The sequence below is a fragment of the Cervus canadensis genome, chromosome 11, assembly GCF_019320065.1.
Source record: "Cervus canadensis isolate Bull #8, Minnesota chromosome 11, ASM1932006v1, whole genome shotgun sequence".
Classification (NCBI taxonomy): Eukaryota; Metazoa; Chordata; class Mammalia; order Artiodactyla; family Cervidae; genus Cervus; species Cervus canadensis.
The window spans coordinates 278869-404806 of record NC_057396.1 but is presented as its reverse complement, the minus strand read 5'-3'; the positions used below and the strand labels follow the sequence as shown (position 1 = coordinate 404806).

The window sequence follows — 125938 nt, the reverse complement described above, 5'->3', positions numbered from 1 at the left end:
GCAAAAGTCTTTGCACATAAATTAATATCTTTTGTCTGTCTTAGAGCATCTATGTTAGAATACCTGTCTTCCATTATAAGTGCTTCACATGTATCAAGCAATCCTCATAACTTTGCAGGGTTAAGTCCTAGTATCCCCTTTTTACTGATTGGTATAATAAGGTACTGAGATGTTAAGCAGTTTACTAATAAAGTAGATGGAATTATATAGTGGACTCCACATTTGAACCAGGTAGCCTAGATCCAGAATCTGAATTAAACTATACTGAAATTCAGTGATACGCTGTAAAGAATGGAAGAGATCCTTGGGCAAGGATGATAGAGCCTGGGAGCCTTAACTTGTAGCTTTTGCTGACTTCATTAAATAATGCCAGGACACCAACACCTAGGTTTATCACTGTCTTGCCATATTTGCCTCAAATTCATTATCCCAAAGATAGTACCTAATAGCTCCCACCCCTGAAACCAAGCAGGACTATGTGGGGCTCCTGGACATGGAAGCCTTTCCATGTTTCCCATTTCTTGTTTGTACAGTATAGACTTCAGCCTCTGTGACCTCTGAGTTCCAAAGAACAGGTTCAAACAGTTGCTAATCAAGGAATGGAGGGAATGCAGAGATAGGAACAACTGAACAGTAGTGTGCAGGGTCATGATTCTGCCTCAAGGGATACACATAGCAATATCTGAGAAAACCCCCAACAAGTGGGAGATGTTTACTACTTGCACATTCTTTGTTCCAGAGAAGGTCACAATTTGAGAACCACAAAAGCTCATCAGAAGACGCCTGAGGCCAGATTAAAGCAATGCAGGCCATAAACATAACTCTGATCCTCATCAGCAATCCTACCCTTGAACCATTGCTATAAAACTCTTCACCAAATCCTCCCTGACTTGGGGCACACAGTTTTGAGGGCATTAGCCCACTGTGTTCCCTTTACCCAGCAAGGCAATAAAGCTCTTCTTTTCAACTTCACCCAAAACTTTATGTTTGAGATTCAATTTGGCACTGATGCACAGAGGCTGAGTTTTGGCATCACCCCCAGTCCTATTCCATTTTCCCTCTCCAGAGATAACTTGTATCACTTGTTTTATGGACCTAACTACTTGTGTATGCATCCATAGTCTATGAGTAATGTTATATATTTACAGCCTATCTTTTCCTATTAGAATTGAAACATCAGGATTGGATGTCTTCAAAGTGTCAACAGTATGAGAATAATCAGCTCAACTGAATTATACATACCCTTGAAGCATCCCAGATGGTGCTAGTGGTAACGAACCTGCCTGCCAATAGAGGAAATGAGATGAGGATTCAATTCCTGGGTCAGGAAGATCCCCTGGAGGAGGGCATGGCAACCCCCCCCCCCCCCAAGTATTCTTGCCTGGAGAATTCCATGGACAGAGGAGGCTGGGGGCTAAAGTTCATAGAGTGGCAGAGTCAGACACGACTTTAGTGACTTAGCACGCACATATATACCCTTAAAGGTAGGTGGTCACAATTAGGAGTTATAATAGGACACCTGGAGGCATTCATTTTTATGTAAATTTTTGGAAAGAATCTTTATGATGGAAGCAATACAGATAATAGTAAAGTAGACTGTAAACTTGCCCAACTTTTAAAACAAAAAGGAGAGCAGAGGAACTTCCTTCCCTAGGAATATGCAGTCACAGTTCCTTCAGGATCATTTTTCAATGGAAAAATTAAATAGGAGCCAACATGAGGAGGACAAAAAGTGAAATTTGTTGAATACTTAATCAGAAGTAGAGCCTGATGCTTGGCATAATGCCTACCTTTGCAAGTCACCTTCAGGAAAGCACCTATGTTACGCATGGACATCACCAGATGGTCAACACTGAAATCAGATTGATTATATTCTTTGCAGACAGAGATGGAGAAGCTCTATACAGTTAGCAAAAACAAGACCAGGAGCAGACTGTGGCTCAGATCATGAACTCCTTATTGCCAAATTCAGACTTAAATTGAAGAAAGTGGAGAAAAACACTAGACCATTCAGGTATGACCTCAATTAAATCCCTTATGAGTATACAGTGGGAGTGAGAAATAAATTTAAGGGACTAGATCTGATACAGTGCCTGATGAACTATGCACAGAGGTTCATGACATACTACAGGAGACAGGGAACAAGACCATCCCCAAGAAAAAGAAATGCCAAAGAGCAAAATGGCTGTCTGAGGAGACCTTACAAATAGCTGTGAAAAGAGAAGCGAAAAGCAAAGGAGTAAAGGAAAGATAAACTCATTTGAATGCAGAGTTCCAAAGAATAGCAAGGAGAGATAAGAAAGCGATCAATGCAAAGAAATAGAGGAAAACAATAGAATGGGAAAGACTAGAGATCTCTTCAAGAAAATTAGAGATACCAAGGGAACATTTCATGCAAATATGGGCTCAATAAAGGACAAAAATGGTATGGACCTAGCAGAAGCAGAAGATATTAAGAAGAGGTGGCAAGAATACACAGAAAAACTATACAAAAAAGATCTTCACACCCCAGCTAATCACAAAGGTGTGATCACTCACTCACCTAGAGCCAGACATCGTGGAATGTGAAGTAAGGTGGGCCTTAGGAAGCATCACTACAAACAAAGCTAGTGGAGGCAAAAGGAATTCCAGTTGAGCTATTTCAAATCCTGAAAGATGATGCTATGAAAGTGCTGCACTCAATATGTCAGCAAATTTGGAAAATTCAGCAGTGGCCACAGGATTGGAAAAGGTCAGTTTTCATTCCAATCCCAAAGAAAGGTAATGCCAAAGAATGCTCAAACTACCACACAGTTGCATTCATCTCACACACTAGTAAAGTAATGCTTAAAATTCTCTAAGCCAGCAATATGTGAACCATGAACTGCCAGATATTCAAGCTGGTTTTAGAAAAGACAGAGGAACCAGAAATCAAATTGCCAACACCCGCTGGATCATCAAAAAAACAAAGTTCCAGGAAAACATCTATTTTTGCTTTACTGACTATGCCAAAATCTTTGACTGTATGGATCACAATAAATTGTGGAAAATTCTGAAAGAGATGGGAATACCAGACCACCTGACCTGCCTCTTGAGAAACCTGTATGCAGGTGAGGAAGCAACAGTTAGAACTGGATATGGAACAACAGACTGGCTCCAAATAGAAAAAGGAGTATGTCAAGGCTGTATATTCTCACCCTGCTTATTATTTAACTTATATGCAGAGTACATCATGAGAAACACTGGGCTGGAGGAAGCACAAGCTGGAATCCATATTGCGGGAGAAATACCAATAACCTCAGATATGCAGATGACACCACCCTTATGGCAGAAAGTGAAGAAGAACTAAGAGCCTCTTGATGAAAGTGAAAGAAGAGTGAAAAACTTGGCTTAAAGCTCAACATTCAGAAAGCTAAGATCATGGTATCTGGTCCCATCACTTCATGGAAAATAGATGGGGAAACAGTGGCTGACTTTATTTTTCCAGGCCCCAAAATCACTGCAGATGGTGATTGCAACCAAGAAATTAAAAGACGCTTGCTCTTTGGAAGAAAAGTTATGACCCACCTAGATAGCATATTAAAAAGCAGAGACATTACTTTGCCAACAAAGGTCCATCTAGTCAAGGCTATGGTTTTTCCAATAGTCATGTATGGATGTGAGAGTTGGACTATAAAGAAAGCTGAGTGCCGAAGAATTGATGCTTTTGAACTGTAGTCTTGGAGAAGACTCTTGACAGTCCCTTGGATTGCAGGGAGATCCAACCAGTCCATCCTAAAGGATATGTCCTGGGTGTTCATTGGAGGGACTGATGTTGAAGCTGAAACTCCAATACTTTGGCCACCTGATGTGGAGAGCTGACTCATTTGAAAAGACCCTGATGCTGGGAAAGATTGAGGGCAGGAGGAGAAGGGGACAACAGAGGATGAAATGGTTGGATGGCAGCACCAACACAATGGACACGGATTTGGAAATGGACTTCGGGAGTTGGTGATGGACAGGGAGGCCTGGTGTGCTGCTGTTCATGGGGTTGCAAAGAGTCGGACACAACTGAGTGACTGAACTGAACTAAGCTGATGTGCTAGATATAAAGCCACTCTTCTACTGGCCTGGAGCTCAAGTAGTAGGTTAGTGGAAGCCCAGAGTTTTGGTGGCCCCTTACTTAATGGCAAATAGATGGGGAAACAATGGAAAAAGTGTCAGACTTTATTTTCCTGGGCTCCAAAATCACTGCAGATGGTGACTTTGGCCATGAAATTAAAAGTCATGTGCTCCTTGGAAGAAAACCTCTGACCCATGAAATTAAAAGTCGCTTGCTCCTTGGAAGAAAACCTCTGACCAACCTAGATAGCGTATTGAAAAGCAGAGACATTACTTTGCCAACAAAGGTCCATCTAGTCAAAGCTATGGTTTCTCCAGTAGTCATGTATGGATGTGAGAGTTGGACAATAAAGAAAGCTGAGTGCAAAGAATCAATGCTTTTGAACTGTGGTGTTGGAGAAAACGTGAGGGTCCCTTGGACTGCAAGGAGATCCAACCAGTCCATTCTAAAGGAAATCAGTCCTGAGTATTCATTGGAAGGACTGATGCTGAAGCGGAAACTCCAATACTTTGGTCATCTGATGTGAAGAACTGACTCATTTTAAAAGACCCTGATGCTGGGAAAGATTGAAGACAGGAGGAGAAGAGGGTGACAGAGCATGAGGTGGTTGGATGGATATGAGTTTGAGTAAGCTCTGGGAGTTGGTGTTGGACAGGGAAGCTTGGCATGCTGCAGTTCATGGGGTCACAGAGTCAGACACAACTGAGCAACTGAACTGAACAGTGTGCTGTCGTATCTGTTTGTACTTAGCACCCTTTCTGTGCTCTTCCCAGTACTGCCTTAATAAGGAAGCCTGATAACCTGGCCATCTAAATCTACTCCACCCTTCACTCTGCTCAGTACCCAAGAAGTTGACTTCTATGCATTATATTAACCAGAATTCCTTTTCCTTGGTAGAGTGTTGCAAATGGGCGAAGCCATTAGGAGAAGACTGGGTGGGAAGGGAAAGAGGTCAAGGAGTTTATTCTTTTGCCTCCTCTCATGCAGTGATTTGGAAATGGCTGTATTTCTCCACATTACAGTTCCTGATGTAGCCCAGAAGTAGATCTCACAGGTTTGGCAACCGGTTTTCCTTACATTTTCTCCTTATGAGTAGAAACATGGTGCTTTTGCTTAACCCAGGCTGCTTCACCAACTCTTGTAGTGTCCTTTATCCTTGCCTGCACTCTTTGTTCACTCCATTCCCGTTTCCTGGTGAAATCCTGTATAGTATAGTCATTTGTACCACAAGTAGCTCTAGGAAGCAGAGCCTCAGTGTAGGGGAAACAATGTTTGTGGCAAGAGGTGATTTCACCTTTGTTCACATTGTCCCTAATGGTGTTGCGGAGTGTTGGAGAACAATGGGTTAAGAAGATCGAGTGGCTGTGGCGTTTGGTCACTGTGGTCACGGTGGGGATGACAGAGGTTGTGAGGGCTAGTCGTTTGGGATTTTTATTTTTTGACTATGCTACATGGCATGTGAGATATTAGTTCCTTGACCAGGGATCAAACCTGTACCATCTGCAGTGGAAGCACAGTCTAAACCACTGGAGCACCAAGGAAGTCCTGGGCTAGTCTTTTTGAATGTCCAGGAGATAGGCACAGGAAAAAGGATAAATTGAAAGCAAGTGTAAAACTTCAGAAAACAACTGTGGCAGCTTTAGGGGAATATCTTATCCTTCGTAGTTGACAGAAGGAATCCTTCCTCCTTGAGGGAAACAGTCTTACTCCCAAGAAAATAAAGCTTTCAGTGACTTCACCTAGGAAAATTCTCTCAGTATCAGAGTCTACACCTGCCATCCACCTTTACACCCTGGAAAACAATAAGTTAAAATGCCAGCATATCCCAAATGAGTACAAGGTTGAGCTCAAGAGAAAGCACCTGTACAGGATATTGCCACTTTGCATCAGTAGGAGTCTGAGAAACAAGTGTGGAAGTGGATTCTAGGTATCACACCAAAAGTGTGACATAGGATAGGCCAGGATTATTGATACTGGTATACTCACACGGGAAGTGTGATTTAATGTATTGGCTTGGAAACCTGGGAATGATAGCAGTATTGACACAATAGCTGCCTACAGTCAGCTCGGTGGAAATGTCAGAACGTTTGGAAGGGTCCAGAGTCTTAGGGAGATGGGAATGTGGACTTGCTCATTACCAAAAACTTGGTTGCTTACAAGAAGAGAAATGTATTCTCTCACACTTCTGGAGGCCAGAAGTCTAAAATCTGGGCTGAGATTCAGGTGTCAGTGGGGCTATACTCTCTCTGGCGGCTCTCGGGCTCCAGGGAAGATCAGTTCCTGGCCTCTCAGCTTCTGGTGGCTGCCAACATCCCTCGGCTGCTGTTCACATCGCTCAGTTCTTTGTCTTCAAGGACACATTGCCTCTTTAGCGTGTGTCAAATCTCCCTCTGCCTCTCTCTTACAAGGATGGTTGTGATTGAATTTATGGCCCACTCAAATAATCTAGGACTCAAATTTCTTAAACTAAGTCATATTTATGAGTTTTTTTGCCATATAAATTACATTCACAAGTTCCAGGGATTAGGGATTGATATCTTTGGGGACAGTTATTCAATCTACTATTATATAGTAAATGGTTTAATTATCATACTTCTATACCATGAGATGCTAACTCAGCAATAAAAAGGAATGAACAATTGATACACATTACAATCTGGGTGAATGGCCAGAAAATTGCACTAAGTGAAAAAAAGTCAGTTATGAAAATATACATAGTGTATATATTTACATATATATATATATATACACATATATATATACACACACACACACATATATATACAAAGGATTTGTATAATACCCTTTAAATGACAAAATTATAGAAACAGAGCAGATTACTGACTGCCGGGTTATAAAGAGGTGGTGGGGGCAGGAAGGAGGAAGGTATGGCTGCAGTAAGACACAAGGGATTCTTGTTGAGATGTTAATGTTATGTATCTTGGTTGTATCAATATCAAAATTCTGATTGTAATATTCTTCTATAGTTTTGCACACAGAGTAAACAGGATATCTCTAGTATTTTACAGCTACATGTGAATTTCCAATTATGTCAAAATAAAGTGCATAATTTAAAAATATCCTACTCAACAACTAAAAAACAACCCAATCAAAACTTGGGAAGAAAACCTAAACAGACGTTTCTCCAAAGAAGACATCTAGATGGCCAATAGGCCATAAAAAGATGCTCAATATAGCTAATTATTAGAGAAATGCAAATCAAAAGTACAATATATCACTTCACATGAAGTCAGAATGGCCATCATTAAAAAGTTTATAAATAACAGGAGAAACAAAATGGCAGAGGAGTAGGTGACATGGAAAACATCTCTCCACTGATGCATCAGGAATGCACCTTCAGACACAGAAGCTCTTGCAGGACACCAGCTGAGAGCAGGCAGGAAACCTTGACTACTGGAAAGGAATATATAGATCCATGCAAAATTTGGCAAGACAAGTGAAGGAGGAGAAACACCAGAGAGTGAGCAGGACTGGTCCTACACCTGGTGGGTGGGGGTACTGGAACTGCAATTATTTGGGACAGAGGAGAAGAATTTAAGACTGTTGGGGAGTGCAGCAGTGATCTGCAACAGGCTGAAGGGAATGCGAACCATATTGCCTTTGGGCAATACTGCTGAGTTACACACAGAGGGTGGGGCCATCACCGTCACCTCTCTGCCCACATGCCAGCACCAGCGGCTGACCAATAGAGGAAGACCTCAGACAGGTCAAGAAATGGAGACACACCAAGAAATGGAGAAGAACCCCAGCCGAGGGGGAAGGCGGATTAAGTGCCTAATGAAAGACCCCAGCCAGGGGGGCCACTTAAGTGCCTGACATGCCAAGCAATAGAGAAGGACCAGCCAAGGGGGTCCTTTGAATGCCAGCTTTCAGTTCAGTTCAGTCACTCAGTCGTGTCCGACTCTTTGCGACCCCATGAATCACAGCACACCAGGCCTCCCTGTCCATCACCAACTCCCAGAGTTCACCCAACTTACAGCATTAAGTCAGTGATGCCATCCAACCATCTCATCCTCTGTTGTCCCCTTCTCCCGCCTTCAATCTTTCCCAGCATCAGGGTCTTTTCAAATGAGTCAGCTCTTCGCATCAGGTAGCCAAAGGATTGGAGTTTCAGCTTCAGCATCAGTCCTTCCAATGAACACCCAGGACTGATCTCCTTTAGGATGGACTGGTTGGATCTCCATGCAGTCCAAGGGACTCTCAAGAGTCTTCTCCAACACCACAGTTCAAAAGCATCAATTCTTCTGCACTCAGCTTTCTTTATAGTCCAACTCTCACATCCATACATGACCACTGGAAAAACCATAGCCTCGACTAGATGGACCTTTGTTGACAAAGTAATGTCTCTGCTTTTTAATATGATCTCTTGGTTGGTCATAATTTCCTTCCAAGGAGCAAGTGTCTTTTAATTTCATGGCTGGAATCACCATCTACAGTGATTTTGGAGACCAGAAAAATAAAGTCGGCCACTGTTTCCACTGTTTCCCCATCTATTTGCCATGAAGTGATGGGAGCAGATGCTATGATCTTAGTTTTCTGAATGTTGAGCTTTAAGCCAATTTTTTCACTCTCCTTTTTCACTTTCATCAAGAGGCTTTTTAGTTCCTCTTCACTTTCTGCCATAAGGGTGGTGTCATCTGCATATCTGAGGTTATTGATATTTCTCCCAGCAATCTGGATTCCAGCTTGTGCTTCATCCAGCCCAGTGTTTCTCATGATGTACTCTGCATATAAGTTAAATAAACAGGGTGACAATATACAGCCTTGGCATACTCCTTTTCCTATTTAGAACCAGTCTGTTGTTCCATGTCCAGTTCTAACTGTTGCTTCCTCACCTGCATACAGGTTTCTCAAGAGACAGGTTAGGTGGTCTGGTATTCCCATCTCTTTCAGAAGTTTCCACAATTTATTGTCATCCACACAGTCAAAGGTTTTGGCATAGTCAGTAAAGCAGAAATAGATGTTTTCCTGTAACTCTCTTGCTTTTTCGATGATCCAGCAGATGTTGGCAATTTGATCTCTGGTTCTTCTGCCTTTTCTAAAACCAGCTTGAACATCTCGAAGTTCATGGTTCACGCATTGCTGAAGCCTGGCTTGGAGAATTTTAAGCATTACTTTACTAGCATGTGAGATGAGTGCAATTGTGTGGTAGTTTGGGCATTCTTTGGCATTACCTTTCTTTGGGATTGGAATGAAAACTGACATTTTCCAGTCCTATGGCCACTGCTGAGTTATTCAAATTTGCTGGCATATTGAGTGCAGCACTTTCATAGCATCATCTTTCAGGATGTGAAATAGCTCACCTGGAATTCCATCACCTCTACTAGCTTTGTTCGTACTGATGCTTCCTAGGGCCTACTTGACCACATTCTAGGATGTCTGGCTCTAGGTGAGTGATCACATTGTTGTGATTATCTGGGTAGTGAAGATCTTTTTTGTATAGTTCTTCTGTGTATTCTTGCCACCTCTTCTTAATATCTTCTGCTTCTATTAGGTCCCTACCATTTCTGTCATTTATTGAGCCCATCTTTGCATGAAATATTCCCTTGGTATCTCTAATTTTCTTGAAGAGATCTCTAGTCTTTCCGATTCTATTGTTTTCCTCTATTTCTTTGCATTGATTGCTGAGGAAGGCTTTCTTATCTATCCTTGCTATTCTTTGGAACTCTGCATTCAAATGAGTTTATCTTTCCTTTTCTCCTTTGCTTTTCGCTTCTCTTCTTTTCACAGCTATTTGTAAGGCCTCCTCAGACAGCCATTTTGCTTTTTTGCATTTCTTTTCCATGGGGATGGTCTTGATCCCTGTCTCCTGTACAATGTCACAAACCTCTGTGCATAGTTCATCAGGCACTATATCAGATCTAGTCCCTTAAATCTATTTCTCACTTCCACTGTATAGTCATAAGGGACTTGATTTAGGTCATACCTAAATAGTCTAGTGGTTTTCTCCACTTTCTTTAATTTAAGTCTGAATTTGACAATAGGGAGTTCATGATCTGAGCCACAGTCTGCTCCAGGTCTTGTTTTTGCTGACTGTATAGAGCTTCTCCAACTTTGGCTGCAAAGAATATAATCAATCTGATTTCGGTGTTGACCATCTGGTGATGTCCATGTTTAGAGTCTTCTCTTGTGTTGTTGGAAGAGGGTGTTTGCTATGACTAGTGCGTTCTCTTGGCAAAACTCTATTAGCCTTTGCCCTGCTTCATTCTGTACTCCAAGGCCAAATTTGCCTGTTACTCTAGGTGTTTCTTGAGTTCCTACTTCTGCATTCCAGTCCCCTATAATGAAAAGGACATCTTTTTTGGGTGTTAGTTCTAAAAGGCCTTGTAGGTCTTCATAGAACCGTTCATCTTCAGCTTCTTCAGCATTACTGATTGGGGCATAGGTTTGGATTACCGTGATATTGAATGCTTTGCCTTGGAAATGAACAGAGATCATTCTGTCGTTTTTGAGATTGCATCCAAGTAATGCATTTCAGACTCTTTTTTTGACCATGATGGCTATTCCATTTTTTCTAAGGGATTTCTGCCCACAGTAGTAGATATAATGGTCATCTGAGTTAAATTCACCCATAAATCCATTTTGGTTCGCTGATTCCTAGAATGTCAATGCTTACTGTTGCCATCTCCTGTTTGACCACTTCCAATTTGCCTTGATTTCATGGACCTAACGTTCCAGCTTCCTATGCAATATTGCTCTTTATGGCATTGGACCTTGCTTCTATCAACAGTCACATACACAACTGGGTGTGTTTTTGCTTTGGGTCCATCCCTTCATTCTTTCTGGAGTTATTTATTATTCAGGGAATGGCAAACCACTTCAGTATTCTTGCCTTGAGAACCCCATGAACAGAATGAACAGTATGCCAGCTGTCAGAGGCTAGAAAAAGACTCTTGATAGTACCATAGTTCTGCAGCTGAGGCAGCTGTGATCCAGCACACTTGGTACCGCCAGGGTCCCTGCAATCCAAACAGCTGCACCACCTCCACACCCGGTCCTCACTGGGCAAGTCCTCCAGGGCAGCCTCAGGAGCAAACTCCTGTGGATGATCCACATGCAGAATAGAGATTGAGAGGGTAACAGGCAGGAATCCGGGGGTCTCCAAATGGGGGAAATAAGCGGCAAGTGTCAGACATTTTTTCTCTCTCTCTTAAGTGGCAGGAGGTGTTATACCCAAATGCTCCGGGAAACGAACTCACCCAGAAGGACAGTGTGGATAGTGGAGTGCAGTTTATTACATAGGCATGTCAGAGACAGAGTTTCCTCTTCAGCCAGGGACCCCGACCAACTTTTGTGAACACCTCATATACCTTAAATGTACTGCTCAAGTCCACATCCCCAAATTCCTTAAGCCTAGCCTGGAAAATGTTAAAGGGAGATACAGTCAGGTTACAGCCATGATTCATAATCAGAAGGGTCAGCTGTTTATACATTGTAACCTACACCAATGGGTGCCATAAAGATTGTGAAGGTGATTGACTGCATAGGGGATTATTACATTCTTTCTGGCAAAGGGAAACCTTGGTATGGGATTTGGTGTCTATCAGGCTGGGAGATCTGTTCCACCATAGCTATGGGATCTCCATGGCCTTTAGGCACATAGTCCAAAGTTCACTGGGAATGTAAGGTGGACTTCCCTTCCTTTTCAAGATGGAGTCAGCTTGGCCTGTTCCTTTCCTCCTTCACAGGAAATAAACTACAAGTGTTTGACTTTTCCCCTTCTCTATACAAACTTAAAAAGAGGTTTCTTTTAAAATTCTGTGTTGCCATGACAACACCCAGTTCCACCTGAACTTAACTTTTCTCAATCCTTGAGCCAACCAATGTATTTTTCTTAGGGAAATGTTTGTCTTAAGCTATGTTAATGAGCTATGTATTTACTCTAGACTCTGTCTTCAAGTTGGTTCTGCCTAAGACTCAGAACCAACTTTACAAACCAGTATGTTTTACTCATACAAACGTTCTCTTAAGCCATGTTAATAAGACCAGTATCTGCTTGGAAACCTGCCTTTCTTTAAGATTCATGTCAATCACTTTATGGCCTGGGACCACTCACCTTGTGCCAATGTTATCTCAAAATGCATGTTGTGGGTGAGGGGCCTGGTGCCATTCTCTGAGTTTTGAGACATTTCCTTTCTCCAATTAGCAGCCTGCTAGTAGCTATATAACATCTGGCTAAAGACTAGCAGGGCAGCACTCTTTCTGCCAGCTTCTGATGTCTATGTCAGAAGCTTTCCCTATTTCTTTTATACTTTATAAAACTTTATTACACAAAAGCTCTGAGGGATCAAGCCTCATCACTAGCCCTGGACTGAATTCTTCTACTCCAGAGGCCAAGAATCCCAGCGTCTTTCACAGCTCAACAACAACCTTTCAAGATAAAAACACAATTGAAATGCAGAGGCAATGGGGCTAAGGAGGAGGAGAAAATACCTTCCCAGCAATTGTATAAGCTGCAGATTAAATCCACAAACTTGACTAGGCAGACTCTGTGTCTATGGAGTATATGAAAGAACAATGAGAGTTCCTACAAAAGGAAATGCACTAATTCTGGCAACTGTGGACACTGGGGGCAAGAACACCCAACAGTAGGACAAGATTAGAGTCTGAGCTGTTCCCACAGTAGGTCCAGAGACCACGCCAGTATTGGAGGGAACCCTAAGGAGGTGCAGGTGGTCTGTGACAGTGAGGGAAAGGACGCTGATAGCTGAGATCTGAGAAAAATATTTATCATTCTTTTATTTTGATTTGTTCTATTATTGGTTCTGGATTCATTTTCTTTTCCCCCTGTTGCTGTGGTTGTTGATTTTATTATTCCTATTAACTCTACTTAGTCTTTCAAGAACTTCTTTTTAATCACACTTTTTATTTCCTTCATATGCTTGTGAGAGAGCTGATTCTTAGGTAGGTTGATAAGAAGTCCACGGCCCTCAAGGAGAAAGGGGTCCAGGGCTCTCAAGGAGGAAAAAAGGACAAACATTTTTTCTACATTACTTTGTCTTAGTCACATAAGATGTTTATTCTTAAACTCTGAGTTGTTGTGACAACAATTTTTAAGACTAACTTGCCTTAAGCTCAGAACTAATGATTACACAACAAAACAACTCATATTGCCTAAGGAATTGTTTTTCCTTAAGCTCTGTACTAATGATTATATAAGAACAATGTATCTTGAGGATATGTTTCTCCTTCTTAACAAGAACCTTCTGACTAATCTTAGATGATCTTGCTATCTTAAGATGTATGTATGTTGTGGGTCTGGTAAGACATTTCTATAGCTAGTTCTAATCTTGTTAATTTAAGATGTATGTTGTTCAGTTCAGTTCAGTAGTCAATCAGTGGTGACTCTTTGCAACACCATGGACTACAACATGCCTGGTTTCCCTGTCCATCACCAACTCCTGGAGCTTGTTCAAACTCATGTCCATCAAGTCGGTGATGCCATCCAACCATCTCATCCTGTCATCCCCTTCTCTTTTGCCTTCAATCTTTCCCAGCATCAGGGTCTTTTTCAGTAAGTCAATTCTTCACATCAGGTAGCCAAAGTATTGAAGTTTCAGCTTCAGCATCAGTCCTTCCAGTGAATATTCAGGACTGATTTCCTTTAGAATGGACTGGTTGGATCTCCTTGCAGTCCAGAGGACTCTCAAGAGTCTTCTCCAAAAACACAGTTCCAAAGCATCAATTCTTCGGTACTCAGCTTTCTTTATCATCCAACTCTCACATCCATACATGACTGCTGGAAAAGTCATAGCTTTGACTAGACAGAACTTTGTTGGCAAAGTAATGTCTCTGCTTTTTAATATACTGTCTAGGTTCATCACAGCTTTTCTTCTAAGGAGCAAGTGTTTTTTAATCTCATGGCTGCAGTCACCATCTGCAGTGATTTTGGGGTGCAAAAAAATAAAGTCTCTCACTGGTTTCCATTGTTTCCCCATCTATTTTCCATGAAGTGATGGGACCAGATACCATGATCTTAGTTTTCTGTATGTTGAGTTTTAAGCCAACTTTTTCACCCTCCTCTTTTGCTTTCATCAAGTGGCTCTTTAGTTCCTCTTCACTTTCTGCCATAAGGGTGGTGTCATCTGTGTACTGACATCATTGATATTTCTCCCAGCAATCTTGATTCCCACTTGTACTTCATCCAGCCAGGCATTTCTCATGATGTACTCTGCATAGAAGTTAAATAAGCAGGGTGACAATATACAGCCTTGACATACTCCTTTCCCGATTTGGAACCAGTCTGTTGTTCCATGCCTCATGTGGGTGTCGTCCCCTGGCCACCATTAGCCTGTGGCATCCCTGGGTGAAGCAATGCCCTCAGTCCCTGAGAAGAGGGGGAAGCTGGGTGCAGCGGGTTGTATGTGTGAGGGCCTTGGGGGCCACCTGTATGCAGTGGGAGAGCGTTCTCCCAGGCCGGCTGTGACTGGGTGTAGGCAGAGGTGGGTGCAACCAGTTCTAACTGTTACTTCCTGACCTGCATACAGCTTTCTCAGAAGGCAGGTAAAGTGGTCTGATATTCCCATCTCTTGAAGAATTTTCCACAGTTTGTTAAGATCCACGCAGTCAAAGGCTTTGGCGTAGTCAATAAAGGAGAAGTAGAAGTTTTTCTGAAACTCTCTAGCTTTTTCTGTGATCAGGTAGATGTTGGCAATTTGATCTCTGGTTCCTCTGCCTTTTCTAAATCCAGCTTGAATATCAGGAAGTTCACAGTTCATGTACTGTTGAAGCCTGACTTGGAAAATTTTGAGCTTTACTTTGCTAGTGTGTGAGATGAATGCAATTGTGTGGTAGTTTGAACAGTCTTTGGCACTGCCTTTCTTAAGGACTGGAATGAAAACTGACCTTTTCCAGTCCCGTGGCCACTGCTGACTGTTCCAAATTTGCTGGCATATTGAGTGAAACACTTTCACAGCATCATCTTTTAGGATTTGGAATAGCTCAACTGGAATTTCATCACATCCACTAGCTTTATTCATAGTGATGCTTCCTGAGGCCCACTTGACTTTGCATTTTGAGATGTCTGGCTCTAGGTAAGTGATCACATCATTGTGGTTATCTGGTTCATGATTTTTTTTGTATAGTTCTGTGTATTCTTGTAACCATTTTTTTTAACATCTTCTGCTTCTGTTAAGTCCTTTATTGTGCCCATCTTTGCATGAAATATTCCCTTTGTGTTTCTGATTTTCCTGAAGAGATGTCTAGTCTTTCCCATTCTATTGTTTTCCTCTATTTCTTTGCATTGATCACTGAGGAAGACTTTCTTATCTCTCCTTGCTATTCTTTGGAACTCTGCATTCAGATGGGTATATCTTGCCTTTTCTCCTTTGCCTTTAGCTTCTCTTCTTCTCTCAGCTCTTTGTAAGGCCTCCTCAGACAGTCATTTTGCTTTTTTGCATTTCTTTTTCTTGGCGATGGTCTTGCTCCCTGTCTCCTGTACAGTGTCATGAACCTCCGTCCACAGTTCTTCAGGCACTCTGTCTATCAGATCTAGTCCCTTGAATCTATTTGCCACTTCCACTATTGGAGTGGGTATGTTAAAAGTATATAAGACCTTGACCATACTAGCGTGCAGGACACTCTCCATCCGCCTTCTATGTCAGAAGCTTTCTCTGTCCTTTTTCACTGTGATAAAACTTCTGAGTTTTATTACACAAAAGCTCCGAGTGATTAAGCCTGGTGCCCAATCCCCAAACTGAATCTTCTTCTTCAGAGGTCACAAATCCAACATCATTCACCATAAGATGTCACTTCTACCTCTGCATTGGCCTTTTGTGCTTCTGTGGGGATTTTTTTTTTCTTTTTTGAAATTAAAAAAAATATTTTTTTTTGGTTTGTTATTTTCATTACTGTTCTTTTCCTGCTGTAGTTATTCTTTAATATATGTAAATCTTTTTAATATAATTCTATTTAACTTTGACTTTCTACTTTTCCTTTCTTTCATTGCCTTTCTTTCTTTTTTTCACCATGTTTGTTAGTTTTGTGGGTTTTTTTTTTTTCTTTATTCCCCAGTTGGCACTCTGCCTTGGCTTTGTTTTCCAGTTTGTGTTTTAGTTAGTTTTGTTTTATTTCCTCAATATCATTTTTAGTATTCTTTGCTTGCCGGATCACTCTCTTGTACTTTTTCTTTGTACTGTTTTGGTTTTGTTTGTGTGTGTGTATGTGAATTCCATTATTTTTTGTTATTTTTCTGATTTTGTATTTACCATTTGCCTGGGGTTCATCTTTTGTTTCTTGTTTTTGTATGTTTATTTTAACCCCCTTTAATGCCATAACAAATGATGTGTAGAATCACAGTTCCCCAGCCAGAGCTCAGCCCTGAGTCTTTGGATTGGATCCAGGACCCAAGACCCTAGACTGACAGAGAAGTCCTAACCCTAGGGAGTATTAATCAGTCAGAACTCCCATGAAGGCCTCCACAAATATACAAGACCCAGCATCACCCAATTGCTGGGAGCAGACAGTGTAAGATGCCTCACATAAAAGAGAAGCAAGACAAAACCACAAACCTAATCATCAGCATGCAGTGTTCCCACGTACACCTCAAAACATACCACCTCACACAGCCCTGCTTATCAGAGGGGAAAAAAATTCACCTTTTCCTACCAGAACACAGGCAAAAGTCCCTCCCTATGTGAACTCTACACAAACCACTGGACCAACCTAACCCACCAAGGGCAGAAACCAAAATGAGGAAGGAATATTACCCTAAAGCCTAGGAAAAGGAGACCTCAAGAACAGTAAGTTAGAAAAAAAATGAAAAGACAGAAAAATATTAAACAAATTAAGGCATAAATTAGAAACTCACAAGGCCGAATAAACAAAGAGGAAATAGGCAAACTACCAAAAAAAAGAAAATAACCAGAGTAATGTTAGAAAAGATGATCCAAAACTTTGAAAATAGAATGGAGAAAATGAAAGAAAAAATTAACACATTTAACAAGGACCTAGAAGAAATAAAGAATAAACAAACGGAAATGAATGACACAATTACTGAAATTAACAATACTTTAGAAGGAATTGATAGCAGAATAACTGAGGAGGATGAAGGATTTAGTGAGCTGGGAGATACAATGGTGGAAATAACTACTGAAGAGCAGAATAAAGGGAAAAAATTGAAAAGAATTCAGGATAGCCTCAGAGACCTGTGAGACAATATTAAATGCACTAACATTCAAATTATAGAGGTACCAGAAGAAGAAGAGAAAAAGAAAAGGTCTGAGAATATTTCTGTAGAGGTATAGTAAAAAAATTCCCCAGCATGGGATAGGAAATAGTCAATTGAGTCCAAGAAGCACAGAGAGCCCCATACAGGGCAAACCCAAGGAGAAACATGCTGAGACACATAATAATCAAACGAACAAAGACTAAACACAAAAAAAAAGAATACTAAAAGCTGCAAGGGAAAAGCAATAAGTAACATACTAAGGAAACCCCAAAAGATTAACAGGTAATCTTTCAGCAGAAATTCTTCAGGCCAGAAGGGAATGGCAGGATATATTTAAATTACTGAAAAGGAAAAATCTACAACCAAAATTTCTCTACCTGGCAAGGATCTCTTTCAAAATTGATAGAAAAATCAAAAGGTGTACAGACAAGCAAAAGTTAAGAGAATTTAGTACCACCAAACTAGCTTTACAACAAATGTTAAAGTGACTTCTATAGGCAGGAAACACGAGAGAAGGAAAAGACCTACAAAAACCCAAAGCAATTAAGAAAATGCCATGGACTGTGCCCTCACAGGACACCCGGGAGCCCAAGTGACTTAGACTCCCCTGTGGTATATCACCTGTGAGAGCTCCCCACACACACCAGTGGCGTTTGTTTACAGTGTCCTTCCCTCTCCACAGTACAACTGAGCAAGTGAGTCCGAATAAGTGACCACTTTCACGCCGTCATGTCAGGGTGGAAATCAGACACCGAACAGAGACTTACAAGCAGAGGAGGCCAACCTAAGCAAAAGAAAGAAGGGGGAATCGCCCCAGAGGTGGCAGGTGCAACAGATTAAAATCCTGCAGTTAAGCCGAAACTGTGCATTTGAGGGGCACCTGTAGACTTTGAAAACAAGTGCAAGCCAGAACAATGGGATATCTAACACTGGACTGACTCTACACTAAAAAGAGCTCCAGAGACATTCCTAGATATATTGGAGGAATTTCTGAGTAGGCAACTCGACTGGAGAAGGAAAACGGAGGAATCACATGAACATTCACCTCACTATTACCATATATATGCCCATGCTTCATTAAAAAATAAAAAAAAATTTTAATTTTTAAAAATGTTATTTATTTAATTTCTTTTTTATTCTATTTTTCCTCTCTTTTTCTCCTTTCCTCCCCTCCTCTTTTTCTTTTTTTCCTCAAACTGTTCTAATATGGTTCTTTATTACTTCTTTAACTTTTTTTTATACTCTACTTTTACCTTTCTAAAAACAAAGGGAAAAAAGCTTATTTTTTTAATAAGTCCCATATTTTTAAATTTTTATGCTCTATTTTGTCTTTTTTAACATTGTAATTTTGAGAGTCTAATTTTCTTGTAGGTTTTTAATTTTTGTTTTTTGATCTATTGTTATTAACTTCGTATCTTTAAGAGGCTAATTTTTAGTACCTGTTTTTACTTAAGGATTTGATTACTGGCTTGATTGTTCTCTTCATTTTTGACACTCTCTTCTCTCCTCTTGGTCACCTCTTTCTCCTTCCTCCCTCTTCTATTCTCTATATAACTTTGTGAATCTCTTTGGGTATTCCTGGCTGTGAAGAGTTGTTTCATCATTGACCTAGGGGTTTTATATACTGTGCTGTGTGGATGGAGATGTCTTGATGCTATTGTAAGAGGTTGTGACCAAAACCCAGAGGCAGGGGACTCAACTTCAGAATTTTGGATCATCATAGAGCTCCTGACCACAGGGAACATTAATAGACGACAGCCCACCCAAGTTTCCATACCTACACTGAATCCAGGCTCCACCCAAGATCCAGCAATTTCCAGTGCCTTTGTTAGCAGACCCCAATTGGCAGGTTCACAATCACCATATTTCCTGCAGTGTCCCAGAACTGAAAATACACATTTGGAACAAAACTTTCCATGAAAGAAGGGGTGTGAACTGGTTGTTCTCTGTGTGGTGAGTGGCCTTATGAACCTGGGTGTTGTAGGAGATGAGCTCTTAGTATTGAGCTCCAAGCACAGTGTTTCTTTAAGAAAAGTTACCTGCTTGTGCAAAGAATTGACTGTCATGTAGAGAAAATTGGCACCCAAAGCATCTTCATAGGTGGGTTTGCAAATGAAACATTATAGCTTTCACAGGGTGAGCACAATTGTTTTTGTAAGCAGTCCCCAGTTGGCAAGTTGACAACCAGCACATTTCTCTGCAGTGTCCCAGAAATGAAAATACACACTTGGGACAAACTGAACTTTCTACAAGAAGTGGTATGACCGGCTTGTTCTGTGTGTGTTGACTGGCATACCCATACAATACATTATGAACATAGGTGTTCTAGAAGATGAGCTCCTAGTAAGGAGATCCCAGCACAGTGTTTCCTTCAGAAGTGTCACTTGCTTGTGCCAACAATTAACTGGTGAGGAGAGAATCAGTACCCAAAGTGTTTTCCTAGGTGGGTTTGAGAGTGAAACATTCTAGCTATCAGAGGGTGAGAACACTGTTTTTGTTAGCAGACCCAACTGGCAGGTTCACACACAGGATATTTCCCTGCAGTGTCTCAGAACTGAAAATACACACTTGGGACAAACTGAACATTTCCATGAAAGAAGTGGTGGGAACTGGTTGTTCTCTGTGTTGAGTGGCATACCCATACAACGTAATGTGAACCTAGCTGTTCAAGGAGATGAGCTCCTATTATTGAGATCCATGCACAGTGTTTCCTTTAGAAAAGCTACTTGCTTCTATCAAAAATAGAGTGTAATGAAGAGAGAATCAGCACCCAAAATGTTTTCCAGGGTGGGTTTGAGAGTGAAACTTCCTACCATTCAAAGCAGAGAGAACTGTTTTTGCCCTCTGGCCAAAAATGGCCAGTTCAAAACTAGTGTTTTCCTAAATGGACCCTAGGTGAATGTGAGAATGAAACAGACTACCTTTAAAGGGTGAGCATACTCTTTTTGCCATAAGTCCCCAATTAGCAGGATCACAACAGGCATATTTCCTTGCAGTATCCAGCCCTGAAACTACACACTTGGGACAAACTGAACCTTTGCATGAAGGACAGAAGCTTAGAACAGAAGCTTTCCATGAAGGAAGTGGTGCAAACTGGCTGTTCTCTGTATGGTACTGCCACAACCATATAATGCATTTTGAACCTTGGTTTCTCTAGGTCATAAGATAACAGTAAGGAGATCCAAGCACAGTGTTTCTTCAGGAAAGCCATGAGCTGCTGCCAAAATTGATGGCAGTGAAGAGAGAATCAGCACCCAAAATGTTTTTCAAACACGCAAAGTGCTTTCCTGGTGGGTTCGAGAAAGACACATTCTTACTTTCATAGGATGAGAACAGGGTTTGCTAGCAGACCCCAAATCCCAGGTTCATACCTAGCATGTTTCCTTGCAGTGTCTCAGTAATGAAATTACACACTTGAGTCAATAACATTTGACACCGCAAGTGGGGTGAACTGGTTGTTCTCTGTGTGTTGAGCTGTATAACCATACAAGGCATCACGAGACTCAGTGTTCTAGCAGATGAGCTCTTAGGAAGGAGATCCAAGCACAGTGTTTCTTCAGAAAAGCCACTTGCTGGCGACAAAAATTGACTATAGTGAAGATAGAATCAGCACCCAGTGTTTTCCTATATGGATTGGAGAGTGGAACAGCCTAGATTTCATAGGATGAGAGCAGTGTTCTTGCCAGCAGAACTCAGACGGCAGGTTCATACTTTCCTGTAGTGTCCCAACCTTGAAAATACAGATTTGGGACAAACTGGACATTTCCACAAAGAAGCAGTTGAACTGTTTTCTGTGTGTGCATGACATAAAAATAAACACATTATAAAAGTTGGTGTTGTATGAGATGAGCGCCTAGGATGGAGATCCAAGCACATTGTGTTCTTTAATAGTGTCACTTCCTTGCACCAATTGACTGTAGTGAAGAGAAAATCAGCACCCAAGCTGTTTTCCTAGGTGGCTTTGAGAATGAAACATTCTAGCTTTCAAAAGGAGAGAAAACTATTTTTGCCCGCTGAATGTAAATGGCCAATTCACACCCAGCATATATCTCTGCTGTGTCTCAGCACTAGAAATGCACAGTTGGAACAAACCAAAACTTTGCATTTAAAAAATTGTGTGAACTCTTCTCTATGTGGAAAGTGGCAAACCCATATGACACGGTATGAACCTAGATGTTGTATAAACAGAACTCTTAGTAAGGTGAGTTAGGCAGATTTTTCTTCAGAAAAGTAACTTGGTTGCACTAAAAATTGACAGTAGTGAAGTGAGAATCAAACTGCTTTTGTAAGTGGCTTCAGAGTGAAACATTCTGGGCTTTACAAGGTGAGCACAGGAGTCCACAACTGGCAAGTTCACACCCAGCATATTTCCTTGCTGCTGCTGCTGCTGCTGCTAAGTCGCTTCAGTCGTGTCCAACTCTCTGAGACCCCAGAGGTGGCAGCCCACCAGGCCCCTCTGTCCATGGAATTTTCCAGGCAAGAGTACTGAAGTGGGTTGCCATTGCCTTCTCCGTATTTCCTTGCAGTGTACCAAAGTTGAAGAACTCACTCTTAACAAACTGAACATTTCCACGAAGGAAGTGGTGTCAGCTGGTTGATCTCTGCGTCGTGAGTGGCGTAGCCCTGGAACACATTATGAACCTATGGGCAGAGCTCCTAGTAAGGAGATCCAAGCACAGTGTTTCTTTAGGAAAGTCTCAAGCTGGCAGCAAAAATTGATGATAGTGAAGAGAGAATCAGCATCCAAAGTGTTTTCCCAAACACCCAAATTGTTTTTCCAGGTGGGTTTGAGAATGACACAGTCTTTCTTTCACAGGATGAGAGCTGAGTTTGTGCTAGCAGATCCCAATTGCCAGGTTCACACCCAGCATGTTTCCTTGGAGTATCTCAACACTGAAAATACACACTTGGGTTAAACAACTTTTCGATGATGAAACTGGGGTGAAGTGGTTTTTCTAAACGTGTTGAGTTGCATAACCAAACAAGGCATTATGAACCGAGATGTTCTATGAGATGAGCTCCTAGTAAGGTGATCCAAGCGTGGTGTTTCTTCAGAATAGTTACTTGATAGTGACAAAAACTGACTGGAGTGATGGGAGAATCAGCACCCAGTGTGTTTTCCTCAGTGGGTTTTGAGAATGTCATATTCAAGCTTTCACAGTATTTGAGAAGTGATTTTGATAGCAGACCCCAATTGGTAGGTTCACATCGAGAATAATTCCCTGCAATATCCCAGAATTGAAAATGCACACTTGGGTCAAACCAAAACATTCCATGAAGGAAGTGGTGGTGGTGGTTCGCTGTGTGTGGAGCGGCATAAGCATACAAGGCATTATGAGCCTAGGTGTTCTAGGAGATAAGCTCTTAAGAAGGAGATCCAAGGACAGTGTTTCATTCAGAAAACTCACTTGCTTGATCCAAGAACTGACTGTAGTGAACAGAGAATAGGCACCAAAGAGTCTTCCCAGTTTGGTTTGAAAGTGAAACATTTTCGCTTTCATAGGTTGAACACACTGTTTTGGTATCTGTCCCCAGTTGGCAAGTTCACCCTCAGCACATTTCCTTGCAGGGTCCCAGAACTGAGATTACGCACTTGGAACCAACAGAACCTTTCCATGAAGGAAGTGGCGTGATCTGCTTGTTCTCTGTGCGGTGACTGCCACAACCATACGATGCATCTTGATCCCAGGTTGTTCTAGGAGATGAGACCCCAGTCAGGAGATCCAAGCAGTGTTTCTTCATAAAAGCCACTACCTGGTGATAAAAAAATGACTGGAGTGAGGACAGAATCAGCACCCAAGTGTTTTCCTATTTTCCTAGGTGGGTTTGACAGTGACACACTCTAACTTTCACAGGGTGAAAGCAGTGTTTTTGCCGGCAGAACTCAAATGTCAGGTTCACACCTGTCCTATTTCCCTGCAGTGTCCCAGCCTTGAAAATACACACTTGGGACAAACTGAACCTTTTCATGAAGAAAGTGGTTGACTGGCTGTTCTCTGTGTGCTGTGTGGCAGAAAAATCAATGCATTATGAATGCTGGTGTTCTATGAGGTGAGCACTAAGATGGGGATCCAAGCATATTGTTTCCTTTAGTAGTGTCACTTCCTTGCATCAACTGACTGTAGTGAAGAGAAAGTCTGCACCCAAGGTGTTTTCCTAGCTGGCTTTGAGAGTGAAACATTCTAGCTTTCAAAGGGTGAGAAAAATGGTTCTGCCCACTGAACATAAACAGCTGATACACACCAAGCATGTTTCTCTGCTGTTTCCTAGCACTAGAAATGCACAGTTGGGGCAAACCAAACCTTTCCATGTAGAAAGATGTGTGCACTGTTCTCTGGGGGGTGAGTGGCAAGCCCATATGACACAGTGTGAACCTAGGTGTTCTGTAAGCAGAGCTCTTAGGAAGGAGACTCAGGCACAGGTTTTCCTTCAGAAAAGTAACTTGCTTGCCTTAAAAATGGATGGTAGTGAAGTGAAAATCAGAACTAAAAGTGTCTTTGTAGGTGGCTCCAGAGTGAAACATCCTAGGATCTAAAGGGTAAGCAAACTGTTTGGCCAGCAGTTCACAACTGGCAAGTTCACACCCAGCATATTACCTGACACTGTACCAGAGTTGGAAGTATTTACTCAGAACTAACTAAAACATTTCCACGAAGGAAGTGGTGTGAACTGGCTGATCTCTGTGTCATCAGTGGCATAGCCCTAGAATATTCTGTGAACCTTGGTGTTCTACGGGAAGAGGTCCTAGTAAAGAGATCCATACAGAGTGTTTCTTCAGAAAAGTCATGAACTAGCGACCAAAATTGATGGTAGTGAAAGTGTTTATTCAAACACTGAAAACTTTTTCTCAGGTGGATTTGAGAATGACACATTCTTGCTTTCACAGGATGAGAGCAGTTTTGGCTAGTAGACCCCAATTGTCATGTTCACACCCATCATGTTTCCTTACAGTCTCTCAGCACTGAAAATACACACTTGAGTCAAACAACCTTTCGATGATGGAAATGGGGTGAACTGATTGTTCTCTGTGTGTTAAGTTGTGTAACCAAACAAGCCATTATGAACCTAGGTGTTCTATGAGACAAGCTCCTAGTAAGGTGTTTCTTCAGAATAGTCTCTTGATAGCGGCAAAAAATCGACCAGAGTGAAAGGAGAATCAGCACTCAAAGTGTTTTCCTCGGTGGGTTTTTAAAATGTCACATTCAAGTTTTCACTGTATTTAAGCAGTGTTTTTGCCAGCAGACTCCAATTGGCAGGTTCACACCAAGAATAAATCCAAGCAATGTCCCAGCACTGAAAACAGACACTTGGGTCAAACCCAACCTTTCCATGAAGGAAGTGGTGTGAAATGGTTTTTCGCTGGGTATTTAGTGGCATAACCATACAAGGTGTTCTATGAGCAGAGCCTGTAGTAAGGAGACACAGGCACAGTTTTTCCTTCAGCAACTTAACTTGCTTGCAGTAAAAATTGACAGTAGTGCAGTGAAAATCAGCACCCGAAGTGTTTTTTTAAGTTTTTCATTTCAGGGTGAAACCTTCTAGGATTTATAGGGTGAGCACGCTATTTTGCCAGCAGTCCACAACTGGCAAGTACACTATTTTGCCAGCAGTCCACAACTGGCAAGTACACACCCAGCCTATTTCTTGAAAGTGTCCCAGAGTTTGAATTACTCACTCTGAACAAACTGAACCTTTCCAAGAGGGAAGTGGTGTGAAGTTATTGATCTCCGTGTCATGAGTGGCATATGCCTACAACGCATTATAAACCTAGGTGTTCTACATGCAGACCTCCTAGTAAGGAGATCCAAGTACAGTGTTTCTTCAGAAAAGGCATGCATTGGCCAGAAAAATTGACGGTTGTGAAGAGAGAATCAGCACCCAAAGTGTTTTTCTCAAACACCCAAAATGTTTTCCTCAGTGGGTTTGAGAATGACACATCTTGCTTTCACAGGATGAGAGCAGAGTTTTTGCTAGCAAACCCCAATTGCCAGGTTCACATCCAGCATGTTTCCTTGCAAGTGTCACAGCACTGAGAATACACACTTGAGTCAAACAACCTTTCGATATGGAAGTGGGGTATACTGGCTGATCTCTGTGTGATAAGCTTCCTAACCGTATACTAGGCATTATGAACCTGGGTCTTCTATGAGAAGGCCTCATATTAAAGCAACCCAAGCATGGTATTTATTCATAGGAGTCACTTGGTAGTGATGAAAAATTGACTTGAATGAAGGGAGAATCAGTACCCAAAGTGTTTTCATCAGTGGGTTTTGAGAATGTATCACGAGCTTTCACAGTATTCGATGTTTTTGCTCGCAGACCCCATTTGGCAGGTTCACACAGAATAAATCCCTGCAATGTCCCAACACAGAAAATATACACTTGGATCAAATCAAAACTTTCCACAAATGAACTGGTGTGAACTGGTTTTTCACTGGATGTTTAGTGGCATAACCATACAAGGTGTTCTATAAGCAGAGCTTATAGTACGGAGATGCAGGCAGTTTTTCCTTCACCAAAGTAACTTGCATGCACTAAATTTGACGATAGTGAAGTGAAAATCAGCACCCAAAGTGTTTTTGTAAGTGGACTCAGGGTGAAACCTTCTATTATTTATAGGGTGAACACACTGCTTTGCCAGCAGTCCACTACTGGCAAGTTTATACCCAGCATATTTCCTGAAAGTGTCCCAGAGTTGAAAGGACTCATTTGGAACAAACTGAACATTTCCACAAAGGAAGTGGTATCAACCGATTGTTCTCTGTGCAGTGATAGCCTTAACCATACAACGCACTTTGAATCTAGCTTGTTTTTGGTGATGAGAATTCAGTAAGGAGATCTAAGCACAGTGTTTCTTCAGAAAAGCAACTTGCAGGTGATAAAAATTGACTGTAGTGGAGATGAAATCAGCATCCAAAGTGTTTTCCTAGGTGGTTTTGACAATGAAACAGTCCAGCATTCACAGTGTGACAGCAGTGTTTTGGCCAGCAGAACTCAAAGAGCAGGTTCACACCCATCATACTTCCCAACAATGTCTCGGCCTTGAAAATACAAACTTTGGACAAACTGAACCTTTCTATGAAAAAAGCAGTCGAACTGATGTTCTCTGTGTCGGGCATAGCAGAAAAATAAGCGCATTATGATTGTCAGAGTTCTATGGGATTAATTCCTACTATGCAGATCGAAGTGCACTGTGTCCTTTAGTAGTCTCACCTCCTTGCATTAACTGCCTGCAGTGAAGAGAAAGTCGGCACCCAAGCTCCTTCCCCAGGGGCGTTTGACAGTGAAATACTATTAGCTTGCAAAGGGTGAGAAAATGGCGTTGGCCTGCTGAACATAAATGGCTGAGGCACACCCCACATACTCCTCTGCTCTCTCGCAGCACTGGAAATGAACAGTTGGTACAAGACGAACCTTTGTATTTAGAAACTTATGTGAACTCTTCTCTATGTGGTAAGTGGCCAACCCATACGACACAGTAGGAACCCAGGTGTTCAATAAGCAGAGCTGGTAGTAAGGCCAGTCAGGCAAATTTTACTTTAGAAATACTATTTGCTTGCACTAAACATTGATGGTTGTAAACTGAGAATCAAAGTGTTTTTGTAAGAGGCTTCAGAGTGAAACATTCTAGCATTTACAGGGTGAGCACACTGTTTATGCCAGCAGTCCATAAATGGCAAGTTCACAAAACCAGAGTATTTCCTGGCACTGTCCCAAACTTGAATCTACTCACTTGGAACATACTGAACCTTTCCACAAAGACAGTGGTGTGCACTGGTTCATCTGTGTGTCATGAGTGGCATAACCCTACAATGTATTATGAACGTAGGTGTTCTCCTGATAGAGCTCCTAGTAAGGAGATGAAAGCACAGCATTTCTTCAGAAAAGTCACAGCCAGGTGACCAGTATTGATGGCAGTGAGGGATCATCACTACCACCCAAGGTGTTTTCTCAAACACCCAAAGTGTTTCCCTAGCTGGGTTTAAGAATGACACATTCTTACTTCAACAGGATGAGAGCAGACTTCTTGCTAGCAGAGCCCAGTCGCCAGTTTGACACCCAGCATGTTTCCTTGCTGAGTCTCAGCGCTGAAAACAGACACTTGAATCAAACAACCTTGGATAATGGAAGTGGAGTGACCTGGTTGTTCTCTGTGTGCTGAGTTGAAATAACCATACAAGGAATTGTGAACCTAGGTGTTCTAGCAGATGAGCTCTTGGGAAGGAGATCCGAGGACCATGCTTCAGCCATGCAAAATTCACATGCTGCATCAGGAACTGATAGTGGGGAAGAAAGAGTGTTTCATGGTAGGAATTCTTCAGCACCCAGAGTGTTCTCCCAGGTGGGGCTGAGAGTGAAACAGTCCATCCTGCCAGGCTCCTCTGTCCATGATGGGATTCTCCAGGCAAGAATACTGGAGTGGTTAGACACTCCTTTCTCCAGGGGATCTTCCCAACCTAGGAAATCAAACCAGGGTCTCCTGCATTGTAGGCAGATGCTTTACCAGCTGAGCTACCAGGGAAGCTCTTTTTCCTAACAATAGTAAGTTTTTATATCCTCAAACACTACTGTAAATTGACTACATAAAAATAATCTTAAAGAAAATGGAAAAGAAAGAAAACTGAATTTTTGTTATGATTATTTGATAAACTAACTGGTGATACTGAGATTAGTAACACTCATGTGAAAAGCAGTAATGTTTGAACAAAGTTTTCTGTAAACAGTTCAAAGAAAATAAACTCAATGTGCACCAAAGGATATCTTCTTTAATCAACTTTACAAAGATCAAAGGTGGTAGAACCACAAAGACATGCTTGAAACTTATCTTCATCTCTCACTAATTGTATGACAATTTACTTAACCTCCATAAGCCCACTTCCCTGTACATACAATGGCATCCTATCTCAGAGTTTTTGTGAGGCTCACATAAAGTAATGTATGTGAGTACCTACAGCACAGTCTGCACCCAAAGCTGTTATTATCACAGTGGCTCAGTGTAGCACAACTGGATATATAAAAACTTTCATAAAGAAGACCATTTGAGATTATTCTACTTGTGCATTACATTAAAAATTATTAGGGAAGGCTGATAAACAGATGTAAATTTTTTTTTTTTTTTTACACATTATGACTTTAATACATTTTATCTTGGGATTCATTTTTAAAGCAAAAGTCATCTCTGTTGGTTTGCAACCTCGAGTTTCCCGGGTGAAATCTGAGATTGGCCCCCATACAGGCAGGATTAGGAGAGACCGAAGAAAGCAGCAGACCACTCCAAGTGGCAAGTTTAATAAGTAAAGGGGGGCTTATATAGGAAGCTTGTCCAGGGTGACTGCAGGATGAGCTGAACTCCCCTTCTGCCCTCCAGAAGCTTAAAAATTTGTATAGAGGCCTTAACTGGGTTCAGTCATGTATTGAGTTCAAGGAAGTCCCAATAACACATTGCTCTCCCAAGGTCACATCCTTGGAAGGGTTCCCACAGTGGAAACAGTAGGAAGAACATACATTCCAAGGACAGGGGAGACGGTGAGAAGCCTCCACTGCCTGGGTTGGCCCACATGCTCTCAATGACCTTTGCTGAAAGGTCTCCAACAATTGCCAAAATAAATTACACCATGTTATTTTCTTTTTAATAATTAAGGGTTCTAGAATGGCAATGACATTATGAGATTATCTTCTATTTCTGCAGTTGTTGACACTTGGAAGATGCCAACTCTTTCTCCATTTCCTTCTTTTCTACAGAAGTGGTTGGCTTCTCTTACCCCATTTCTTCTAAGATCTTTTCTAAAGAAAAGACTGTGCATCAATTTCATTGCTTTTTATCCAGTAGTGCAATAAAAATTTTACCTTTGTAATCATACAACTATTAAAAATCAGGATTTGTTTCCTATTTCCCTTGATACCAGAAGTTAGACTTTTTCTAAATTCTCTAGAATTTCTCATCTGACTTAACGGATAAATTTCCTAGAGGCAAGAGACTTCCCTGGTGATCCAGTGGTTAAGCCTGTGCTTCCTTCCACTGCTGGGGCTATGGGGTTTGATCCTTGGTCAGGGAACTGAGATCCCACAAGCTGGGCAGTGAGGCCCTCCCCAAAGAAAGAAAAAAAAGTAAAGGATGAAAAAGAAAAAGAAAGTAAAGGGTAGAAAAAAAAAGTTTCCTAGAGACTAAACCTGTGAACAGGAGTGTTTTTCTGACGTATGAAACTCAGTATTGAAGAGTTCTTTTTCTAACTGTATATTTTAGCCCACTTTTTGAATATGTTTGAATGATCTCAACATTTTAAGCAGAATCAATGATTATATAATTTTTGAGTGTCCATTGATAAATATTTGGAATGCCTAGCAAAATCTAAGAAAAACATGACTTTAAATAAAATTTACTTGAATGATAATAAAACAACTCTGTGGCTAGCCAAATTCTGAAATCTCCTGTCTTAAGGACTTCTGATGACATACAGCAGGAAACACTTGGCAATGTCTGGAGACAGTTTTGGTGGACACAACTGGGTGGTGGGGTGGAAGGGACATCTAGCGAGTAGAGGCCAGGAATGCTGATAAACATCAACTAATACACAGGTTGCTCCAGCATATTTGAATACACAGAATTTGAATACACAGAATTATTTGGCCCCAATGTCAATAGAGTGAAGAACCATGACACACGATTACTTTTCTGTATGGACTCCAAAACCTCATTGTTCAAGCTGCAGACTAAAATCAAAAGCATGGATGAAAGGATCCATCTTAATACCCTTTTCTTCCTTTTGATTCTTTTTGAAAGTCATGCATATCTTCAAATAAGAAATATGCAAAGAACAGAGAAGCAAATCTGAACTCTAGTGCTTTTTCTAGTATGTGTCATGAAGGACTATTTCTTGCTCCTAGATTTGGTCCCTTCAATCAGGTTACATCTGCTTCATGAGTTATTATATTTGGGTTTAGAAAAACCTGAGAGACACCTGGTTTTCTAATAAAGGCAGGCTCACATTCTCATTTGCTTTTTATTGCTAAAAATTGCCTTGTTTAAGACAGCTGTGTCTGAAAAAGGAATTCCAATGACCACTCAGGAGTCAGTGCTTATGAACGCACATTAATTCTCCAGTGATGTTCTCCTAACTTCCAAGCACTGTCTAGCAGAGACAAAATGCTGAACATGTTATAACAGAAACGGAAGCAAGAAAACAAATTAGGTACTAGTTTGCTCTTAGATTTCATAAGCCATTTCTTTCATTAAACACATTTTCAGGCCTACAAATTTCTGCTTTTCTGAGATCCACTGGCAGATGGGGCTATGTCATTCAATTCATGGTGAGGACTATTAGATGTTCCTGAGGGTTGACTGAATAATTAAAGTGATAAACCAAATATGAGTGCTTTTATTCCATTTGCTCAGCACTAATAAGACCCATCATGAAAAGGGAAAATGGCATGAATTTAAAACCGCTCATTTGGTAAGTACCAAAAAGTTCCATATATAGAATGAGCAGTAAAGTATTCTGAGTTTCAAGGCTCTGGGTCCACAATGGAAACGGATTCTCTCTCAGAATCTCATTTCCTTCAAGTCCTTGTAATTAGCTGTAATTAGCTAGGTAATACGGAGTTGACCCTTAAACACAAGGACTGGGGTGCTGACCCTCTGCATAACCGAAAATTGACTTAGCTGTTTAAGAAGCTCTTTGTTGAATATCCTACTAAAGTCATGAGAAAGAACTATAGGATTACCAAGGGAGAACTTTGGGATCTTCAAGGATCCAAATACCTAAAATAAAAAGGGCAGTCCTGCTTGAAATGTTGGGGAGAGGAAATACCTTATCTATATTACATCTCATTTATTCCTCACAAAACTCTAACAAGATAGATACTATCTGCATATTACATGTGAGAAAATAGCTCATTTGCCAAAAGGCAATCATGATTTGGACACAGATTTACCTGACTCAAAATTTCCTGCTCCTCCTCTTAGCCTTCTGCTTTGCCTCCAGGGAAAGTTTCAGGCATCTTGACCTGTGCTGAACAAAGTAGCCACTAGTCAAATGGGGCTCATCTGAATTAAGATGTGCCATAAAATACACTAGAAGCAATGACAGATATTTTCTTGGGCAGAGGATGAGATGATTAGATAGCCTCTGTGACTCAGTAGACACAAATTTAGGCAAACTCAGGGAGATAGTGGAGGACAGAGGAGCCTGGAATGCTGCAGTCCATGGGGTCACAAAAATTCAGACATGACTTACTGACTGAACAACAACATAAAATACACAATGCATTTTGAAGATGTACTATAAAAAAGCAAAATGTCTCAATAATTTTAAAATATTTGTATCATACTTGAATGAATGCTTTGGATGTATCAGGTTAGATGATGTGGGTTATTAAAATTAATTTCACCCATTTGTGTTTTAATGCAGCCACTAGAAAAAAAAACTTAAAATTACCTATGTGGCTCACATTATGTTTCTATACAGTAGCGCTGATTTTGATCATTTCCACTTAGGTTCCCAGAAGTGAAATTGTAGGATTCCAAAGGGAAATTTTTAGGAATTTAAAACATCAAAATGCTACACTCAATCCTTCTGTTTACTGTCTTCTGAACTTAATAAACATGGATCTTTAATTCCCTCTAGAGAAAGCACTCTGTCTTACACAAGTTGAATGGTCATCCTATGAACCTACAGAGGGACTAGAGCATCCCACGGTAACTAATGAAGTAAGCCATTATCAATGATTTTGTGATCATGTTTGGTACCTCCCTGAGTCAAAGCAGTGCTGTAGATTCCTTGAGTCATTTCGGGTAGGGTGAAGATGGCACATGTTTTCATCAGGAATGGAGAACTGATGCAATTTCATTTTGGTATGGGACCTAAGTATTAGACCAAGTTTTACTTCTCTGAGCCTCTTTTTTTTTTTTTGCCCCTCCTCTGGGCCTCTTTTGATCATGATCTTCTAGCATAGGGGTAAATGCAATAATAGATGCCAATGAATAGAAACAAATGGATGCTTTCACGTCCATAGTATAAAAATGCTAAATCCTTTCACTGTTTTAAGTTGTGAGCCAGAACAAATGTTTGGGCCCTGGAGAAGCACATTTAAGATTTATAAAAGCAAAGTTAACTAATTTCATTGTGGGTCACTGTCCCTTGAACAATGACAAAGTCACCTCTTCCTCAAGCACATAGTTACAGGTAAGCCTTGTTATATGCAAAACAGATTTTATTTTTTAAAAAGTTCTTGAGATAAATTCTGTAAGACTAACGAAAATTTTGTTTGCAAATGGATTTATTTAGTCTTCTTAAAGGCAACTGGTAAACACAGGTAATAAGGAGTTGACCCTTAAACACAAGGATTGGGGTGCTGACCCTCTGCATAACTGAAAATTGAACTTTCTCACTGTAACTGTATCTGTGGTTTTGCATCCACAGATTTAACCACTGCACAGGTTGTGTGCATGTAGGCATGCGTGCTCAATTGTGCCCAACTCTTTGCCAACCCATGCACTGTAGTCCACCAGGCTCCTCTGTCCATGGAATTTTCCAGGTAAGAATACTGGAGTGGGTTGCCATTTCCTTCTCCAGCACCGGTTGTGTAGTACTGCTTATAAATGGACCTGCATGATACAAATGTGTGTTCAAGGGTCCACTGGGGAGTGAAAAGCATGATTAGCGCACATCATCTGTGGACTGAGGAGTCAGAAAATACTAAGGAGAGTATCGAATCACTTTGTTGGGACTTCCTGGCAGTCCACTGGTTAATAAGACTGTGCACTTCCAATGTGAGCAGTGTGGGCTGGATCCCTGACTGGGGAACCAAGGCCTGCAGGCCATGAAGCACTGCCAAAAAGAAAAAAAAAAAAAATCACTTTGTTATATACCCAAAATACATAATATTTTATGTCAAGTATACTTAAAAAAGAAAAATAATAAAAATAAAATTAAAAAAACACCAAGGAAGGTATAAAGGAAGCAAATAATACAAGTTCCATCCTCAGGGTTGGAAGGGATTTCTCTAATATGTAGAAGTTTTCTCCCTAGGACTGGTTGAGTGATTGAAGACTGAAAAAAAGGGAGAGGTCGCATCTCATTTTCTTAGAAATAAAGCAGCTCCTTTGGAGTCATACTCATAGGGAAAGCTTATATATATAAAACACGAATGCAACTCATTCCCACGTAAGAAATGAGCCATAGGCTCTGTGACTCAGGTAGCCTCGTTTAGCAGTCTAACGGGGTAGCTGGTACTGTCATTTCTATCAGCTATACCTTGTCATTTGGTATCACTACATTAGGTCAGATTAAACAGAAATCAACCTTTCACTTTCTGCCAAAACTGTTATATCAAAGGTATTGATACTCTGAAATAGAGTTATCTTCTAGCCAGAGATCATAAAATAACCAAAGCTCTCCTAAGTCTTAAAAACACTGTCACAATGATTCAGTTTATATGTCATCTTTAACTTTTCTGAGATGATCCAATCTTGTTTTAACCTAAAAACTGCCACATATATTTGATTAAATAACGTTGTTATTTAGTTTAAGGTAACTGGGTCACATGGGCTGGGTCAAAAGAGTCAAATACCTTGGTGGACATTTAAAAAGTATAACCATAGAGGGAATTCTCTGGTGGTCTAAGTGGTTAGGACTCTGAGCTTTCACTGCCAAGGATGCAGGATCAATCCCTGGTTGGGGAACTAAGATCCTGCAAGCCCCGCAGCACAGCCAAAGAGAAAAAAATAAAATAAAAACTCTCTCTATATATATGTTTATATACACACATACACACACATATACATACATATAACCAAAGCAAAGGCCCATTAGTTCAGCTCCCTTTCCCCAGTGTGTTAGTTCTGGTGCTGAGAAGTTGAGAGAGAACTCTTTTGTTTTAGTCACAGAAGGGCACAGGAACACGAAGCTGCTGCTGGAGAGACACAAAGCTAAACAAATGTATGCTGGGTAGACAAACACGTTATGAATCCAAGGAAGATACACACAGGTACAAGAATTATTCATGCTCTTTCTTGGTAGTTTAAAACCTTTATTATTATTTTTTTTTAGAATATTTATACTTATGCTCTTGTTGTTATCTACAATGTGGCTTTTAAAAAAACGCCTGAGCCACTTTGTGGTTCTTGCCCCAGTAAAATCATCTTAGAATTTCTTTTCCCTTGTCACTTTGTGTGGCTTCTATAAAATGAGGATCCTGGAAAAGAACCCTTCCTGTGACCCTGGGAGATGAGGTGAGCAGGACCGGACAGGTAAAACTAGCTGGATGGCAAATAGGCTACAACTACCTGGACCAAGGTATAGTTGTGCACATGTCTTAAGCGTCATGCTGACTCACCAGGAGAATGAGGATTATGTAGGCTGACCAGGGTGAGGTAGGAGGGTCCACAGGATTGTGTGGATTGTGGAAGGAGAGGCAGTATATAACATTCGTAGATTAAACATCTATGGTTCTATTAATAAAAAACGAAGATCTAGGTTTCTCAATTTTTCTTTAAACTCATGAAGATTCAAGTCACTAATAGGTTCATTCTTATGGTTTATAGTGAAAGCAAATGGCTATGGTGATGCAGAAAAGACATCTGAACTGCACCAGTATATTTAAAATTTTTAAATGAAATTCTGAGTTACCTGACCTTATAAAAATATATGTTGATATACTAAATACTCCACAAAGCTCTAGGATGGGGGATATTGTAAATGTAAAAATACATTTCTCTTGGATCAGCACCAAAAATATTAGTTTTCTGTACAACCTCTGACAAGTTTTTCAATATAGGCAAGTTAAAATGATTTGGTAAAAATCACAAACGCCATGGAAATCATTAAAGATAAATCCAAACAACTTTCAAATACATTTTGACATCAAGGTCAGGCAATTCACTTGGAGGGATAGTATTCTGAGTACCACTGAAACACTCTCTTAAGACTTTTGATGTCAACTTTGTACAACGGGGATATTTCATATCTCACACAAAGCAGGCACTCGGACTTAGAAACGTAAGAAAATTATTAGAACTGTTATTAAGACTGAGGTGAACAATTTGTGCAGCCTTCCACAATTTCAAAGAGGTAGTGATAGATACCGGTCCTCCTGGCGATGTCAAATGCCGTTTCCTCCAGGCTGTTCTTCAGACCTGGCTTGATGTAGCGATTCATTAGGAGGAGCTCCAGGGTGTCTTTGCTGTCTCCGTTCCCAGCGGCAAGGTGTAGGGGGGTCAGGAGGCCTTTCGTTTGGGCGTTGATATCTGCATCATGCTGCAGTAAGAAAGAAGCCACTCTGGCATTATTCCACTTACAGGCACTGTGCAGGGGTGTCCAGCCATCCACGGTCACCGCGTGGACATCTGCCCCGTGTGCAATCAGCTCTCGGACCACATCCAAGTGCCCACTGTAGGCTGCTCGGTGGAGTGGTGTGTACTTGTCTTCATCTTGAGTGTTCACGTGGGTAGCCCTTTCTGAAAGCAGTCTCCGCACTGTGGTCAGCTGAGAAGAAAACAGATCTTTCAAAAACCCAACATGAAACAAAATAGTAAAAAAGGAACATGAAATGGTCTAGTGGTGTTAGACTTAAGTTAAATGAAAACTTCCTTGTTAGTAGATGACTGTAAAATAAACATAAGATTTCTTTTGGGGAGGAGGACAACTGACTTAACAATGAACAAGTCAGCGTTAATTATAAATTCTTTTGGGTTTTTTTCCCCTCATAAACTTGATTTTATGAATGTGATTCTCTAAAAACCAATCCATATGTTTACTCCTGGTCCAATTAAGGCTTACTGCACTAAAGCTACAGTTAGGTGAACAATACAGGCTAGAACCATGTTTGATATGTTTCATCTGTGAAGAAAACATAATAATGGAACATTACGTTCTGATCTTTTGGTAGTAGGATTATCACACCAATATGCACGGTGTATAAAACTGTAAAACATAAACTTTTATTAGTAGAATACAATGCTAACAAGGAAATCTAGAGATTAAGAAGCTCAATTCCTTCTAACTAAAATAACCTCAGACACCTGTTTTCATGAAGTGATTTTTTTTTTCAGTTTGGTCTGAGGACAAAATGAGCTTCAGGGACAGGTCCTCTGGCTTCCAATCTAGTAGTTTTTCTACTAAATTAAGGTTTCTTTTTAAACTGTTCTTTTCTCTTTTTTTACCCGATTTTTTTCAGCAGCCCAAAGAAGCAATTTGCTTGGATCTTTTTCCATTTTTTTTTCTTGCAGTTGATACCACTCTTCAGTTTCTTCATCTTGCTCCTCATCTTCATCAGAATTCCCTACCCAGAGACTTTGGGTACCAGTGGGAATAAGGTGTCCATGTGTTTCCAACAGTTCAAGTTGGTTGAAGTGTTCAGAAAAGTCCAAGGAGTTCTCTGGGTCTGGTTTGTCATGATTTACTTTCTCTTTTTCCATTTTTACTACTATTTTAAATATAAATCATTTCAAACATGAGGATATAAATAATCTCTCCAGAGATGATTATGTCTGCTTTATTTTATTCATCAAGATCTGAAAACACAAACACAAAAATTAGGAGCAAACCAGTAATTGAAGCTTTATTAATAGCATAAATAAGTCTTGCAAACATACACAAATATACTCTGTCTAAATTTTTTGGTGTTTATTAATACTCTTTATATTCGTCAAATATTGGAGCTGACAGATTTCAGTTATCTTTATTTTTAATGGCCTAATACTCATTTTTATTGTTTTCTTCTACTAAGTCAGTAGTTACGACTCTTATTTTGAATCTATTGGTTTAGATACTATAAGTATTATGCTAACAGTTAATTAACGCTTGAAGTTTTAAAATTATAACTAATACAATAAAAATGAGAACAGTCACCATTTTTATAAACTAGACACATAGATGCTATAGAAGAGAAGCAAAAATTTGTAGTTCCTAAAAACTACTTCCAAGAATCAGAGATTTTTAGAGATGGAATATCCCCCAGAGGACACATGTCCCAATCTCTCATCAATGCAGATATCTTTACCATGACATCTATAATAATCATCCTCTTTCTACTTGAACAATTCTGGCTTAGGAAAATTCATGGCTTTAAAAAGTAGTCCTGTTTACTGACAGACAGCAATTGTTCTTAGTTGGGTTCTTGTTGTGAAACATGATTCTGGCTGTCATGCACTCCTTCACTCAACAAAGATGAAAAAACACCTGGCATGTGCTAGTCTCTCGATGTTATGTGCTTGGGCTTGGTGGCTCAATCATGTCCAACTCTCTACAACCCCCTGAACTGTAGCTGGCCAGGCTCCTCTGTTTAAGGGATTTCCCAGGCTAGAAATCCCTGGAGTGGGTTGCCACTTTCTTCTCCAGGGGATCTTCCCAGTGCAGGGATCAAACCTGCTTCTCTTTTGTCTCCTACATTGGCAGGCAGGTTCTTTACCACTGCACCACTTGGGAAGCCCGCCAGTCTCTAGGTACTGGGATTCAATAATGAACAAGATCCATGTCTTAACCTCATGAAGTTTACCATCTAGTTAGGAAGGCTGGCAAAAACAGCATTAAGTACTATCATAAGACTGTAACCAGATACAATGAATATACAGGAGACCCATAATTAACCCAGTCTTATGGGATTACTGAGGGCCTCCCTAGTGGCTCAGCGGTAAAGAATTTGTCTGCCAATGCAGGAGACATGGGTTCAATCCCTGGGTTGGGAAGATGTCCTGGAGAAGGAAATGGCAACACACTCCAGTATTCTTGCCTGGAGAATCCCATGGACAGAAAAGCCTGGTGGGCTACAGTCCATGGTTTTGCAGAGTTGGACATGACTTAGGGACTAAAATACCACCACAAGGGATTACAGAAAGCTTCCTGAAAGAAATGATATTTATTCTGCTAGGTTGCCATAAAAATTTATAAACAACATCAGTTGAAAGAGTTATGCAGGGGGGCAGTCCCAAGATGGAGGAATAAGATAGGAAGACCACCTTCTCCCCCACAAATTCATCAAAAGATCGTTTGAATGCTGAACAACTTCCACAAAACAACTTCTGGACGCTGGCGGAGGACACCAGGCACCCAGAAAGGCAGCCCATTCTCTTCAAAAGGAGGTAGGAAAAAATATAAAAGAAGAGAGACAAAAGAGTTAGGGATGGAGACCCATTCTGGGGAGGGAGTCATGAAGGAGAAGTTTCCAAACACCAGGAAACCCTCTCACCGGCAGATCTGTGGGGAGTTTCAGAATCTCAGAGGGCAAGATAACCAGGAGGAAAAAAAAAAACCCAAAACCCACAGAACAGGTGCCTAACCACAACTCCCAGCAGAGAAGTAGCCCAGATGCTCGCATCAGCCACCGGGGGCTGGACAGGGAGGCACAGGCTGCATGCTTAGAGTAAGGACCGGGCCTAAAAGCCCCGAGGACAATCTGAGGGAGTTAACATGAGACAGCAGCCCAAACTGTGGGATAGCCAGAGAGAGAGAGAGAGAAAACAAGAACTTTCCTGTGAAAGGCTATAATTTAATGTATAGCCTGGCCCGCTCACAGAGCAAAGGATTGAGTGATCACCAAAGGAGAGCTAGCCAGCTGCATACAGTCCCCTCCCTGCCAGAGGAAGAGAGGCAGGCGGGTGACAGCCAGAGCCAGATGACAAGGGGCTGCTCCAATCTCGGCCTCAGAGACCGGCATCCTCCACCAAACTATGAGCAGGCCCCCAGTTGTTAACCACATCTTCCTGGGATCCTGGATGGTTGACATCTGCCAGGAGAGTTGCAGCCTGAGATCAGCTCCCCAGAGGAGACACATGGCACACCTGAGACTAGAGAGGTGATTAAGACGTATGGCCCACCTGGGAGAGTGCGCTGGCCAAGCACCTGGTCGCTTGAGCTGCTCAGACCTGGGAAGGGCACAAAATGCATGCCCAACAGTACTGTGCCTTGCAGAGTACCCTGAGTACCCGAGAACCTGAATCCGAGTGGCTTAGACCTGGAAAGTGCAGGAAACCCAGGGCCCGCTTTGGACAGTGCCCTGCAGAGCACCCTGCATCCTGAACAGTGTAGAACCGCAAAGCACACACCATGAGCTTGGGCAAACCCAGTGTGGTCCATTCACTGCGAGCACTCCCCACACATGTCAGTGATATTTGCAGGGTTCCTCCCTTCCCCAAACACAACTAAACAAGTGAGCGTAAATAAGTGACCACCTTCACCCCCTTGTGTCAGGGTGGAAATTAGACATGGAAGAGACTTTCAAACAGAGGAAGCCAGAATAAACAAAGAAGAGGGACCTGCTCTGGAAGTGACAAGTGCAACAGATTAAAACCCTGCAGTTAACATTGACTAAGCATTGGAGGGGGCCTATAGACTGAGAAGAAGTGCAAGCTGGAACAAGGAACTATCTGAAACTGAACTGACCCCACACTGCCCACAACAGCTCCAGAGAAATTCCTAAATATATTTTATGTTATCACTTTTTTATTTTTTAAAAAATTTAAGTTCTTTACTACTTTAATTTTCACTTTTATAACCTACTGCTGCTGCTGCTAAGTCACTTCAGTCGTGTCCGACTCTGTGCGACCCCATCCCTGGGATTCTCCAGGCAAGAACACTGGAGTGGGTTGCCATTTCCTTCTCCAATGCATAAAAGTGAAAAGTGAAAGTGAAGTTGCTCAGCCATGTTTGACTCTTCGAGACCCCATGGACTGCAGCCTACCAGGCTCCTCCGTCCATGGGATTTTCCAGGCAAGAGTACCTACTATTACCTTGCAAAAAAAAGACCCTATTTTAAAAGCAAATTTCATATATATATATATATATATTTTATAATTTTTGTGATTCATTTTGTTTTGTATTTTTAATATTGTATTTTTGAGAGTCTAACCTCTACGCTACGTTTAATCTTTGCTTCTTGGTATTTTTTTTTTAATCAATTTTGTACCTTTAAGAATCTAATCTTCAGTATCCATGTTCACTTAGGGTTGTGATTACTGGCTTGATTGCTCTCTCCCATTTTGACTCCCCCTCTTCTTGTCTTGGTCACTTCTATCTCCTTCCTCCCTCTTCTCTTCTCTATGTGAACCTCTCTGAGGGTACCAGATTGTGGAGAGCACATAGGGATTTGATTACTGGCTACACTGCTCTATCCCCTTTTGTCTCCCCCTCTTCTTGTCCTGGTCACGTCTATCTCCCTCCTGCTTCTTCTCCATGTAACTCTGTGAACCTCTCTGGGTGTCCCTCACTGTGGAGAATATTTTCACCATTAACCTAGATGTTTTATCATCAGTGCTGTATGGATGGAGAAGTCTTTAGGCTACTGTAAGAATAAGACTGAAAGCCAGAGGCAGGAGGCTTAACTCCAAAACCTGAGAACATCAGAAAACTCCTGATTCCAGGGAACATTAATAGACAAGAGCTCATCAAAAGCCTCCATACCTACACTGAAACCAAGCTCCACCCAAGAGCCAACAAGTTCCAGAGCAAGACATACCATGAAATTCTCCAGCAACACAAGAACACAGCAAAAGCTGAGAGAATTCAGCATCACCAAACCAGCTCTTCAACAAATGCTAAAGGATCTTCTCTGTCAGGAAACACAGAAAAGGTTTATAAACTCGAACCCAAAACAACAAAGTAAATGGCAACGGGATCATACTTATCAATAATTACCTTAGACGTAAATGGGTTGAATGCCCCAACCAACAGACGAAGACTGGCTGAATGGATACAAAAATAAGAACCAAAAAAAAAAAAAAAATAAGACCCCTATATATGCTGTCTAAAAGAAATCCACCTCAAAACAAGGGACACATACAGACTGGAAGTAAGGGGCTGGAAAAGATATTTCATGCAAAAGGAGACCAAAATAAAGCAGAAGCAGCAATCTCACATCAGACAAAATAGTCTTTGAAATAAAAGCCATGAAAAGAGACAAAGAAGGACACTACATAATGATCAAAGGATCAATCCAATTAGAAGATATAACAATTATAAATATATATGCACCCAACATAGGAGCGCCTCAATACATAAGGCAAATGCTAACAGGTATGAAAGGGGAAATTAACAGTCACGCAATAATAGTGGAAGGCTTTAATACCCCACTCACACCTATGGATAGATCAACCAAACAGAAAATTAGCAAGGAAACACAAACTTTAAATGATACAATGTAGCAGTTATCCCTAATTAATATCTATAGGCCATTTCACCCCAAAACAATGAATTTCACCTTTTTCTCAAGTACACGCAGAACATTCTCCGGGATAGATCACATCCTGGGCCATAAATCTAGCCTTAGTAAACTCAGAAAAACTGAAATCATTTCAAGCATCTTTTCTGATCACAATGTGGTAAGATTAGATGTCAACTACAGGAAAAAAAACTATTAAAAATACAAACATATGGATGCTAAATAACATGCTTCTGAATAACCAACAAATCATGGAAGAAATAAAAAAGGAAATCAAAATATGCATAGAAACAAATGAAAATGAAAACATGATAACCCAAAACCTATGGGATTCAGTAAAAGCAGTGTTCATTGGAAGGACTGACGTTGAAACTGAAACTCCAATATTTTGGCCACCTAATGTGAAGAGCTGACTCATTTGAAAAGACCCTGATGCTGGGAAAGATTGAAGGTGAGAGGAGAAGGGGATGACAGAGGATGAGATGGCTGGATGGCATCACCAACTCAATGGCCATGAGTTTGAGCAAGCACCCAGAGTTGGGGATGGACAGGGAGGCCTGGCATGCTGCAGTCCACGGGGTCGCAAAGAGTCAGACATGACTAAGTGACTGAACTGAACTGAACTGAAAAGCAGTGTAAAGGGGAAGAAGGTTCATAGCATTAGAAGTTTACGTCAAGAAACAAGAGAAAAATCAAATAAATAACCTAACTTTACATCTAAAGCAACTAGAAAAAGAAAAAGTGAAGAACCCCAGGGTTGGTAGAAGGAAAGAAATCACAAAAATTAGGGCAGAAATAAATGAAAAAGAAAAAAAGCAGACTATAGCAAAAATCAACAAAACTAAAAACTGGTTCTTTGAGAAGATAAATAAAATAGACAAACCATTAGCCAGACTCATCAAGCAAAAAAGGGAGAAGAATCAAACCAACAAAATTAGAACTGAAAATGAAGAAATCACAACAGACAACACAGAAATATAAAGGATCATAAGAGACTAGTATCAGCAACTCTATGGCAATGAAATGGACAATTTGAAAGAAACGGATGAATTCTTAGAAAAGTATTACCTTCCAAAACTGAACCAGGAAGAAATAGAAAATCTTAACAGATCTATCACAAGCACAGAAATGGAAACTGTAATAAAAAATCTTCCAACAAACAAAAGCCCAGGACCAGATGGCTTCACAAGTGAATTCTACCAAAAATTTAGAGAAGAGCTAACAACTGTCCTATTCAACGGTTCCAGAAAATTGCAGAGGAAGGTAATCTCACAAACTCATTCTATTAGGCCACCATCACCCTAATACCAAAACCAGAAAAAGATGCCACAAAAAAAGAAAACTACAGGCCAATAGCACTGATGAACATAGATGCAAAAATCCTCAACAAAATTCTAGCAAACAGAATCCAGCAACATATTAAAAAGACCATACATCGTGACCAAGTGGGCTTTATCCCAGGGATGAAAGGATTCTTCAATATTTGCAAATCACTTAATGTGATATACCACATTAACAAATTGAAGGATAAGTGAAGGATATGATTATCTCAATAGAGGCAGAGAAAGCCTTTGACAAAATTCAACAACCACTTATGATAAAGACTCTCCAGAAAACAGGCATAGAAAGAACACACCTCAACATAATAAAAGCCATATATGATCAACCCACAGCAAACATTATCCTCAATGGTGAAATACTGAAAGCATTTCCTCTAAAGTCAGGAACAAGACAAGGGTGACCACTCTCACCACTACTATTCAACATAGTTTTGGAAGTTTTAGCCACAGCTATCAGAAAAAAAAAGAAAAAAAAAAAAGAAATAAAAGAATCCAGTTTGGAAAAGAAATAAAACTCACAGTTTTGCAGATGACATGATCCTTTACATAGAAAACCCTAAAGACTCCACCAGAAAATTACTAGAGCTTATCAATGAATATTGTAAAGTTTCAGGATACAAAATTAATATACAAAATCCCATGCATTTCTATACACTAACAATGAGAAAATAGAAATGAAATTAAGGAAACAATTCCATTCACCATTGTGATGGTGAATAAAGAATAAAATACTTAGGAAAAAATCTACCTAAAGAAACAATAGACCTACATATAGAAAACTATAAAACCCTGATGAAAGAAATCAAAGATGACACAAATAGATGGAGAAATATACCATGTTCATAGATTGGAAGAATCAATATAGTGAAAATGACATACTACCCAAAGCAATCTATAGATTCAATGCAATCCCTGTCAAGTTACCAATGGTATTTTTCACAGAACTAGAACAAATAATTTCACAATTTGTATGGAAGTATAAAAAACCTCAAATAGCCAAATCAATCATGAGAAAGAAGGAAGAATGGAACTGGAGGAATCAACCTGCCTGACTTCAGACTATACTACAAAGCTATAGTCATCAAGACAATATAGTACTGGCACAAAGACAGAAATGTAGATCAATGGCACAAAATAGAAAGCCCAGAGATAAATCCACACACCCAGGGACACCTTATCTTTGACAAAGGAGGAAAAAATATATAATGGAGAAAAGACAATCTCTTTAGTTGTGCTGGGAAAACTGGTCAACCACCTGTAAAAGAATGAAACTAGAACACTTTCTAACACCATACACAAAAATAAACTTAAAACGGATTAAAGATCTAAATATAAGACCAGAAACTATAAAACACCTAGAGAAAAACATAGGCGAAACACTCTGACATAAATCACAGCAAGATCCTCTATGACCCACCTCCCAGAGTAGTGGAAATGAAAGCAAAAATAAACAAATGGCACCTAATTAAACTTAAACGCTTTTGCACAATGAAGGAAACTATAAGCAAGGTGAAAAGATAGCCTTCAGAGTGGGAGAAAATAATAGCAAATGAAACAATTGACAAAGAATTAATCTCAAAAATATACAAACAAATCATGCAGCTCAATACCAGAAAAATAAATGACCCAATCAAAAACTGGACCAAAGAACTAAACAGACATTTCTCCAAAGAAGACATACAGATGGCTAAGAAACACATGAAAAAATGCTCAACACCACTCATTATCAGAGAAATGCAAATCAAACCCACAATGAGGTACCATCCCACCCTGGTCTGAATGGCTGGTATCAAAAAGTCTACAAATAATAAATGCTGGAAAGGATGTGGAGAAAAAGGAACCCTCTTACACCGTTGGTGGGAATGCAAACTAGTGGAGAACCACTAGTGTTCTCCAGCCACTATGGAGAACAGTGTGGAGACTCCTTCAAAAACAGAAAATAGAATTGCCATTAAACCCAGCAATCCCACTGCTGGGCATACACACCGAGGAAACCATAATTGAAAGAGACACATGTACCCCAATGCTCATCCCAGCACTGTTTACAATAGCTAGAACAGGGAAGCAACCTAGATGTCAATTGGCAGATGAATGGATAAGAAAGATGTAGTACATATACACAATGGAATATTACTCAGCTATTAAAAAGAACACATTTGAATTGGTTCTAATGAGGCAGATGAAACTGGAGCCTATTATACAGAGTGAGGTAAGTCAGAAAGAAAAACACCAATACAGTATACTAATGCATATATATGGAATTTAGAAAGATGGTAACGATGACCCTAAATGCGAGACAGCAAAAGAGACACAGATGTAAAGAACAGACTTCTGGACTCTGTGGGAGAAGGCGAGGGTGGGATGATTTGAGAGAATAGCTTTAAAACATGTATATTACCATATGTGAAATAGAAGACCAGTCCAAGTTCGATGCATGAAACAGGGCACTCAAAGCCAGTGCGTTGGGACAACGCAAAGGGATGGGATGGGGAGGGAGGTGGGTGGGGTATGGGACTGGGGAACACATGTACACCTGTGGCTGATTCATGTCAATGTATGGCAAATCCACCGCAATACTGTAAAGTAATTAGCCTCCAATTAATATAAATTCATTAATTAAAAAAAAGTACAGCATATTAAAGTTTAACCAATTAAAGAAAATTAGTATAATAGATATTTTAAAAATATTTCTCAGCTTCCTAATTATATTTGTTGAAATCTTTTTAGTCATTTAAGACTCCTCCCAGAAGTTGCCTCTCTCTTAAGTCTTTCTTGAGCCAGCATATTAGATCTCTCTAGTTTCTCCTGTTTCTTGGTGATACATACTGTCTTATCACTACTTTTATTCTTGTTTTAGCCTCTAAAAAGACTGTGAGCTTAAGGATAGGGACTATATTTAATTTACATTTATGTCCAACTTTTATACAACAAGCATTAAAAACATTCGTATAATTAACATGATTAAAGTGCTATCACTTGATTTTGCTTGGAATGGATTCTGAGAAATAGAGTTACTCATACTCCTAAGATACAGATTTCTTTCTACCTAACTTTCATGAGTTTTAATTGAGTGAATCCTAACACATTATTGCAAAAAAGTAGAGGAAAACAACAGAATGGGAGACTAGAGATCTCTTCAAGAAAATTAGAGATACCAAGGGAACATTACATGCAAAGATGGGCTCAATAAATAACAGAAATGGTAGGGACCTAACAGAAGCAGAAGATATTAAGAGGTGGCAGGAATACACAGAAGAACTGTACAAAAAAGATCTTCACAACCCAGATAATCATGATGGTGTGATCACTCACCTAGAGCCAGACATCCTGGAATGCAGTCAAGTGGGCCTTAGGAAGCATCACTACGAACAAACCTAGTGGAGGTGATGGAATTCCAGTTGAGCTATTTCAAATCCTGAAAGATGCTGTGAAAGTGTTGCACTCAATATGTCAGCAAATCTGGAAAACTCAGCAGTGGCCACAGGACTGGAAAAGGTCAGTTTTCATTGCAATCCCAAAGAAAGCCAATGCTGAAAGATGCTCAAACTACCACACAATTGCACTCATCTCACACGCTAGTAAAGTAATGCTCAAAATTCTCCAAGCCAGGCTTCAGCAATACGTAAACCGAGAACTTCCAGATGTTCAAGCTGGTTTTAGAAAAGGCAGAAAAACCAGAGATCAAATTACCAACATCTGCTGGATCATCGAAAAAGCAAGAGAGTTCCAGGAAAACATCTATTTCTGTTTTATTGACTATGCCAAAGCCTTTGACTGTGTGGATCACAATAAACTGTGGAAAATTCTGAAAGAGATGGGAATACCAGACCACCTGACCTGCCTCTTAAGAAACCTGTATGCAGGTCAGGAAGCAACAGTTAGAACTGGACATGGAAAAACAGACTGCTTCCAAATAGGTAAAGGAGTACTCCAAGGCTGTATATTCTCACCCTGCTTATTCAACTTATATGCAGAGTACATCATGAGAAACACTGGGTTGGAGGAAGCACAAGCTGGAATCCAGATTGCCGGGAGAAATATCAATAACCACAGATATGCAGGTGACACCCCCCTTATGGCAGAAAGCGAAGAAGAACTAAAGAGCCTCTTGATGAAAGTGAAAAAGGAGAGTGAAAAAGCTGACTTAAAGCTCAACATTCAGAAAACTAAGATCATGGCATCTGCTCCCATCACTTCATGGTAAACAGTTGGGCAAACAGTGGAAACAGTGGCTGATTTTATTTTTCTGGTCTCCAAAATCACTGCAGATTGTGATTACAAGCATAAAATTAAAAGACTCTTACTCCTTGGAAGGAAAGTTATGATCAACCTAGACAGCATATTAAAAAGTAGAGACATTACTTTGTCAACAAAGGTCCATCTAGTCAAGGCTATGGTTTTTCCAGTGGTCATGTATGGATGTGAGAGTTGAACTATAAAGAAAGCTGAGCAGAGAAGAATTGATGCTTTTGAACTGTAGTGTTGGAGAAGACTCTTGAGGGTCCCTTGGAGGGAGGGAGATCCAACCAGCTCATCCTAAAAGAGATCAGTGCTGGGTGTTCATTGGAAGGACTGATGTTGAAGCTGAAACTCCAATCCTTTGGCTACCTGATGCGAACAGCTGACTCATTTGAAAAGACCCTGATGCTAGGAAAGATTGAGGGCGGGAGGAGAGGGGGAAGACAGAGGATGAGATGGTTGGATGGCATCAGGGACTCAATGGACATGAGCTTGAGTAAATTCCGGGAGTTGGTGATGGACAGGGAGGCCTGGTGTGTTGCAGTTCATGGGGTCGCAGAGTCACAACTGAGTGACTAAATTGAACTGAATGCATCATTATATTTTAATACTAGTGCCAAGAGCATTTAAGTCAAGTTTAAATCTATCACTCATGACCAATACCTTCTCTGGACCTATTATTTTGTTGCACAATGCAGTGTTAGTTGCTGAGTCATGGCCAACTCTTTATGACCCCATGGACTGTAGCCCACAAGACACCTCTGTCAATGGAATTCTCCAGGCAAGAATACTGGAATGGGTTGCCATTCCCTTCTACAGGGGATCTTCCCCACGCAGGGATAGAACCTGGGTCTCCTCCTTTGCATGTAGATTCTTTACCGTGAGTCACTAGGGAAGATCCTATGCACAAAGAAAGGACTGCACTAAGGAACTTTCTAAGATAGTTCAGTATTTCAGATCAGTCATGAGACCCTATCAAAAAGGTTTTTATATTCTAATATTTTCACTTTTTTCTCAAACTATTCTCTGATGCTTACAACGCAATATACATCTATTCATTAAACAGTTAATACCAGTAAATAATGTAAAGTTCACATATTAACTACAGCATCCATAGTAACAATACTGGGGCTTCCCCTGGTGGCTCAGCTGTAAAGAATCCACCTGCAATGCAGGAGACTCAGGAGAGGTGGGCTCGATCCCTGGGTCAAGATCTCCTGGAGGAAGGCATGGCAACCCACTCCAGTATTCTTGCCTAAAGAATACCATAGATTGTGGAGCCTGGCAAGCCACAGTCGCAAGAGTCGAACAGGACTGAAGCTACTGAGAGTGTAGGTATAGCACAGCAACATTATAGCACAGATCTTGTGCCCTTACTCTCCTTTTTATAAAAACTCTTTTTAAAATTTGAATTTACTGTTCCAGGTAAAATAAATTACATACAAAAATTTCTTAATTAATTTAAAAAGGCAAACTCTGCTGCATCTCCCTGATTCAAGATTTAAACAGTCGGTCAAGATTTCTACTTGATGATATTGCAACAGGAGGAACTAGGTTATGTTTTTTAAAGATCACATTCCACGAATTATGTCAACTCTTAGACAGCTCAGCGACAGGTGGAGCCATAAGCCCCATTAGACAGGCGAAGGCGCTGAAGTTTATAAAGATTAAAACAACTTTCAATGGAACTAAAGGCCCAGATTTTCTAATTCAAAAGTTTCACATTATTATTATTTTTTTATGCACTGTCAGCACAAAGCAATACAAGTGTGCTGAATCTCTGGGGTCCACGGAGACAATCAGGAGACACAGGGAAAGGCTTGTTAGCTAGAGGCCGAATGTTCAGTCTCCGGGGAGGGTAGTGAGAGAGAAGGCCACCAGTTCCGACCCTCCGGCACTGGCCGGTCACTTCACAGGCCCAGGAGGCGCATATGCGGCCTTTAAAACCTCTAAGCCCGAAGAAACCGCTCTAGCCCTACCGAGGATCTACTTCGCGGCCGGGTTTGCAGAGCTCACCACAGGTCCACAGGGGCCCGCTCCTTTCGGTTCAGGAGCTCAAAGGTGGCGCCAAGCGACCAAAAAGTGTGACCCCAGACAAGAAAGAGCTACCCACCTCGGAGTCGGAAAATCGCCGCCGGGAACCTCGCTTCCGGGTTCTGTCTCCTCGGCTACTCAGGATTGGCTCCTGTACGAGGGCGGGGCCTCGCGGCAACTTTTCTTGCGACCTCGCGGCACTCGACAGCCAATGAGAGCAGTTGAAGCGCTTGCGTCATCAATGAGGCCTCGCGAGAGAAGGAGAAGCTGTTACTCTCCCGCTTAATTCAGGTTTACCAACAAGCCAGTTCAGAGACGCCATCCCGGCTGGCGCTGTTGCTTTTGTTGTCGCGATTGTCCCTCCTTCTTCCCGGGTAAAAGCCAGCTTCGGGTCCCCAGGGTGGGGCTGTGGTGAGTCCAGGTGTGGGGTAATTTGCGAGTTGCTTTTTGTGTCTGCGGCGTCGCGAGCGGAAGCCCAGAGAGGACTGACTTTGTGGGAAGAATGGGCCGAGTAGGTTCTGGAGGAGCTTGGAGGTTCCGCGAGTTCTGTGGTGCGGGCGCGTTGAGGCTTAGGATCCTCACCGAACCGGCCATCTGTGAGTGGGAGGGGTCGTTCTACTGTGGCAGCCTCTCCTCCTCAAAAGTGAAAGTGAAAGTAAAGTCGCTCAGTCGTGTCCGAATCTCTGCGACCCCGTGGACTATGGCCCACTAGGCTCCTGCGGCTCTTTTCCTTCAGCGACGTGTTTTTGTTTATTCAAACGTGGACCCCTTATCCTTTCAAAACAAGCCAGTTCTTTAAAGTAATTCTGTGTTTAAGCAGAAAGTACAGGATCTTCTTAGGCTCCAGAGTAGCCCTTGAATGCAACTTAAACATTTCTGTTCAGAGTTATTCGTGTGCTAAACCGGAAGTATTGTGTGACTCTTTTGCCCATTCATTTAACAAACATTAGCTTCCCACAGGGCAAGCAAAAGGAGCTAGGAGAGGAGTTTAATTATAGTGGTAAAACTGAAGTGGCACTGGAGACAGGCTATTTTTTGTTGTTGTTAACATTAAAAATAAAAATATAGTAGGTGCTTAAGTGAAAATTAGACTCTTCCAAAATTGCCAGTCTGCATTTTTAAAATGTGTTTTAAATAAAATTTTGTTTTAGAATTTGGAATCGAGTGAGTTTTCTGACCTATTTGAGCACCGGACCCAAGGGTACTTGCAGAGGGAACTGGTCTCGGAGAAGGTGGACTGACCATAGAAATGAGTCCTGCGGATGCCCTGTAAGCACCTTTCTTCCGAAATCATTGTTGGTTTGGGTTTCTACCAGATAGCCTATCGACTATGATCACCATAAAAGAAAACTTACTTAGTAAATAAAGAGCTTGCGTGAACACAAGTGTTAGTCGTCAAAAAGAGTATTTAGAATGGTTAACAATTCATACTGTATGTTTATTAATTAAAGATAATATGCAGCTGTAGATTGGGGTTTTGCAGTAGATTGGCATTGCTGTATAAATTTGTTGTTAGGTTTTTGTCTTAAACTATTGAAGCTATAAATATTCTTGAACTAAGCCTTACTAGCTAATGCAAGTCTTTTAGAGCACATTTTTAGAGGGATAAATTGCCCTAGTACTGAATAAATTGCAAATGAATCTGACTAAAATGAAGATAAATAAAAGAATTAGGAAAAATAATGTGGGAAAAGCTTCCAACTTGGAGTCTTTAATCCTGGTTTTAATTTCTTGATTAGTATTGTTTGACCCTGAGCAAGTTAGCAAGCCTTTAAACTTCACCTCATTTTCTTCATTTGTATCATCAAGGTAAAATGACTCTCAGATAAATTTTCATATTTAAATGAAAAAACTTAAGTGAAAATACTTTAGAAATTGCTGTGGAGTCTGGGTAGTAATGTGATTTGAAAGTATTATGACTTAATCTGTATGTATATAGCAGTCAGAACTGTGCATATCATTTTGAACTTTCTGAAGAGACATCTTTTCTGGAAAATTCTCCTGTGTATAAAGATTTGAATTTTAGAGATATATAAAAGTTTGTTTTTAAGTTTGTACAATTTTAGTGAAAATAGCCTGAGTTTTAATCCTGGCTTTTAGTACCATTTCTGCCATTCTGTTTCATGATAAATCAGTTAATTTCTAGTATTTAGCCTCCTGGTTTTTCAGAAACAATAATACTCCACCTCTTTATATGTGAGAGTTGAGATGAGATTAGAGATACCAAATTATTTTAAAGACAGTTAAAAGTCACATTAAGTTTCAGTTCAGTTCAGTCGTGTCCGACTCTTTGCGACCCCATGAGTCGCAGCACGCCAGGCCTCCCTGTCCATCACCAACTCCCGGAGTTTACTCAAACTCATGCCCATCGAGTTGGTGATGCCATCCAGCCATCTCATCCTCTGTCGTCCCATTCTCCTCCTGCCCCCAATCCCTCCCAGCATCAGGGTCTTTTCCAATGAGTCAACTCCTTGCATGAGGTGGCCAAAGTATTGGAGTTTCAGCTTCAACATCAGTCCTTCCAATGAACACCCAGGACTGATTTCCTTTAGGATGGACTGGTTGGATCTCCTTGCAGTCCAGGGGACTCTCAAGAGTCTTCTCCAACACCATAGTTCAAAAGCATCAATTTTTCAGTACTCAGCTTTCCTCACAGTCCAACTCTCATATCCATACATGACCACTGGACAAACCATAACCTTGACCAGACGGACCTTTGTTGGCAAAGTAATGTCTCTGCTTTCTGTTGCTTTGAATCTTTGGAGTACTACCAAATTTAAATGGCATTGTAAATTCATTTTTTTACTTGGCCAAATTCATTAATGGTAAGCTAACTTTGTATGGAGAGTAGTCAAGCAAGCCTCTTTAGGGGCCTGGATGTAAGTTACTAGCTTATTAGAATAGAAATCTACTTATAAAGTAAGAGGAGTGCTTTTTAAATTAACTAGTTAATTCTAATTTTCCTGGAAAAGTGCAAAGTAGATAAATAGCAAGTTTAGATACTGAGATCAAATTCTCTTAGATTTTTGCTGTGGAACAGAGTAGGAAAATAAGCTTCAAATCCAGGTTACATATGAGTGTATAAAACTGCTTGTAACACAGTTATATATTTTTGAAGCAGTTACAGAGCCTTTTAAAAAGTGCGTATATATTCTACATTGTATTAGTGGTAGGAAAAATGTGATGTTAATAAACTAGTGAATGCTTAAAATTTTCAGATCTTGTTTAGAACTGGAAAAATTATTTTATTTCATAATTGCTATTTATAGATTTAGTTTAGTTTTTTTTTTAGATTTAGTTTAGTTTAAATGTTCAATTTGCTTGAACATTCTTTCAATAAAAGTGTTTCTCTTTTTTAAATGCAGCGATGATGAAAATACATTTAAAATCTTGGTTGCAACGGATATTCATCTGGGTTTTATGGAAAAAGATGCTGTGAGAGGAAATGATACATTTGTAACACTCGATGAAATTTTAAGACTTGCCCAGGAAAATGATGTGAGTTTGGTTTTCATTTTTGCAATTTCTACGAAGTTCCTGTCCTTACTCTTTTTTCCCTTTAGAGGTTTGTTTTATATGTCCATGTACTCAAATTGCCTGCTTAAATATAAGTATGCTAAAAGCTCAAATCAGATTTCATGTGCCTTATTCCCTGAATTCAAGTAGGAGTGACTTTCATAAATGGTCTGTAAAACTTTATGAAAATTGATGAAGTGTTTACTGAGTGCAGCATGTTTCTATTTGAACTGTAAAGATGACTGTCATAGTTTCTGCTTTCAAAGAACATACAGCAGGCAAATCAGCATGTGAGATATGATAAATGTCTAAAATGCTCAGATGCAAGATCATATGTGATAAGAGCCATAAGAAAATTATAAACATCATTTCCTGGGAGATTAGAGGTAGAAGAGATCACATTTAGAAGAGAACAGCAAGATGAGATAAATTAAGTGGCATTTAACTTGGGCTTGGAAGGAATATAGCAGCCCTGTTGTCTCACTGGTGGGTCTTGTGTTAGAAAGAGGGCTGAAAAACTAGAAATGTGGTTTGAGCTTCAGTGAGAGCTTCAAATGCCAGATTAAAGAGTTTGTATCCAACTTAATAGAAAGTCTTCTGGCAACAGAGTATAGCATGAAGTCAAGATTAGTTTGAGGCTTTTTTAAAGTGGTGGCTTGCAGTGGAAAAAAGGAAGTGAATACAAGAGCTATTACAAAAATAGGGTTTGCATACTTTGATTAGGAGATGCAGATGAGGGAGAAGGGATGACAGTATCTCTGAAGTGTGTTAAGTTTGGGTGAATGGTGGTACCAGTAATAGAAGTAGGTTTTAAATAAGGAAGATTTCTTTCTTATTTTCATACTTCCTTATTACATACTTCATTATGTGGGAAGGTGATAAATTTTGATTTAGACGATTTGAGTTGGAGGTTCCAATAAGATATTTAAGGAAACCTTCCAGTAGACAGATAAAATGTCCATCTAGAGCCCAAAAGACAACTGGGGAATAAACGTAAATTCGGGTGACTTGCAAACTATTATCTTCAACTTTGACTTTTTCTGAGTTCTGTTCAGTTTTTCTGTAAGTCCTTTAGTTCATATTTCCAAATATTTATGAGTGGAACCTCTCCACTATTTTCTGCCTTTAAACTGAATCCAAAACTTTTATCTTATTTTGCTGAGCTACAGTAACTCCCCTTAGGGTTTTTTTTTTTTTTTCCTTCTTTATAGCATAGCAGACAGAGTGAACTTATAAAATCATAAATCAGATCATGGCACTCTGCTGCTTCAAAATCTAAGTGGCCTTCCATTGAATCTAGAGTAAAAATTAAACTACAAAGTTCAACATGATCTGGCCCCTACTAGAAGACTTCATCTCCTTTGACTCTGGGTGCTTGGCTTGCGCTCCATCTACACTGGGGTGTGTGTTCTATTCTGGGACCTCTGTGTGTCTGGTTCTCTTCCTGCTCTGAGTTATCTTGGTTTTGTCAGGGTTTACTTCTCAGTTCAAGTTTTATCCTTTTGGAGAGGTCTTCCCTGGTAACTCCAAACAGTGTTATCACATTACTCATTTATTTTTTTATAGCACCATCTGAAATAATTTATTGGATTATCTACTTGTTTATTTTCTTCTCCACTGGAAGGTAAATTACATGAGAATGAAGATTCTGTTCTGTTTGCTCATGTGTATCCTAGTACCACGAAAGGATCTGCCAAGCAGTAGGCACTCTCATAAATGTGTTCATGAATGAGGGAATGTCTAGTACCGTCTCCTTTTACCCTGAAGGCAGAGAAATTAACAGTCAAAGGAGGTTTGTTTCCTGCTAGAGAATCCTGTGTCCTTTTCTATGCTTAGGTGCTAAAGAACTATGTCTTTCCCTGAGCGCAAGCTTTGTTTTTCTTTATTGTGTTAGTTTCCTTTCCTTCTGCTTCCTCTCCCTGCACTCTTTAATCCTAACTGTCCTCTTCTGCCCACAGCCCCAAGCTACCTCCAGATGCATGTTATATTTACTTTCCCCCATCTTTTGTGTCTATTTCTTCTTACTGAAGTCTAAATCTTCCTGATTTTTAAGTCCTCTATATTGTGGGCCTGTGCCTTCTAACCAGCCTTATCTCTACTCTTTAGTTCTATCAGCCTAATCTCTACTCTCTAGTTCTTCAGAGTCTTTTTTTTTTAACTTTTAATTTTGGAACAATATCAGTCTTACAGAAATATTGCAAGAATAGTACAAATAATTTCTTACCCTTCACTGAGATTTTCCTATACTGAGTGTGTATGTGTGTATTTGTGTCTTAGTCGTTCGGTTGGATCTGACTATTTTGACCCCATGGACTGTAGTCCCAGGCTCCTCTGTCCATGGGATTCTCCAGGCAAGAAAACTGGCTACCATTCACTTCTCCAGGGCATCTTCCTGACCCAGGGATCGAACCAGGGTCTCCTGCAGGTAGAAACTTTACCATCTGAGCCACCAGGGACGCCCTTCCTACACTTTTACATTTAATTTATCCTTTCTCTCTCCATACATACACACACAGACAGACACACTTTTTCTGAACCATTTGAGAGTGAATTGCATGTGTAACCAGAGTACACTTGTCAAAACCAGGGAAACTGATGTCTCCAGTACTATCATGTAATTCTAAGATGCTGCCAATTTTCCCCACAACAAAGGTCGTAGCAGTTTGGGGGCAGGTCAGTGCTGTTAGATCCCAACCCAGGATTACATTTTACGTTTAGTTGTCATGTCTCTTCAGTCTCCTCATCTGGGACATTTCCTCAGTCTGCCTTGTCTTTCATGACTCTGGCTTTTTTTTTTTTAAACAAAGTTGTGATAGGTTCAGGTGAACAGTGAAGGGACTCAATGGATATACATGTATCCAGTCTGCCCCAGAGTCCTCTGGTGGCTCAGATGGTAAAGAATTTGCCTGCAATGCAGGAGACCTGGGTTCTATCCCTGGGTCGGAAAGATCCCCTGGAGAAGGAAATGGCAACCCACTCCGGTATTCTTGCCTGGGAAAGCCTGTGGACAGAGGAGCCTGGCGGGCTACAGTCCACGAGGTCACAAAGAGTCAGACATGACTGAGCACACACGCACTCTCCCCAGACTTCCCTCCCATCTAGGCTGCCATATAACTTTGAACAGAGTTCCGTATTCTATGTGGTAGGTCCTTGTTGGTTATCCATGTGTCCATGCCAAACTCTCTAACTGTCCTTTCCCTGCTGTCCTTAACCCCTGGCAACCATAAGTTTGTTCTCTAAGCATGACCTTGACATTTTTGAAGGGTCACAGGTAATCATGTCTGCAGAATATTCCTCGGTTGGATACGTCTGACATTTCCTCATGAGTAGATTCATGTAGGACAGGAATATCTCAGAAGCAAGTTGTGGTCTCAGTGATTACACTAGAGTCACAAGCCAGTTTTTAAAGATATTTAAAAAAATTTTTTTTGCTCTTGATAACATAAAACATACCACCCTAACCATTTTTAAGGATTCAGTTGAGTAGTGTTAAGCACATTTGTATAGTTGAGTAACCAACCTCCAGAACTCTTTTAAGCAACTCTTTCCTTTCCCCTCCCTTATAAAAATGTTTACTTAGGTTGTCTTTTCTATGACTTGGGTTGTGATCATTTTCTTCCTTTGCTCAAATCATGTTTAGTTTTGAAGACCTAGCTTAAATTTTAGTTGCAGTCTCTCTGACTAGTGTAGGGGCCAGAAATCTTGACCTTCTTCCCTTCTAGGTTCTCTGACTGGTCTGATAATTAAGTTGACATAAGACAGATTAGGGCTTCCCAGGTGGCACTAGTGATAAAGAACTTACCTATCAATGCAGGAGATATGAGATGTGGGAAGCTCCCCTGGAGGAGGGCACAGCAACCCATTCCAGTGTTCTTACCAGGAGAATTCCATGGACAGGAGCCTGGTGGGCTATAACCCATAGGGTAGCAAAGACGACTGAAGCAATTTAGCATGCACGCAAGACAGATTAATAGATTAAAAAATTGCATATGTGGGTTATTGTTTAGTCACTCAAGTCGTGTCCAATTCTTTTTGACCCCCACAGACTATAGCCTGCCAGGCTCATCTGTCCATGGTATTTCCCATGCAGGAGCCCCACAAAAATATGAGACTCCCAGCAGTGAGGTAATGGAGGCTTATTTGCCATCCTGATCTAGGGAGAAGGGGAAGGGAGCCTGGGGCTTTAAAGGGGAGGAAGAAGACAGTACATAGGAAGATGGGAAGAGCAGATGTTTGGTAAACAAGTGTATGCCGTGCCATGCCCTGTGATGAGTCTTTCTGATACCAGAATTATCTCTGGTAATAACTCTTCTGGTACATACCTCCTATCTAAATTCTTTTAGTCAATTAGGAGAGAAGCAAAAAAGCTTTTCCTGATTCTGCTAGGTCTTTGTCTTCAGCTCAAAACAGTTTACATGTAAACTGGTCCGTTTGGGGTGACATATTTTGCTGGCCCTCACTACTGTAGCCCACGGTGATCCATACTTCTGGATTCTTTTGTATAATTAAGAACTTAATCAAGTTTCTTTAAGTAGATAGTTCACTTCTTGGAAGTGTGTTGAACTTTCTGTGTGATTTCCTTTCTTCTCTCTGGTTGTTTCTGAATGCTCTTCCCCGAAACCTCATTTACCCTTCACAGTGCAACTCACATGCCACCATGATAGCCCATCTTTCCCAGACTTTGTCCTCAGATGAATTTCCTCCTCTCACTTAGAATTATTAATAATTGTAGTTTCATCTCTACTCCTTATATATCTGTTTTAGTGGGTCAGAGTCTGACTTATGTTTAGATGCATAGCTGTTTGTCTCTCCCACTGGATTTTGAATAGAATAGGGGTCATATTTTATTCATCATACTCAGTATGAGGTATGGCACATTGTATTCAGTGAGGGCAGGGACATGATCTGTTTTGTAGATATCTATTTCCTGAGCTGTCACTGCCTGTAGGAAGTCTAAATAATTGTTGAATGAATCAAGTGAATAATTTGGATTGAATCAGCTCTTCCTTCCATGTTGTCGTTCACTTGTTAAGTTCTCTCTGACTCTTTGTGACCCCATGGACTGCAGCCTGCCAGGCTCCTCTGTCCATGGGATTTCCCAGGCAAGAATGCTGGATTGGGTTGCCTATTCCTTCTCCAGCGGATCTTCCTGACCTAGGTATCAAAGCTGGGTCTCCTGCTTGACAGACAGATTCTTTACCACTGAACCATTCCTTCTATAGGTTTTATTAAAGTGCGAAGTTTATGTTTGATTTGGGTAACTTTAAAAAAAGAAATCACTTCTGGCAGCATGCGTTAGAGACTTGGTATAGTAATTTGAAGATGGCTTTTTGAAGGTGGCCTGGGAACCTAAGTGGGAGTCAGATTAGTAACCAGATTAGAAGGGCCTTTAAATGAAAAAAATATGAAACTTTAAATCTCCACATGTAATGGTATCTTTTATAAAAATTTTTTCTCTCTTTGGTCTATAGTTTTAAAATTTTTACCTATAAAACATACTAATTTTCACACTATTTTCTGTTGATTAGGTGGATTTTATTTTGTTAGGTGGTGATCTTTTTCATGAAAATAAACCTTCAAGAAAAACATTGCATACCTGCCTCGAGTTATTAAGAAAATATTGTATGGGGGATCGTCCTGTACAGTTCGAAATTCTCAGCGACCAGTCAGTTAACTTTGGTTTTAGTAAGTAAGTATATTTAAATGCTTCAATGAATGTTTCCTTGTTTCTATGATATATAACATTTCCTATGTAAGATGCATGAACACATTAACAGTTATTCATCTTCTCTTCATTATGAGCTATTTCCTTGGCAGTTGTAGTTCTTAGAATTTTCTGTACATTATTGTATTAATTTGTGTTTCCCTAATTAATAGTGAGATTGAGTAACTTCTCAGATTTTTATTGTAATTTTGGAATCTCTGTTCATATCCTTTGTCCATTTAAAAAATTTGGATTTTTTTTTTTTTTTTTTTTTTGCTTTTCATGTTGAATTTGCAAGAGTTATTTATATATTCTAGATACCAAGACTTTGTTAGGCATATAGTTTTTTTCCTAATCAGTGGATTGTCTTTTGACTGTTCACAGGACCTTTTGTTGACAGAAATACTTAATTTTGATGTTCATAGTCAAATATGTGACACGACTGAGCGACTTCACTCTCACTTTTCACTTTCATGCATTGGTGAAGGAAATGGCAACCCAACTCCAGTATTCTCGCCTGGAGAATCCCAAGGACGGGGGAGCCTGCTGGGCTGCCCGTCTATGGGGTCTCACAGAGTCGGACACGACTGAAGCGATGCAGCAGCAGCAGCAGCAGCAATAGTCAAATATGTTGTTCTTTAAGATTTGTGCTTTTGGGACTTACTGACAATATTTACCTAGAACCCCAGGTCATAAAGATACATCGTTCTTCTTATACATTGTGCAGGTGCCACACTGCTTTTAGTTAAAATGATCTCAAAGTTGTCTTCTGCCTATGCCAGTGTCTCGGTCTTTTCCTACAAGACACTGACAGTTTTGAAGTGTACTGATCAGATATTTTGTAGAATGTCTCTCAATTTGGGTTTTTCTCATGATTAGACTAGGGTTATTGGTTTTGGAGAAAGAATATTCCTTATAGGTGAATTGCCCTTCTCATAGCATATTAGGAATATATGCCATCAACATGACCTGCACTGGTGACATTAACCCTGGTCACTTGGTTAAGATGGTGTCTTATAGGTTTCTCCACTATCAACTTAATATTTTTCTCTTTCCATTCACTCTTTTTTAGAAGTGGGTCTCCAAGTCCAGCCCACACTCAAAGAGGGAGTTACGTTTTGCTTCCTGGAGAGAGAAAGGAGTGTCAAAGAATTTATGGGCATGTTAAAGCCACCACTTACTAAAATTAGTAAAATTTTAGGAGAGGCTCTGCAAGTATTCCCTTTCTCTTTAATGTTTGTCCAGTAATTTTAGCATTTGCCAGTGGTTCTTGCCTACAGCTATTTAACTGTAGTATCCTCATGGTGATTTCCTGTTTCCCACATTTTTTCTGCCATTTATTAATTGAAATTCTTCTATAAAGATCTGTCCCTTGACCCCATTTGTTTATTTATTTATTCAGTTGTCTATATTAGTAGGAACTTATTAAATCATTTATATCAGTATGAACTCACTTTTTTCCTTTGAGTTGTAGTTTAACATTATCTTGATAATCTGTTTTGTTGCTCAAATAAATTGTTCCAGCTTTAGCCATTGGACACTCTTTCAGACGGGCCTTGTGTCCTGGCAACGTACGCTAATCTTTTTTCCCCATCTTTCTTACTTTTTGGCACTGGAAGATGCTCCAGGCTAATTCTGTATTTTCCCAAGCTTTATACTCATGGAGTCTTGGTTCCTTTTGGAATGGTATTTGGAAGCTAGAATCTGGATGCTTGGCATGCACATGGCTACTGTCTTCTGGTGCTTCTAGTTTCTCTCAGTGCACCGAACTTAAATATATATGTGTAAAAATGTGTGCGTATGTATATGTGTGTGTGTGTGTATGTATATATATGTGTGTATGTGTACATATAGGTATATGTGTATATGTATATACACATACATATATATATATATATATATATATATATATATATAAAGTAACCCATGAAAACAGACATCAGTTTAGTCGCTCAGTCATGTCTGACTCTTTGTGACCCCATGGACTGCAGCACGCCAGGCCTCCCTGTCCATCACCAATTCGTGCAGCCTACTCAAACTCATGTCCATCACGTTGGTGATGCCATCCAGCCATCTCATCCTCTGTCATCCCCTTCTCCTCCTGACTTCAGTCTTTCCTAGCATCAGGGTCTTTTCCAGTGAGTCAGGTTTTTGCATCAGGTGGCCAAAGTATTGGAGTTTCATTTTCAGCATCAGTCCTTCCAATGAATATTCAGGACTGATTTCCTTTAGGATGGACTGGTTGGATCTCCTTGCAGTCCAAGGGACTCTCAAGAGTCTTCTCCAACACCATAGTTCAAAAGCATCAATTCTTCGGCACTCAGCTTTCCTTATGGTCCAAATCTCACATCCATACACGACTACTGGAAAAGCCGTAGCTTTGACTAGACAAGATCTTTGTTGGCAAAGTAATGTCTCTGCTTTTTAAATATGCTGTTTAGGTTGGTCATAACTTTTCTTCCAAGGAGCAAGTGTCTTTTAATTTCATGGCTGCAGTCACCATCTGCAGTGATTTTGGAGCCCCCAAAAATGAAGTCTGTCACTGTTTCCACTGTTTCCCCCTCTGTTTGTCATGAAGTGATGGGACCAGATGCCATGATCTTAGTTTTCTGAATGTTGAGCTTTAAGCCAGGTTTGTCACTTTCATCGAGAGGCTCTTTAGTTCTTCTTCGCTTTCTGCCATAAGTGTGGTGTCATCTGCATATCCAAGGTTAGTGATATTTCTCCTGGCAGTCTTGATTCCAGCTTGTGATTCACCCAGTCCAGCATTTCTCGTGATATACTCTGCCTAGAAGTTAAATAAGCAGGGTGACAATATATAGCCTTGATGAATTCCTTTCCTGATTTGGATCCAGTATGTTTCGAACCATATCCGGTTCTAATTGTTGCTTCTTGACATTCATACAGATTTCTCAGGAGACAGGTGCGGTGGTCTGGTATTCCCAACTCTTTATGAGTTTTCCACAGTTTGTTGTGATCCACACAGTCAAAGCCTTTGGTGTAGTCAATAAAGCAGAAGTAGATGCTTATTTGGAACTGTCTTGCTTTTTTGATGATCCAACAGATGTTGGCAATTTGATCTCTAGTTCCTCTGCCTTTTCTAAATCCAGCTTGAATATCTGAAAGTTCACAGTTCACATACTGTTAAAGCCTGGCTTGGAGAATTTTGAGCATTACTTTGCTAGCGTGTGAGATGAATGCAATTGTGTGGTAGTTTAAGCATTCTTTGGCATTGCCTTTCTTAGGGATTGAAATGAAAACTGACCTTTTCCAGTCCTGTGGCCACTGCTGAGTTTTCTAAATTTGCTGACATATTGAGTGGAGTACTTTCACAGCATCATCTTTTAGGATTTGAAATAGCTCAACTGGAATTCCATCACCTCCTCTAGCTTTGTTTGTAGTGATGCTTCCTAAGGCCCAGTTGACTTCGCATTCCAGGATGTCTGGCTCTAGGTGAGTGATCACACCATCGTGATTATTTGAAGATCATTTTTGTACAGTTCTTCTGTGTATTCTTGCCACCTCTTCTTAATATCTTCTGTTTGTTAGGTCCACACCATTTCTGTCCTTTATTGTGCCCATCTTTGCAGAAAATGTTCCCTTGGTATCTCTAATTTTCCTGAAGAGATCTCTAGTCTTTCCCATTCTATTGTTTTCCTCTATTTGTTTGCATTGCTTACTGAGGAAGGCTTTCTTATCTTTCCTTGCTATTCTTTGGAATTCTGCATTCAAATGGGAATATCTTTCCTTTTCTCCTTTGCCTTTCGCTTCTCTGCTTTTTACAGCTATTTCCATTCTTATTTCTTAACCTATTTGTGTATATATATATTTTAAAAAGGAGTTTATATTGGGAGATAAATTTTTGGAGATTTTTGTATGTAAGAAAATGAGTAGTTTGAACTTTGGATTGATAATTTGGCTGAGTATAGAATTGGATTTCGAAAGATTCTTACAATTTTTAACATATGTCCTTGTTTTAAAAAATTCAAAGCACTTGTTAAAGAGATTGTCTTTTCTCCATTGTATATTCTTTCCTCCTTTGTCAAAGATAAGGTGTACATTGGTGTGTGGATTTATCTCTGGGCTTTCTGTTTTGTTCCATTGATCTATAGTTCTGTCTTTGTGCCAGTACCATACTGTCTTGATGACTGTAGCTTTGTAGTATAGCCTGAAGTCAGGCAGGTTTGATTCCTCCAGTTCCATTCTTCTTTCTCAAGATTGCTTTGGCTATTCGAGGTTTTTTGTATTTCCATACAAATTGTGAAACTATTTGTTCTAGTTCTGTGAAAAATACCGTTGGTAGCTTGATAGGGATTGCATTGAATCTATAGATTGCTTTGGGTAGTATATTAACTTTCACTATATTGATTCTTCCAATCCATGAACATGGTATATTTTTCCATCTATTTGCGTCCTCTTTGATTTCTTTGATCCCACTCCAGTAGTCTTACCTGAGAAATCCCATGACAGAGGAGCCTGGTGGGCTATAATCCATGAGGTTGCAAGAGAGTTTGACCTGACTTATCAGCTAGACAACAGTAGCAAATTTTTTCAAACCTTCTTTCCTGTTCTCTTTTTGAAAATTATATCTTACCCACTTTTTAATATTCCCTATAACTTTATTTCTTTGTACTACATTTTGGATAATTTTCTCTTCCAGTTTACTAGTTCGTGTAGAAAAATAGAACAAAAAAAAATAGGGAAACCCTGAAAAAGAGGACTACTAAGTAGTGTTTAGCTCAGTTCTGCTGCTGCTGCTGCTGCTAAGTTGCTTCAGTCGTGTCTGACTCTGTATGACCCCATAGACGGCAGCCCAACAGGCTCCTCTGTCCCTGGGATTCTCCAGGCAAGAACACTGGCGTGGGCTGCCATTTCCTTCTCCAATGCATGAAAGTGAAAAGTGAAAGTGAAGTCACTCAGTCGTGTCCGACTCTTTGCGACCCCATGGACTGTAGCCTACCAGGCTCCTCCGTCCATGGGATTTTCCAGGCAAGAGTACTGGAGTGGGTTGCCATTGCCTTCTCCATAGCTCAGTTCAATCCCTATCAAAATTCCAATGGTAGTTTTCCTGGAACTAGAACAAGCAACTGGTACAGGAAAAGGTGCTCAGCATCACTAATCATTGGGGAAATGCCTATGAGAACCACAGTGAGATACTACCTCACACCTGCTAGGGTGTCTGTCATCAAAAAGATAAGGGAGAACGTGTATTGGGGAGGATGGAGAGAAGAAGAGCCTTGCGCACTATTCAGAATGCCAATTTATGCAGCCACTGGAAAACACTGGAGGTTCCTCCTCCAAGATGGAACCACCGTGTGATCCAGTAGTTCTCCCTCTGGATATATATCCAACGGGAATGATAACCGTATCTTAAAGAGATAATCTGCACTCCCACGTTCATTGCAGGATTATTCACAATAGCCAAGATAAGGCAGTGGTGGCAACAGTGCACATGTCCATCAGTGGAAGAATGGATAAACATGTAATATATATATGTGTGTGTATATGTAATACATACATGTTACTCAACTGTGAGAAGAGACATCCTTTCCGCTGAGACAACATGCATGGACCTTGAACGCTTTATGCTAAGTAAAATAAGTCAGAAAAAGAGACAAATAATGTGTAATATCACTTATACAGTATAGGAAATCTGAATTCATATAAATGGAGACTGGAATGGTGGTTACCAGGGCCGGGTTTTGGGGGGAAAGTGGAGATGCTGGTCAAAAAGTATAATTTCAATTAAAAAAATGATTACATTTCTAGGATCTAATGAACAGCATAGTATTAGTTATAGTTAATAAAGTTTCTAAGAGAGTAGATCTTAAATGTTCTCACTAGAAAAAGGAGATGGTAACTGTGTGACATGCTGGCAGCTGTTGAAGGGGAGTGTGTGTTAAGCTTACAGTGGTAGGTAAGTTACAGTAGTTATCATTTTGCAGTATATAAATATATCAAACCAATTTGTATACCTTAAAGTAACACAATGTTGCATGTCAGTTATACCACAATAAAGCTGTAAAAAAGTATATTATAATGCTACAATAATAAAAAATGTGGTGTGACTCATGAATTGATAGGCAGATCATTGGAAGAGTATAGAAGTTCCAGAAATAGCCTCAATACATGCAGGAAATTAGTATTTGATAAAAGTGGTGTCACATATCTCCAGGAAAATGTAGCTTATTCAATAAAAGAACTAGAGGAAACTGTTAAGCATTTTAAAAAAATCTGGATGTGGAAAAGACTTTTCTGAGTATTGCACAAATCCAGAATCCATAAAAGAAAAGATTGATGCTTTTGTCTTTGTAAATTTCTGCATGGCAAGAACTGCCCATGGAAGTCAGAAGTCCAGGTTCAACCAAAAAGAACATTTTTAATTCATGGCAAATTAAGGTCTAATTTTCCCAATAGATAAATAATTTTTTCAAGTCAGTTAAAAGAATTTCATGAGTTAATAAAAAAATAAGGTACAGAATATGGACATCATTCACTGAAAAGGAAATAGTGACATTTAAACATATTAAAAGAATATGAAAGATACAAGATGAAGTATACTGAGATATTTTTCTCTTGTAGGATTTATATACATCAGTAATTCTCAGTCCTGGTTGTGTATTATCTTTTCCTCAGAATCTTAAAAAATACTGATGCCCAGTCTCTAGGTCAGTTAATCTCCCTGATTGTGTCTCAGACATTGGCTGATCTTCAAAGATCCCTAGAGAATTTTGCTGTGCAGCTAGGGTTTAGAACCACTGGCATAAGATTGAAGAAGTTTGATCATATATTGTATTAGTGGAGTAAGGGGAAATGGTCTCATGCATTGCCATTGTATTATATGGAAGTTATGCCACCTCAATGTGGGGAAATTGGCAGTAACCAAATTTACAAGTGTAGGTGTACATTTTGACCTGACAGTTTCCTCCTAAATAATTTCCTATACTCTCACAAGGGCACCTTTGTACAGGATTACTCACTGTAACCATTTGTGAAACAAAAGACTAGAAATGGCCTAAATGTCCATTGATAGGTATCTACTTCAACACATTATAATAATCCATACAGTGTCTGGCTAAGAAAAGCCACAAGGAAGCTCTTTATATACTGATATGGAATGATTTACTACAAAGTATGTTAAGTGATAAAGGCAGGGTCCAGAGGTCTCTATTGTGCTGCCATTTGTGGAAGAAGGAAAATGTATTTGCTTTACAGATTTAAGATATTTTTGCACAGATAAAGTAGAAATTGCTAGTGTCATTTCCTCTGAGAAGAGGAGCTTGGTGACTAGGGACAGGAGTAGTGTGAAAATTTGTCATACAAGTAGTGAGTGATAGAACTGGAACTTTTTTTTTTCCATTTATTTTTATTAGTTGGAGGCTAATTACTTTACAATATTGTAGTGGTTTTTGCCATACATTGACATGAATCAGCCATGGATTTACATGTGTTCCCCATCCCGATCCCCTCTCCTGCCTCCCTGTCCATCCCATCCCTCTGGGTCTTCCCAGTGCACCAGCCCTGAGCACTTGTCTCATGCATCCAACCTAGGCTGGTGATGTCTTTCACCCTTGATAGTATACTTATTTCAATGCTGTAGAACTGGAATTTTTAATCAAGGTCTTTTGTATTTCAGAGTAGTATTTCTTCCTCTCCCACTTCTACAGTACAAATACAGAGCTTACACAAAGACTTTCAAAATTTTGAAAGCCTATTAGCTTTTTATTCAGATAATCAAATCATTTGTACAATTCACAAGCATCATATACTGTAAGGTTTTCTTTTCAAGTGCAGTACTTTGAGATCTTTTCAGACTTGAATTATTGCCTATGATTGATTTTTTTTAATTTTTAAATTTTTTTTTTTAAAGCTCCAAACTAGTAGTCATCTGCCAACTTAGATCATCCAGTTTGCCTGTAACTGTATTAAGTTTTTGGAGGAGGAAAATAGAGGAAAGAGCTTTTGTCTCTTACAGAAACTTTTTCTTTCTTTCTTTTTTAAGGTTTCCATGGGTGAACTACCAAGATGGCAATCTCAACATTTCAATTCCAGTGTTTAGTATTCATGGCAATCATGATGATCCCACAGGGGTAATTATTGTGTTCTTAAAGTTTGTTGAAATTTTAGAAATTTTCTGTTTAATTTCCCTACGGAAAACATTTTTCCACTTCTTCCCAGCAACTTTTAGTCAGATTGACTCAGAGATTCAAATTGACTTTTTGACATTCATATAGGCTTTTATACTGCTTTTTAGATACTTAAAAAAATCTGAGATAATAATTGATGTGTGAGATATGCTTTTATTTCTTGAGTGCCAAAGTTAGCAATAAGTAACAGAAGGAATAACATTTAGGAATAAATAAATGTTTGGAATAACCTAACATTTGTATAATGCTTTACAGATTACCTGGTGCTTTTATCTCAAAAATCTCACTGTAGGAAATAATTGTTTCATGAACAGTTTTAAATTTAAATTAGAGCATCTTACTTTGTTTGATAAGAAAGTACAGACCATCTTCAGCTTATGATGGTTTGACCTACGATTTTTCAACTTTACAGTGGTGCGAAACTGACATGCATTCAGTTGAAACTGAATTATGAGTTTTGATCTTTTTTTGAGCTAATGATTTGTGGGAAGATAACTCTCTTGTGATGCTGAGTAAAGACAGTGAGGCCCAGCTCCCAATCAGACACCCCAGCCCAAGGGTAAAAGTTGCCACACTTAGAACCATTCTGTATGTGTATGTACCATATAGCCATTCTGTTCTTCACGTACACTAGATTATCCAGTAAACAATACATGATACTCAGTACTTTATTGTAAAATATTTATACTTTTCCCAATTCATGTAAGTGTTGGCTCATGTGAGGCTCACGTGAGTGTTCTGAGCATGTTTAAAGTAGGCTAGGTTAAGCTGTGATTTTCAGTAGATGAGGTACTTTAACTGCATTTTGACTTACAGTATTTTCAATTTACTATGGATTTATTGGTACCTAAATCCACTGTAAATCGAGGAAGATATCAAATAATAGGGATCCTAAAATAATCTCAAAATATAATTTTATTTTTTCTGGTCATTAATGTATTATAAATCACTATTTAGCTAGTCTTTTTTTCCTCACCTCTTGAGAGGTCTGCTTAATATGACAAATAACTGATTCTGTGGCTGGTTTTATTTTTCAGTGGACAAGACATGATAAGTTTTGATGAAACGTTAACTTTGCATTTAGCCTGTGATTCTACTCACAGTGATAGAAAAAAGGATAGCACATACTTTACTATTGTAATCTTGTTTTGACAAGGTACTATCTTCATCTAGGTTTTTATAACTGCTATATAGAATATACTTTTAATAAGTAATAACATGATATGCAGATTATTTATTTTTAGATATACATTAATATTCTTTGACAATATTTTTCATAGGCAGATGCACTCTGCGCCCTGGATATCTTAAGTTGTGCTGGATTTGTCAATCACTTTGGACGTTCAATGTCTGTGGAGAAGATAGACATTAGTCCAGTTTTGCTTCAAAAAGGAAGCACAAAAATTGCTCTATATGGCTTAGGTAAGATGGCTTTATATTACTATTTATGTTGGTAAATGTTTAACTGTTTAAGCAACTAGGAAATCAAATTCTGAAGTTCACTTTGTTGCTGTTTGGAAGGAAGTGAGGCAAATCTAATTATTACTTATGGGTGACTTTAAAAAATGTTACAAGGTTTTAGTGGACATTTTTCATTATTTTATAAGCACCAATATGGTAAAGAATCTGCCTGCAATGCAGGAGACCCAGGTTCGATCCCTGGGTCGGGAAGATCCCCTGGAGAAGGGAATGGCTACCCACTCCAGTATTCTTGCCTGGAGAATTCCATGGACAGAGGAGCCAGGCAGGCTACAGTCCATTGGGTTTTAAAGAGTCAGACATGATGGACCGACTGATACTTTATTTCATTTCATTTCAATAATCCTTGGGATTTGTTTTTAATAGCAGTTTGATGAAAAAATATTTTTCCCTTAGTATCTATTGTTTATTTTTTCTTTCTTTTTTTTCTTTTAGAGTCAGACAAGAATCGTGAACATCAGAATTGTAGAGTAATTTAGAAAAACTGGATTTTGATATTTTGGAAGTCTTTGAAAGGTTTAAAGTTTCACTGTCCAATACAGTAATCATGTGGATATCAGGCACTAGAAAAGTGGCTAGTCTAAATTGAGTCATGTTATAAGTATAAAATACATATTAGATTTCAAAGACTTAGACAAAAATGTAAAATACCTTACTCAGATATTGGGTTAAATAAAATATATTAAAATTAATGTTACCAATTTCTTTTACTTATTTTAATGTGGCTACTAGAAAATTAAAAATTACTTATTTGGCATGTTTTGGTGGCTCACATGATATTTTTATTAGTGCTAGTTTAGAACTGTCATCTACAGTGCTCAGAAAATTTGCTTTATCAACTTCTGTAATTTATTTAGTTTCCAGTAGGTAAAAACTTGTTTGCTAGGCTTTATTACATGTGAATGGAAGACTATTTTTATGTTTGCTGTTCTTCAGTCACTAAGTCGTGTCTGACTCTTGTGACCCCATTGAGTTCGTCCTTCACTATCTCCTGGAGTTTGCTCAGATTCATGTCCATTGAGTAGGTGATGTTATCTAGCCATCTATCCTCTGCTGCTCCTTTTGCCTTCAATGTTTCCCAGCATCAGGGTCTTTTCCAATGAGTTGGCTCTTCTCATCAGGTGGCCACAGTGTTGGAGTTTCAGCTTCAGCAGCAGTCCTTCCAATGGATATTCAGGGTTGATTTCCTTCAGGATTGACTGGTTTGATCTCCTTGCAGTCGAAGGGACTCTTCAAGAGTCTTCTCCAACACCACAGTTTGAAAGCATCAGTTCTTTTGCACTCAGCCTTCTTTATGGTCCAGCTCTTACATCCATACATGACTACTGGGAAAACCATTTTCAGCATGCGTTCAGAGTGTATTTTTTGTGTCTTCATTTGGTTAAGTTCAGTTTGATATTTGTTATATGAATACAATAGTTTTATTGTTTTTGATGTGTATCATTTAGTCTCTAAATCGTGACTGACTCTTTGCGACTCCATGGACTGTAGCCCACCAGGCTCTTGTATCCATGGAATTCTCCAGGCAAGAACACTGGAGTGGGTTGCGATTTCCTAAGGTATTATAAAAATTATACTTCATGTTAAACCAGTTTTAAATTACCCCAAGGGAAATTGAGAAAAAACTCACTCTGTAACTAACCTCAACATAGTTTTCATTATTTTTTGAGTGATTTTAGTATAATAGAAACCTTAGTACTCATTTCTCCTTGTATATGTTTTTAAAGAATAATTAGGATGGATGGTTTATTTAAATACTTGCTGTAGGAAGTGTAGAGTCTTTGCCCAAGTTACATAATTTTGCCAACAAATAGAAAATCATCATGGCAATCTCTATTTTAGAGATACAGAAGATGAAATCAAAATATTATGTCTGATTTTTGCAAGTGATAGAGCAGGAAGTAAAATACACTTAAAAAAAACTACTGATACTTCAATCACTGTAATGTTAGGGATCATATCTGAAGAAAATGATTGATCCTCACACTTTCAAACCAAGGACAGACCCCATTATGCCTTAGTCACTGCCAGAAGCAAACTGCTTCCGTCATCCCTTTTTTCCCCAAGCTCTCATCTCCTCCTGTTCTATTTTCCTTAGCTGGACTCAATCTCTACCCTCCAGCAGCTACTCTCACCCCAGCTCTGTATACGCTGCTGCTGCTAAGTCGCTTCAGTCATGTCCGACTCTGTGCGACCCCGTAGACGGCAGCCCACCAGGCTCCTTCCATAGGACTCTCCAGGCAAGAACGCTGGAGTGGGTTGCCATATGCTAGAACCCTTTTTAGTTAGCACACTCCTCATATCCTCAGTCCCTGAAGGCTGCCCGTGCTCTGCCACTCTCAGTGACACTGGCCCATGAGGTTCCTGTGTCCTGTGCAGTTTTCTCCTGGCCTCTCACAGGCTTAGGGTGGAAGGGCTGGAGGGCAAGTCCCTGCTCTCCTTGCTTCTCGCTGCCACCCTCTGTCCTTCCTTTTCAGACACCCTTGACGCTGACTGCCAACCGGTAAACTACCCTTTCCATTACCTCAATTTTCTTACCTGCTTACCTTCCAATTTCGTCAGGGTTCTCAGTGCTTCTGCAGCTAAGGAGATCAACCTTCTAATGCCCTGTATTTTCATATCTTGCCTTTTTTGTCCCAGTCATACATTCCACCATCATTTCATTGGCAGCACTGAGAGTTCTCTCTAGAAGCTAGACCTCTTCTAGCTCTTATACTTCGGCAGCATTGGCTTTTCTTCCCTAATCACTCCATGAAGTAGTAACCTTGTCCTCCCACTGATAATTGCCTTCTTAGCATCCTGACTTTTTTTCCTTTTATAGTATTTAAAATTACAATTTGCATGTTTATTTTCATTGACCTCTACTAGACTAAGATGATCCTTGGGGAATTAGGAAGAGTTATTTAAAAGTCATTAAATTATTTAAAAGCACCCTGTTTTTATTTAAAAGCATAATATACATAAAACTTATTTTTAACTACATTTTAAAATCTCACCCCTTTTAATGTTATTTCTGTGGATTTTACAATGTATATGTTAGATCAAAGGTACACATAGAAAAAATAGAGTAGGAAACAATATTATTAAAAATTTTAATAAGACTATGAGCATAGAAAACATTTTTATTCTCCATTTTCTAGGTTTTGAAGGTATGTATGCTTGACATGGAAAACATTCTTTGAATGCAATTAACTGCTCAGCAGGTTTCCCTGGTGGCTCAGCAGTGAAGACTTACCCCCTGCCAATGCTGGACACTTGTAGGAGTCTCGGGTTCAATCCCTGGGTCGGGAAGACCCCCTGGAGGAGGAAATGGCAACCCACTCCAGTGCTTGCCTGGGAAATCTCACGGACAGAGGAGCCTGACGAGCTACAATCCATGGGGTCAGAAAGAGTCTGACATGACTGAGCGACTAAACAACTGCTTAGCAGCTGTCAGGCATGAACTTGAAACATTTTCATTTGTGAATAATGATATCAGGTTTCAAATATCTCTCTGATAGGAAAACAAGATACTCAGAGAAGCACATAATTTAGAAGCAAAACTTTTTAAATAATGTAATGTCTATTTCAGGATCCATTCCAGATGAAAGGCTCTATCGAATGTTTGTCAACAAAAAAGTAACAATGTTGAGACCGAAAGAAGATGAGAACTCTTGGTTTAACTTATTTGTGATTCATCAGAACAGGTAAAAGTTCTGTCTCTGAAAATTCTTGAGTCAAATATTGAGGTTCCCCAAATCTCTGTTTCTAAGTTTACCTATATTTTAGTAAAGGGCTCCTTATTCTTTGAAAGCTGTCAGTGCAGGATCAGGCAAACTTAGATGTGCATTGTGTGACTGCATCTTGAAATCATTTTCAATATATATTTATACTTATTAATAATACAAATGAGTATTTCTAGCATATGGGTAAGGTATACCAAAAACCATAAAATGAATGCTCCTAAATTCAGAAGGAAGTGGAACATGAGCAGTACATTATCCCATGCCCTTTTCTGACCCTATCTTTTTCCACATACTTTAGAGGGAAGCACTGTCTTCACTTTTTATTTAATCTGTCCGTAGCTTTCTTTATTGTTCAGTTACACACTTATTCATAATGAGTCATCTTTATTTGGTTTTGGTATAACTGGAACCATGCTTTATATTTTGCAGTTGGCTTATTTTTGTTCAACAGTATGTTACTTCAAAGTGAAAGTGTCAGTCACTAGTCGTGTCTGACTCTTATGACCCCATGGACTGAAGCCTGCCAGGCTCCTCTGTCCATGGGATTCTCCAGGCAAGAATACTGGAGCAGGTAGCCATTCCCTTCACCAGGGAATCTTCCCAACCCAGGGATCAAGCCCAGGTCCCCTGCATTGCAGATGGATTCTTTACCACTGAGCCACCAGGGAAGCCCTATGTTACTATGATTCATTTTGCTGCTTAACAGCACGACTCATTTTCACTGATGTATACATTTCAACTTTTTTACCTGTTGATGAGTGTTTTGTTAGTTCCAGATTTTTTAACAGTCTTTTTGTTAGGAACATTCTTTTTTTTTTCTTTTAGTATATGCTGTGCTGCTGAAGTGAGCACAGGAATATTCTTATATATTACTCCTGGTACATATATACAGGTATTTTTCTAGGATATTAAATATAGATAGATCAGCTTTTTTTTGTTGGTAGTTTTAAGAAATTTAATCTAGTGGCAGGGTGCAAGGTTGATTAAAAGGAAATAGAGATTTGAAGAAACAAGATTTATTATGTAATAATTATAGTAAAGTGTGAGATGGTAACAATGGTGGCAGTGAAATGATATATAAGGGACAAAGTTGAAAAGTTATTGAAAAAGAATCTGAAGGTATTTGGGGCTTGATTATATAATTTCTTCTTATTATTAAATAGTATTATTTATTGAAGAGATATTTATTGACTGTAGAATACTCTGGTACTTGTCCATCACCAGAACTCAGTGAAAGAAAGGTTTTAGGCTGCAGTGTTATGTTGCCTTATGTATATTCTTGATTAAACCCTGTGAGTTTCAAAGAAGGAAGAGGCCAGGGTTTTGATATGAGTGGTTTCCATGTAACAGACACAGAGTTTGCTCCTTCTCTTGCTGAGGGCTTCCCAGTTCTGCTACACTTTCTGCTTTCCCCAAGTAGGGATAAGTCAGAAGGAACGGTCATAAGCCATTCCATACCAGAATGAGAGGTGGAGTGGCAGCATTGTTAAGGGGAATGGGTAATATAATGTTGGTATGGCTGGTAGCTGTTAAGGGTGATGTTAATAATCTTGATCATTTGATTAAGGTGGTGCAGACCAGGTTTCTCCACTGGAAAGGTCACATCTTCTACTTTATAATAATAAATATTTTGGGAAAAATACATTGAGACTATGTGAATATCCTGTTTCCCCTTAGACTTTGGCCCACAGGCTTTAGCATCCACTGGTGCATCTTGTTTCCAGTAATTAATGCTGTGGTGTTGTTTGTAACTTTTTAAATTTCCCTTATTCTTTCTCTAATTATTGACTGAAAGTCTTCTGTTAGGAAAATTTGTCATTCTCATTTATTTACTTATTCATTCCATTCATTTATTTATGTTACTATAGACTCAAGATATTTATTTTATTCTTTGAGGTACAATTCAGTATTAGCAGTTTTTGTTGTTGCTTACTTTGTTTCAACTCTGACCATTGAGAACTTTTTTATATTGGCTTCTGTGCTCTTTCAGCAAGCCCTCTTCCTTTTTGTATTTTGAACTATGTCATTAACCTTCCAGTCCTACAAGATGCTTCAGGCTCCTCTTTTTTTTTTTTTTTTTTTTTTAAGTGGAGTGCAGTTTATTACACCGGCGGGCCCAAGGCAGAGTCTCCTCTTAGCCAAGGACCCAGGCTTCTATTGTATTTTTCTCCCAATCCAGGAATCAGCTACTTCTCCAAGGAGCCCTAATTGCTTTCATCACAGAGTGGTATTTAGAAACCCGAATATGGCCACTAAGTGTGCTTACTGCTACTGCAGGTCTCCTTAGCCCTCGTGACTAGAGTTAAAGGAATATATGTATATTTACTAATCCATGCATACATGTTTGTATGTATATATGTGTTTGAGCAAACTCCCGGAGACGGTGAAGGACAGGGAAGCCTGGCGTGCTGCAGTCCATGGGGTCGCAAAGAGTCAGACACGACTAAGCAACTGAACAACAAATGTTATGTGTTTAAAAAAAGAAAAAACCCTAGCACAAGTTCATACTGATTCGAATCCAGCCCTACAGGGTTCATTTTTGTCTTCTCCCTTATTTGAGACTTCTTTCTCTAGTAGAAACCTGGATTGTATCATCTTTATGTTTACTTATTTTTTAAATCTTAATTCACAAATAAAGTAATTTCAAAATTGAGAAAATTTGCCAGCCAGGATTCAGTGTTTGTATATTATTTTAGTCCATAGCCTTACTATATCTAATAAAAAACACCACTTTCTAAAGTTACTTAGGTCAATTCCTTTCCCTCTGCCCCTTCATTGTGGTTATAATAGGGTTTTTTTGTAATGCTGTTAGGGTCATTTTTCACCTTCAGCATTCTTACATACTTAATATTTTCAGAGTAAGTATGTTTTCAGGGTCTTGTAAAAAAACAACAACCTGATTTTCTCATATTGAGCAAGAATTTTTGAGCCTTTTACATTTTACTTTATTTCCTATTTGTTCCTATATGTCAGTCAGTTTTCTTTTTCTTTCAGCGAAAGAAGGTAAGCCCTAAACAGATTTTGTCATGCAAAATATTTCCACAAGGTTGTTCTAATCAGCTTCGATGTCATAAGTTAGAGTCAACCCACCAGTGTAATTCTCCCTTTTCCAGTGCTCCAGGAAGGCACACATGCATCATGTTTATTTGAGTTATTCTGCATCTCTTCAGTCATTGTGATAGCATTATACATTTTTTACATAAAAGTGTTTTTTTACATAAACATTCCTAGATAGATGAGCTTCTTTGATTTCACTTCCTGCTCTTCCGTGCATTCATTCTGCTCAGCTACACTGGTCCCCTTGCTGCTCTTGAGCTCACTGGACACATTCCCATGTCAGCGCCTTTGCCATCAATTCCTCCCTCTGCCTAGGTCTCAGGCATTCCTGGTCCCTCATCTCCATCCTCTGCTACTTGTCTCCTGTCAGAGAGGCCTTTCTGGACCACCCTGTGTATGACAGCCTCCTTTTTACATGTAACTTCTCCCTTTATTTTTCTATATAGCACCTATCACTATCTGACAAAACTTTATATAAAAGACATAGATATATATATGTATATGTGTGTGTGTATGCATATACATGAACATGTTGTGTTATTGCTAGTTTCCCCCATTTGAGCAAGGACTTTGTTTGTTGCTATGTCTTCAGGATCTGGAAGAGACCTGGGAAACCTGACACATAATAGACTCTCAGTAAATGTTTGTTGAATGAATGAATGAATGTCGGCTTGCCTCAAGTGGATGCTGGTTGAAGTAGTTGAACACTTGTACTTAAATTCTCAGTGATACAAATCAGTGTTGTGGAAAATTTTTTTCTTGTCTTCCTCTCTTTGGGTTTTCAAATATCTTGTAATAATAGCAGCTAATCTAGGTATGAAATAAGGGTTTGGAAATCACATTCATACAATATTGTATTTAATATTGAAAACTCTTATCTCTTATATAAGGCTGATATTCTCATTATTTTAATCAGTAAAAGAAACATGTTAAAAGTGATGGGACATATTCAGAGATTTGATTTGATTTTTTAAAGTTTAGGTTAAATTCACTGTCATCTTCTGTTTTCTGTTTGGTGTACACTCAGACCAGTTTATAGGTTTTTACTCTTGCTAGAGCTCATGCTTTTCTGGCTTTCCCACAGGGAGAGTTATTCCTCTCTACCTTTTGTGACCTGCTTCTGTGTAGAATTGACTGCTTTCTCTTTTGAGGCTTTTACTTGTCTGTGTCCTGCAAGCTTGTAAACCCTTTGAGATTAGGAATTAGATACTATCTTTGTATCCCCAACCCCTTGAATACTTTTTGGCTTACAGAAGGAATGTAATAAATCTTTAGTGACTGGAGAAAGACTTATTATGAAGTTTTTTTTATATCTCCGGACATTTATGATACTTGTTTTTAAAAATCTTGGCATAGGAGTAAACACGGAAGTACCAACTTCATTCCAGAGCAGTTTTTGGATGACTTCATCGATCTTGTTATCTGGGGCCATGAACATGAGTGTAAAATAGCTCCAACCAAAAATGAACAACAGCTCTTCTATGTGTCACAGCCTGGAAGTTCAGTGGTCACTTCTCTTTCCCCAGGAGAAGCTGTAAAGAAGTGAGTAATGATTATATTTTCCAATTCAATTCTTAAAAATATTTGCTATAATAATATGATCATCTCATAGGCTAAAAGTACTGATGGTGCTGTTACTTATATGATAAAGTTATTTATAAAGACTGATCATTCCATATACTGTTACTATTTTCCCAGATTTTAAGCTGTTTTCAGCAGAAGACCCCAGTGGTATTAATGATTTTGCTGTTCATTAGGCCAATTCAAGGCTAACATTTTTTATTAATTAAATTTTAAGTTAGAATGCTATAGGTAAGTTGATGGATGAGTAGATTTTATTCTGGGGAAGAAGAATGTTTACATTTTTTCCTGTGATATAACATTAAGATCAAATTATTAAAAGTCTTCCCTGGTGGTCCAGTGGTTAAAAATCTGCTTTGCAATGCCCAAGACACAGGTTTGATCCCTGGTCAGGGAACTAAGATCCCACATGCCACGAAGCAGCTAAGCCCAGGTGCCACAACGACTAAGCGCTGCATGCCACAACTAGAAAGTCCACAGCCAGATACATAAATATTAAAAAAAAAATAAAAAGGTCAAATTACTAAACATTTTTTAAGGAGGGGAGGTTGTAAGGATTTTGTAGACATTAACAAATATTATAGTTTTGATGTGCACATCTTCCTGAGGAAATTTACAATGTGACTAGGCTTTCATTTCCCTCCTCATTTCAGACACATTGGTTTGCTGCGTATTAAAGGAAGGAAGATGAATATGCAGAAAATTCCTCTCCGCACAGTGAGGCAGTTTTTCATGGATGATGTTGTTCTGGCTGATCATCCAGACATTTTTAACCCAGATAATCCTAAAGTAACCCAAGTCATACAGAACTTCTGCTTGGAGAAGGTAATTCTTCTAGATAAAGGTCAATGATATCTATTTTTATTGAGAGGTAATTTACATTGAATTAAACATTTCAGTAGACTAGAGGGAAGACATTATATTTGCTATATTCTTATGAAACCTTTAGGGAACCACTGTTCAGTAAATGAGTTTAGGCATATCGAAGTTTTTTTTTAAGTCTTTGAGATGGAAGAATGCTACATATAGAAGAAACTTTAAGCCACCCTCCCGGATTCTTTCCTCCTTCTCAGAGACTTATGTATAATTGCTTTTCACTTTTTATCCTAATTTGATAATTTGCTCATTTTATTAATGAAAGCAATAAGTTTGATTGGGGAATGGCAGGATACTATGGTAGATGGGGAGAACCTTAGCCTACTCATCTCCCTCACACATCCTTTCACCCTGAAATCTACCTCCAGATAAAATCTTGAAATGTGTCTGCTAGGGCTTCCCTGGTAGCTCAGCTGGTAAAGAATCCTCCTGCAATGCAGGAGATCCTGGTTCATTGCTGGGTCTGGAAGATCCCCTGGAAAAGGGATAGGCTACCCACTCCCGTATTCTTGGGTTTCCCTGGTGGCTCAGATGGTAAAGAGTCTGCTTTACAATGCAACAGACCTCGGTTTGATCCTTCGATCCCTGGGTTGGGAAGATCCCCTGTGGGAGGGGATGGCAACCCACTCCAGTATTCTTGCCTGGAGAATGCCATAGGCAGAGGAATCTGGTGGGCTTCAGTCCATGGGGTCACAATGAATCAGACACAATTGAGCAATTAAGCAAGCACAGGGACCATGTCACTTCAGTGTAAGTCCCATACCTCCTCCCATGCAGATCATCATCCCTAAACCTCTGCAGAATTTCTTGAGCCACTTTGAAGTTGGATGAATGCATTTGATAATATGGAGCTTGACATCTTAATACAGTAAGTCTCCTATGAATGAACCTTCAGGTTGCAAACTTCGAAAGATGCGGACGTGCGTTTGCTTGTCGCACCACTTAAATGAGTTCACGTTTCTGGTGTACGTTGTCACATGCATGCACCCTCTGCAAGTGGCTGTACGCTGGTGTACCTCACTGTACTCTGCTGTACAGAGGGCGTCCCTGGTGGCTCAGCAGTGAAGAGTCTGCCTGCAGTGCAGGAGACACGGGTTTGATCACTGGGTTGGGAAGGTCCCCTGGAGAAGGAAATGGCAAGCCACTCTAGTATTCTTGCCCCGAGACTCCCAGGCAAGAGGAGCATGGTGGGCTATAGTCCATGGGGTCACAAGAGTCCCACACGACTTAGCAACTAAACCACCACAACCACTGTATAGAGTACGGTAGTACAGTATCTTTATTTCAAGCTAAGAATGTCTGGAAGGAAGCGTAAAAGCAGCAGTGATGTGGCTGGTACTGTTGTACTTTTTAAAGTACTACATTTAAGATTAAAAATGTTTTCTTTATTTTTTGTGTTTGTTTTTATGTATTATTTGTGTGAAAAGTATTATAAACCTATTTGTGCATGTGTGCCAAGTCACTTCAGTTGTGTCTGACTCTTTGCAACCCTTTGGACTGTAACCCACCAGGCTCCTCTGTCTATGGGATTCTCCAGGCAAGAATACTGGAGTGGGTTGCCATTCCTCCAGGGAATCTTCCTGACCCAGGGATCAAACTTGCATCTCTGTGTCTCCTACATTGGCAAATGAGTTCTTTACCACTAGCACCAGCTGGGAAACCTATTACAGTACAGGATTATGTAGCCGATTGTGTTAGTTGAGTACCTAGGATAACTGTTGGACTTACGAACAAGTTAGACTTACAGATTTGCTGTTGGAATGAAAGTCGTTCATGTGTAACATTAATTGTTAACATTTACTCAGTTCTTACTTTGTGTATGCTCTTCTGCTTTGCATTTTATTCTCATAAAAAGCATGATGATAATGATAATTGTCACTGCTATTCATTGCTTGTATATTCTGGACACTGTTGACAGCATTTTGCATTTAATCCTCTTAGCGATGCTATAGGACGGTAGAGTCTACCATCCACATTTTATAGAAAGAGGAGCTGAAGCTTAAAGTGAGGCAAACGTGATAATCACGAAACTGTGGAAACACCCACTGGAACTGAACCTTAAAGTAACTCACCCAATGTCACAGCTTTACTCGCAGCATGTAACTCAATACTGAAAGATTTAGGTTTGCTGGTTTCAAGATGACCAGATCCAGAAACTCAAATTAAGATAGCAGATCCTTCTGTCTCTGTTTCCATGTTTAGTCCTGTGCCACCCAGTCCTATGGTTTTTATCTTAAGCTTCACTATAAGGAAGGCTGTCATGCAGTGGCCCACAGACTTACATTGCCTTTACAGCTGAAAGAATCATTTTTTTTCCCAGTGGTTCCAGATAAACCCCGTAAACACTGTGTTTCCCTGGACTGAGGTCATGTACTTGTCCCTGAACCCGGTCTCTGAGGCGAGGGAGATGGAGCATGAGTGAGTGGATTGTCCCGGCCTACTCAGGGAGCGCAGGGTCTCTCAGCCTTGGCACAGATGACAGTTTAGACTGGGAAATGCTTTGCTGTGGGAGCTTGTTCTGTGCACAGTGGGATTTTTACAAGTCCTCTCTGACCTCTACCACTAGATGCCAGCCAGAAGTACCTCTTCTCCCTAGTCATGACAATATCTTTATTTTGAGGTTGAAGAAATGCTTGAAAATGCAGAACGGGAACGTCTGGGAAATTCTCGACAGCCAGAGAAACCTCTTATACGACTGCGAGTAAGTCCTATTTAGATGAATTCAGCTTTATTGATTTTCAAAGGAGAGTTTTGTACAGTTTATATGAATTTTTTTTTTGTAAAGTAGCAAAGAGAGTACATACAGTAAGAAGAGCTATCATCATTGGTGAAGAAAATAATAAAGCAGCCAGTATTTGATTTAATCGTAGTTTCATTCCTTTCTGTAAACTTTTTATTTTATATTGGGGTATAGCTGATTAAGAATGTTGCGACAGTTTCAAGTGAACAGTGAAGGGACTCAGCCTTACATATATGTGTTCTCTCCCAAAACCCCTCCCGTCCAGGCTGCCAGATAACATTGGTAAAGTTCCATGTGCTATATACACAGTATGTCCTTGTTGGCTATCCATTTTTGGTTCATTCTGATAGGTTTGATGTTTTTGTTTTCTTGCTTCCCTCATTTCTAAATAGTCTTGTGTTGATTAGGTTGGCCGAGCTCTCTGACTTCATCGCTTGCTGCTCCCCGCTCTCCCCTCATTCTAGGCACTTGGACTTCTTGCAGTGCCTCGGATGTATCAGATCTGCTCACTTCCTCCAGGTCTGCTCACGTCACCCAGTAGTCACTTCAGTGGACCCCAGCCTGACTAAGATTGTAACCCCCAGTCCCTCTATCCAGCACTACTGGTTTCAGTTACCCTTCTCTATGTCTTCTTTTTTTTTCCCCACAACACATTCGCCTGAACTATGACATCCAATTTATTTGTTTTTTTATTTTGGTTATTATTTGTCCTCAGCTACCAAACTATCTGCTCTACAGAAGCATGGAACTTTGTGAGTCTTGTTAGCTGTGTAGCCAAAGATCCCAGAACAGTCCCTGGCAATTGCATGTACTTGATAAATATGTAGCAAGAAGTGACATTTCAGAGCTAGAAAATTCTAAGAAATCGAAGTGTTTCCTGTGCCTCTAAACCTGCTTATCTTTTGCATCATGATATTCACAAATAACAGACTTCTTTTTTTTTTTCACCCCTGTGCCTTTCTCTTCTAGCTCCTGCCTCTTCTGATTTTTCTTCCCCCCAAAATAATACATTGTCTATATTGCTCATGTAACAGTCTCTTCCTCAGTCCACTATAATCAAGGCTGTGACACCATCATCTCAGGTGGAGAAGGCAACCTTCAGTTGTCAAATCCAGTAAATTTTTTTCATCTTACTGAGTCACTCTTCGGCATTCTCTTCTACAAGTTTTATTTGTCCCTTCCTATATTTTAGTTAGTTCTGTGTCCAGTCTAGGCATATGATCACCTATAGAATAATGGCTCCCAAATTTTGACCTACTCCTGAGACCTCCTTATTGGAGTCCAAGAGTCCTTCTAAAGCCTTGTGCCCAAGGGATATGGCCCTCAAACTGCACCAGCACTGGCATCACCTGGGAAATTCTTAAAAATACAGAATCTCAGGCTCCATGTTAAACCCACTGAATTGCATTTTAACAGGATCCCCCAAAGATTTATATGCACGTGAAAATTTGAGAAGCCTTGGGCGGTACAGGATGAAGGTAAAGAGGACAGTCTAGAGTCAGACTGTCTGGTTTGATTCTGGCTCTGTCACTAGCTATATGACCTTGAGCCACTGGGTCTTTTGTCCCTGGGTGTGTCTTCCTAGATCTGAGTGAATTCTCTCCATCTCGTTGTCATTGCTGTAGCTGAGCCCAGATGCTCTCTTAGCTGGCCTGCAACTGCAGCTTCCTACCTGCCTCTGCTCCAGTTTCCTCCTGGCCCCACCTCTAGCCTCTCCAGACTAATGCCAACGCTGTCTTTCTAAAATATGATCTTGCATGCTTTTCCTGCCGAAAACGATGTAATGACATCCCAACTCTAACAGGAACGAGTCTAAACTCTCCCGTGGCATTCCAGACTTGACATGATCTGTTCTAAACCCACCTCGTTGCTTCTACCTCATTTCCTATCAGCACCTCCTAGACTCCAGTTTCTGACTGAAAGTTGCTGTGTCCTAGGCCTAGTGGAGTTTATTTCACTCTTTTGCATGTTTGCTCATGCTGATCCTGCTGCATGGGATGTACTTCTCTTCTTCTTCTGAAATAGTCCCCTTTAATACTCAAGCTTCCCTCTTCAATAGAAACCTTTCTTGACATCCCTTCAGAATCACTACTTCTTCCTTTGTGTCCTCAATCTCCTCTGTACATACTTCTTACAGCACTATTCAGGTTCTGCTTGCAGCTACTTCATTACATAGTTTGTCTTCCTAGCCAGCTTCTTAGTTTCTTTCCAACCAGGATGCTGTTTTATTTATACCTGGCCCTTGGCAGAGTACTTAGACGTTGTGGACACTTCAGTAAAGTTTGCTTAGTCAATAATTTTGTAATTATTAGAAGCAGAAAATTACAAATAAAACTAGACTGGAGTTCAGTTGTTAAAAACGTGTTTTGGGGAGACCCCCTAGCTTGAGCATTTGGCATTTTCTGGTTTAGAACACGGAGCTGTAGAGATGGTTTGTCTGGGTAATAGAAACATAGCTGCTTTAAGGGAACCACACAGATCTCTTTATCAGGGCAGAAGCACCATGTTTCTCATCTATGTCTGCCTGATACTATTAAAACCAATCAGACTTAAATTGGAAATTGACGTTCCTTTTCCCAAGCACATTACTAACTCATTAATGATAAAAAGAAGAAATATCTTCCTGTAGGTAGTATTCCAAAATGTATTGCCTGGATGACCTTCACTGATTCACTAATTCAGTGAACAGATGTTCATTGAGTCATTGAGTGCCTTCTTTTCTGCATGTGAGAGTGGGGGGTGGACAGTGATGATAAAATAGACAAGGCTTACAGGAGATGAAGGTGTGAGAAGAGATACTATAAACAAATAGCAAATATGTGAACAGAATCTTAGCTAGTGCTAAGTGTGACAGAGAGTGTAATTGGGTGGAGGTCAGGAGTAGTCTGGAAAGATTGATGATGTGGTACAATGCTGGTTCCCAGAGCATCCTTTGAGAACAGCTGGTTTAGGAAAATGATTATGTCTGTTAGGAAGAGATGCAGTGTTTTCTTTGTAAGGGGCTTGATGCCATAAGAGATGTCTTTAGGAAAAGCCTGCCTTGAGAACCATTGTTAGTTATAAATAGAAATCGTGAGCCCTCTTCTACCTGCAGTTTCGTATCTGCAGATATGGAGGGCTGATTGAACCGTGCCATTTTATACAAGGGACTTCAGCATCTGCAGGCTTTGTTGTTCCCAGCCAGGGGTCTTGGAATCAATCCCCCTGAAATACCAAGAGATGACTGTCCCGTGTTTTGAAGGTGATCATTTTTCAAAGCTCATAGACTTGCTTCTTTTCCTCCATGGATTTTCCCAGTGTTTATTTTTGTCTGATGTGAAAGCTTAACCTTACATGATAAACCAATTAATAAATGCATCTAGTGCCAGCATTCTATTTGGATATCTGTTTTAAAAGTTTAAGAAAACTTGTTTAGAAATTTCATGTCCTTTTCAGATGATATTCCTAGTTACTAGACTGTTAGTTTTTAGCATGGGGAAATACAGTGATTCTGACATTGTGGGAATTCTTGCTGTACCTTGATTCCATCAAACAATGTTTTGCAGAAGCATAAACCTTTGAAGCTTTATTTTTTCATAGAATAAATGGTGTAACATCATCATGATCTTTAAAATGAATTGTAGAACATTAACATACAGTACTAAGTTAAAAGTCTTACCCATAAATACTGAAATTGGTGCTCTGTTGTTTGCTAGCCTTTGTAACTTGTTCTGTATTTCCAGGTGGACTATAGTGGAGGCTTTGAACCATTCAGTGTTCTTCGCTTTAGCCAGAAATTTGTGGATCGGGTAGCTAACCCAAAAGATGTTATCCATTTTTTCAGGCACAGAGAACAAAAGGAAAACACGGGTAAGCTGGTTATCTTTTTTTTTTTTTTAAGACATTTTTAGCAGCTTTTTAAAGGTATATTTTTGGCTATGCAGGGCCTTTGTTTTTTTGCAATTTTTCCCTCTGGTTTTGGCGAGCGGGGACGACTCTGTAGCTGGGGTGTGGGAACTTCTCATTGCTGTGGCTTTTCTGTTGTGGATCTTGGGGCCCTAGGGCACTTGCATTTCAGTAGTTTTGGCAGGTGTGCTCAGTAGTTGCAGTTCCTGGGCTCCAGAACACAGGCTCAATAGTTGTGGTGCACGAGCTTAGTTACTCTAAGGCATGTGGGATCTTCCCGGATCAGAGATCAAACCCATGTCTTCTGCATTGGTGGGCAGGTTCTTTACCACTGAGCCAGCTGTGGTCAATTTGATCCCAGGGTCAGGAAGATTCCCTGGAGAAGGAAACGGTAACCCACTACAGTATTCTTGCCTGGAAAATTCCATGGACAGAGGAGCCTGGCAGAGGAGTCCATGGTCTCAGAAAGTCAGACACAACTTAGTGACTAAACACACACGTATGCAGGCAAAAACTAGGTAGCAATCATTTGTAAACCTGTGGCTGTCAGTAAAGAAATGATGGCTTTCATAGTTTTTTTTTTAAATATGTTGTTGATTAACAACACATACTTTGTAGACTTAGTGTTTAAATATCTATTATTACAATATATTCTTAATGTTTAGAAAATATACTCTAAAATTTTATAGCTAAATATTTCAGCTTCACAGAGTATGTGATTTAAGATTCCAGTCTTAAGAGATGTTCCAGAATATTAAAAAGATATATACTTAAGGGCTAATTAACTTTTGTGAAAACTAATTGCCTTTATTTTAGCATTTATCACAAACAGGTCACCTGACTGAAATAGTGCTTCTTCCTAAGAAATATTGGTCATTTTTAAATACAGTGGCTCTTCTCCTTAAAACTATTCAGTCTGAATTTTAATAGAAAAATATGTCCCTTGTTTACATATACACCACATTGGTTTTTATTAACCCTGATTTAATGAGCTTCTATTTTCACAGTTAAATTGTGATCAAAATGGTGTGTACTGTTAATTCAGCCTGAAGTAGTCTTTTGGATATTTAAATGGAGCTCATAGAATACTGTTTTAGGGGAAAACAATCCGTATCAGAGAATGGTTTTTATGCTATTAATTTTAGCTAGTTATTGATGATGATTTACTTTAATCATTCATCCTTATCAATTCCTTGGAGTTTCATTGGTATAGCATTTGTGAAAATATGGAGTTTAGAACTGGTTCCTTATTTTATTTGTGCTTTCATCCATAGTTTTGTTCTGCTTAAACATTAACTGCCGAATGAAAACAATGACCCTTTCGTATATTGTATTGAAAGCATGAAATTGTTTGTTGTTTTGGCCAGCTCTGCTACTTTAACTATGTGTGAAATCATGCAAATTGGTTAATCTTTGATGTTTAGTTTTCTTGTCATCAAAATTAGGATAATAACTGTACCTGCCTCATAGTACTGTTGTGAGGATTAGATGATATACTGTATGTAAGTGGTCTTAACATAGTGTCTGACATAGTGAAATGTAGAAATCATATTTATGAAGTAATACTAATTTTCCCATCTTGAAATTCAAAAAGGATTTCTGTTTACTCGTCCTCACTGCTTTGCAAGAGGCATGCTGAACTTTGTGCCTCTTTATCCATGTGCCTCCTTAGCCATGGCATAATCTTTTCTCTCTGCCTAAAGTATTTTTTCTTTTTTTTTGCTTAGTGAGTCTTACTCATTCTGCAAGTCTTGAGTCAAATGATAACAGCGTTTGCTATCTGTACATTATTTTCAGTCTTCTTGGGGAAGAAATAGTTCATTTCTTCTTGGTGTGTCATATTTTTTGTTCTCAGCTCTGTTGTAGCACTTACCATCTCATATTGTAATTGTTAGCTATTACAGGCTGTCTCCTATCATTTTATTAATGTATTTTCCACACCATGTCACACACCTGCTGGACAGTTAATATTCATTTTTTCTGACAGAAGTTATGAACAGAGCATATTACTAGACCCTATGCTTTTTGACTTCTTACCCAGTACTCTTTTTATTCTGTACGTACTGTTTTTTGAGACAAACATCCTGTGTAAGAATGCAGTAAATCTGCTTTACTACACATGCTTCCCATTTGTCTCTCAGAATATTAAACAGATATGTACTTACGGGCTCAGATTTAATGAATAATTTTTGCTGTTTGATCAAGGATATTCTTTAGTGAAACTGGCTGTTTGCTTTGTCTTGTTCTGAACTGTGAATACGAGGTGATGACTGTTAGTAGAGCTTAGAACCACTGCCTTCACTCATCCCAAGGCACTGGCAGTTTTACTCAGGGCTGCTTGTATATCATCAGTGTAAGTGGCAATACCATGGAAGAGGTAAATAATGTCTTCGTGTGATTATTGAGCCCCCTGAAGCAGTATGGGGGACTCCCAGAGATCTGTGGACCACCCTTGAGGATGGAGCCAAGAGACATGCTACTTGGAGATCAGGAAAAGAAGGAGAGACTTGTGGGAAAAGACTCTTGAAACTAGCAAAAATGTCTCAAAATTTACTATGTTGAGCAAGCTGACAGTTGATAAAGTTTGGCCATACCTCCTCCACTGACAGGAATGTGCAGTGAATTTGGGTACTTTAACATTAAGGTGTGTGTATGTGCATAGTAGTGTCTGTGGACTGGAGTCTGTCATGGATTACAGTCTGTCTGTGGGATTTTCCAGGCAAGAATAGGGAGTGGGTTGCCATTTCCTTCTCCAGGGGATCTTCCTGACCCGGGGATTGGACCCACGTCTCCTGCAGTGGCAGCTGGATTCCTTACCACTGAGCCACCAGGAAGGCCCCAACATTAAAATAGAAACTGTTATTTTTTTCTCCTCATGGATGTCTTTTTTCTAGGAGAAGAGATCAACTTTGGCAAGTTCATCTCAAAACCCTCAGAAGGAACAACACTAAGGGTTGAAGACCTTGTAAAACAGTATTTTCAAACTGCGGAGAAGGTAATTTCTTAATTACAGTTCTCCATTTGAATTAGTGGTGATCTTATAATAACAGATTTCAGTTTAGGATATGTATAATTGGCAGTTTAAACAAAATGAATCCTCACAATGTTTCCATGAAGTAAGTAGGATGATAATCAGTTACACTCATTTATAGTTATTATATATCAAGAAAAATAACTGCTTAGTTAATGTTAGTTATTAACACCGTGGTTATTGTGTATTATTGTTGCTGTTGTTATCCTCTTTCTTTTTACCTCTGCTACATAAGTTTGAATCTGGGATTTAATTTTCTTGCATCAGGATGTAATTTCAGAATTGCTTTATTATATAGCCACAGGACAATGACGCTACTCTTATTATCATGAGTATATGCCATTTTGAGATCCTCTGGTTATGCTCTCTTCCTGTTGCTGCCGAAATAAATTTAGTGGTTTAAAACAATGCAACTTTATTATTTTAACAATCTTGTAGGTCAGAAATTCACTCTTCTCCCTGGACTAAAATTGAGATATTAGCAGGCTTTGTTCCTTTTTGGAAGCTGTAGAGTAGAATTCATTTTCTCAACTTCTCCAGCTTCTGGCTGTTCCTAACTTATTTGGCTCAAGGCCCCTTCTTCCATCTTCAAAGCAAGCAACATTATCTGCCTTGCTGTTTTCCCCCAGATAGACCTCTCTGACTCCCTTCTGTGTCCCACTTCTGCTATGAAGGATGCTTGTGATTATACTGAGCCCACCCAGATAGTCCCTGCTCATCTCCGTTTTATATCCAGCTGATTAGCAATCTTAATTCCAGTTATAACCTTAATTCTCCTTTGCCATGTAACATATTCATGGGTCCCAGAGGTTAGGATGTGGACATCTTTAGGAGGGCCACTATTCTGCCCTGGAGAAGGAAATGGCAGCCCACTCCAGTATTCTTTCCTGGGAAATCCCATGGACAGAGGAGTCTGATGGGCTACAGTCCATGGGGTCACAGAGAGTTGGACACAACTGAGCGACTGAACAGCAAACAGTTCTGCCTGCTTGCTAGTCAGCCTGATCTCATCATCAGCTCCCATTTCTGCAGTCTGTGTCCCAGGCACTCAGGCCTCTCCGTTTTCATAGGTCCTGAACTCTTAGTCCCGTTTCTTGTTTATACTTTGCTGTTTTTGGCCTGTAATATTTCTAGTCTTAATTACTGTCCTTTGTTTTCTTTTGCTTTGCTTCATTTTTCCTCCAGTAACTAGATAACTTTTTTCTTTTTCCTTGATAAGATTATTCTGTAATTTTCCTTGCTCGTATAGAGTTGTTTTATAAAGAAAATACTATTTTCTGTCTCTTACAGAACGTACAGCTCTCACTTCTAACAGAACGGGGAATGGGTGAAGCAGTACAAGAATTTGTGGACAAGGAAGAAAAAGATGCCATAGAGGAATTAGTGAAATATCAGTTGGAAAAAACACAGCGATTTCTTAAGGAACGTCATATTGATGCCCTAGAAGATAAAATCGATGAAGAGGTGAATAATTTGGGGTGCAAAATCTAATATTTAGATAGTCTTTCCTTAAGAGTAGCTCTGCATTTCTTTCTGGTAAATCACTACTTCTCTGATTTGTTCAGTTTCCTCATCTATAAAATTGAGATCATAAAATGAGGATTAAATTATGAAATGTCTAATAAGTGTCTAGAACACAGTCTCAAAAGTGATTGATACCTAATGAATGTTAAGTGCTTTAAAATGAACCTCATAGGCTGAAAATGTCTACTTACTCCAATTTTTTAGTAAGTTTTAATTGAGATTTTGAATTTCACTTAGAAAATGCAGTTCCTGTAAGCATAAAAGCAGAGGAAAAGCTCTTTAGATTTGACTACATAAAAATTTTGAATGTTTGCATGTCAGATTGTCAAAAAAACAAAATTTTTTGACATGGTACTGACATGGAAAACATACTTGTATGTGGGCAGAATAAGAGGTTAATATTCTTAATATAATGTTAAAGGGCTCTTATGAATCTTAAGATTACTAAGCATTTCAATAAAATAATGAACAGAGGACCTGAATAGGTGGTTCACAAAAGAAATACAAATGGCTAATAAGCATATGAAAATGGTATTTAACCTGTGATAATCAAAGAAACTCAAATTTTTTATTTGTCAAAGTAGCAACAATTTGTTAAAGAGATTTAGCACCCTGCTGGTAGAGTATTGAGTTTGAACAGCTGCACTGTAAAGCATTTTGGCAGTGTTTGTCAAGAGATTTGCCCTTTAACTCAGCCCTAGGAAATTTTCTTAAGACAATAATGAGATAGAGATTTGAATGAGTAGTAGATTATCTCAGTGTTACCTGCAGGGGATAAGTCAGAAATGTTTTGGTAAAATAAATGTTGGCACATAGATACTATAGAATACTATGTGTGTGTGCTAAGTCACTTCAGTCATGTCTGACTCTTCTCAACCCTGTGGACTAGGACCCTCCAGACTCCTCTGTCCATGGGATTTTCCAGGCAAGAATACTGGAGTGGGTTACCATGCCCACCTCCAGGGGATCTTCCCTATCCAGGCATTGAGCCCAGGTCTCTTGAGTCTCCTGCATTGGCAGGTGGGTTCTTTACCTCTGGTGCCACCTGGGAAGCCCATAGAATACTATGCAGCTATTAAAAATCATACTTTAAGAACATGGAAAAGTGTTTTCAGTGTTAAGTGGGAAAAGAATTCCAAAGAAGTAAAACTATACACAATGTGATCCCAATTATTTTTATTTTCTATGTGAATGTGTATGTGTGTATGCAAAAAAGTGGAAGAATATATTCCAGATGTTATCAGTGGTTATTTCAGGTAGTAGGATTATAAGAGATCATTTCCTGTGTTTTCCAAATTCCCTCTAAGCAAAAGAACAAAGTATTATTTTTAAAACTTGACTTTTATTTTTGTGCTTTTAATTATTTATCATAATTCTTTTTTTTTTTTTTAACATAATTCTTTTAAAGCCTAATGATGTCAGCTAGTATACAACCAGTAATATTAAATGCCAGGTACTTTCACAGGGAAGGCAGATAATTCGCACTTTAAAACCCCTTACTCTGTGATTCTGGATGTGTTAGGTTCATCAATTTTTAGCATGGTTAGATTTCTCAGTTAAGTGCCATAAATATAATACGACCATCCCCACTAAATATAAAATGCAAAACTATAAAACTCCCAGGAGATAACATAGGAGAACCTAGATGACTTTGTGTATGGTAATGACTTTTAGATTCAGCAACAAAAGCATGATTCATTGAAGAAGTAATTGACAATCTAGACTACAATAAAATTTAAAACTTTTCCTCTACAAAAGACTAAAGAAGACAAGCCACAGACTGGGAGAAAATAGTTGCAAAAGAAATATCTGATGAGGGATTATTATCTAAAATATGCAAAATTCTTTTAAAATTCAACAATAAGAAAATTTTAAAAATCCAATTAAAAAATGGACCAGAGACCTTAACAGACCAAGATAAACTATTGGCAAATGAGCATATGCAAAGATGCTCCACATGTCATGTTATTAGGAAAATGCAGCCACTACACACCTCTTGGAACGGCCAAACTCCTGAACACCAGCAGCGCCAGATGCTGGTGAGGAGGTAGTGCAACAGGAACTCTGACGTTGCTAGTGGGAATGCAGAATGGTATAGTCACTTTGAAAGACAGTTGGGCAGTTTCTTACTAAAGTAAACACACTCTTCCCATGCTCTTCAGCAATCATGCTTCTTGGTATTTACCCAACAGAGTTGAAAACTTAAGTCTAAACAAAACCCTGCACATGGTATGTATAGCAGTTCTATTCATAACTGCCAAAATTTGGAAGCAACCAAGATGTACTTCAGTAGGGAAATGAATAAGTGAACTGTGAAACATCTAGACAAGGAAATGTTATTCTGTACTAGAATGAAATGACCTATCAAGCATTTAAAAGACATGAAGGAACCTTAAATGCATATTACCAAGTGAATGAAGCCAATCTGAAAAAGTAACTTGATATACTGAACATGATTCCTTACTGTGTAACATTCTGGAAAAGGTAAAACTGTGGACTTAGTAAAAAGATGTGGTTGGGCGGGTGGTGGGTGAGAGAATGAATAGGTAGATTCACAGAGGTTTTTCAGAACAGAGAAACTACACTGTATCAAACTAAAGTGGTGGATTATACATGTATACATTATACGTTTGTCCAGCCTCATAGAATGCATAACACCAACAGTGAACCTTAAGGTAATTCTGGAGTTTGGGTGATACAGAGTATGGAGTGTGGAGTGTCAACTGAATAGTTCTGGTGGGGGATGTTGATATTAATAGGGGAGGCTGTGCATGTGTGGGACCGGGTGTATGAGAAATCTAGGTAACCTCCTGTTAATTTTGTTGTGAACCCCAGCTGCTCTAAAAATAAATAAATAAATAAAACAAGCCCCCCCCCCCCCCATACTCTACCCTCCAAAAGGACCATCTACACCTGGAGTGACATAATGACTTTTGACAAAGAGAGAGAGAGAGTATGTGTGTAACATGGGGGCTAAGCGCATGGACTGCAGACTGGATGACCTTACTTGCTATGGAGCTGTCAGTGGGCTATTTTAATCTCTCTGCCTCAGTTTCCTCATCTATGAAATAGGGATAATAGAACCAACATCAAAGTTGTTGTGACTTTTAAAAGAATACATGTAAGTCCTCAGTACACTGGCACATAATGCCTGCTCCATGGTTTTTCCCTGATTCTCATTTCTCATCTGTGAATGACTCAGTGCTTTTGGTATATCATATGCTACCTGGAGTACTATTACATGCTATGCTATCTTTTAAAAAACAATTGTTTTTCCCCTTTTACTGAATCATAACAAACATGCTGCTTTTTCTTTTAACAAAACTCTGGAGCCTAGATCTTATTTCCCTTTAGCTCTTACTCTGCTTCTTTGTTCATATTTCACAGCAGAATTTTTTTCTATATTTGCTGCTCAGAATCTTTGCCTTCATTTTTCTCTTAAACCTATTCATTCCAGGGTTTTGACCCTATCTTTCTAGTGAATTTACTCTGGTCAATGTACCAGTGACCTCCAGTGCTAAATTCGCTGTCCATTCTCCATCTTAAATCTCATTTGACCACTTCTAAAGTCTTTTTTCCATTGACTTTTAGGGCTCCACACACTTCAGGTTGTCTTCCCACCTCATTATCTGTGTCTTCTCAGTCTATTGATTGCTCTCACCTCTCTAACCCGCTTACATTGGAGTCTCCAGAATTCAGTCCTTTGACCCCTTCTTTATCTACACATTCCTTTTGTATTCTCATCCAACTTCCTGGCTTTAAATACCAACATCAGTTTGGTGATGACTTTTCAAAAGTCTGGCCCAGACCTCTTCTGTCAACTCAAGTCTTCTGTAGCCAAGAGCCTGCTAGACGTTTCCACTCAGATGTTCAGTAGACCTCCTCAGCTTCCAACATTCCCAATCTGAACCACTGATCCTTAGCCCCTAGTCTACCTGTAAGGTTCTAGTGGAAGCACCATTCTTTCATTTGCTCAGGCGATCAACCTTGAAGTCATCCTTGATTCCTCTCTTTCTGTCACCTGTATCCTGCCTGGAAATCCTTTAACTCTACCTTCAGAATCTGTACAGATGTGACTGTTTCTCACCACCTCCATCAGTATCAGTGGTCTAAGGCATGGACGTTTCTCACCTCAGTTACTCCTGTTGCCTCCAAACTGGTCTGTCTCCTTGTTCTGCCCATGTTTCTTTTCCTCCACCCTCTGTTCTGTCCTCAGTTCCACTGTTGGTGGTCCTAACGCAATTCAGATGTCACTCCTGCCAGAGCAGAAAGTCCTTACAGTTGTTCCCAAGGCCTTACTGGATTTGGTTTCTGTAACTTCAGCCACTTGTCTGCTCAAGCCCAGCATCCTCCTTGCTGTTTCTTAAACATACAGTGTTTCTGCCGCGGTGCTTTTGCATATATTCTTTCTTTTGATTGGAATGATTTCCCCTAGGTACTTGTGAAGTTCATTCCCTACCTTTTAAAATCCTTGTCACTTCCTCGCTTTATTACCTTCTCAGTGAGGCCTTTGATGATCTCCTGTAGCCTCTCCTTGGCGCACTCCGTCCCTCTTCCTGCATTATTTCTCTGGGAGTACTTAACACCTGCAAAAATTTCACAAGTTCACGTACTTTAAAGGACTCTTAAGACTCCACTGAGCCTCTCACTTAAGGTTTTTATTTAAAGGCAGCTGGTACAGTACAGCAAGAGGGAGTAGTATAGGCAGGCACTAGGGATCTGGGAAATACTGGGTATCCACTCCTCCTCTCCTTGTATGTACACTGCAAACTCAGGACTGAACACCTGGCAAGATATGTGCAGAAGTTGACAGGGTTTTTTTTTTTTTTTTAATGGCCCTCTGGTCACATAAGTCATGCTAACTGCTCATCCAGGTAGGAAACCATCAGTAAATTGGCACTGGGAATGCCAGAGGCTCCTCAGAGGTAAAGACAGTTTTCCCAGTCTAGCTGATTCCGACTAGACTTGATCCATATACCTTCTAAAATACAATATAGCATATTTTGTTTCTGATTTTCTACTACAGACACACATACACGGTGATTATAAGCTCCTTAAGGGCAGACTTTCTGAATCTTGTTCATTGTTGTAGTCTCCACCCCTTCAGCAGTACCTGGTACATAGTGGCTTGGCTCAGTTAATATGTGCCGAGTAAATTATTAAATAAATGGAGCATATCTCCAGCTGCGTAACTAAATTATAAGAGCTTTGTGAACAGCAACTGGTAACAAAGGAAGCTTTGTATCCTTCGTGGCACCAGGACCAGTGTTGGCAATCATTAAACTTTCAGTGGTTGACTGTTAACAAAATGGATCTTCAAGGGCCCACCCATTTCGGACACTATTTTAGAGAGCCTCCTGGATGACTTACAGCCAGGAGCCCAAGAATAATTTGTGTAGTGTAATAATAACTCAAACCTGTTAAAAGAGAGGTTTTTGTTCTTAGCTATTTTACTGAAGTATAATACCCATAAGACATTGCTGTTTCTTCCTCTGTAGTCTGACTGGCTATTTTTCAATGACAGGGGCCATTTTGGCAGCAGGTAATATAATATTGCTTGTGGCCAATTTCTCTTAGAGTATATTTCTGAATTTTTAATGTAAGTCATTGGGAAAATATGACTCCTTTAATCTTTTGTGAAACAAAACTATGCTTGAATTTCCAGGTTTTATGTTGAAATGAAAAGCATCTGTTAAGCAGTTTTGTATTTATATAACAGACATGTTTGTAACATATTTGTGAATTTTTCTGTTACAATCAGGTACGTCGTTTCAGAGAAAGCAGACAAAATAATACGAATGAAGAAGATGATGAAGTTCGAGAGGTAATTTTGCTGTTAATTCCTTTGCATATTTGTCAGCTTGTTAAATCAGAGTAACTAGTAGGTTTACTTAGTCAGTCCACAGGATCTTGGTTTGGAGGGTGGGACTGAGCAGGGGTTGGCTGATGACAGCTGCCTTTGACTTACTCCAGTTCAACCTACGAGTGAGTATTCTGGTTGCTGATATTCTCTTTTTAACCTTTTGCTATTGTTGAAAATTTAACTAATTGTTGATACATGGATGGAGTGGGAGGGCAGGGGGCAGGAATAATAGTCTGAAGAGTTCTTATTAGTCAAAATAATTCCCAACTGCTATTAGAGCATCTTATCAATATAAGATAAAACCTTACCCCACTGAGCTGATTTTGTTTGCAGCAAAAGAAGAAATTTAGTGTTTTGGTTAGCAGTGTCATTAAAGGTCCACTGGTCTTTCTAAAATGTTGAAATTTGCTTGATCACCCTCATCACTGTCTTTTCCATCTCTTTGTAGATTAGGAATTTGAGCTTAGCAACTGTTAACTTAAACTTTGGGCCTCTGTCTGGTACTTGGTGAATTCATTGTTGAAATTCAAATTGAAGTATATTTTCCTATTTCCTAATTGCTGTAAGTGTTGGATGATTGCTGTCTAGTACTTAAAAATTATTTTAGCAATTATTTTTTTTGGACTTTTGTTTGCTTTCCTTCAGCATTTTCTATAGTACCTGTTATGGGTAGCCATTGTATTTTTTATTAGGAATATAAATATGAAAAAGATGGTCTGGGTCCTCCAGAAAGCCTCAGTTTAGTACGTGAGACAGAGATATGCAGAAAGAAAAATTTAAACCTTATGACCAGAAGTTTCATCCTCACTGAATTCATACAACTGTCCCATTGGTCCTTTTTTGTTCGCTAAATATTTCAGAACTGTAGCTGACAGGTGGTGAATTGGAAAGAGCTGGAACTGCTCATAAGGACCACAGCCTTGTCTAACTCAATGAAACTATGAACCATGCTGTGTAGGGCCACTCAAGACAGATGGGTCATGGTGGAGAGTTCTGACAAAACGTGGTCCACTGGAGAAAGAAATGGCAAACCACTTCAGCATTCTTGCCTTTAGAAGCCCATGAAAGGTATGAAAGGCACAAAGATCTGACACTGAAAGAGGTACTCCTTAGGTCCGTAGGTTCCCAATATGTTATTGGAGAAGAGTGGAGAAGTACTCCAGAAAGAATGAAGAGACAGAGCCAAAGCAAAAACAACACCCAGTTGAAGATGTAACTGGTGATGGAAGTAAAGTCTGATGCTGTAAAGAAGAATATTGCATGGGAACCTCGAATGTTAGGTCCATGAATCAAGGTAAACTAGAAGTGGTCAAACAAGAGATGGCAAGAGTGAGCATCAACATTTTAGGAATCAGTGCACTAAAATGGACTGGAATGGGCGAATTTAATTCAGGTGACCATTATGTCTACTACTGTGGGCAAGAATCTCTTAGAAGAAATGGAGTATGCCTCATAGTCAACAAGAGTCTGAAATGCAGTGTTTGGGTGCAATCTCAAAAGTGACAGAATGATCTCTGTTCGTTTCCAAGCCAAACCATTAAATACCACAGTGATCCAAGTCTATGCCCTAATCAGTGATGCTGAAGAAGCTGAAGTTGAGTGGTTCTATGAAAACATACAAGATCTTCTATATCTAACACCCAAAAAAGATGTCCTTTTCATTGTAAGGGACTGGAATGCAAAAGTAGGAAGTCAAGAGATACCTGGAGTTACAGGCAAGTTTAGTCTTAGAGTTCAGAATGAAGGCTAACAGAGTTTTACCAAGAGAATGTAATTGTCATAGCAAACACCCACTGCCAACAGCACAAGAGACAACTCTACATATGGACATCACAAGATGGTAAACACCAAAATCGGATTGATTATATTCTTTGCAGCCAAAGATGGAGAAGCTCTATACAGTCAGCAAAAACAAGACTAGGATCTGATTGTGGCTCAGATCATGAACTCCATATTGCCAAATTCAGACTTTAATTGAAGAAAGTAGGGAAAAACCACTAGACCATTGAGGTATGACCTAAATCAAATCCCTTATGATTATACAGTGGAAGTGACACAGAGATTCAAGGGATTAGATCTGATAGACAAAGTGCCTGAAGAACTATGGATGAAGGTTTGTGACATTGTACAGGAGGCAGTGATCAAGACCATCCCCAAGAAAAAGAAATGCAAAAAGGCCAAATGGCTGTCTGAGGAGGCCTTACAAATAGCTGAGAAAAGAAGAGAAGCCAAAAGCCAAGGAGAAAAGGAGATATACCCATTTGGATGCAGAGTTCCAAAGAATAGCAAGGAGAGATAAGAAAGCCTTCCTCAGTGATCACTGCAGAGAAATAGAGGAAAACAATAGAAGGGGAAAGACTAGAGATCTCTTCAGGAAAATAGACATACCAAGGGAACATTTTGTGCAAAGATGGGCACAATAAAGGACAGAAATGGCATGGACCTAACAGAAGCAGAAGATATTAAGAAGAGGTGGCAAGAATATACAGAAGTTCTGTACAAAAAAGATCTTCATGACCGAGACAACCACAATGGTGTGATCACTCACCAAGAGCCAGACATCCTGGAATGTGACCGCAAGCGGGCCTTAGGAAGCATCACTATGAACAAAGCTAGTGGAGGTGATGGAATTCCAGCTGAGCTATTTTAACTCCTAAAAGATGATGCTGTGGAAGTGCTGCACTCAATATGCCAGCAAATTTGGAAGACTCAGCAGTGGCCACAGGACAGGAAAAGGTCAGTTTTCATTCCAATCCCAAGGAAAGGAAATGCCAAAGAATGTTCTAACTACCACACAATTTCACGCATCTCACACGCTTTAAAGTAGTGTTCAAAATTCTCCAAGCCGGACTTCAACAGTATGTGAACCGTGAACTTCAGATGTTCAAGCTGGATTTAGAAAAGGCAGAGGAACCAGAGATCAAATTGCCAACATCCATTGGATCATCAGAAAAGCAAGAGAGTTCCAGAAAAACATCTACTTCTGTTTTATTGATGACATCAAAGCCTTTGACTGTGTGGATCACAATAAACTGTGGAAAATTCTTAAAGAGATGGGAATACCAGACCATCTTACCTGCCTCCTGAGAAATCTGTATGCAGGTCAAGGAGAAACAGTTAGAACTGGACATGTAACAACAGACTGGTTCCAGATTGGGAAAGGAGTATGTCAAGGCTGTATATTGTCACCCTGCTTACTTAACTTATATGCAGAGTACATCATGAGAAATGCTGGACTGGATGAAGCACAAGCTGGAATCAAGATTGCCGGGAGAAATATCACTAACCTCAGATATGCAGATGAGACCACCTTTATGGCAGAAAGTGAAGAAGAATTAAAGAGCCTCTTTATGAAAGTGAAAGAGGAGCGTAAAAAAGTTGGCTTTAAACTCAACATCCAGAAAACTAAGATCATGACATCCAGTTTCATCACAGATGGAGAAACAATAGAAACGCTGTCAGACTTCATTTTGGGGGGCTCCAAAATCACTGCAGATGGTGATTGCAGCCATGAAATTAAAAGACGCTTGTGCCTTGGAAGAAAAGCTATGACCGACCTAGACAGCATATTGAAAGGCAGATATTACTTTGCCAACAAAGGTCTGTTTCATCCAAGCTATATGGTTTTTCCAGTAGTCATATATGGATGTGAGAGTTGGACTATAAAGACAGCTGAGCACCAAAGAATTGATGCTTTTGAACTGTGGTGTTGAAGAAGAATCTTGAGAGTCCCTTGGACTGCTTGAAGGTCCAACCAGTCTATCAGAAGGAAATCAGTCCTGAATATTCATTGGAAGGACTGATGCTGAAGCTGAAACTTCAATATTTGGCCACCTGATGTGAAGAACTGACTCATTTGAAAAGACACTGATGCTGGGAAAGATTGAAGGCGGGAGGAGAAGGGGACGACAGAGGATGAGATGGTTGGATGGCATCACTGACTCAATGGACATGAGTTTGAGTAAACTCTGGGAGTTGGTGATGGACAGGGGGGCCTGGTGTTCTGTAATCCATGGAGTCATAAAGAGTTGGACACAATTGAGTGGCACCAAACTGAACTGATACTATGTAGAACTTGACTAATGGAGTTCGAGGCTTTCCCAAGGTGTAATTCACAGCTTTGTAGAATTATTTAGCTCAGAACATGAATCCCAGTATCATACTTAAATTACTTAAATGGACAAACAAAAGCATTTGTTTTTCCTTTAGAGATAAAAAACATGCTTCAGTGTCTTGTTCACGTAGAAAAACTCTCAAGCATTTTCTTTAATTGTAGGTTCCTATTTAAATAAGAAGCCAGATATCAGTAGTAAATATTTTAGGCTTTGCTGGTCATCTGTAGTATATGTCACTTTTTTTTTTTTTTTTTTGCAGCCCTTTAAAAATGTAGAAACTGTTCTTAGTCTGATTCAAAGTTCATAGTTGGACTGGCCTCTGATTTTTTTCTTATGTTCTATCTGAATTTGATTCAGGGTCGATATCTTTTTTTAAGCTGTAATACCAAGTGCTATTAATGGAGTGAAGAGACAGCCAGTAAGATGAGAGAAAATATTTGCAAATCATATATCTGATAAAGGATTAATAACCAGAATATATAAAGAGCTCTAAAATTCAACGAAACAACCTGTTTTAAAAATGGACAGAGGGCTTGCCTAGATATTTCTTTAAAGAAGAGATACAGTTAACCACTAAGCATAGAAAAGATGCTCAGTATCACTAAACACTAGGGAATTCTGATCAAAACCATTAGATACACTTTGTATCCCTTTGAATGGCTGTTCTCCAAAAATTAGAAGGAAACAAATAATGGCAAGAAAATGGAGAAATGGGAACCCTTGTGCATTGCTAGTGGGAAGATAAAAGCTACTGTGGAAAACAGTATGATGATTCCTCAGAAAGTTAAACATGGAATTGCTATATGATCTTTAAAAATCTAAGTGTGAAAAATTATTTCTTACTGTTGTTTTTAATTCATACTTTTTTTATTACTAGTAAGTCTGAACACTTACTTTTATATGAAACACTTGGTCATGTTCTTTACATACAACATTATTTTTTTGCCTCGGTCGTTGGCCTTTCTCTAATTGATTTATAAGAGCGCTCAGGTGAAAGTGTGTGCACACTCACACTGAGTGTTTGTGTAGCAGAATTAGGGGTTTTGTTATGTAAAAGAGGTCTCCATTCGTTCCTGAGGGTTTTTTGTTTGTTTGTTTAAATCTGGAATAGGGAATGAATCAAAAGCTTTTTTGGCATCCGTGAAGGTAAGCCTGTGGGGTTCTTCCTCCTGTGTTCTGTTAATATGGTGAATTATATTATTTTCTACTGTATTATTGACACATCCTTAGTATCACTTTATGAACCCCCTGGTAATGGGTGTACTGGTCTTTCAGTGCGCCCCTGGATTCCTTTTGTTTGCTTTGATATTCATGAGTAAGATACTGTAATTTTTCTTTTGTGCATGCAGTCCTTCATCAGTTTTCAGTATCATGTTATACTGGCTTTATAAAAAGAAATTGGCAGCTTTCTTTCTGAATTCTATCGAAATAGCCATGGAATCATCTGTTCTTTGAAGATTTGGTATAATTTACCTGTGAAACTTTCTGGTTGTGGTCATTTTCTGGAGTGTAGTTCTTTTAATTTTTTTCTCAAAGTGTTCTTTGTTAATTAGTCTGTTGAGACTGTCTTGGTTTAGTTGAGTTCTTTTATTTTCCAAATTACTTAGAACTGAGCAGAGTGCTTTGTCATAATTCTTTTAATTTTTTTTAGAAAATTAAAATTTTCTTTAGAAGATTTTCTTTTTCCCCCCCTCCATTCTCATTTCTTTGCTTTAACAATTCATTTTTAAGCAGTTTCATCTGTTCTGATATTCAGTATTTTTATTATACTTTTCTAGATATTCTGTAATTTTTGTTTTATTTTGCAATTTGAAGTCAGGGTATTTTCATTTTTAATTTTATTGCACTGTGATTAGAAAGTATGATATCCTTTTTGCTATTTAGAATTGATATTTTTCTTAGCATCCCATTATATATCAGTTAAACCATTTCATGGAGTCTTGAAAAGAAGTATATTATTTATTTTCAGAGTACAGAGTTCAACATGTTATCAATTAGATCTACCTTAGTATGTAATATAGGTCTTTATATGTATTTTATATAGGTCTTTTTTTATATAGGTCTTTATATTTAGGTCTTTATATATATTTTAATGTGTTGGTTCTTGTTATTTATGGTCGTTGTATTCTATAAAGTCACTGCAAACACTGAGTGAGTATTTAACTTACTGCTTCAAGAAGAAATGCAAGAATAGGCTCTTGCCAGCCCCTGTTTACAAAATTTTTGCTAACTGATTAATGCAGTGCCTTTTCTCTGTGTGTTTCTGTTTGAGGACACCTTATTCAGTATATGTCATTGATTCATTAACATTGAATTTGTGGCCAACAGCCCTATAATTCATGCCTGAATGACGCTTATCTGACAAGTGTATTTCCTCCACAAGGCACATCTTAGTTTCCTGCACTTAGAAACAGTAAACAACACTTCAGCAGTACACCAGGGGCCATTTTAAAAGTAAAATCACCATCCCAAAGCACAAAATTGTGAACAACATGGCACTACATGAGTTCCGAAAAGGATACTCATTTACAAGTACGAGAGCTGAAACCAGAAGCCTGAGTGTCACATTGTTCGACATCATCTGGGAATGTGTGTGTTGGGCAATTAAAATTTTTCACCACTCTGCACATGCCCATAAATGACCACAAAGATATCGGGAGTATTGTTTTGGGGTTACAAAAACATTTTGGCAAGTAGGTGAATTTGCATATAAGGGATGTGAAAATTATGAGGATTGGCCATACTTTATCTGGGACAAGAAAGATGAATTGAAATCTTTACAGTTTTTTTCTTTATGTTTTTTGTTGTATTCCCTGAAGTTTTTTCTTTTTGAGCTGTGATGCCATGTTGAGCGCTTGTAGTGAGTTAGCTGTTCCACTCCAGCAAGTGCCTCATGGTGAAGCTTGGCTCCCTCGACCACCACTTCACTCCTGCTTCTGCCCTGCCTGCTTTGTTCTCCTCTCCTCCCTCAGTCAGCCCTGTCTGTCCATAGTCCGTGGATCACAGAGAGCGTGGAAATGCTCTAGCTGCCTGTTCCTAGACCCAGAACTTATCATTCTAGGCAAGAGAGACTGTTGTCATGGTCTCTTTGTAAGGATAGATCAATTTTGGAGCTCTCTACACTGTCTGAAACTCTTCAGCCTTCTCCCTTAGCCAAACCAGATATCCACTCTTCTACCCATTAACTCTTCCTCCTCGGCTTTGTGTTTTGTGGGTAGAGCATTTTTCTGATTTTATTGAAAACATTTAAAAAATTTTTTGTTCTTCTTGTTACATTTTGATAGGTTTAAAGGAAGAGGTCAGGGAAGCATTGCTTTTTTTGTTTTTAATCAGGAAATCTATATTCACTTCAGAGTTATTCAGGATATTTCATTAAGTCTCAAACTGGTTTTTTCTAAACAGTTTCTTTTCAAATTAAAATTTATTAAATTAAAATCTTGGTCCTAAGGTTTTTATCCTTTTCCATGCTTTCACTTATTTTGTTCTACTTAATTCTTTTTATTATATATTTGAAAGAAATTATTGCTTATGTTTTCTGATTATAAAAGTCATATTTTAGAAAATGTTTATTATAGCAAAATTATAATATTCAAGAATAATGAAGAAAAGAAAAGTACCCTAAAATGTCATCACCCAGAGATAGATGCTATTTTTGTGAGGTTATTTTCTTGTTATTTATCAATAGCCCATTGTATAGAGAAGCTCAAATGATGACAATCTCTTATAAATGGTGGTACTGAATTAGGCATGCGTGCACATGTACTAAGTCGATTCTGTCAAGTCCCAACTCTCTGCAACCCCATGGACTGCAACCCACCAGGCTCCTCTGTCCATGGGATTTTCTCTTCTTGCTTTCCTGACAAGAGGAGGTTGTCAGGCCCTCCTCCAGGGGATCTTCCCGGCGCAGGGATAGAACTCGTCTCTTATGTCTCCTGCATTGGCAGGCAGGTTCTTTACCGCTGGCACCACCTGGGAAGCCTGTTGAATTAGGATTGATTGCTAATTCCTGCCAGAAATGCCATTTGTCCCAGTTCTGAAACTTCTGATTTTGTGAAATTTTATCGTCCTTAGTATACCTTTCAAAAGGTCTCCTTTTACAGGTAGTATCGCAAATTGATCTGGCAAATCACAGGCACTAAATTTGATTGCTGGAGGAGAAGGCTTCTCTTGTATTGCAGTTTTTAGTATGATGAGGAGAATGGGGTGGCAGAGGATGAAATGGTTGGATGGCATCACTGGTTCAATCGACCTGAGTTTGAGTGAACTCTGGGAGATAGTGAAGGACAGGGAAGCCTGGCATGTTGCAGGCCATGGGGTTGCAAAGAGTCGGACACAACTGAGTGACTGAACAACAACAATAACAGCACAATTTGTGAAAAATAATAGTTTAGACAGTTTGGCAATATGAGCTGTTCATCAGAGTGACCAGATTAATGACCTGGAGGATGTTGCATTGTCCACTAATATGTGCTTTCCTCTTATCATCCCTGTCAGGCCATGAGTAGGGCCAGAGCCCTCAGATCTCAGTCAGAGGACCCTGCTTCCGCCTTGACTGCTGAAGACCTGATGAGTATAGATTTGGCAGAACAGATGGCTGATGACTCTGACGATAGCATCATAGCAGCAGCCAACAAAGGAAGAGGCCGAGGAAGAGGCCAAAGAGGAGGAAGAGGGCAGAATTCAGTGTCGAGAAGGGGGTCACAGAGAGGAAGAGGTGAGCCCCGAGTACTGTCTTCCCTACACATTGACACTTGGCAGTTGTGCAGGAAATTCAGAATTGTATTCCCATTGGCAGAATTGAGTTACACAGTCTTTCAAAAATTTATCTTTATAATGTGCTGAAACAGTCTTTGATGTAGTTCTGACATACACATTTCATTTAAATATTGAATGGCCACATGCACATGAAGTTTTTAATATATATTTTTTTACATACTAAAAGAGTTTAATACCTACTGTCATATTTTTTAAAAGAATTTCACTGTGTTTGAGGATTTTCTTGAAGATCCCGTGGTTAGGACTGGAACTTTCACTGCTAAGGGTATGGGTTCAATCCCTAGTCAGGGAATTAAGATCCCTTGAGTCTCACAGCGGGGCCAAAAAAGAAAAAAGTTTCACAGTTTTTCTTAAACAGTGGGTACATTTAATCGATACATTTACTCTCACATGTACAAAGTAATAGTGAAGGAAACACTTAAGGAAAATGGCCCACTGACAGTAGGAAGAAAACTCCAGATCATAAAAATTAATTTTGTTAGTGTCATAAGATACAAATGCCCACATTATCATGAAGTGGCTTTATAAAATTTGTTTACAAAGAAAAACTGCCCACAAACAATTTGATTTCTTAATGTTAGTTAACATTAATTACCATCATTGTGTTTAATGTGACACTATTGTCATTGAATAGTCCAAATAATAAAAGCTAGTCACCCAGTGACTTTCTAATGAAGTATAAAAATCCCTAGGAATATTTAAAAACTTTTATTAAATATTTATCTATAGGAATTTTAAACTGGTTAAAATGGGTAGTACTTTGGTTAAAACTCTCCTAGCAGGACAGTCTCCATATTCTAGTGATGATTATTTTATTATCCTTGCATTTATAAATATTTTCCTTAAATTTTAAATGGACTAATGTGAACCAAATGTGGCCTAAGTATAGTCTCTGAAAATTGACTGATCAGACTCTATGTTTCTTCTTATATATATATTTTTGGCATTTTGCACATAAACTATGTTGAGATAACTTTTTTTAAGATTTCATTTTGATTTTGTTATTTTAAAGAAATAACTTTATTTTAGCTACTGATGGATTGTATATTGACTGCCCAGTATTCTATCAGCAGGCACTCGTCTGGAGATTTCTGCTCAAGGCAGAGGTTCAAAGGCCACTACATCAACGTCTAGAAATATGTCTATTATAGATGGTGAGTATAGACTGCAAGTGATCACCTTGCAGTTATTTATAAATTCCAGTGCAAGAAGACCCAGGAAACCCCATGAATAAGTCTTACTGGTTTGTGTTGTCGTCACTGGAGAGTCAAAAAGGTTATTGGAATCACAGGATAAATTATATTAATTTAAAAGACCTTTGCCGTTCAGGGGGGCTATTGAAGAAGGTGAGCTCTAAAATGTAATTTTTTATAGTATCTGATATTAGACAAATCTGATGATTTCCCTTTAATAGAGGGATCACCGAGACATAGAAAAGGCAGTTGGTCAGTGTATCAACAGTGACTAAGAGACAAGGAACTGCTTCTTAACGTACTGTTAACCTGCTTTTCTCATGCTGCTTTTGTCCGTGTCTGCTGTTAATATAGTCGGTCATATGAGCTGCGTTCAAGGGAAATTATAGTCAGAATTCTATGCATTGATTTTGTGTTATGTGTTGTGTCTGAAAGCTAGCCTCAAACTAAGGGAACCTATTTTTTATAAACTGTTTTGATAATAATGTATAAAAATTTAATAAACTTTTCCTGGTGGCTCAGAGGTTAAAGCATTTGCCTGGGTTCAATTCCTGGATCGAAGATCCCCTGGAGAAGGAAATGGCAACCCACTCCAGTATTCTTGCCTGGAGAATCCCATGGACGGAGGAGCCTGGTGGGCCCCAGTCCATGGGGTCACAAAGAGTCCGACACGACTGAGTGACTTCACTCACTTCACTTATGAGATCAACAGAAATTGTAAGTCAGATTTGTGAAAATTTATGTTAAAATAGGTGGTGATTTTTTTTTTCTCCTTACCAGAGTATATCCATATGTATTGTATTTATATTATCTTATTATTGGAGATTAATTTTTGACAGATTGGAGAGTTGGATTAAGATCTTACAAGATGAAATTTATAAAGGGTAAATACATGCTCTATATATGTCCAAAAGGATGGCTGCACAGAGAGGATTCTGAGAAATATATGATGTTAGCAGGAAACCAAGTAAGAAAGACTTAGGTCACTTAAGGCTGTGCAAAGGTTGATCTAACTGTCTAAATCTGATGGTGCCTGAAAGGCACCGTGAAAGCTGAACCGTGAAAGACGCTGGAATTCTTGGCCTCCAGAGGAGAGGAATTCAGTCCAGGGCCAGTGACGAGGCTCAATCACTCAGAGATTTTGTGTGATAAAGTTTTATTAAAGTATAAAAGAGATAGAGAAGGCTTCGGACGTAGACATCAGAAGGAGGAGGAAAGAGTGCCTCCTTGCTAGCCTTTAGCTGGATGTTATATAGCTACTAGCAGGCTGCTAACTGGAGAAAGGAAATACCTCAAAACTCAGAGACCAGAACCAGGCGCCTCACCTGCAACATGCATTTTGAGATAACTTTGGCACAAGGTGAGTTGTCCCGGGCCATAAAGGGATTGACATGAATCTTGAAGAAAGGCAGGTTTCCAAGCAAATACATAGTTTCATTAACATAGGTTAGAAGAACAATTGTATGAGTAAAACGTGCTTGTTCCTTGAGCCATTATCAGTTATGAGTCTCTTAAGTGAGCTGACTTGAAGAAAGACATAGTTGATTAACATAGCTGAAGAAAACCATTTCCATAAGAAAAACACATTGGTTAGCTCAAGGTTTGAGAAAAGTTCTGGTAGAACCAGGTGTCGTCATGGCAACACGGAATTTTAAGAGAAACCTTTTAATTTTGTATAGAGAAGGGAAAAAATCTGATACTTCTAGTTTGTTTCCTCCTGCTGCTTAAGAGAGAGAAAATCATCTGACACTTGCAGCCTATTTTCTCTGTTTGGAGACCCCTAGCCTTCCTGCCTGTTACCCTCTCAGTGCCTAAAGCAGTATTTATAGAAGTAGTGCTTCTCTACAGCAAGGAAGTTCTCCCTCTGTGCTGATTGGATGTATCATGTCAAGAATACTGTGCTCATCTTTGGAACCATATTTCAAGAAGGATATCAGCCTTATATGATCATTCAGAAGATAAACCATATAATATTAAAAAAAATCTCTTAGAAGGAACTTAGGATAGCTAACCTGAGAAAAATTGAAATCTTTACATTAATGAAGTTCTATCATGTCAAAGATCAAATAGATATGATTTGCATAGTCCTAAAGAGAGTGGTTTTAAATCTGTTTTAAGTTATAGATTCTGCAAACTACGTATCCTGTCTTTAAATAAGTACTCATGCAATTGTATTCCATTTCAAAGGGTTCAGGGATCCCTGAGAAGCTCAGCCATGGGCTCTAGGTTAAGAACTGCTCCCGAATGAGGATAGATGGGAAAAGCTAATCACACACAGATTTAAATTTATTATATGATAAAAGAGACCTGGAAGACTTAAGAACAATTTCACATACTCCCTGTTTTATAGATGAGGGAATTGAGCTAAATACTTTGCCTTAGTATAGTACTAATAATTTATGAGACAATTACTAACTGTCTGCAACTATAATTACTAATATTTATGAGACAATTACTGGATGCCTGTCAACAGCTCAGTGGAAAGTGAAAGTGTTAGTCACTCAGTCATGTCTGACTCTTTGCTAACCCATGGCCTGTAACCCACCAGATTCTTCTGTCCATGGGATTTCCCAGGCAAGAATACTGGAGTGGGGATCTTCCTGACCCAGGGATCAAAGCCAGGTCTCCTGCTTTGCAGGCAGACTCTTTACCATCTGCTCAGTAGGGTTGGTACTTATATTTTCTGTTTTACAGAAAAGAGAACCAAGGCTTTAAAAAGATAGGCAGTTTATCTAAGGTCTCACAGCTAGTAAATTCTGGAGCCTGAATTGAGCCCACGTTCTTTGGCCTTCAGGACAAATAGTTAACCACTATACTAGTTTCCAGAGTGAGATAAAACTAGAGATTGAGCTAATTGGTTGATTGAGCTGATTGGTTCTCAGCAGTCTTTGCATTATACAGAATAGCCTGTCAATCAACCCAAACTTGGAGTAAGCTGCCTCAGAAGGAAGCTGTGACTCCATCAGAGGAAGTTTTTCAGTATTTTTTGGATTACAGATGACTTTGAAGAAAGGATAAAAACATCAGATTTATTAAATGATTCTTAAAGAACCTTCTTATCAAAAGTTCTGCTATGTTTTTATTCAAGAATTATTCAATACTTGAGTAGAGCCAGCTGAAATCCTTTTGACTTCAGAAGTATATTGTCTCTGTTGCCATTTAAAAAATGGCATCTAGAAAGATACTGAGACATTCTTAGCAGGTCTAAAATAAAAGCACAGAATGGGAAAGGAAGTGAAAAAAAAGCACTATAAAGAATCTGGGCTGAGTTCAACATATGAAAAGTTCTGTGACTTTAGATGAGTCACTCATTCTCCCAGTCTGTTCACATGTAAATTGGGACTAATCTTGCCAAATTGGATTATTCTGAAGATTAAAAGCAAAAAACCTGGGAATTTGCTGGCGGTCCACTGATTAGGACTCTCCTGAGGGCCCAGGTTCAATCCATGGTTGGGGAAGTAAGATCCTGCAAGCCAGATGATAGGGCGCCCCTCTGCCCGTCAAAGCCTGGCACATAGTAGGCTTTTGTGGAATGTTAATATTAAGAAAGAGAAAGAGAGCTATTATTGAAAAGAGAGGGAGTTAGGAGAATGAATAAAATATGAACACTTGTTAATTGGTTAGTGTGCAACCAATTTGGTTAGTGTGCAACACAGAGGTATGGGTATTGTAAATTACCTGCCTTTACCTTAGCCTAAACTGAGTTTTTTTATCATAGCTTTGTTCACTTTTTTTTGTTTGTTTGCTTGTTTTTTAAATGAATTTTTTACTTTTGGCTGCACTGGAGCTTCATTGCCATGCACCAGCTTTTTCAGTTGCAATGAGCAGACTTCTTGAGGTGGCTCTTCTTGTTGCAGAGCACAGGCTCTAGGGCCTGTGGGCTCAGTAGTTGTGGTGCATGGGTTTGGTTGCTGCATGGCATGTGGGATCTTCCCGGACTAGGGATCAAACCCTCATCCCCTGCGTTGGCAGGCGGACTCTTAACTACTGGACCACCAGGAAAGTCCAGGCTTTATTGTTTTATGTTACGCTTTCCCTGACACCAGTGGACAGAATTAATCACTCAAACTGAGCCTTCAAGTTTCCACTATTCTTGTTAAGAAATCAGCTGTTAAAAAAAAGAAAGAAAGAAATCAGCTGTTAGTTTAGCTTGTTGCTTTTTTTTTTAAGTAGTCCATTTTTTCTCCAGCTAACTGTCTTTGGTGTTCTGCACTTTCACTATGATGAATCTAGATGTTCAATTCTTTTTTCATCCTGCTTAGAATTTATTCAGCTTCATGAAACTGTGAATTGGTGTGTTTTATCACTTCTAGAAATCCTTTGCTGTTATTCCTTCAGGTACTACCTCTATTCTGTTCTTATTCTTCTAAGATTTCAACTAAATAAATATAACCTATTCACTCTGTCCTCCCACTGGGGAGTAGTACTAACTTGCCAGAGTAATTAAAAGTATTAACTGTGCATATCTATTACTGAGCACAGCACTTGATAAGAATCCAATCAATGATTGCTGTTGTTATTAATAGTATTAGTGCCAGTGTCTACAATAAACTTATGAAAATGGATCCTCCATAAATTAGTCTAAATTTGTCTTTTATACAGTTGATTTGGCTCAGTGGTTTCACATGTCACGGGTTACGTCCAACATTGGGCCTTTTTTTAAAAAATAAAACTGACTTTTTAATACAGTCTGTGACAAAATAACCATGGAGTACTGGCTATAATTGCTGTAACTTTGGGACAAAAGCAACTTTAAAACTATAGCTTCTGTGTTTGTATTCTAAATGGAGGAATGAAGAGATAAATAAAGGTTCAATTCTATTATAACAAACTACATGGGGTGGAGAGGTTTGTTACTGCATTGGAGTTTTATTGGGAAATGTATTAATAGATATTACATTTATATCTATGTATATCTATGTATTATATCTATGCCAGCAGCAGTTGTGAATAAGAGTTGACAGCCCACGTTTTTCCACAGAAGTTTCTCTGCAAAGGGTAGTGACTAAGTAAATAAAAGAGCCTCTGTCTTTGCATTTAATTTATCATGGCTACTATTGCGGCTACTCCATCTACTGGTACTAGTGACATCATTTGAATACCTACTCCTATAGTCACTTGCCATAACATTTACATTAACTACCTCTTTTTATCCTTTCAACAATTTTCAGCATGAAGTATTATTAACACTGCTTTATAGGTGGGGAAACTGAGACTTGAAGAAGCCAAGGAACTTGGCCACAGTCCCCCAGCTAGAGAGTCCACCTGGGTCTAACTCTGAAACCAGAGCTTTTAGCCCCCAGTACAGTATGCATCGCCTTCCTAATAGAACCCAGTGCTCAAATTTCTGGTAATGTGCATTTATCACACAAACACTTATTGGGGATAAAAAGAAAGAAAGGCTCTTGTTTCTTCTTCAAGGAGCTGAGAGCTTGAGGAGTCCATAAGTGAATAATGATTGAGCAGAAATATTTTTTTGGAAGAGTTGCAGTCCCTGGCTCTTTCATTCAGTTGCCCTGTCCAGCCTTTGAGTAGAGCAGGATTTGAGGCCGGTAATAGAGTAGGTGGGTAGGAACTCTGCTTCTGTCTTTCCTTTCCCCTCTTAGCTAGACATGCCAGGATTGGGGGTGGAAAAAAGGAGTAAATGGTAGCCTAGGGCTAGGTGGGAAGATTCCTGAGTTTTCTTACTAGTAGAATTTTGGACTTGGTGGGGTTGTTTGAGCATTTGACTTCTTTAAATCCTCTGTCTTTTTAATCTCCTTTTGCCCTGTTGTTTGGCTTTGGGGTTATCTTGGAGGAGACCTTTTTTTTATGTTAGGAAACTGGTAAGGCTTAGGAGAAACTTAAACCTCTGATTGGCTGTTTAAATTTTATTCTAGGTTTTTAATATTCTGCACTTAATTCCAGTGTGTGTGGGGTTGGGGGGTGGTTCCCCACACCACCATGCAGTTCTCAGACACCTACTGGGTGTCCTACAAGTCAACTCAATTCTGACACTGACTACCCAGAGACAGCATCAGATTCCACAGGGGAGAGACCCAGCTCCACAAGACTGCCTGCTTCTCTTCAGGTGCCAGCCACATGCTGGCATGTGGTTGTTACCATACTTCTGACCAATTGGCGATAAATCAGAGGTTCCCATGACTCCTTCCTTGGATTCAATTTCCTTGCTAGAGTGACTCACAGAACACAGGAAACTAGTTTACTTACTGGATTACTGGCTTATTACCAAAGGTATTAAAGATATGAATCAATAGCTGGTTGAAAAGATGCTTAGGACAAGGTCCAAAACAAAGGAGCTTCTGCCTGTATCAAGTTTGGGGTTTAGGCATGGTGGCATGTGGAAACATCCTGATTCATTCCCTCCAGCTCTGAACCCCCTCCTTTTGGGTTTTTATCTAGTCCCCATTACATAGGCAAGATTGATAACATTATTGGCTGCTGGTGATTGATTCAACCTCCAGCTTCTCTACGCTCCCCAGAAATCAGGCTGGGGACTGAAATTTCCAACGTTCCCTTCCTAGTTGGCTCCCGGTACCCAACCTCCCTCAGTTGTCCCAAAGTTGCCTTGTTAACATAGTAAAAAACACCTTGATGGCTCTCATCATTTCGGGAGATCAGCGTTTTAGGGGCTCTCTGGACTTCTGGTGGCTCAGACGGTAAAGAATCTGCCTGCAATGCAGGAAACCCAGGTTCCATTCTTCAGTTGGGAGGATCCCCTGGAGAAGGGAATGGCAACCCACTCCAGTATTCTTGCCTGGAGAATTCCATAGACAGAGGAACCTGGCAGGCTACAGTCTGTGAGGTTGCAAAGAGTCAGACACAACTGAGTGACTGACACTGACTGACTAAGGGGCTCTCTGCCGGAAATGTGGATGAAGACCAAATTATATTTCTTACTGTAAAATCATAATATCATAGTCTTGGGAAAAATAAACCTCATGATTCTAACCAGGTTTACAAAGGTGAAAATGTGAGGATTTGTAGGAAAGTTATTGTGAAACAAAGGATACACTGTTTTCTAGAATTCCCTCTGGACAATTACTTAGATACTGAATATTTTTAACACAGTAGAGGAGAGTAAGGAAGCTCTCACTGGAACAAGTGGCTCCTGATACAGTAGAGCCACAAGGAAAGAGATTGCCAACCATAAGAGAAGACCTGAGGAGGTTACTTTCACTTATTTGGAATTCAGTCTATTTGGTGATCAGATTTTATGCTTCAGGTATTTTGCTATAAAATATTTTTTACTATAGATGTTTTTATGAACACTGCTTATTACTTTATTTGAGTAAATCAGAAAAATCATTTGAGACTGACAGACATATAATTCCACCTCCCTTCAGATTTTAAGAAATGTTTTATAATTAGTTTTTATAAAAGGTTTTATAATTAGTCATCATGAGCTTTTACAGATAAAACTTAGGAAATATTCAGCTAAAGCATGCAGATTTTTCTAAACTATTTTAGGAGAAACATAATGGATGTATCATCTTTTTCATTGTAGCCTTTAAATCTACAAGACAGCAGCCCTCCCGAAATGTTGCTACTAAAAATTATACTGAGGTAAGGAAAAAAAGTTCTATAGTTGTGGGCTACTTTATATTTTGTACGTTATGATTGTCAATTCTTTGCTCTACACAGTAAATAAAAGAAGAAAAAAATGTAAAATATTAAAACTGTTGAGAATTTTACTGATCATATAGGCTGAGGGCTTCTAGGAGTTTTTATTTTGTTTTCTGTCTTTAAAAAAAAAAAGTGAATCACCTTGATTGTACATCCGTAAATATGTGTCCCAAGTAATAGTTTTAAGAAGAATAATGTTGAACCAGAAGGGTCCATGCGTGGAAAACTGTTACAGAAGATGGGCATTCAGTGCACAGAGACGTCTTATTTCTTGCTGGCATCCTTTTGTTATTTACATACTCTGGCTGTGTCTTAATGGCTGAAGCTAGACTGAAGACAGATTACAAGGTTTCAGTTTATGGACCTCTGTGTGACTCTAGATTTAACATGAAACTTCTGCTGTTGCTTTGCATTCCAAGGAGAGTCCAAAATTGGCTTGACTCTCCTCTTCCCTCGTTTTGAAAACCCATGTGTCTGTCTCACTTTTCAAGCACCATTCCTGGCTTCTGCCTCTGAGTGGCCCCCCGCCCCAGATATAATAATCAAAATGCCTCCAGACATGCCAGATGCTTCTGGAATGGGAGTAGGGGTTAAAAATCACACCAAGCTGAGAGTGACTGCTCTGTATCCTACCATCCTAACAATGGTAAATTCATCCCTTCCTGGTCTCTTCAAGCGCGTGATGTGGCTGACCTCCTCTTCCATAAAACTTCTCCATCCTGCTCCTACTATTGCTCTTTTATCTCTCTTAATTCCATCTTTTTTTTTTTTTTTCACCTCTTCTTCCTATTATACAACCACCTCTGAGTGTACTGGTCCTTTTATCCTGACCTCCATTTCGTTATTCCTAGTCAGCTGTTGCCCTCTATTGCTTCATATGTGAAAACAAACAAAATTTTCATCATGTCTACAAGGAAGCTTCCCTTCTAGATTTTTCTTTTATAATGGAAGAATATGAGTTCAAAAAGAGTTAAGTCATGGCAAACTAACTTTTTCTTTCAATTTTTTTAATTGGGGTTACATAGTGGTGGTTTAGGGGGATGCTGAAGGTATTAGATTCCTTCAAGGTACATAAGACAATCTTCTGATAGTTTCATGGACAAAAATATTGTCTGGATTCATAGCTGATTAGACAGCTTCATTTAATGGTTTTTGAGTAGTAGTTCAATGTTAACCTATTGAGGGAGTGGATCTCAAGTGCTATTTTTTTCACTGTTTTGTCTTTGACTTTATCAGTTAGATGAAGACATAGCAAATGTGTATATTAAGTGTCAAGATAACAGAAAATATAAAATAGGTAGTATTTTGGATTATAGAGTCAAGAATCACAAATATCTTTAGTGAGGCTTAAAGGCAACAAGTGGTATTTAACAGGGATAAATGTAACAGAAAAACAGATATCCAGTACTTCCCACACAGTCTTATATACCTCATTTTTAATTGGAGATGAAACACCAATGGTCTTTCATTTCAAACCCACTGCAGGGCACTGTCTGCACATGACCCTATGTGAATTATTCACCAGTCTGGGTACATGTTCCTGTAGGTACCCAGGCTGCCATGGTACAGGATAGAAGTGAGCTCACACATATTATACAGAAAACCATACATAAAATGAAGAGTTGTCTTAGGGGGGAGGTCAGGCAGAGCTTTAGGTTTTATGGGTGCTGCTCACATGGTTTCTGCCTCCTTTTTTGTAAATTTTTATAAAAGTATGTATTTTTAGAATATTGAATGCATTTTTATTCAAATTTTCCATCCCTACAAAGACTATTTGCTGTTTCTCCCTCTTAGGTGATTGAGGTGGATGAGTCAGATACCGAAGAAGACATTTTTCTGACCACTTTCAAAACTGATCAAAGGTAGGTACAGTCACTTCCTGCAAACATAAACATCTGAAAAAATTAAAAATTATCCAGAATTCTCCTTATACATTTTTCTAAGTCATGGAAACCTAACAGATTCATTTTCAACTAGTGACGTATATGTTGTTGCTGTTTAGTCACTAAGTCATGTCTGACTCTTTGCAACCCCATGGACTAAGTTTCTCTGTCCATGGAATTCTCACAAGAATACTGGAGTGGGATTGCCACGCCCTCCAGGGGATCTTCCCAACCCAGGGATCACACCGTCACCTCCTGCATTGCAGGCAGATTCTTCACCACTGAGCCACCTGGGAAGCAGTCATGTATATATAGAAGTGAAAAATAGACGAGGGGCTAGTTCATAGAGCTGATGCATCCTTATTACAAGTATTTTCAGTGGCAGTTTGAATAACTTGTCATTCATTTCCTTTTGCCTTTATTACTCAGTGATTTTCTTGTTAGAGACAGTACTCTAACAAGCTTTGTATTTTGTTAATATTCAGTTTCAGCTTTTAGCACTTCCTGTATGTCAGGCACCGTTCTAAGCCTTTCCATATGAATTAACTTGTTTGTTGCTTACAGTAACTCCAGGAGGTAAATGTATTTATAACTCTGTTTTCCTCCCTTTTGCCTTTGAAGAAAGTGAGGCATGGTAGTTTAAATAGCTTACCTGAGGTCACCAGCCAGTCATGGACCAGGCATTCTGCTCCAGGACTCACCTCTGCCATTGCTTCTTCTTTTATTTAATTTTATTGAAATATTAATTGATTTACAGTGTTGTGTTATTTTCTGCTGTACAGCAGAGTAGTTCAGTTATACATATATATACATTCTTTCTCACATTCCTTCCCATTATGGTTTATCCCAGGATATTGAATATTGTTCCCTGTGCTATGCAGTAAGACCATGTTGTTTATCCATTCTATATATAATAGTTGGCGTCTGCTAATTCCAGATTCCCAGTCTATCCGGCTCCCACTCTTCTCCTCCTTGACTAGCACAAGTCTTTTCTCTGTAACTCTATTTTTGTTTTGTAGATAAGTTCATTTGTGTTGTATTTTAGATTCCACATATAAGTGATAGCATATGGTATTTGTCTTCCTCATTCAGACTTACTTTGCTTATTATGATAATCTCTAGGTTCATCCTCTGCTGTTGCTTCTTAACGTAATAGATTAAACTCTCAGACCTCTGTGCTTGTAATAAGAGTCATTTAAATGACAAGAGACAATTTAGAAACTAACATTTTGGCAAGAAATCTGAAATCAGCCTTGGCAGGTTTGTGTTCCTAATGACAGCAACTGGGTGACACGATTTAGGTTGTTTGGGGGAAATTATTTAGTAATAGCATGGTTTGTATATTTATTTCGGTCATAATTGGAAGTATTAAGCTCTACCACTTACTGAGTATGGGCCGTCTACAAGTTTCTTCTGTGCCTCAGTGTCCTCATTTGTAAAATGAAGACAAGAATATCCATCTCCAAGGGTTATTATGAGGCTTAGAAGTGAGTTAATGTTAGTGAAGTGCTAAGTACAGTACTGATAGCTTCTGGTGAACGGTGTCAGATTTGTGGTCTCCAAAGGAGAGGATTTACCTCTGGGACCAAAGACGCAGTCTCAGTCCCTCAGAGCTTTGTGTAGCAGAGATTTTATTAAAGTGAAAATGATAGAAGAATGTTCTAGCAAAAGGCACAGGAAGGGGGTAGAAGAGTATCTGCCTCGCTAGTTTAAGCAAATCATTAAATATATAAAAGCATTATATACTTTTCAACTGGCTGTTGAAAATAGATAAAAAGAATGCCTCAAGACTGTGAAAGTTTTGTCAGGCCTCTTTTCCCACAGCATACATCTTGAGCTTAAAAAAATGCATGTCCTTGAGCAAGAGATAGGGCTTACAAGGCCTACGTGGCTAAGGCAAAAGAATGTGAAAAAGAAAGAATGTTCACCTCCTCCTTAAAGGGGCCTTGGACTCCCTATCAACCTGCTTAAGTTAACTCTCTCAGTACTTGGCACAAAGTAACACCTCTATAAGGAAGAACAGGCTAGGGAAATAGAACGAGAATAATAGGAAGAATGGTAGGCAGTGAAAGCACTAATATTCTGGTGGTTAACTTGAAAAAGGAAAGAACTTTGAGCTGTAAAACGCCCTTCTGCTGGATAGGCAGTGGTGGTCCACCCACTTTTCCTTGGAAAGATTGCGGCAAACTCTACCTTGTTGTGGACTTCCATGGTGACTCAGACGGTAAAGAATCTGCCTGCAATGCGGGGGACCTGGGTTCGATTCCTGTGTCTGGAAGATCACTTGGAGAAGGGAATGGCAATCCACTCCAGTGTTCTTGCCCGGAGAAGTCCATGGAACTTGGCAGGCTACAGTCCATGGGGTCGCAACAAATCGGACACAACTGAGTGACTAACTCTACCTTGTTGTACTGGGAATAAGAGGACTCTTCCAGATTTGATACAGCTGGCGGTACCTACCCTCATCTTAAAGCCACGAGCAAGAGAAGACCCGGTCCCATCAGGCCAGGGGGAAAGGAGAGATGGGGATCCTGGTAAACCTCACAGTGGGGGGAACTGACATTTCGGGGGCACCTTTTATGTGCCAAGGCCAATTTAACATGTTATCTTACGCTTGTGACAGTGCTACAAGTGACATAATTGGCCGAACATCTCTAGACAGGAATTCTGACCTGTGGCTCCAAATTATGTCTGTGCAAAAATGAAGAAGACTTAGAGCTCCTGCACACAATTTAATACACCCTCTCTGCCTTAAAGCTCATCAAATTAAACTTTCTTTTTTTTTTTTGTCATTCAGGACAAAAGCCATTTATTTATTTGGCCTAGCAGTCTCTTATAGACTAGATCTGTCGGTCTGTGGGGTCCTCTGGTGTAGAATTAGGGGCTCCTGCTATGATCATATGAGCCAATGTCTGGCGTAGATGTCTGGGCACCATTGGTTATTTGTCTGGGTAGACAGCAGCAGGCAGAGAGTCAGGTCTCAGTGGATGCTTCTTTCTTAACTTTCCACTTTCCCCAGCCCCCGCATCCACAATGCCTCGCCTGCCGTGGTGGGCTTCGGCTTTATGCTCTTGATGCTCTGTCTTCCTGACACAGATGGAAACCAGTCAACAATGACCAGTTCCAGCTTAGGTCAAATACAGAGAGGTAGGGACATCCCAATTGGATCGGTTGATAAGTTCCTTGATCTGTTGTCTCTGAAGCTGTGTTACCCTTCGAGTTGCTGGTCACATCCTCCTTTACCTCTGTGCCTGAGAGCCTATGGGTTTTTCTGTTTCCTTCTGACACAAGACCTCTTGTTTCAAACAGTTTGTCCAGACAAGACCTTCAGTTCTTTTGCTGTAGTAACATTCCAAAGCGTGGTAATAAATCGTTGGCTAGGAATTCACAAACACTGCTTTCATTTGTGACAGGAGCTGGCCACCTTTTTCTTAAAGGGTTAGGTAGTAAATATTTTAGGCTTTGTGGGCCAGGAGACAATATTGGGGATGTTATGTAGGTACTTAAACAACCTTTAAATGTACCCATTTCAAAAGGTGAAGACCATTCTTAGCTCACATCTGTGGGTAACAGGTAGGCTGGATTTGGCTTGCTAACCAAGATTACTGTCCCTTGTTCTAAGATAACTTAAAATTTTTGTTAGTAAAAAGACAGGAATATGAATTCCATTACTACAAGTTAAGCTTCATAAAAGCAGATTCCTGATTATCTTGCTTACCGATATTTCCCAGGGCCTGTCATTTAGTACTTGGCAAGGATCAAGTACTAAATAAATATTTGCTATTCGGTTTGGGTAGAACATAGATAATATTAACTGAGGCAGCCCTAGAAAGCGGTGAGGCTTTTCCAATATCCTTTTATCCTTTTATGGAAACATAGCTGGTAGTTGAATTAAAATATTTCAATGTTGCCATAATTTTGAGGAGTAGAGGATAGTAGTAGATACCTGTTAATATATGCTAAGAACTATGATAATATAAGCAAACATCAGTGAAGTGCTTCATACATGTCAGGCACTGATCGAAGTGTTTAGGTATATTAACACATTTAATCTTTTTTTAAGTGGCTATTGCTTTTTATTTTTATTTTTGAAATTAATTTTTATTGGAGTAAAATGACAAAGCTGTGCTAGGTTCTGCTGTAGAGCAAAATGAGTCAGCCACACGTATACGTACATCCCCTCACTTTGGGATTTTCTTCCCCTTCAGGTCACTGCAGTGCAGTAAGTAGAGTTCCCTGTGCTACATAGTATGTTCTCATTAGTTATCCATTTTACAGATAGTGTCAATAGTATATGGGCTTCCCTGGTGGCTCAACAGGAAAGAATCCACCAGCCAATGGAAGATCCCCTGGAGAAGGAAATGGCAACCCACTCCAGTATTCTTGCCTGGAAAATCCCATGGACAGAGGAGCCTGGCGGGCTTCATGCCATGGGGTGACAAAGAGTCAGACATGACTTGGTGTCTAACCAGCTACAACAACATAAAGAGTACATGTACGTCAACGCAGTCTCTCAGTTCCTCCCACTCCTCCCCCTCCCCCTTTGCTGTTTGTATGTTTGTTCTCTGTGTCTGTCTCTATTCCTGCTTTGCAAATAGGTTCATCTCTCCCATTTTTCTAGATTCTACATGCGTGCATTAATGAAAGATAATTGTTTTTCTCTCTCTGACTTACTTTACCCTGTATGACAGTTCTCTAGGTCCATCCACATCTCTACAAATGACCCAGTTTCATTCCTTTTTATGGCTAACACTTTTAATCTCTAAAAAAAGTATTATTATCCTCGTTTCATATCTGAGGAGATTGTGGCACAGAGGCTGAGTACCTTGCTGAAAGCCATGTAACTTGTAAAGGGCAGAACTGGAATTCAGCCCTTGACCTCAGAGTGCTTTTCCTCACACACCTCTGAGCTTTTACTGCTTCTAATGCAGCTCGAAGAGAATGTACTAGCTGTTTTTATTTATGTCTACTACTAAAATGAAAAATTTGGCAAGAAAGGCTCCTGTGATGAATTTTTGGTTCATCTTCTCTGTTTTTTCTCCTATTTTGCCTCAGAGGCTCGAGCACTTCATCATCAAGCAAACCCATGTCCCAGAGCCAGGTCGCCAAAGGGGTCGACTTTGAATCAGATGAGGTAATAAAGTACTAAGTTAAATCTTAAATTACAGTAATTTAAGTGTTTATAAAATCTGAATAGGAACTGCTAAGCTAGTTGCTGAAAATTATTTCTGAATATAGTTTCATTGATCACCTTCCTTGGAACCATAGTTAATGTGGAATCAATGAGAGGCCTCTGTTGAATGCCTGTCAGTGGAAGTGTCTCAGACGTGAAAGGCCTGAAATTTAACATCTAATATTCACTCAGCTCTTATTTAACCCGCCCAGTTAACAGTAGGATCAGAATAGTTTTTTTTTTTTTAAGCTTTTGTTGTTTATGTTTGGAGAAATAGCAGTGATAATATCATAGAAGTTTTTAATGTTACTTTTTAATAGAATGTTTATTAAATCCTCATTATATGCTCTACACATTTCCTATATAAGGGTACATGGTGGTAGTTTTCAACTATGGTAGAAACATGAACATGAAACTTAACCATCTCAACCCGTTTTAAGTGTACAATTATCAATAGTTCACTAGTGTTAAGTGTATTCACATTGTTGTGCAACAACCTCCAGAACCTGTGCATCTTCCAGAACCAAAAACCTATGCCCATTGAACCACACCTTCCCATTTCCCCTCTCCTCAGCCCCTGGCAACCACTCTAGTGTCCTTGCAATTTTGACTGCTCTGACACTTCACATCAGTGGGATTATTCAGTACTCGCCTTTTTCTGCCTGACTCGTTTCACTGAGCACAGTGTGCTCCAGGTTTACCCCCATTGCAGCATGTGACTCACGCCTCTGCTTTTGAGCTTCGCCTGCTGCTGTCATGTTCCCTGTGTCCCAGATGTGGTTTTGAAACAGCTTGAAGAGAGACTCCCCAGAACTCGGGCTACAGAGAAAAATGGCAACATGAACTCATACAGTCTGTCTATTAAATTCTAACATGTTGCCTCCAGGAGAGAAGTGAGCAATTGTTGATGCATTTGCAGAGCATCTAGATATACATATGATTATATGTTACTTAAAAAGTTTCATATACTTCAAGTTAACTGCAAAGGAGAACTATTAGCAAATTCTCTACTATAATTTGGATTTAACTCTCCTTTATAAATCAGTTCTGCCTTTTATGGTAGCAGAAAATGAATCAATAAGTGAGAGCGAATTTGTATTTCTCAAGACATCCACATATCACTAGAGATAGCTAACTTGGTAAACATTTGAATGTGTTAATATCACCAATGGAGCCTAACACCAAATAGTTATTCCTTTTTAGTAATATCTTAAACCAGAACTTTACAGATTTGCTTTCTCTTTTGAATATTTAGTTATAAAACATATAATCATTGATTTATGTAATCTGCATTAGATCATGTATTTGGGGCTTATTTTAGGTTTGTTAGTTTTCATTGTCTAAATTCTTAGCAAACATCTGATATTCTTGCCTATTCATACTGTACGTGTAATAAACAACCCAGGAGCATAGGAACTCATTGAAACTGAAATAGCCTGTCTACTTCTTTTTCCAGAAAAATATTTGAAAGATTGCTTTGCTAGATTGTTTCTTGCATCATTCTGAGAGTAGTGATCTATTTCTGGCATTAAATGGGTAGTGGGAATAAAAGTTGCAGTTATTTCTAAATTACATCATGTGACTTCATTAATTTTTTGGCTTTCAGTTTCTAGAACATCAGATATATCCGTTATAAAATGCAAATTGGAAAAAAAAACCTGTTTAAAAAACCTAATAAAAATGACTTGAATAGTATTTATTTTTTGGCTTTCCCATACCTTATTTGCTTTTAGTAGGATGAATAACTGAGAGAAATATATTGATAAATGTTGTGGGTGTGTGTATATACACACTCACATAGAGCAGGATAAATTTTTATTTTTAATGCTTGCTAAAAATTCAGTTGAGCTTATTTATTTTGACAGTGAAATGGCTACTAAGGAAGGGAGAAAGAGAAAAAAACTTGACAATTTGTATTTACGAAGGAAATAGAAACATGAAAGCCTACCCGATGTGAAAGGAGAAGATAGCTCTTACTGGCATTGTTTGCCCATAAGCACTTCTGTGTTATCTCAGTGAAGCATGGAACAATCACTAATTTTACATTTGGATGTCGTTTTAGGACGATGACGATCCTTTTACGAACCTTAGTTGTTTAAGAAGAAACAGAAGATAATATATTTAATGGCAGTTTGAAGTTTTCAAGATTCAGGAAAAATTGAAACATTGCAGACTAATAGTTTACCAGTTGAAAATTTTTTTAGTATTGCTGTTAACTGAAGAATATGAATCATTCTTGCTTACAGAGATGGAGAAACTAATGTATAAAAATTTGTGTTTTTTAATATCATTTCCTGACCATGACTCCACTGTCTGAGAAACTTCCCAGTTCAAAGGCATATAGAGTAGCATTGGTTCTCCTTATTTTTTAATCTGGTGTTAATGTTAACTGTTTTATAAATGCTATATAAAACTTAGAAGGTTATTTTCCTGACAGAATAGTTAATTTGTACTGAGTGAGAGCTTTGTGTAAATATCATTCTTGAATAAGGACTAAAATAAATCTGCCATTGTACATTTCTGCTTTATAATCAAAGACTGTGTCAGTATTTTAAGGTGGTGACATTTAGCCAGAATTGAGGAAAAGAGCTTTACCCCTTTTTATAATTTTAGTAATTTCTAGACATCCTGGATTTCCTGCACGTAAAACAGTTTATATGAAACAGTGCCTAATCTCACTGTTACTCAGTATGTGTTCTTTTTCAATATATGTTCTTTTTCTAATGCTTGTGATGGTATCAGCCAGAGACTTTGAATGATTACATATATTCTGTACTTTGAATAATTAGATAAAAGTTGGTATCAAAAAATAAAGTCTGTCAGAGTTATCATTTCTTATTCCAGTTATAGCAAAGATTCTAAAAGATTGTGCTTCCATTGAATGGTAGTAATTTCCTGCATTATTTTCCAGTATTAAAGTTTCTCTCTCTTCCTTGTCTATTTCTAAGAGGAAAGAGTTAAAATAGTTTAACCATATTTTTTTAGAAATATTGAATCTTTTTTTTTTTTTTTTAGATAGACTTGTCAGTTGACCCTAGTGGTTATATTAGATTAACAATGAAGTATCACTTCTGTGGAATATCAGTGCCAAGATTCCTCATTATTATTTTATCTTAACGTTGGGCATGAGCAATTCCAAAATCTTAGAGAAGCAGCTTCTGTTACTTTTTCTTACTTGTAAGTAAGAAAGGAGAAAATGGCTTTTACTCCTTCCTAGGGGGACCTAAGAATTTGACCTCTTCAGATTTAAGTTCAGTAACCCCATTTTCCTTTTTAAAACTGTTAAAAGACCCTGTGAGAGTGTTCTTTTCATCTTACAATGCAGCTATTTATTCAAAACTCCTGAAGGAAGTTATAGATCTTGGTGGTACAACAACCTGACATTTCTTCATAGGTAGAAACAAACACTAGATGGAGCAATAGTCCTGATCTTTGGCATATTCATACCTATAATGTGTCAGACTCCAAAACACAGCATTAGCTTAGTGGCTGGCCTCTATATCATAGCAATTTGAAAGGGCTTAAGTCAAGAATTGCAATGTAGGCCTAGTTTTTTAAAAAATATTTTCTGTACTTCATTTGGGTATAGGATTATTTAAGTAGGTAGCATCAACTCAGCAGAAGGCCTTGTCCTATGAAATACTCTCCAGCACATCTACTCCCATCTTTAGTATTCTCAGTATTTGAATGAAGCAAAGATGAGATGCTTTCCACAGTGGGATGGAAGCTGGTTTGGGAGGCAGTCTCTAGGAAGAGTCAGCCAGTGACTCTTCTCACCTGCCAATCAGATGTGTTCAGGTGGGGGTCATAGTAAGGGACATGGTCACTAATGCAACCTGATAGGTTTCTGAGAAGAGTAGGACTTCTCCCTTTCTGCAAACTGCTCTATGGTATGAAAGAGGTACTAAATGGGACGCATTTAGCTTCTGTGAAAAGTAAGTCTGGCAGTGAGAGAAGGTGAATTCTCCCCAGCTAATTCAGGTCATTTTGTGAATAGCATGTCACTTCCTGGAAATATGTTGGTTGGCCCAAAAGTTCATTGGGATTTTCCATGAAATGTTACAAAAAACCCAAATGAACTTTGGGGTCAACCCAGTAGTAAGTAAAGCAGGAAAAAAAGACATTTTTGATGAATATTGTTGCATAGTTAAATATGCCACATATCCTTGATACTGTGTATTGATGCAGTAAAATCTAGGGCTTTTGGAATGGGTTTTGGAGTTGGGATAGATGTGTGGAGGTGGTGACTGCAGAACCCCTGCAGTTTCCTCAGAGGCTGAGAGAAAGCCTCAGTGAAAACATTCTGAGGAGAAAACTTCTATCATTTACCAAAGAATATCTCTCTCTCTGGCATTTTGTATCAAAAATATAATAGTATATTTATAATTCTAGGAAATAAAAGTGGTACTTAGGAAATTTAGGCATTCAGACTTTCAATTTGGGTACATATTGGATATGGTTTTTGTAATGTTTAAAATTATGAAATCCAGTAACAGAGAAGTTATAGTTTAACAAATAATGATAAAGTGAGCCTCATGGCACTCTCTGTACAGGTCAGAAAATAGAGTTTCACCAGTCCCTCAGGAGCACTGGTGTCCTCTCTGGGAAACCCCATCTTGACTCCTGCCATTGAGAAGTTTGTTCTTTTGCCACAAGATGGTGCTTCCAAATTTAAAATTAACTCAGTAGTTTTGCAGTAAATTTGGAACCTATGCAATAATAATACTGAACCTATGCAATTAAAACCAAAATTAGCTTTCTAATTTTATATGTAAATTGCTTAGCGTATTTCACCTGGCTCAGCCTGTGTTACTAAGGAAATTGTCAGTTCGATAAGTTTTAGATATAAAGGTACAAGGAGAAAATGTTTTAATAAAGAGAAAAGTCTTTATTAGAAAAATGGAGTTAAAAAGTTTCCCATTGTAAAATTTTTCTGTTGAAATGTACTTTCTCCCAGTGTAATCTGTTGTCCTTTTTTGTATTCCTTATACATTTATCACAGTGCTTTATGACTTTTTAAAGCTAATTCTTTGCTTTTTAAGCTCATTTGTTATAGAATAAAGATTTGTTTTTCCTGAGTCCAAAGAGCTTCCATATTCTTGAATGAAAAATGTCTACATTTCATCATTTGCTTATCTCATTCCCTTTTAATATTTCTAAACTTAATGTTTAATAAATAGGTCTCAAAATACTAGCAGTTTAGATCGGTCTCTATGAAGTCAGCTCATATAGCTTTCTCTTGCCAAGCACATTTGTATATCTGTTCTGTGACTGATAGCTAAATCTGATTTTAGCTATTTAAATCATAAAGGCAATGCATATTCTTCAAAATTCAGACATTGAAATCTTTATCAAAACATATATTTCCCCGTAATCTTCTCCCCAGACAACCTCTCAACAGTTTAGGTACGTATTTCTCTAATTGCTTTTGACATGACTACTACCAAAAATTGTTGAATTAGAACTATCAAATTGTGTAGTCAAATATTTCAGTCTGTGTGTCAAGGTATGTATGTTCACCTTAGTACTTATTTTGACATCCTGAGTTTTCCGTATCTTGTTTATCAAGCTCTTTTAATTAAGCTACCATTGTCTGTTTTTTTGAGAGATAATTGCACTGCTTTCCAATATATAATTTAAATGTTGTCACTAATAATTTGGGTCAAATAAAAGAATATTTAATCTGTGTGCCTTGATGTCATAAGTGGTAAAGCAATATTCAAAGGGCCGTTGACCAGTGATTGCACATAATAGTTGATTAGCCAAAAGAAGCACGATGGATATCAGGCTGTTTGGCCCGGCTGCTGCTCTGTTCTGCCTGGCAGAGCCAGAGCAGCGCTTACGAGTCATGTACAGCCACCCAACACTAGCACTCAAGTGCCCTTGATCACAGTGCCTCATTTCAAGGGTTTCGTTTTTGTTAGGTTTAAAAATCAGTATTTTCTCAGCTGTAAGCTTATACAACTAACTTCGTTCTACCTATGATTGCATTTGAACTGATTGTGGGATGTATCTGGACTTTGAGCAAGTGTTGCTAGAGGTGAAAAGCCATTGTCTGGTAGAATGAGAGGCCGAATTGCATGTCTGTTGGTCTTAATGTTTTGTTGTAAGTCTTGATAGTCTAGAAATAGGACTTGTGAAATGACATCTAACCATCTGTCATAGACATACCTGAAAGCACCCAGTGGCTGATCATCCCAGTCTTGATTTCTGAGCTTTTCAGTAGTGCTTTGAAACCAGGTTACATTTTTTAAACTTTTAATTTTGAAATAATAGCATATTTGTGGAAAATGTACAGGGATAATAGAGAACTTTTTACCTTTTACTCAAATTCACTAATTTTTAACTTTTCATCATTAAAAAAACTATTCTCTATGTGTGTATGTTCCATGCATATATTCATATACAAACATGAACATGTACACTTACATGTAATTTTTTTTTTTTTTTTTTTGGTCTTTGGAGAGTAGGTTGCAGGGGAAATGCTCCTTTACCCCTTAATACTACAGTGTATATTCGTGTGCCCTCAAATCTTATTCTTTTCCCTCCCACATCCCTCTCTCTGCTCTATCTATTGTAGGTAAACAATTTCATTCTTGTTTATCCTTTCTGTATTTCTTTTTGCTAAAAATGAATTTGTGTATTTTTAATTTCTCCATTTTTCTTATGCAAAAAGTTACATATATATCTGTCCCTGCCCCACCAAACAATATGTCCTAGAAATTACACCAAACAATTTATGTAGATTTTTCTGTTTTTCATAGCTGCAGAGTTGCTTAAATACAATGGTTTATTCTATCATTTTCCTGTATTTGGATATTTAAGTAGCTTCAGTATTTACAATTATATAAACATTTCTTCAATGTTAACGTTGTTAATATTTTCATATTTATGAATGTGTATCTTCAGAGTAAATTCCTGGAAGGTGGAATTGATGGGTAAAACAGTAAATGCTTGTATAGTTTTGCTAAATACTGCCAAATTCCCTCCATAGAGGTTATTCTGTTTTGT

At 39.1% G+C, this 125938-nt stretch overlaps 2 protein-coding genes and 1 long non-coding RNA gene across 8 annotated transcripts; 1 reads left to right on the top strand and 2 right to left on the bottom strand.

Moving 5' to 3' along the window:
• Window positions 1-28016: 28016 nt before the first annotated feature.
• Window positions 28017-34433, bottom strand: LOC122449992. The gene is made up of 2 exons (XR_006272044.1): window positions 31203-34433; window positions 28017-29054 (listed from the first exon to the last, which is right to left on the bottom strand). It is a non-coding gene; the product is annotated as an uncharacterized LOC122449992 (long non-coding RNA).
• Window positions 34434-34439: 6 nt separating this feature from the next.
• ANKRD49 (ankyrin repeat domain 49) lies at window positions 34440-49239 on the bottom strand. 2 transcript variants are annotated; one of them, XM_043482129.1, is made up of 3 exons: window positions 49113-49239; window positions 36430-36780; window positions 34440-35752 (listed from the first exon to the last, which is right to left on the bottom strand). In XM_043482129.1, the coding sequence occupies exons 2-3, from the start codon at window positions 36682-36684 to the stop codon at window positions 35291-35293; spliced, it is 717 nt and encodes a 238-aa protein (XP_043338064.1). In that variant the 5' UTR covers window positions 36685-36780; window positions 49113-49239; the 3' UTR covers window positions 34440-35290. The 2 variants fall into 2 exon arrangements, with proteins under 2 accessions (XP_043338064.1, XP_043338065.1); XM_043482130.1 differs by lacking the exon at window positions 49113-49239 and adding an exon at window positions 46073-46090.
• Window positions 49240-49281: 42 nt separating this feature from the next.
• Window positions 49282-124008, top strand: MRE11 (MRE11 homolog, double strand break repair nuclease). 5 transcript variants are annotated; one of them, XM_043482124.1, is made up of 20 exons: window positions 49282-49407; window positions 50185-50302; window positions 52399-52531; window positions 58078-58238; window positions 66256-66343; window positions 67681-67822; window positions 71451-71565; window positions 76018-76203; window positions 76896-77067; window positions 79739-79819; window positions 83581-83707; window positions 86638-86738; window positions 88065-88238; window positions 94060-94122; window positions 102771-102990; window positions 104126-104206; window positions 111753-111811; window positions 113666-113733; window positions 118810-118888; window positions 120990-124008. In XM_043482124.1, exons 2-20 carry the CDS (start codon window positions 50283-50285, stop codon window positions 121041-121043), a joined length of 2124 nt encoding a protein of 707 aa, XP_043338059.1. In that variant the 5' UTR covers window positions 49282-49407; window positions 50185-50282; the 3' UTR covers window positions 121044-124008. The 5 variants fall into 5 exon arrangements, with proteins under 5 accessions (XP_043338059.1, XP_043338056.1, XP_043338058.1 ...); XM_043482121.1 differs by having other exon boundaries at window positions 49283-49407; window positions 104123-104206; XM_043482123.1 differs by having other exon boundaries at window positions 49309-49444; window positions 104123-104206.
• Window positions 124009-125938: the final 1930 nt, after the last annotated feature.

What these genes read in the sequence shown, in the direction of transcription:
- MRE11 (XM_043482121.1), top strand. Translation starts at nt 50,283, where the DNA reads ATGAGTCCTGCGGATGCCCT. An exon ending in AGAACTTCTGCTTGGAGAAG is followed by an intron (nt 77,068 to 79,738) that starts GTAATTCTTCTA and finishes CTTTATTTTGAG; the next exon opens with GTTGAAGAAATGCTTGAAAA. An exon ending in AAGATAAAATCGATGAAGAG is followed by an intron (nt 88,239 to 94,059) that starts GTGAATAATTTG and finishes TGTTACAATCAG; the next exon opens with GTACGTCGTTTCAGAGAAAG.
- ANKRD49 (XM_043482129.1), bottom strand. Translation starts at nt 36,684, where the DNA reads ATGGAAAAAGAGAAAGTAAATCATGACAAACCAGACCCAGAGAACTCC. An exon ending in GGGCTGCTGAAAAAAATCGG is followed by an intron (nt 35,753 to 36,429) that starts GTAAAAAAAGAG and finishes TTTTCTTCTCAG; the next exon opens with CTGACCACAGTGCGGAGACT.